Genomic DNA, 126,148 nt, shown 5'->3' with positions numbered 1-126,148 from the left:
AAGGTCCACGTCCCGCACATGCTACTTTGTTGCTTTGTTCTGGACTTCCTAGCTTGACCTCGCTCTTCTTAGCCCAACCCATCCTATCCTTTCATACCGATTTTCTACTGTCAGACTACCCTTAGACCCATCGTTGCCTCATGGGTTGGGCCCGTGTGGTTTGGCCCAACACTGGGGACGACCTCGATCACAGTACCTCTCAAATTCCCACCATACACATGTGGTGAGAACTCAAAATGTTTCCTTCCACATTTCTGGGGTCAATTCCCCCTAGCACACGTCCGACACCCTGCTACTGTTCAATTGCGTCATTAATGACTTGACGACGCCTTGGGTTCTTCCCACCCCTTCGTTATCCAACAGTTTAGGGCAAGGGAAGTCTGCCCACGCACTGGTCTACGTATTGGACCGTGCTTCCCACGTGCCCGTCACTTGTTCTTTATGCTTTCATGGGTTCGCGTCGGTTAGGTTCTACGATGCCACTCCTCACGTTTCTTGAGACCTGGCATGTCCATTGGGTTTCTGGCTCGGGTTCGTTTCGGTGTCTACAAAATGTCAACCATCATGTCCTTCTCTATATAAAGCCCCCATTTGTCCCATTTTCTGCCATTTCTGCATATCATCCTTCTGCATTTTCCTTCGGATCTATTTTCTTAATTCCTCTCCTTTCACTCTCTTGCTTCTTTCCTTCTTCCCTCCAGTTTCCAATGGCTCCCAAAGAATCTTCCGTCACTCACTATTTGTACTTCGTTGGGCGAAACTGGGAGTCGTCAGTCTCTACAGATGACCTCCGCGCATTGAGGAAGGCATACAACATTCTAGAGTCGGTAGTTCTGGAGATCCCTGGGATGGTGGTGGATTCTGACAGGATGGCGTCTCGGGTTGCACTTTACCCCTTGATGTTTGCAAACGGTCTTCATCTTCATTCTGCTGCCCCATCTAGGACATTCTCAACTTTCTGGGGTTGGCCTTGACACAGCTCCACCCAAACGCCTAGTGGCTTCTGGTTGCCAGCTGTAGGATCTTCCACATGGTGCTTCGCTTTGGTTCAAAGGATTATCCTGATTTGATAGCTCAGGAGTTTCTCTTAGTGTACCGAGTGCTGCGTCTCAATGTAAGCTTGTATAGCTTCCGAGAAGCGCATCGCCAACCTGAAAAAAGGGCACTCCCACATCAAAGAATGGTCTCGACGGTTCTTTGTTGTCTCTTGCTCAGGATGAGAGTATCCAGTGGGGAGGAGGTTCACCAAGAATTCCCAAGTCCAGGTCATCTGGTCTTATGTGCCCAATAACAAGAGTTTGTCCATCACGCTGAATATGAGGGAGGAGGCTAAGGGCTCTAGGTTCGGGGTGGCGGATGGTTTGACTGCCCTAAGATTCCAACCCCTTCCTCTTGTCAAATCCCTGCGCAGGAGGGTAGCACCCCCCATTTGTGCTCCCCGTGGCCCTGTGGACCTCGGGTTGTGTCATCCTTTGGATGGCCTTCTTCAACGTCTTTCTCAAACCTGCACCCTGTGGAGGTACATTGGAGGTCGAGTCGTTCCCCTCCTTCGAAGAATCACTCTCACTAGATGACCCTGTTCCTCCAACCGTTCTGATGGAAGCTTCATCTTCCCCTACTGGTTCCAGGCCGATTGACCAAGAGGAGGCCATGCCAACTTCTTCTTTTATCGTGGAGTTGACTGATAACTGTGTGTCTATCCCATCACCTTCCCTTGGCCACTCCCCAGAGCCAGACGTTGGCTCTTACTTGGGTTTGGATGAAGCAAAGCTACAGTCTCCCTCTGTGGGCGAGTTGGGCTTTCCTAGGGTTGAGGTCGTCCCCCAGGACTAAAGAAGTACTTGTGACGAGCGAGGAACCCTCCTCAGGGCCTAGCGCCCGAACCAACGCCATTGGCGAAGTACCAGAGGATCGCGACGCAGGCCCCTTCTTCGAATTAGCCCCGGACGCGTCTAGGCCTTCGTGGCAAATGCGGGTTGTCGGACCATCCCCATATGCTGAGATAGAGAGTCCCTAGACGACAGGTCTGAGATTCAAAGGGGCTCGAGCAGAAGCAATTGACCGGGAGGCTCAAAGGTTAAGGCTCCTCTACGCCCAGGTATCTTTTGTTTGCATTTTGTTCAATCCTCCGAAACTTTTCTCTTCTTAACATTACGTGTGACACAGGTTGCATACCAATTGGCTAGTATGATCATGGAGGAGCGTGGGGAGAGGGGTAGGGAGCTCCGAGACGAGAATGCCCTTGTGGAGAGTGAGTTAGGCAGGACTAAGGAGGATCTTTTCCGAGTCATTTTAGAGTGCAAGCGTCTCAGGGATGAGTGCGTCGAGGTTCAGCGAGACTTGCGGAGACGAGATGAGGAGTTGGAGTCGGGACGAAGGGGGCTCCTAAAGTAGGAGAAGAAAGGTACTAGCTGCTTAAGGAACGCACCTCGGACGCCGGACGGCATTCACGACTGTTGTCCAAGCACTTTGAGCTGACCAGATTAGTCCGTCGCTAGAATGCCCTTGTACAGCAACACGAGGCCCAGGTCTGCTCCTTGGAAACAAAGTTGATCATTGTGACCAACACTATCCTAGCCCGAGATGTTTGTATCTCAGCCATGGATTCCAGCCTGGCGTCTAGTCACACCTACTGGGGAGTGGTCATGTCCCAGATCAAAGGTGTTAGAGCTATTCGGGATGAGGCATGGGGATATGACTACGAGAAGGGTCTCGAGCGGCTAAGAGACTATATGCGAGAGCACCCTGCAAACGATATCAACGCTCTAAACCTGGCTTCCCTTGAACCCAGTCGTCGAGCCATCATGTTCGTCGAGACCCTCGAGAATGAAGGTTGCACATGCCTGCAAGTGGTGGTTAGGGGGGATTCCCACTATTGTTTCAACTTTCTCCAGGTTGGCCTCGATTTCCCTTGCTGAGACCATGAAGCCCAAAAAAATTTTCTCGACTCCACTCCGAAGGCGCACTTTAGTGGGTTCAACTTCATTCGGTAGCATTGCAGTATCGCAAAAGCTTCTTGGTGACCAGACAAATGTTGTTCAGATCTCTTACTCTTGACTAATAGGTTGTCCACGTATACCTCCATATTTTAGCCAATCTATTATTTGAACATTCGGCTAGTCAGCCGTTGATCCGTGACGCGAACATTTTTTAGGCTAAATGGCATGGCCTTGTAGCAGTAGAGTCTCCAGTTGGTGATAAAGGTTGTCTTCTCCTTATCGTCTAGGCTCATTCGGATCTGGTTGTCGTTTGAGTACGCATCCATGAAGCTAAGCAGGGATTGGCCTGTCATCGAGTCAACTATCAAATCGATACGAGGCAAGGGGAAGCTATCCTTCGGGCAAGACTTGTTTAGGTCGGTGAAATCGACACACATCTTCTACTTCTCACTCCTTTTTTTTTTAACAGTACTTTGTTGGACATCCACTTGGGATAGTGGGTTTCCCTAATAAATTCGGCCACGAGGAGATCATCCACTTCTTCAGTTATGACCGCATACTTTTTTGCGCCGAAGCTCCGACATTTTTGTTTCATTTTCCTGGCCATGGGGTCAACACAAAGGCGATGCTTGAAGATCGCGTTATCGATCCTAAGCATTTCTTCACGAATCCACGTGAAAACATCCTAATGCTCGATAAGGAGCTACTTCATGACCTGCCTTAACTCGAGAGCCATTTTGGTCTCACCCCATATGGTGTGCTCAAGCCTCCGGTGGTCCACGTAAACTAGCTACAAGGGTTCTTTAGGCTCTCTGTCGCAGTGCCTGCTCGTCTCGTGCCTGCTCGTCTCGGACCTTCTTGTCCCATTTGGCCAAAGTCGGTAGCAGGGGCAACCCGGCAGTCTCCCCTTTTCTTCGACCGTCCTAACTTCCTTTCCTTCGTGCCTTAACTCTCATGCGTAACATTCTCGAGCTAGTACCTGCTCGCCTCGTATTTCACCCACTCCCGAGTCTATCAGGAACTTCATCTTCAAATGGTATGTGAACATCACCGCCTTTAGATTATTCAAGGCCAAATGACCCAATGTCGCGTTGTGTGAGGAAGGGGCCTTCACCACTAGGAAGTCGACCATCGTGGCTGAAGTTCTGGAGGACTTCCTGGTTAGGATGGATAAGGTAATAGCTCTCATTGGCTGGACGATGTCCCCTGTAAAACCCTTGAGTGGCATCGTGGCTGGGTGCAGTCAGTCAGGGCTGATTCCCATCTTAATGAAGGCCTCTTAGAATATAATGTATGTTGAGCTGTTGTTTAATCAAGACTCTCTGCGTCGTGAAGTTGGTGACCTGTACAGTGACTACCAAGGCATCGTTATGGGGGTGGAGGATGTCCTCTTCATCTTTCTTGCTAAATGTTACGATGGCTCCATCCATGTGTCTCCTAGCGTCGGCGACGACCCTCTCTGTCGTGAACACTTTCTCGTATCGAGCTATGCGGGAGTGGGTCCTTCGTGCCGACGAGGTGGGCCCTCTTCCTGCATATCCCCCTGCGATAGTGCGAATCTCACCTACATGGTTGTCCATCCTTACTGAGCTCCGACGTTGCGGGCTCCTTTGGGCCCCGCTTCTAGCCTTTTGTCTTCTCAGGCTTTTACTCCGCGGTGCCTTGGGTGGTCATTTGCTCGTATCGCCGACCTTTTGTCCCCTTAGTGTCGCTGTTCCAATAGTCTCCCCAGCTTTTCCATCCTCCGTTTCAGTGTATAATAGCCTTTGGTCCGATGCTAGTCCGTCCGATGGTAGGTGCAGTATTTGTGGCTCTCCTGACCCCGTCGAGGTTCCTCCCGTGAGTTCGGGGCACGCTCACCTTCTACGGCTGTACTCATATGCACGTGTGGTCTGCTGCGCACCCGAGCTAGTGCCTCATTTCTTCACTTGACTTCGGCATGCTATTTTTGTTGCCTTCATGGTTTGCTCCACTATTCTGCCCCGTAACTTTCTTATCTGCATGTTCCAGCTAAGTTTTTCAGGGGGTCGTTAGAGCCTGAAAGGTGTCCTCGACGTTGATAAAGTCATCGACTCAATCCATGAACTTTCTTAGCATCGTGGGGGTCTTTCACGTTATCTCTGTCATGAACGGGTTCAACAGCCAAATCCCCCCTATCAGGGCTACTAGGGTGATCTTTTCATCTTGGTCGTCTGTGGTCATGCGCTCTCAATTGAATCAAGAGAGGTATGACTTCAGACTTTCATTGTCGGGTTGTTTTACCATTAGGAGGTAGGTAGCCCGACACCTCATTTTTCGACTGGCCATAAATTGCATTAGAAAGAGATGGACCACCTCGTCAAAGCTGTTAACTGACCAGATGGTAGTGATCCGAACAAGGCCCTTGCTGCACCTTTTAGCGTTAGTGGGAAGGCTCAGCACGTGAATTCTCATGGGAACCCATGAAGGGTCATGTGGGCTTTGAACATCTCCAAGTGTTCCAGCGGGGCCTTGAACCCGTCGTATGCTTCCATCTGGGGGACTTTGAACTTGGGCAGGAGATGGACGACCATGACCTCCGCATTGTACGGTAGATTCGTACTAGTGAGCAGCTGATCTATAGAGGATGATGCACCCATTCGCCTAGCCATCTCTGCGTACTTGTCCCCGAGCTCCCAGAGCTCGAGGTGCAACCTGTGTCTCTCTTCTTCGGTCATATCAATCTTTGAGGTGTGCCGTGATTCGGTGTGCTCGTTATGGCTGAATTTTGTTCCTCCTGCCAGTTCTTCATTGGTTCTTCGTAACGTGGTGTTTTCTTGCCAAAGAGCTCTCACCTCCTCTATTAGCTTCTTTATCATGTCTCCCATTTCGGTGAGCCTTGCCTCCATTGTTCCAAACTAATCTTCTTCTTCTTCTCTCCGTGTGGTATGGGAACGTGTCATTGCCGGCGTGCGTCGTTGCCGACATGCGAATGACGCGCTTCCATAAGATATATCCCACAGACGACGTTATTGTTGATATGGTGTTTCGCAACCCAAGCAACTCCACGATGGGTCGATTCATTCCTATGAATATAGAGGAATGGACTCGGAGTGGTGAGAAACACTTCTAATACCTAAGTTAGTTTGAATTTTCAGCTTATGATTCAAGGGAGCTCAAATGAAAGTGCTTAGAAAGTTTTTCCCTCCTTGATGATATATACTTGGTAGGGTTGGTCCCTTGGCAAGCGAATCATGGTGATGTCGCTCCATATTCAGGTTGTGCCCTCTTCCAACCTTATGCAACGCGACAAGTCGTACATGCCTGATCGTGGCAATCACTGATAGTCTAGGGTTCACATCGTGGCGTGTCCATCTCCGAGCTTCATTAAATGTGACATGGTCTCGCCCTAGCACACCCACGGTCCAAGTCTGTCCAGCCATTGGTGTCCAGGAACCAGGGTTGTCTCTGACCCTGTATATATATGGATTGTTGGCCAGTAGATGTGTTATGCCGTCAGACTCAGGGGTCTACGCCTTGCACTTGCTACTTTGCTGCTTCTTTTTGGGCCGATCTCGCCCTTCTTGGCCCAGCCCATCCTATCCTTTCATATCGATTTCCTACTGTCGAGTTATCCTTAGATCCATCGATATCTCGTGGACTAGGCCTGTCTGGTCTATCCCAACAATGGAGACAACCTCCCTCATAGGTATTTTCCTTACCCTTAATTCTATTTTTTTTTTAAAATGATATTTGATAATAGTCCTTTAAAAAACTCCAAATTAGTCAACGTTTGGTTCGAGAAAATTGAATTCAAGGAGGTTCCGAATTCAATTTTGAGCTCAAGTACCCTTCTCATCAATTCATTCATTGAACCTTCACGAGCTCCGGCCCCTCCAGGCTCCCAACCTCTAGCTTTTTTTGGTGGCAATATTAATTGCACGCATGAGCGGGTGCTGACATCTTTTTTAGAAAAAAAAAATATAAATACACTCACGATATTTTACATAATAATTTTAAAAGTATATTTTAAAAAAATAATATAATTTTATAAAAAAACTATTTTATTATATAAAAATTATTTTTATAAATCACTATTCATTATTCTATATCATACTTTTTATAAAAAATATCATCATATTCTATAAAAAATATCTATATATCTCGTAAAAAAGTTATAAATATCGTATAGAACTTAATAGTGGCTTATAATTTTTTTTAATATATATTACGAAATGTGCTGTGTCATTACTCCTCCAGCGCAGCAGTAGCTACTAGCTACTAGCTAGCTTTTCTGGGCTGCATGGTCTGCCACTCGTTCGGCATCCCTCGTCTTGCGGACAAAATACTTTCAACCACGTTGCTCCCGCAAAGGACGTCGGCAATGCATGGGTAGTTTGGGTACTGTCGTATTAAAAAAAAAAAAAAAAGGAAAAGAAAAGTGTAAAATTGGAGATGATGAACGTGAAACAGATAAGAGTATTGTACAGTAGTATATAAATACTGTATAGTCGTTTTATTAAAAATATAATTCTTTTTATATAAATTATATATATATATATATATTTCTTAATCACAAGACGTTTACGCATTACAGTTACAACTATCATTTCACAACAGACGAGTGTGCTCAGAGGATCAAAACCACAAAAACACGGGGAGTTTTTATGAAGGAGTGGACCAGCCGTAGGGGACATAGGTTTGCTGAACATAAATAGAAACTAGTACGTACACCACTCCACGCTGGCCCACTGCTAGCGTACATGTTAACAGTACGTGTACTGTGTATAAGAGTGGCACCGTCCTTGCATTTTCTTTTGTTTTTATCTTCATTTTTAAGTAATGATATATACACAATATATTATATAATAATATTATAAAATAATAATATTTTTATAAAATTATGTTATTTTTATAAGATATTTTATAAAAATATTTTATTTAAAATATAATAGTATAAAATATTATAAAAATATTATGTATAAATTATTTTCTTTTTTTCTGTAAATTCTGTCGATCATATTAATTAAGTGTGATTTGCATCTGCTACGGATTGGTCAATTGGTCATTCATTAAACAACTTACCCTTGTGCTGGGAATGATACTAACTTGGAAGGCTTGAAGCTGCAGAATCATCTACCTCTATTTAATTTTCCCTTCTCATATCTGTTGTGAAAAATAATGACAATAAAATAAATTTAAACATGGAAAAACAAACAATCACACACGACACAGTATTTATGTGATTCGGCAAATTATCTACGTCCACGGGAGTTGTAAAAAATTTTTATTACTTGAGGAATCACAATACAATATGTGTTGGACGGCTACTGTTCACACAGATACAGTACAAGTCATAAAATATCATATATATATATTATGCGGCGGAAACTCTAAATTCAGCAAAATTAGTGATGTTCGCTCAAGCGGCGTGTCAAGCCCACATCGCGCGAACCTGTTTCCCGTAACTGCTCGAGCCATATGTCGAGCGGCTCCTCAAGCGAAGCTCTCTGACTTCCCTCCGCTTGAGCTGTGTGTCGAGCGGTGTCGAGCGAAACTCTCTGACTTGCCTTTGCTCGAGCGGTCTGTCTAGTTATCTTTGAGCGAAACTCTCTGACTTGTATTCGCTCGAGCGGCTAGACGCTCCGCTCAAGTGTCGTGGACCAGACTCTAAATACTCAACAATGTCAGCTTGAGGCAGCCATATATGTCACCACTTCACATACTTACGCAATCAATTTAATTTAAAAAATAAATTTTAAATTTAAATTTTATAAATTTAAATTTTATGCAATCAAAATAAAGAAGCAAAACCATAGAGCGTATTATCATTTTTTCATAAATATACATTACATATAAAGTCACGTATAGTTGTATTTGTCATTTCTGATCATAATATAGGTTTTTCTATATATTAATTACTATTCATTCTCATATCTTATATTTTAATATTTTTTATAAGATGTGAAGTAATAAATAATAACTGATCATGAAAAGATTAATTCTATCTCGTAATCATATGAGTTTGGACAGTAATTTTAAACTTTACTTTGCAAGCGCACATGTGCAGTCCCTCACTATATATATTTCTCTCCCTAAAGAATTAGTTACGTGCAAATCTTTTCAAACTCACCGGAAAGTCAAAGCACGTGCAAGCTGCGGCTACACAATCACCTCACAGAGTTTATTTCCGGTGTAAACAACATCTTACCTACAGATCTAAGACCAGAATATTGATTGGATACTCAGTTGACATCACCAAACATTTCAAAACCGTCAAATTTTTTTCAACTGTATTATCAACCATTATTTAAATATAAAATATTTTTATTTCAAATTTAAAATTACGTTTAAATATTAAACTGAATTGAGTTAAGTTAAAATGATAAAATATTATTAGAATATTATTTTTTAATATTATTATTATTTTGAGATTTAAAAAAATTGAATTGTTTATTATATTTTATATTAAAATTTAAAAAAATTATAATGATAAGTTGAAATGAATTGAGATGAGTTTAATAACCAAACGAATTTTTCATCTCATTATTAATTAACCATTACTCAAACATAAGAATCAATATATATAAACTTCAGTATAATTTTTACAAATTTTAAAGTCAAAATTATATTTAAATAATTTTTTAATTTTATTGATTGACTTTTCAAACTCCAATACAATATTTAAAATATATTTTTATTTAAATTTTTCTCATTTTCTAAAATCCAATAAAATACATTCATTAAAACTATTTTACTACTACAATTAACAAAATTTGGAGATATTCCAAACATTCCCTGAATTATTTGACTGATCCCAAGTTTAACATCTTTCTAACTTATAACCACAATTTTATATTTTATTAAAGAATTATATTATTTATAAATTCCAGCATAAATATAATATTTATTGTGAGACCGAATCGGTCGGGAAATACTTAAACTACAAAAACTTTGTATATTAATCTGATAAATTATTGCATTATTAATGTATTAAGTGTCTCCATAAACCGATTATAAATAATTTATTTATTCTATACTATAACTTTCCTCTTATAATTATGTCATATTATGATTGAAGGTAAAAATCAATTCACCATAGATTCTTATATTTTTTCCACGTGTTCATGAATTGATCCTAGCTATCGGGACGGATAAAAGTTATCGAATGTTTGGACTGGTCACTATAATTTTTTTTTTCCTTTTACATATTTTTTAAATATTTTTTTAAAAATATATAAATTCATTAATAATTACTTCTTTAACCACTAAATAAAAAATATATATGTGTCGGTCCATTCGGGATTTAGTTTATCGATTTCCCAAGCATTTTCTTTATGAATTTTTGTAAGGGAACTTTTGTTGGTCTTTATATATATATATATATATATATATATATATATATATAAATATACATATAATGTTAGATACAATTTTAAAATAAGTTAAATTCCGCACGTTCTATTTGAAAAAAAATGAAATTCATTATTAAATTTAGTTATGAAGTTCAGAAGAGATGCAATGAAATATTTTAAATAGTAGTGAGATTTTTAAATTAAGATGATATAAGATGCTTTGTAATAAAATGTGTACTTGGATAGTGAGATAAAAAAATATTTTTAATTATTGAGTGAAAAATATTATGAATATATTGAAAATAAGTAATATCTATTATTACTTTAAAAACTCATAAATATTTTGACTTTTCCAAAATATATATATATATATATATATATTTTTTTTTGTAGTTGGCTGTAATTATTCTAATATTCCCAAATATGAACACATGTCTTTGTTAAACAAAATTATTGTAATTATGACCTATTTATTATACTATATTTTATGAAATTTGAAATATGTTTTTCTAATTATATATTACAATAGAATAAAAAATATATAATAAATAATTATATATATTAAAAGTGTGGTACTTATTTTTTTTTCCAATTTATTAGTTTCGAATTTTCAGATAAAACCTCAAACTGCAGCCACCTTCAATACTCCCAAAAATATCAATAGCATTGTTGATTTTTATAATTCTAATTATGACATATTGATTATTCTATATATTAGGAAAAGCGAAATATTTTTATTGTAATTATGTATAACAATAAAATTGATTACTGTAATATATAATTATATTTATTCAAAATCTCCTAGTGTTGAAAGGGCACAAGACATTACTGTATTGTTACTGTAGCATCATTGTAGGCGTTACTGTAGCGTCAGTTCACAGAGTTGAGATTTGAGGGATGAACGAACGAAACTTCAAACTTACCGTTTGTTTACACAGACAAACTAGCCGTACCAACTTAGATAAGATAGTTTGTATTTCATCTTGTCTTCGGATAATAATTTTTTCGTATGAATCATATACTTATCTATTTTTTTTTTAAAAAGTGCAAGAGATGTACAAACATTAAGGCCTGGTTTGGTTTGTATAATGAAAGCCTCTCTTCTCATTTTATTCTCATTTTATCACGTATTTTTTTTTTATCTCATTTCATTTCATTTTATTTTATTTTAATATTTAAATACTATAAACACAAATATTTTTTAATTTTAAATCTTAAACTTGTTCATCTAATCATTACTTAATCTTTATAATTTTTCTAAATTTACAAATAAAACACAAAAAATAATTTAATTTTTTCAAATACCAAAACAAAAATAATATAAAAAAATAATATCATAATAATATTTTAACTCTATAATATTTTTATTCAAGTTTGTTCTCTCTGCTTTTCCAAAACCTCATGAAATATTTTAACGCAAACTATTTCTAACTTATCTCATTTCAACTCCAATATATCACTAGTTTACAAAGTATTTCAACTTATCTTATATCTATGGAATTGTATTAGGGTTCATGGCCCACCTTTACCTGTGGCCCATTGGATTTGGTATACCAATCTTCCTAAGAAAATTTCAATTGTGATGTGGAAAACTATTATTAACTGTTTAAGTATGGATGCTAATATTAAAATGTTTGGTATCTCTATGGCTTCAAAATATCATTGCTGCTCTTCGAGTCATATTGAGGACCATAATCATATGCTTTATACTTGTGATATTGCTATAAATACTTGGCGCCTAGCTTCAATTCAATTAGGTGTACATATGAATACTTTTAGCACTTGGCAAGAGCAAGTGAATTTTTTGTTTCCTATTATTTTTGGACTTCTTCATTCCAAGTCCACCCAGGTGCTAGCAAGTCTACTCAGGTTTAGATTATTTTTGGACTTATTCATTCCATTATGTCTTGAAAACTTTGGGATTGACGTTGTAAAGCCATGTATGAAGGCAAGTGTGATATAGTGAATTTGGTTTGGCATGCTATTAAAGTTTGGATTTAGAGAGTTATGCAGTTGACCATTAAAACTAGGAATCTCCCTAATAAGGATATTGATATTTTGAAACGGTTGGATATTCTGGTGATTTTACCTAAACTTGAGAAAGTATTAGTGATGAAATGGATTCGGGGACAACATAATTGAGTGAATCTTAATATGGATGGTAGTAGTTTAGATAATCCAAGGCAGGCAGGAGCTGAGGGTGTTATTTGTGATGATACTGGAAAATTTTGTGTTGCTTTTGCTGTGTTTTTAGGCAATGGTTCTAACAAATTTACTAAAATGAGAAGTCTGCTAGAAGGGGTTAGGAGTTGCTGTTAGCTTGGTTTTTATTGAGTTCATATTGAGACAGACTCTCAAATTTTTGCAGATGGCTAACTAGGGGAGAATATAATATTTGGTTGTCTTGAGAATTTTAGGGATGAGCTTCATATCTGTTTGGGAAACATGGATTATAGAGTCAGTCATGTGTTTCGTGAAGAAAATGATGTGACTGATTTTTTATCAAAGCAGAGAGCTGAGAGTTTAAATATAAACTGGATTAAAGATATAGATATTTTACCTAGTAAGTCAGGAGTTTTCTTCACATGAACATAATTGAAATTCCTTATTTGCGAATTTTGTAATGAAGTATTTGCTTAATTGCATCTGTTTTTCTTTGATTAACTTTCTTTGTGGTGGGAGCTAATGTTTATTTGAAGGTTGTTTTCTTTATTTCTCAAGGTTCGCTTTGTTGTTGAGTTATATGTATGCCTTGGTTATCTGTCTATTGTTTAATTGCTTTAGATTTTTAATGTCTAGGTTTTAATCCTTTATGAATATTTTGTAACCTCCAGGTATCTATTTGTAACAATTGTTTTTCTCCATAATAAGTGAGGGTTATCAATAAGATTGAGGTATCGTCATCTTCTTAAAAAAAAAAAATTATCTTATCTCAACTCATTCTCTAAACTAGTCGTAAAATTATAAATATTATTGATCATATAATAAATATAGATAGCAGCTACTATTTATGAGCAATTATTTTACACACATAATGTGACATCATCTAAACTACACATCTTCTCAAATCTAATTTACCATCCGACTGAAAGAGAGATAATGAGAGAGAAGCGGAGATGAGAGAGAGAGTCGATGAGAGAGAGAGTCAGTCTGAGATGAGAGAGATAGTCAGAGATGAGAGAGAGAGAGTAGAGTTGAAAGAAAGAATCGAGATGAGAGAAAGAGGCCACAAGGGATGAGAGAGAGTCGAGGAGAGAGAAAGAGACGATGAGGGATGAGAAAGAGAGTCGAGGAGAGAGAAAGAGAGTTGGTGAGAGAGATGATGAGAGAGAAAGGAAGAGAGAGAGAGGTTGCATCTCATCTGCACGCTTTGCAGGAAAAAAAAAAAAAAAAATAAATAGATCACATGCATCCACGTAGTGTGCATTATGTGCACCACTACGTAAATGCTATATAAAATGAGAATTGATCATATTTATATTGATGGTCTTTACAGTCGACCATACCGTGGTTTATGGCGGGGGCTTTTGTGAGCATGGCTGTATAGGATTCGACCCAAAAGCTCCAGACAATTTTTGCAGCACTCTGACGTCAGCATGTCGCCACGAGATGACGTGATAACGTCTACGGGGACTACGTTCGAGTGATGCACAGATAACACAAAAATCAGCTGCACACCATCTCTTCCACTCTCACCTTTAGCCCGTGTGTTATACGACTCAAATGTTTTAGTTTTTGTCCATATTCGATCCAGACGTGAAAAACAAACAGATATATCATAGTTAGTTGAATGTTCAATGTTACAGTAATTATTATTAATATTAAATTTTTATTTGATATTAAAATTACGTTGAATTGAATTGAGATAAATTAAATTTTTTATAAATAATAGTGAGTTAAGATGATAAAGTAAGTTTTATAGAATCTATTTAAGATGAGTTTATATATGTTTAAATGTTAAAATGAGTTTATATATATTTATAAAAATTTTAAAAAAGTTATAGATCTCACGTGTAAAAATGTGTTAAATTGAAAAAATATTGTGAACCTTGGTATAAAAATATTTTAAATTGAGATGAGTTTAATAATTTAAGAGTTGAGTATTTAAATATTAGATTCAGTTTAAAATTAGATTAAATTAAGTTTATCTCAATATAATTTAACAATTAAACGGGATCTAAATTTTGTAAGCAAGTTTTATATATATAGTATTAAACATAGAGGAGTATAGAGGAGTACATGAGTCAAGGTCAAAAGAGTTGATAAGCACCATTTTATAACAATGTTATAAAATAAACAGTAATGTTACATATAAGTGTTAAATAAATAAATTTTATACAAATTCTTTATAAAAAAATGGGTCTTATTAATAAAGTTATAAATGATTTATTTAATTAGAAAGGTATATGCTTAGAGCAATGCTATAATTATATTATATGCAAGTACTGTATATTCTATCTGAAAATTAGCGAGACTGTGAGACACATATTTTAAAAATATATTTTTTATATTTATTTATTTTTCTTAAAAAAATATACAAAAATTATAAATTATAAAATTACAAGTATTATTTCTCACGTGATATAATGTTAAGAGTAAGGAACAAGCACTTTCTCATGTGGCGTTTGGAAATAGAAAATATTATTTTATTTTCCATCTAGGAAATTGATAGTATGAGTCATAAATATACTCATCGATGTACCAATTCATGTATTTTTATTTTATTTTTTAATAGTTAAAAAAAGTAATTATTAATGAATTTTTTTTAATAATTAATGATGTTTTAAAAATTATTAAAGAAAAAAAAATTCAACACTAATTTGCATGTTTGGGATGCACATTTATCCATTTGAGCCTAGGATTGTCCTTCTATTTACTGTATCAGTAGGAGGTACGACTTACGAGCGCATTCAGCTTTTTCTCCGATCTTGTTAAATTTTCTCCTATAGTTATCTTCTTCCCAAAGTCACAAAAGGCGCACCATTTTTCTTTCCATTTCCCGGAGAAAGCCTCTCTTTTTTGCAGAGATCGATCTCTTCCTTCACAAACGGTCACCTGACAACTTTTATGCAAATTATCTGTATATTATCCATTTGAGCTTCGAGAGCTAGCTGTTTTATCTGTCTGCTTACCTTAGAGCTAGCAACATGGATAATTACCTTCAAACCAGTGGGCACCAAAGAAAAGCAACCAAAAAGACGAAAACCAAAAAGAGTTCTAAGCCTATCAAGGTGGTTTATATATCCAATCCCATGAAAGTGAAGGCGGACAGTGCCTCGCAATTCAGGGCCTTGGTCCAAGAGCTCACTGGCCAGGACTCTGAATTACCGGACCCTACTAAGTTTCCCGGCACGGATGACGATGTCGGCGGTCAATATCAGATGGTTCAGGTTCCAGATCCGGTGATGAAGGTCGGCGATGATGATTATTCGCCGGAGGTGCCGGTACTACTGGACCCGGGTCTTGAAGATCATCAGCCGACGCAGTTCGAGCCGTTCGATGATGTTTTCACGCCCCAGACGATGGATAGTATGTCGGGGTTGTTGCCCAGGAGTGTGTTGTATGAATCTCCTCAAGTTGATGTGCTTAGGAGGCTGGATGCAGTGTGAATTGATCAGTAAGCACCCTGAGGCCTACGACCATGTTGTTATATACATGTGATGTATGCATTTCCTGCATATATTATTATTAATTGTATGTAATTGAACGTGTTTGCCTCTTTGTATTTAACTTTGTTTGGGGAAAATCTAATAATCTAGGGTTGCAACTCTTGGCCACTAATTGCTTTTTACGTAGGGTGTGCTTTGAATAACCTGGATTAATTCTGTGTTACTTTTAAGGGTTTTAAGTGATAATCTGTGAGAGGTACTGTGGGGCTGAAGATCTTAGATGAAAGCTGAATACTGAAGCTGAAAAACTCGTGTGGGAGGGTGGGTAAAGTGCAAGAGGCAACATGGGACCCGATCGACCCAGGTTCTTTACATGACTTGCCAAGACAAGTACAAACCATGGAGTCACGAGAGCAGAAGTTCTTGCCGGGAAAACCTAGCCATGAATCCAACACTAATCTTTGGGTTTGATCTAAAACAACAGAGTTTGTTGAGAGGTGTTATGTACGTACGTACGTGCAAATTGTGGTTAGAAAAGGAGGGTAAAAGTAGTGGTTCGTATTGATTTTCCCGGCAAGCTGGTCCTACTCCTAAAGCATGAGAAGAAGATATTATAAGCATGGATAACTTTATGACCAGAACGGAGAGTACGGCAGAACTTTTCCTTCCATATATCGCAACAATGAATATTCATTGGGATGGAAATATCGCAAAAAAAAAAAAAAAAAAAACCCTCGAATCCTCCTTGCAGGCTTGCAGCAACCACACGCAAATTAAAAATAAAAAACAAAACAAAATTAAATAACGTATACTTGTTTTGGTTGTTTTGTGAAGATGAGGAAATTAATGGATTCATTTTCATGTACTTGTGCGTGCATGCTTTTATGGAAGGGAAATTATAATGTCATATATATATATATATATATATAATATGTTATCATGTGATGTCAATACCAAGTGGGGTACTATAGAAACATAGGGTATTAGGGCCTGCATGTCGCTGATGGAACTCACATGATTTGTAACTTTCAGCTTCCGCGTTCCTCGAGGGCGGACTATATACGATGATTATTGTACTTATAAATATAATAAGGTACTTTTGAATTAATAATCTTTAGGCTTCATTTTCCTACATGTGTGTGTGTCTATATATATATATATATATATATATATATATATATATATACATATATATAATCACTTTCGGATTTGGAAAAGGTTTTCTTTGGGGACTAGAGCTCGATCTGGGTTAATCTATTTCGTTAATTTGGAGTTGGGGTTAGCTACGTTCCTTCGGATGGTGTTTGATCTGCTGCATGCAGCTAGGTTGTTTAAATAGTTATACCATACACCTATAAAAAAAACTCCCTTAACTTTGGCCAAAATTTACATGTGGTTTTGGCTGGATTTGTCGCGGCAAGCATCGAAGGAGAAATGGAACCACAAGAGTACTAGTAGGGAATATATAGACAATAATATAATTTAGCATCTACAGCCCTAAATCAAAGATATAATCAATTAATTTACCGACTGATGACCATCGCCGAGAAAAAAATCGCAGCAAAAGAACTATAATATTGTTGTAGTATTCTCATCGTGTGAACTAAATACTTAGAATATTTAATTAATGGGGAATATTAGAGTGTAGAGCTATAATTTGAATTCAGGATTTCTTGTTTCAATATCATATTTTAAAAAAAGTACAAAAACTCTAATATATATGTACAAAAATATTATTTGCATTTGCTTATCTATTTATGTATAAAGTAAAAAAAGTTTGATGAAATTCAAGTGTGAATGAAACTACGGCAAAGATTGAAATCTTTGTCTGGTTTGGATAGTGAGTTGAGATGAGATAAAAATTGAAAATTGAATAAAATATTATTAAAATATTAATTTTTTAATATTATTTTATTTTAAAATTTGAAAATTTTGATTTATTTATTATATTTTATTTAAAATTTTAAAAAATTATAATAATTAGATAAAATGAGATAGTTTTGCTAAAACAAATCAAGCATAAAATTAGGGTTGTAAAAATAAACCGAAAAATTAGCCCCGACCGGTTAGTTCAGTCCCAAAATTTATCCAAAAGCGGATAAACCAGACGGAGCTTGAAGCAATGATATCAAGATTTTTTCCCTCTTCGTCGCGGAGTGGAGAGTACCTCAGTGGATCTTCCTTTGGGATTACGTAGATATCCATATCCTATATCTTGTCGCGTGATGATAACAATAAATTTACGCTGCCACGTACGCGAATATTTATGCCAAATATTATTGCCGTTTACCCTGTCGCATTCAATCCCTATTATTTGGATGCATTTTTTTCTAACTCGTGGGCAGAACATCTGGACAAGAAGGTTGTACTGCCAATTACTTGCAAGACTTCGGGGATCAGTGCCAGCCATTGTGTATCCTTTTCCCTATTCTTCTTTACGTGTCCATCATTGATTGTGCAGAACTTTGGTTTAGAGATGAGGCAAGCTATCCATGTTTTCTTTCTCTGTCTTTGTCTGTCTAAATTATATATGCAAAAAGAGCTCAGAGATTATCAGTTTCTTAAATTCTTGTACCTTACGATACTCTTGGGTGTCGCATGAATATGCAACCCAATAAAAATGGATTAACTAAGACTCCTTAATTTTATGGTGGCAAGAAAAGGGAAAAAAGGGTAAACTTTCAAGCAATGGATCAGATCGATCTTTGGTTTATTAATTTGGCATTTGAGTGTGTCATATAAATGGAGATTTTAATGTATCCAAGTCCTTAAATATTGCAAGATGCAGAAATGAAAGTAGGTGACATTGGTGGTTCAACTTCTTCCAAGAACAAGTCTAGATGAGTCACTAAGAAGCCAACCTATTTTCGAGGTTTGTTTGATCTAGAATAAGTACGTTTCATGTGATTGGCTAATTTGTGAATCTGGAAATAATCGAGTATTTATGAATTCTAGGCCATTTCCTGGACCTAGTTTATGCTTATCTCCATGACTGCAAATATGATTTCTCTTTTAGTAATTATCTCTTAGGTGAATCAGGTTAAGATTTGTTTTGCATCTATTTTCTTGTTCCCTGTTGTTTTGTGTTGGGTTATAGTCTTAAGGGCAGAATCTCTCTTAATAAGTACGTATTTAATTGAATAAGGGGTATAGAGTTAGCTTCAAACTTTGAACATTTGCTCTACTCTGATACTAAATTAAATTAACCAATTCATTTGTTCCAAAAGTATAGAAATAAGCAAACTTAATTCTTAGAATCATATCCCAACAATCTTGCATAAGCTGCATACAAACATATGATGATTTTCACATCCATAAAGGTCTAATTCCTAATTCCTTTCACAACCTGTCACCTGTGGGTTGAAGCATACATATAACTGGGCGAGTACCCACCAGAAGTGTTGAGATGTTCAACCAGATGAATGTTTCAAGGGCTCTTCATAATGTCTGACAATGAAGAATATGTCCCAAGAATTGCACAAATGACGCCCAATACAGCTATTGTGGAACTTGAAATAATCTGGTCATGTAAGGGAAGAAAAATAGTGTCAACAAAGTATGACAAACGAATACACTTTCAAAACGACATGAACATATAGAGGAAAACTTGTGAGCATAAAAGCTCTGGCTTTTCTGGAAGAGGGAAAGAACAAAAAGAAACCCAAATCAAACATTCTTTATACATTCATCCCTCCGAAATTTCAGTTCTTAACTGTTGTAAGAACTAATCTAGCGTAAAAAAAAGAGGAAAAAAGAAGAAGAAAAGAAACGAAAGGAAGACAGAAAAAGAAATAGTTAACTTTCCCTTCAGTTTTTAATCCAGCTTAATTACTCCTTACCCGTTTGAGGATTACTTATTACTCTTTTAGTCATTCAGCCCCAAGATCCAGTACAACGGAATTCTTTCTTTTGGTTATACCAGAATCTTTAGAGGAATAACCAGTGGATTACAATTTAGATCCACCATGAGTCAGTAGTCATAGTCCCAAATTCTCTCTCTCTCTCTCTCTCTCTCTCTCTCTCTCTCTACATTTTCCACTTTTCCAGATTACAACATGTTATAAGAGGAGAGATTTTCATGTATCATTTTGGGTTCTTCTACTTATATTGAATGGTGCTATTCATTTTGTTTTCAAGAATCGGTGGCGTTTGCCATAAACAAAAGCCAACATGTTACCTCAGCAGGTTCCATAGCAGCAGTTATCTAATGTGTAGGATGAAATTGCCATCAGACAATTCCACCAGATCTACAAATATTTTTCTTTATGATTTGGACAAAAATATGGGGGTAAAACTCTGCTCACCTGTGCCCTTGAAGCTTTCTGCCCAACGATTTTTAGAAAGCATAAAGCGGGCATTATAATTGCCTGGATCAGAACATCATCCACCACATAAAACATATCAGTCGTATGTCAAGTTGGCATAAATCAGCATTAGGAAACTTGAATGTTCTTTTATACCATGTTCTACCCAAAACTCTCTATTTAATGAAGTAATTGAAACATGCAGAATGTTATTGATTCAGTGTCTGGAATTCATTTTCCTGCAATTAACATTTGTGGAATACAGCTATGTATTTATTGAACTAAATTGCAGTCTTACCACAAGTATACTAAGGAAAGAACCGATTAAGGCCATCACAAGACCTGCAGCCAAACCAAAATGATTACAGTCATCTAGTTAGCTCAATCAACACCGGAAGTTGGTGAAGCTGGTCAAGAATGATAATGGATAAAAAGTAGCACATATTTCCCCGAAGTCCATAGGTAACAGAAATTAATTATAAGAAACATCTTCAGAAAGTATTCCTTGAAATAAACTGATTTCATTCAGGATAGAAAACTAAAAGTTGTGATGGCAGCAAGGTGACATCAGATCAAACACCAGGCAACCCCTAACTGACCTGATTCGGGATTTGAATTAAATGCACGCTTGCCCTTTAGCCAGTTTTACAAATGCTAATCTTGTTGCACTAGGTTCGAACACCATATTAGCAGTACATATCAGATATAATCACACATGTTATATAGTTATATCATTCGGGCCTCTATGTAAATATATAATTATATCCAGAGGTTCTCTAAACTTGATCTAACAAAAATGCTTCATGGCATTGAGCAATAGACTTGGCTCCAACCTCAATTGACTTCCCTTCAACCTCATACAGTTAAATAAAACTACAATTATTTAGACAAGGAAATGAACAATTTTGGGAAAAGCATATAACATGTAATTTACAAAAAATACATGTTTTCTGTCCAGAAGGGTATAATTTTGCCGATACTATTTCGATACATTTTGTATAATAAATATAAGATGATATTGAAAAATGTGAAGTATTTACTTCAAGTCAAGTTCCAAGAAATTACCAAAAAACGGAAGAAGAAAAGCCACACAAACTGAAGAAATGACAAGTGCTGTTCTTAGAAGAATGAAACAGCACACATTACTTGAAACTCTGATCGGAAGCAGCTCCTCGATACTCCTTGCCAAAGGGTTCATCAATAGAGCATATTTGTTGATTGTTAAGGGATCAGAGTTATTAAAAAAAAGAAAAAGAAAAAAGACAAATGATAAAGAAATACACGTAATTTGACTTCAATCAAAGAATAGTATCTGTGAAAAGGATATTTAGTGATTGGGTTAATAACCTGACAGAAAGCAAGAAATGGTAACTTAGAAACCACAAATGTACACAGACCAAAGTTCACGGATAAAATCCCATTTCAAAGAGAACTTCCAATCTCATACTTACCGTTGTCCAAATTGCAACTTTGGAAACAAATGCGTTTGGTGGCATATTCAAAGTTATCTGGGACAATGTTTGCTGACCAAACATGAGGTATCCCATGACAGCAACACCCCCATATATAAAGACACACAAAAGGAAACTGCACAGAAAGGAAAAAAAATTAAGGCATGAGTGATAGAAAGGCAAGTAAAATTTGCACCTGTTTGGAACCACAAATTTTCACCATATTACGAGTGCCTTGCTAAATTTCGTCTTGTCAGCCATTGATTGGTAGATATTTGGAAACACAGAATGCCCGGAATAGCAAAATCCATACACACCAATGACAAATGGAATGCCACTCCAGTTCACTACTTGAGCAGATTTATTGAATCCAATACCATCCGTTGTACCAAGGAAAAGAACACACAGGGCTATCAAAACTGTTGCAAGGACCCCACCAGCTACAAATAGATAACAAAAATTTGGTTATATCCAAAATTTCATGAACCCTATGGTGGCCTGAAAGAACAAGTTTGCAACACCTGAAAGGTATGAGATCAAACGGAGATCCCTCAACCAAACAGTTGGCAGAACAATCAGGGCAATTAGAATCCCAAACAAATGCATAGAGTCCAGATGAACACCAGACCAATCCACTGAAGTCCCAGGGAATAGTTTGGTAAGATTATCTCCTTCCAAAATAATAAATTCTACACAATAGGACTGCACATATGGAAAAGAAATCTTATTATTCCGACAAACAACTAAGGGCATACAGTTCAAGCAATCAGGATCTGAGTGTTACTTACATATAACTCACTGTACAAAAGAATCTGCACCAAGATCCATAAATACAGTAACATCAGAGATCTTGAATACAGAACAACCGAGAAATAAGTAAAAATAATATGTTGCAGTCTATTTCATCTCCCAAGATTACCAATTTAAATGTTCAAAAGAAAATAGAATGCAGAATAAATTTAAACTAGTCAGATTATCATGTCTGGAAGTATAAAATGAACCGACCAAACATGACAGTTAACATGCACCAAATAACATGACCAAGTCTTAATCTGAAAAGGAATACTAGATTGATAAGCAAAGGTTTGCCGTCAATTACTGTAAAGAACAAGCCTGAGCAACTTATAAACAAGATATTGAGCGTTCATTTAAGTTACAAGTAACTCACAGATATGAAAAGACGTCCAAATTGTCCAAAGGCAGCTTCTCCCAAGTCTGGGTAGGTTATGATACCTTCTTTGCTCTCAAAACAGTATCTCATGAGGGAGGCAGTGTAACAACATACAACTGCAAAAAGAACTAGCACTACTAAACTTGCCCAGCCACCTTCTTTCACTGTGTAAGGTGTAGAAAGAAGCCCAACTCCAGCCAACACATTAATTCCTACCTCAAAATAATTTGACGTTATGAAATTTTAAAAGAAAGTGAACACATAAAAGTTCAAATCAAAGAGCATAACAGATGACAGAAACATTTGTTCTTACGATTCTCAATAGGGTGGGCTATTACTCGATGTTGAAGCGTTTTTTCCCTTGTATGAGAAACATAAGTAGATAAAGCGGTGCGGAAGTTTGTCACAAATTAGACATTCTCTTCCATCAATGAATATTATTTACCAACACTTTTGTCACAACAGGAAGCTCATATGTGAGTTAGAATTGTAACAGAGCACCAGAACAAAAAGGCTTACCATTGAAGACAGTCTGAGTTAGGCTACAGCCATGACCAATAGGTAACTCCCCAGTAAGCTGCTTATTCAATGAGGCTTTCTCTGATAATGATGACTGAGCTCTTGAGATCTTATCCAAGTCTTCCTTCTGATGAGTTCTTTCATAATCAGACAGTAAAGGAGACCTTCCATCCAGATCTGAATTGCTTTTAGTACGATCATCAAAGCTTGAATACATAGCACTTGAACCAAGTCCAAGTAAACCAAAACTCGGTGATGCTGTGATGGTATAAGAATCGGTAGTTGCTCTGCCAGAAAATGACAAAAGAAACCGAGATAAAAAGGTTTAAGTACTTGAATGTATTCAGTCTATATATAATGACTTGAATTTCACACCCTTCCAAGTAATTCCTTTTTCCAGGTATGTCTTTACAACATTGTATTCAGATACTAAAGCCAACCTATTAAAGAAGACCTCTCCAGGTGTTTCGCGCTAGTTTTTGTATTGTACAATTATATAAAAGAAGTACCTGAGAGAACAGCTCTAATATTTTGCATTCAAACGAGAAACTAGAAGAGAAAAACCATTTTTTCTCATTTTCCTTGATGAACAAAAAAAAAAAAAAAAAACTAAAAACCAAAAAAAAAAACAGAGAGAGAGATAGAGACAAAAACAAAAACAAATTGCCATTCTCTTGAAGAAAGAGAAGATAATGAGAAAAAAAAGAAGAAAAATAGCACTTGTTATTGAAAATGCCGAAGTAAAAAAGGGTAGAGGATGCTTAGAAAATGAGATGAGATGAGATGAGATGAAAACTCTGTGAATAATAGTGAAATAGTTTGTGAATAGTAGCGAACTAGTTCAAGTTAAGATGTTTTATTAAACTTTAGAAAATGAGAAAAAAAGTTACATAAAAATACTATAAAGTTAAAAGTTTGGAAATATTAACTTGAAACAAAAATAAAAATATTATTTTCGTTTTGAGATTTGAAAATGTTGAATTGGTTTTTATTTTTTGTATTTTATTTGAAAGTTTGAGAAAGTTATAATGATTAGATGAAAAATTTAATGATTTAAAATTGAAAAATGTGTTTTAGTGATGTTTGTTAAAGAAATTATGAAAAATATTGAGATGAGATGGAAAACGTTTCCCAAACAACCCTTAATTCTTAGCAGATGTACCTTATGAAGTAACTAAATGGGGATATAAGGTTTGAGATTTTTTTAAAATGCTCATCAAGCGACTTGACAGTGACCTCTCAAGCTGGCACATGCAAATTGATTTAACATAATCATCACGCCCTAAGTCAAATCATGACACATGGTTATATGACATTGATTATGGCCAAATATCCTCCCACACACTTCAAGGAGTTGCAGAGTAACTATCGAGTACAATTCGGACGCACGTTTGTCTTTAAAACTTCAGTATGAGATGAAACCTGCTCATTTTCAATTTGATCTGAACAAAAACTACAAACCATTTGACACCATAAACTATAGATATTGGGTTTTTAAGGTAAGGATTAAGATTTTTATAAGTTTGGAAGAATATTGACCACTATTACAGCTCAGGCAGACTAACTAGACAATGTTTAACTCATTCGAAATTCCTTATTACCAACCAAATTATAAAGTGCAATTCCGGGTAAAAATTTTGGGGTTTAAATGATAGTGACCGTGCCGCGCTCAGCATGCAAGGCTTATCTCATGCATTTGTCAGACGGAGCGCAAAGCCACCAAACAGGGGCAACATGAAACGGGGAAAAATAAACTATTCATACTGTTTGGTTCAGTGGAAAATATATTTTCCTGTATTCTCTAAACCAAGTGAAGTCTGAGAAATCTTAAATGATTAAATAAAATGGTCAATGAAACAACTTGTTCCAAGAATAATAGAAACAAAATTACATTTCAAAGAAGCAATCTTTACAGAATTATTATGTTTCAAGAAAATACTTTATAGGATTGTTCAAAAACAAAAGAGGAAGAAACGAACACCTACCGGTAGCTCCGTGGCCATTGCTGAGAAGCGAAAGCATCAGAAGATGAACCCTGAAGATGAACATCTTCCTCGCCATGTTCAATATCACTACTGCTACTACCACTTCCACCACCATAAATCTTGTTCACTTCAATACCTTCATGATCATCATCATTCTCGTCCAAGAAGAAGAACTCAGCTTCTGTCTCCTTATCCTTATCTGCAGCCATTCGTATTTGGGTCTCTAGCAAGAGAAACAAACCCAAGGACGTGTGTCGGGATTGAAGATGGGAAGGTATGCGGTGCTTAGTTCTTGACGTTTGAGTTTTTCAAAAGAAAGTCTTGGGTGAACGTTACGTTAAGGTGTACAGATCATCTGGTCCAGATGGGTGGACGTGAAAGTGGACATATGTAGAAGAATCTAGCGGGTTTTGGAAGGAGGAGATAAACTGGAGAGATTCTGCTGTTTAGATACAAGATCGAGGAGTAATTATATTCTGTGCGTTCTCAATTTATGTTTATTAGGTTAGATTGGGTATTCAGAATACTTTATTATTATTTATTTATTATTATATCATTCATTTTTTATTATTTTTCATTAATATTAACAAAATATTTTAAAAAAATGGTAATTAAATATAAAACTCTTTTTAATTTTGAATTTTTTATCTAATTTTTATTTAATCATTATAATTTTTAACAAACTTCAAAATAAAAAAATAAAAATCAATACAATCTTTTCAAATTTTAAAATAAAAATAATATTAATTTTTTATTAACTTTATAATATTTTTATTCAAATTTTTTTTTTATTTTCTCAAAATCCAATAAATATCTTAATTCAAACTATTTTACTACTATTCATATTCTTTTAAATATTTCAAATGTCTAAACATAAGCATTCTAAGAAAGTACTAATTAAGCATTTTCCTTACAAACCATTTTCCTTATAACATGCGCAATTTATTTTTTTAAGCCAATGAGATTTCATGATTGAATATTATTATAAGATTATATCTATGAGTGGTTTGGATTTAGAGATGAATTGAGATGCTTTATAAATAATAAAATAAAAGTTAAATTATTTATTATATTTTGTGTGAAAATTTAGAAAAATTGTTTTAAGATTTAAAAAACTTAAATTGTTTATTATATTTTGTGTGAAAATTTAGAAAAATTGTTTTAAGATTTAAAAAATTTAAATTATTTATTAATTTTGTGTGAGAATTTAAAAAAATTATAATGATAAGAAGAGATAAATTGAGATAAATTGAAGTAAATTTTGAATACAAATGATACAGTTTCTTATAGATAATTTGGTCTTGATCACAGTTAAAGGCCAGTGAATATATATACGTATATATATACAGCCCGCTTTTAAGTTATGGACTCCAACTAATTTATGTATTTTTGTGTCGTATACGTTAAATTCTTGCGGTTTTGTCTTTAGCCTTTTACAGATGAGATAAATTAGTTGAGAATTAAAAATAAAATAAAATATTATTAAAAATATATTTTTAATAATATTTTGTTTTAAAATTTAAATTATTTTATGTAAAAATTAAAAATAATTATAATAATAAAATAAAATAAAATAAAATAAAATAAAATGAGATGAATTTAAAAAAATTGTTAAGCAAACGAGGCCGACAAAGGCAGCCTATCCTAACTCTGGAGAGAAGCATGTGTTATTCAGTGTACAAATTACGTAAGGACGGAAAATATGTGTATCACTGACGCCTGTAGATAAAGACAACAGAAATGTTAATCATCCGGTAAAGTATTCCGTCCCGATGCCAAAAAAACTTTTGTTTTTTTATTTTTTATTTTATTTAATAATTAAAGAAGTATTTTTAATAATATTATATATTTTTTAAAAAAATATAATTAAAAATATAAAAATAAAATAAAATAAAACAAATAAAAAAAATTGTTCTTGACCAACTCGTGCTGTAGCACTGCTCGATAAGACAATTCAATTTGTTGTCATTCTAATATCCTTCTGCGCATGACGCCCCCTCTCCTCTGAATCAGTACAGTAATCTTGTTATTCTGGTTTCTCTATTGCACGAGGAGATGCCGATATTGCCTAACAAAATCAGTTTCGTTTTTATTGAAGTTATAAATTATTTTATAATAAAAATAATTTTATAATTAAGTGTACCATATCAAATGATTTGTGAATTTCTTTTTATTAAATTTTTTATAATTGCTATTAAAGTAAATTCTATAATATTTATTACTGTAAAAAATTCACATGAATATGGATAAATAATACAGAGTTTATTTCATATATATATATATCACTTTACTACCTAAATAAATCTATTGATCCTCCAAGGAGGGATTGTTGATTGATACAGGATTTACTAGCATTGGGGAAGTGATCAGGCATCACTTCTGGCAGCTAGGGCTGAGCACCGACCCTTTTGGAGTCGGAGGGCCCATCCTCCGACTACGACTGTGTCGGAGGTTGAATTCGACCTCCAACTCCGACTCCGAACTGTGTCGAATCCGCTCCGACTCCGACTCCGACTTGTCGGAACGGAGTCGGATTTTTAGACTTTTTTTTTTTTGTCTTTTCTAACTTCATATTTGACTCACTTTTTCTTAAAAAAAAAAATTGTGGGCTTTCAAATTTCAATTTTCTCAAAATTACAATCTAAACTTAAACTTTTGATTATAACAAAAAATACAACTAAATAAAACAAGTAATATATATTAATACTATATATTATACTAATAGTGATATTAATACTATATATAGTTATAGTGATTAGTATAACTATATTAGTATAAGTTATAGTGATTTAGTATAATCCTATAAGTTATAACTATAGTCTATATTAGTATTAGTATTAGTTATAGTGATTAGCATAACTATATATTAGTATTTGCTATAGTGATTTTAATTTAGTATAACTATATAATAGTATTAGTATAAATATTATACTAACTATATCACTGATAGTATTAGTATACTAGTAGTCTACTACTAGTATATCACTGATTCACTATAGTTAATAGTATCATATAGTAATATAGTATTAGTAATTAATACTATAGTGATTTATATAGTAATTTATATATAGACTTAAAGTGGATTACTAATAGTATTAGTATTAGGCCATAAATCTAATTATTATACTAATGAATAGTGTGTATTAGTATTACTAATATAGTATTACTAATATATTTATCAAAAGGAATATATTGAGAATTTATTAGGTCAAAAAATATAATTAATACAAGATATTGCTATATAAAATTTATATGAATAATACTTTAGTTATTATAGTTTAGACATTAGTATTAAATGTTATTATAAATTTATAGATTAGTGTTTATCCATTAGGATTACATGTTGATGTTATTATGCATCTTAGTATTTATAGTATATTATATATACATTAATATTACATGCTATTATATTTATATATTAGTAATTTAGTGTTACATGGTAGTAAATTAGTAATATTGTAAATTTGTAATAGTATGATATTTACATATAGTCATATACTAAACTATTATTAGTCAATTTAGTCTATATATTATAGTATAAATATATTATTTAACTAGTATATTATTGAGTTTAACTAACTATATAAGATATAGTTGTATAAAATTTAAATAGTTAATATATAGAAAAACACAATTTTTTTTTTTTTATAAAATATGTATAAAATCGGAGGCGGAGGTGGAGGCGGAGTCGGAGGGCCAAGTCGGAGGCGGAGGCGGAGTCGGATTCGGAGGCGGAGGGTCGGAGTCGGATTGGAGCAGAGTTGGAGTCGGTTCACCATTGACTCCGACTCCGACTAATCGGAGTCAGAGCGGAGCCGGAGCGGAGTCGGATTGTCGGATTTTTTGCTCAGCCCTAAGTCTTTTGCCATTGTCTTCATTCTTGGGAAACTGGACAACATGGAAAATTATTTTTGGATATAATCCCACTGATCTCTGGTATGTATTACTCTGTATCCATTCAGTTATCCATAGAAGCGTTATGATCGGAGTGAGCACTAATTTAAAACAAAACATGACTTTTCTGGGTCTGGTTTTCTTATCCAAATTTAGCAATCTAAGTTCCCCATTTTTGTAAGGGATTGAACCCAAAAAAACAGAAAACATCGCCTAGCCTTTTGCCCTTCTCTCCAACTGTCATGGTTTTCAGAGGTTGTAGGAGATGAACGAGTCTCTGTCCCTCTGAATCCGAAAGACAGAACAGGAGAAAATTGAGCTTCTCTGACCAATAAGAGAATGTTTCGTGGTTTCTGATTTAAGTTTCATCACAAAGAGACATGAAGAAGTAGGAACATGTAAATCTAGTTTTGAACAAGTTCAATCCGACACACGCTTAAGACAAAATAATAACTATAATAAGAATAATAATATTAATAATTCAATTCGACACGGCTAATTAATGGCTTGCAGGGCTTGATCTTGCCCACTTCACTAGTGACAAGTGTCCAGATCTAGACATTTCATTGTACGAATACTATGTACACCTGTCATGAGAATGGCATAACCACAACCAAGACCAAAATTTTACACCACCATGACCGTTTGTTCTGGTTCAGAAAGAAAAGGAGCTCTTTGGTTCAATCGCTCTTTTCGCTTCCTTCAAAAAAACAAACAAAGAAATATTGATCAGAAAGAGATGACATTGACAGATTCAACATTCTCCGATCCTTCCCTATCAATAATTCGTCGTTGCACGATTCTATTTTCATCTGGGTCTTCATGATTTCCTCCAAATAAGTACTATCTAATCCAATTTCGTACAAGTTTCCATCAATATATCGCTTTGTAAATAGTAAGGCAATGTGAAGAAACACAGAATTTAGAGGAAAGAAGAAAAACATTGCACAATGAGCAAAGAAAGCGGTGTTCTAAAGGCATGGGAGGCCACGCTGCGCAAGACACAGGCTGCAAAAAAACGCGCCAACAGCTTCTTCAGCACAACGTCGGTAGCTCATGCAGAAGATGAAGACGACAGCGACAGTGATGAAAACGACAACAATGGGAGTCCCGGCACCGGCGAAATATACCAATCAGAGAGGGTTCTCCCCAACGGTGACTACTATACAGGCCAATGGTCCGACAACTTTCCTCACGGACAGGGAAAGTACCTTTGGACGGACGGGTGCATGTACGTGGGAGAGTGGTTTAGAGCCAAAAACATGGGGAAAGGAAGGTTTAGTTGGCCTTCCGGGGCCACATACGAGGGCGAGTTCAAGAGCGGATATATGGATGGGATCGGCACGTATACAGGCTCTAACGGGGATACGTACAAGGGACAATGGATCATGAATTTGAAGCATGGCCATGGCGTGAAGAGCTATGCCAATGGAGATTGGTACGAAGGAGAATGGAGGAGAGGGTTACAAGAAGGAACAGGGAGATATCAATGGAAGAATGGGCAGCATTACATTGGAGAATGGAAGAACGGAGAGATTCGTGGAAAGGGTACGTTTTTTTGGACAAATGGGAACAGGTATGATGGGCATTGGGAAGATGGTCTGCCTAAAGGGAATGGAACTTTCAACTGGCCAGATGGGGGTTTTTACGTGGGGAACTGGAGCAAGGATCCGAGTGAGCAAAATGGGACGTATTATCCACCAGGATCATCCCCAGAAGCTAATCTTGAATGGGATCCTCAAGATGTGTACAATGTTGATTTGAGTGACTGCAAGATTTGTCCAGGAGAGAAGGTTTCGATTCTGCCATCGCAAAAGAAGCTTGCATTGTGGAGATCATCCAAGTCCGGGGATGGTGCTAAGCCTAGGAGAATGTCAGTTGATAATGATAGGGTAAGCGTTGGCGTGGAGAGGCCATTGGACAGAACTCAAGCGTGGGAAAGTGATGAATCCAGTGATAATATTCCTCGACGTAGGAATTCATTGATGGCGAGCAGAGATTTTGAGGATGATTTGGTGGGTCTGCATATCGATGATGCAAATCCAAGGGGGAGTACCTCTAGTGGTTTACCAATGAAAGTACCTCGGAGAGCAAAGAGACAAGGAGAGACAATATGCAAGGGGCACAAGAACTATGAGCTGATGCTAAATTTGCAGTTGGGAATCAGGTATTATTAAGACATATTATATATATATATATACACACTACATTCTCGTCTTACTCGCATCTTAGTTCTTACTATATTGTTGTGATACTAACCATCAATTCTTATTTAAACAAATAAGATTTATTTTAATGATGATTGATGGACAATTCTACGCAAGTACAACATGATGAAAGTGGACCAATTAAGAATGTAACATATTACTGAATAGTCTTTTGTCACCTTTAATTTCATGTGGCACACTTCATTTCAACCATTTTGCATGATTTATGTCGGTCGTGCCATTTTTTTTGGTTTTATAAACCGCAGATGGTCTTTCTTAATTGGTTTCTTGGGCTCATTAAGAATGTCTTCTTTATGGAGAGGCTAGCTAGCACTTAGGAATGAATTGGCTCTGTTTGATAATCAAAATTTAGTATTTCATTCGAATCTTCTATTCAAATGCCAGAATTATGAGAACTTTAAAGATTATAAACTTATTTTTCAGTTTCTTGCGCGCTTAGTTTTCTCAGCAACCAAAGGACAAATCAATTAAAACTGGAATTGGCTAACATTAATACTTTGGAACAGTTGTCGCCCATGCAACAATGCTCCCCATTGGTCTATTCTTATAAATGAACTGTGCAGCTGCTTTAATTTCCAAAAGTAACTTCATTGATTCCCATTTACTTACCCAGTAAAGTTCAGTTCAGAAGGTTTTCTTTTTGGGCATGACATCACTTCCCAGAGGCTAGATCGAGTTGTGTTAATTAGGGATGATAATTCTGCTTGCTGCAACGATTTGTGCATGTTTTCTTATGTTCGACACTTATTTTCTTCTTCACTCCTTACCATGCAAACAAAAATGACGACTACAAAGATACAAAAAACTATGAACTTAAAAGTTTTCCCTTTCCTGACTTTCACACGTAGTTTATGAATATGAGTAGTACTGCATGGTGTTTTTTTCACTCAATATGGAATTGATTGAACAGGCATTCTGTTGGAAGACCTGCTCCAACTCATGCATCCCTTGATTTGAAGGCTTCAGCTTTTGACCCCAAGGAAAAAGTATGGACGAGATTTCCTCCAGAAGGATCCAAGTACACTCCACCACATCAGTCCTGTGAATTTAAATGGAAGGACTACTGCCCATTAGTGTTCAGGTGAATCCTTGAAATTTTAAATTTGTTTCTACTGTTGGTTTTTTCTTGTGCACTTGTGCATTTAATATTTCAATACCCTTGTCACAATTTCTGCTGATTACAAACTTTGACCATATATCATGCATTTTTCGTTTTCAGGACCTTAAGGAAGTTGTTCAAGGTAGATCCAGCTGATTACATGATATCGATCTGCGGCAATGATGCTCTTAGGGAACTCTCCTCTCCTGGTAAAAGTGGAAGTTTCTTCTACTTGACCAACGATGATCGCTACATGATAAAGACTATAAAAAAGGCAGAAGTAAAAGTGAGTTTAATTACATGGTTATGCCCACATATTTCGTTTAAAGTACCGATTTCTAATTATAATCCACTGATTAATTTCATGCCACAGGTTCTTATAAGGATGCTTTCTGCCTATTATAACCATGTCCGAGCCTTTGAAAACACTCTTGTGACCAAATTCTATGGACTGCACTGTGTAAAATTAACTGGGCCTACCCAGAAGAAGGTAGAACTGCTAGTGGTTCTATACAAAATCTGTACAAGAAAATTGTATCAAAGTAACAGGGCCATTATTTTTTGCCTTTCCTTTTAATATTAAGGAATCTAACAACTATCAGACTATATATCACTTTAAGAACTATACCAATCTGTAAGTCCTCTTGGTTTACACATACAGTAAGGAAAAGTACTTTCAAGTAATGTGGTCAAGTAATTTGGTTGATGATATAGGTACGGTTCATCATAATGGGAAATCTCATGTGTACTGAATATAGCATCCATAGACGCTTTGACTTGAAGGGATCTTCCCTTGGCCGCACATCAGATAAGTCTGAGACAGAGATTGATGAAACCACTATCCTTAAAGACCTTGATCTAAACTTTATATTCCGACTGCAGAAGTCATGGTTTCAAGAGTTTTGCAGGTGAATATGGTTTAATTTCCTTCAGTCTATACTTGCTTTGTTCAACTCTCATCATGCCAAACAAGTACCATTGCCACCACGTGGAGCTCTATTTCCATTTTCTTAATTTTGCCTTTCTAAATGTACATTTGTTTTTGCAGGCAAATTGATAGGGACTGTGAGTTTCTCGAGCAGGAGAGAATTATGGACTATAGTCTTTTGGTGGGTATTCACTTCAGAGAAACATCAGCTGCAGGTGACCTGATTCCTTCCGGAGCCCCCACTCCCTCTGGAGCGCGGACTCCTACAGGTCTCTGGACACCTAATTCCGGAGCCCGGACACCTTCCGGAGCACGGACTCCTACAGGAGCACGGACGCCTACAGGAGCACGGACACCTACAAGTCGTTTTTCACTCTTTCCGAAGATTACTTGGACTAGATTCTTAATCTTGTATCTATTTTTTTCACTTAAAACAATGGACTGTTATCTTTCTTACAGGTGATTCTCTGAGTGAAGGACTTCCTCGTCTTTCAAGAGCAGACACGGGTCAGCTTCTTCTAGACCCATCCAGGTGAAAGTTCTGTCTTATAATCCAAATATGTGAAATAGTCTCCATGCAGTAAAAATATATTCCTATATGTCCTTGGTTTGCTTTCAATGAGAAAACATTCAGGTCTAATGCCTGTAGTAAGAGGATGACAGAAAGAGTTAGGAAGGCATTCTTACTGGGAAAGGAAACACCTCATGGAGAACAAGAATCAAAGAAAGAGTACTGGTCATAAGGGAGAATGAGATGGCGGCCTTGATGCTCCTCCAAAGTTTTTCTAATAATTAGTGGGTAACTTGTACACCTCAGATAAAAAGTTCCATGCCTGCGGCTTGCGCGCCCAGGCTAAAAATTGGCTTCATTGCATAGTAAGTTGAAACTGAGGATAAAACGCCTTGTGGTTTTGGAACATGACAGAGTTAACCTGGATTCCACAGAGACCAGCATATATCCTAAGAGCTAGCACTACATCGTTATCATTCGAACAGAAACTAGAGATAAGAGAGAATGTTCTGATATAATGGTGTGTCGATATTGCAGGTGGGCCAGTATTAAACTTGGTTTGAACATGCCTGCAAGGGTGGAAAAAACTGTGAGACGAACTGATCATTATGAATTCCAGATCAGTGGAGAACCAACAGGGGAGTATTATGAGGTTATTATGTTTTTCGGAATAATTGACATTCTTCAAGACTACGACATCAGCAAGAAGATCGAACATGCATACAAGTCCATCCAGTACGACCCTACCTCTATATCTGCTGTTGATCCAAGGCAATATTCAAGGCGCTTTCGAGAATTCATATTTAACATCTTTGCAGAAGACAGTTGAAATAAATCAAGTAGTTAGTGCTTGCATTTTGGGCCATCATACATATATATATATACCCCAAGATCGAAGTCTGCGTTTCACATCACTAATCTTCAAGTATCTTGGGATCGGACGTTGCAGCCAGGCGCGTCTTCTCCCAGCTGTATGACGGTGGCCATGCATGCATATACTTTCACCATGTTCGTGTATGGCCATCTGTGGCTTTCAGGGCTTAGTTCCACGCCTTCTACATAGTTTTGTTTGCTTCTTTTGTACGTCCATTTTTTATGTTCTTTCCTCCGCTTTATATACATCGATATATATATATATATATATATATATATATAATATGATTTGCGAAATTATAGAAATGCTATAAGCAGGAGCACTTGAAGTGTATCCAATTGTAAATTGCATCAGAATTTATCATCTTCATCTGCAAATAAAAAGATCAATAAATTTTATTATCTATATCTTAAACACACATAACCAAAAAATAAGAAATTCATTATATTTGAAAAATAAAAAATTTTATTCTCAAACGGGTATATAAAACACATATAATAAAATACTTGCATGACCTTATTTGATTTAAAATACAAATTTAAAATATTAAATCTTATAAATTACATATTACTATTTAGAAAAATTCTATTCAACATCCCTATAACACATATACTTTCTTTTTGTTTTTTATATTGTTACTTTTTTTTCTCTTAACATGTGTGTGGTGTACGGATGGTGAGTTGAAAAAATTCTACTATTTAAATGGAAAAATTCTATTTATCATTATTTTTCTTATCATCCCATGATGTGATATTAAATGATAAGTTCACAAGTAAAACAAAACAAATAGTTTCTAATCATTTGATGTCACATTATGAGATGATGTGAGAATGATGAAAAAGAGGATGATGAGTAACATTATTGATTTAAATGAAGTAAATGCTATAATGCTACTATCATCTCTACACCACACATTAATATGTGATTGTTCTTCTATTTAAATATGCATATTTACATATCAATATGTATGCGTTTAAATAGAATGATAAAAATAAAAAATCACATATTGATACGTGATATAAAAAATAATAAGTATAATTTTTATGCTATAAATGTGAAGATTTATATTATTTTTAGATGTTGAGCTAAGTTGATATGAGTTTAATTCTTTATGAATAGAAGTGAGTTGAGATGATAGAGTAAGTTTTGTGGCGCCCGCCTAAGATAAGTTTAGATGTATTTGGATGTTAAGATGATTTTAGATGTATTTATAAAAAGTTAAAAAAGATTGTAGATCCTACGTATAAAGATGTATTGAGTTAAAAAAATTATAAATCACATGTATAAAGAGGTATTGAGTTGACTGATATTTAAAAATTAGTGAATTATATATTTAGATAATAGATTAGGTTTAAATTTGAATTCAACTCATACGAGCTGAGCTCTTCGGTGTTCCAAACGTAGCCAAGTCTCCTTCGAGAAGTCTCCTGCGAGAAAGACATCCTTTCCGGTGACTGACAAAAGCCCGAATAACACCGTCAATGCGACGCAATTACCGAAACAGATTCAATCGTAAACTGGCAATTGCCAGTTATGCGGTGGGCCAGCACGACGCGCGTGCGTCCTTTCTCAGAGTCGACAAAAAGGTGTGGCGGAGGAGACCTAATATGATGGTGACAGAGCGTTTGGTCAATGTTACAGTATGAGTACGTGGCATGGGATCGCGAAACCTACGTGTGAGTGGCTACTTGGTGCAGCTTTTCAATGCTGGTCGTGACATATTTGATATAGAATCATCGTAGGCCCCGCTCGTCGGCAAAAGTCATCTACGCTCCTTCTACTATATTAACAAAAATAAATTAAAATACACTCTAAATACTTCACCTAACATACTAAAAAATAAAAGAAAATACTATGCATCCCGCTCGGATGTCCCGCTCCTACTTTTCGCTTGACGTGGAATTCCACGTTGTAAGCGTTTGAAAATTAATAAAAGAGACCGCCTGTTTGAGCAATGCACTTATGAGAAAGCATCATTTCGTCTTCAACCTTCTTTGTTTTCAATAAACAGTCTTCAATAAATGAACACATCAAAAAACCATCCTGTGCTCGCACCAAGAAAAACTCAGAAATTTAAAAATAAAGTCGTATATCTCTCCATTTCATCTTCAATCTTCTTTATCTTCAAGTAAATTAAACACATCAACAAAATAAACTCATCCCGTGCGAAACTCATAAATATTTCGTATTCAAGCTAGAGAAACCCATCCAACCAAAAAGAAACTAGATCCTCTTCAAGCCTTCATCCATCCGATGCCCAAAGAGATCCATTTTGAGAAACCCACCCTTTTTGTCGCCTCCCCTTCAAGCCTCCATCCATGTTCTGGGTTGAGTCAGTTCCTAAATAACTAGAAAACCCACCCTTCCCTTCTTTCTGTTGCTTGGGTGAGGAGCGTAACAACAAAACATGTGACAGGCCTATATATTTATAGAGCTGCAGATGATACGAGCTCAGAAAAGATGACACAAAACAACGAAGAGCAACACTAATAGTAGTGTTCCAAACCCAAAACAAGAAAAAAGTTGTATTTCCAGTGACAATAGGAAAAAACTAGTACTAAACAAAACATCCTGGATGTGGAACATGGTTTTTATTCTTTTTTCTATTTTTTTTCCCTTCAATGTTAGAACTATTCTTAGTTAGAACACAGCTTGATTTCCTGCATTTTTGTAAATTCTAGAGAGAAAATGGAATGAAATGAACATCGGCGGTTGGAGATTTTCACTTTTGAAGATGAAATGAGGAGCATGGGAGGGGGATGTTGGGCAAGAGACAAAGTTTTTTTTTTTTAAAAAAAAAAAAAAAAAACGTGGCAAGCCATGTACAATGGGAAGCTCAAACGGTATGTTTGAGCGGTAACTGTAGCATTGTCCAAAAACAAAAGCAATAAGGTATGAAAATATTTTAGTGTTTAATTTAAGGCTCTAATCAAGTTTAATTGTAACTTAATAAACAAGGCTGATGCCGACTTTTGGAATTCAACTCAAGTTAGGTTACACTCGATTTTCTGCGAGTATCTGATCTCATTGAGCCTTGAATGTTCAATTTTTAAATTGAGAAATGCTTTACCGACTTTTGGAATTCAACTCAAGTTAGGTTACACTCGATTTTCTGCAAGTATCTGATCTCATTGAGCCTTGAATGTTCAATTTTTAAATTGAGAAATGCTTTACTTGAATTTTATATAATTAAACTCATAAACTGAAGTGATTGATGTTATAAATTGGATTATAATTTTTTTTGTTATAATATAAATTTAACGAATCACATAAAATCACGTCAGGTTATAAATTTATTTTTGTAATATCTCTTTGTAGTCTTAATACTTCTCAATCAAATTATACTTTATTCTTCAAAACTATAATTAGGATTCAAACAATACAATCATATCAAATTACTCACTTCTATGTTCAATTCAACTCAAGTTCTATACGCGACATCTAGACTATTTGACCTCAAATATCTCAAATCCATCCCGCCCATCTTCATGTTATATTCTCGTTGACATGTGAGCATTACGTGTTGGTATAGTCACGATTGGCATCAAATAATAGATTATGAAAAACGTCATCAAATGCATTACAATGACCTTATTATTGTTTGATTTAATTTGTTAAGAATGATTTGTAAAAATTTTAAATATACAAGTTTGACACAATTTTTTTTATAAAAAAGTAAACCCCATTACCAAAAAAGAGGACATACAAGATTTGAACACTTTAAATTTATACTTAATATTTCTCTTAATTTTAATACATGGACCATGGGACGATGAATTTATATATATATTTTTATTTTTTAAAAGAAAGCCCATCTAATGAAAATGAAGGAGCGATGATAAAAGAGAAATGATATATATAAACCCTAAATTCATAAATCTTGTGCAAATTCTTTATAAAAAAGTGAATTACGTTATAAAAAAATTGTGAAAAATTTACTTTTTCTTAATTAAGTTCACATTCTTCTAAAAGATTTGTATATTTAGAACTTATACGTAAAAATTATATTCATTATTCTCACACATTACACTATATTTATTTATTTTTTCTTATTAAATGTGTGTTAAATGAATAATAAGTAGAAAAATTTAATTAGTTTAAGATGTATAAAATTATATACATATATATGTGTATATATATATATATATATGAGTAATGTTATTTACCATACTCTTATATTATTTTGATCATAATATGCCACATCTTACTTAGTGAGATGAAAGTAGGATGATAGTGTAGTGTATACAATTTTTCTTATATATTATATATATATATATATATAATATATGCTGTGTAAAATCATAAAACTAACAAGTTGCAGAGTAAAAGCGTGGACCGCGACACAGTTAGTAGAAGCTCTGAAACTGTGGCGTCGTGGAATGTAAACATCAAACGCTAAAGAAAAAGAAAACGAAGCGTGACTACGAGAGAGAAAGGTCGTAGACGCCTCTTGCGAGAGCCTGGCAGCTCCACTTCTCTATTTTGTCTTGTACATATCCCCACATTCCCTTCTCCACACGACCACACCTGATCCTCTCTCTCGCTCGTAATCTCCGACTCACACATACCGACACACACACGTTCTCTCTCTCTATGGCTCTGGGGTCAGTCTCTCCCATTTCTCAGCTCCTCCACTCCAATGGTCGCTCCGTCACTCAGCCTCCTCCGTTTCTCGCGGCGTCAAATGATGGACGCTTGTTCGTTGACTTCGTCGGATTGTATTGCAAACCGAAGCGGACGAGGCGGAGATTTGGAGCGTCTTCCGGAGCGAGGAGCTTCCCGCATTTTCTGGCGACGACGTCTTCGGCGGTCAAAGCTGTTCTCGATCTTGGACTTAGCAACTCTGCCTTGCATGATGAACCGGATGCTCCTCCTAATTTGAGACCGAAGGTGCGAGTTTTAACGAGACTAGAGTACTTCTGAACTTTTGCTTGGATTGTTGTATGTATGATTCTTGCAAGTGATGCCTCGGAGAACGTGTATGGGTTTCGTTTTCAGAGAAACTAAAAAAAAAAAAACGCTGAGATAACTTTCCGGTGATATGGAATCAATTACTCGACGAACTTTAGTTGTTGATGCGTCCACAAAACACGTCGTTTGAAAGTGAGTTTCGGAAAAAGCAGTTTCGCATCGTTTTCATTAGAATGCAAAACTTATATCGCAAACGGAACCAAACGCGCCCTCAAGAGTTTATTTATTTATCATGTTTTGTTTTGTCCCCAGCACTCTCTCCTATAATAAAATAACTCACAATTTCATGCTGGATATAGAGTGTCCTTTGAGAGTCGAGATGCACTACGGTGCTGAGTAGTGGATATGATTGTTTCTTGAGACCTACATATCGGTACTGTATGGTTGGCATTTTGGAAGTTCTCTTGTTGCTTTCTTAGAATCTAAACTCGAGCGACAATATTTGTGCGTAGGATATATACAACTCAACTCTACTAATTAATTTGGATAAACTTTATGGATTCTTATAAAGTAGTTAAAGTAGTTAGGGTCAGCGATGTGCATTCTGGGAGTACTTCATAGTAGTCTCTGCAGTCTTATTGTTGTAGCACTTTCGCTTTAGAGTTCTGCAGTCAGCCCTGAAAAGAACGTTCTTCCTTTGATATCAATCAAACAGTGCCTTGAGAGTGTCAAAGTACTTTTATTGTTTTTGAGGTCCGACTTATTCTAGGTCTCAATCAAGCACTTCTATCAAAAAGTATATTATGTGTAATGATCCAAGGAAAACCCAAATCACATTTGGGCATACATTCCAAAAAGATTAGTAGTGTTACAATTGGAGTCCTTAAAATTAATAAAAAGCTCAAGAACTTCTCTATCTCAGAGAATATGGTATCCCGTTCACCACCCTCCCATACTCAATTTAGGGTATTACAATCCAATTCTAATACTATTTGTAATGATCCAAGAAAAACCCAAGTCACATATGGGCTTATGCTCTAAAAGGTCTTGTCAATATTAGAAATGGCATATTTGAGAATCATTATGAACATCAAGAAATTTTCCCTTCTAGGCAATGTCTCATTCACCACCCTCCTATACTCGATTCTGATTTTGTAAGTTCGTGTTCAGATCAGTGTGTTCTAGGAATTCCAACTTTATAAGTTCATGATAAGTCATTAGTAGGCCAACAAGGATAATGTACGTGCAGTCTGATGACCTTAGTTAATTTTTATGCTAGTTTAACCATTGCAACAAAATGATGGTATTTTTCATATGGGTGCATAGATTATAAGCAAAATTTTATTAAAAAGGTATGTGTATCTTTCTTCCATGGCTGCTCCAAACAGTAAAACAGGACAATCCTAGAATTACATTATCACTTTTCTCAGTATTTGAGAACCTTATAATGGATAAAAGATGCAATAATCTTGATGTGCTAGGCAATCTATGTACATTTTGTGGTCAAACTTGGAGTTGGCATTGAATTTTGCTCGGCTACAATATTTCATGTTCTTGTGAGATGAACTGCTGCATGCATGGGGTTCAATCTGTCTACATTATCTAGTTTTTTTTATAAGTAACATGATCTAGTTTTCTTGTTCTGCAGGTTGCAAACTTGGATGATATAATATCAGAAAGAGGAGCTTGTGGAGTTGGATTTATTGCCAATTTGGAAAACAAAGAATCTTATGAGATAATTAAGGATGCTCTTACAGCTCTTAGCTGTATGGAACATCGCGGGGGTTGTGGAGCAGATAATGACTCTGGTGACGGTTCAGGATTGATGACTTCAATTCCATGGGATCTATTTAACAACTGGGCGAACACACAAGGGATTGGTTCCTTTCATAAGTTGCATACTGGCGTTGGAATGGTTTTCCTCCCCAAAGATAACGACCTATTGGAAGAAGCCAAAAAAGGTGATTGTTTAAATAGTTTGGATCAAGTGTGCTTGACTTACTTATTTCTTTTTGTCTTCTGATACAAGCGTTTGAAGCTCGTAGTGTTTCAGAATATTCCTCAATTCCCATGAAATTATTGTCTGTTAATATAAACAATTGTGCCAGGGACAAAATGGATTTATGTTCTTATCCATTAGTATGGTAAATGCTCAATTTATACATGTAATCTGTTAATTAATGGTTAATCCTAATTGCTTCTGTAGTTATTGTAAATACTTTTAGACAAGAGGGTCTCGAGGTGCTTGGATGGAGGCCTGTTCCTGTGAATACATCTATAGTTGGTTACTATGCAAAAGAAACCATGCCCAACATACAACAGGTGTTTGTTAAAGTTGTCAAAGAAGACAATGTTGACAACATTGAACGGGAACTGTACATCTGCCGAAAGTTGATCGAAAGAGCAGCGGGCTCAGAAATTTGGGGAAATGAGCTTTATTTCTGTTCTTTGTCCAATCAGACGATAGTTTACAAGGGGATGCTTCGCTCAGAAGTTCTTGGGTTATTTTATTCTGACCTTCAAAATGACCTTTATAAATCCCCTTTTGCCATTTATCATCGGAGGTACAGCACAAACACTAGTCCCAGATGGCCTCTTGCACAACCTATGAGATTACTTGGACACAATGGAGAAATAAATACCATACAGGTTAATATTTGTCTAGCCTTGGGAGTTGTCTGTAAAACTATGCTGCAACTGCTTACATGAGTTAGACTTAAAGTTTCTTTGTTTTGACACTGAACTTTTGTTCAGGGTAACTTGAACTGGATGCAATCTCGAGAATCCTCATTGAAGTCACCTGTATGGCATGGGCGTGAAAATGAGATTTGTCCATATGGTAACTCAAAGGCATCAGACTCTGCAAATCTTGATAGTGCAGCAGAAGTATGAGCTTCACATGTATCATTGTTTTAATAATGTCATAGGAGCCCTTGTTGATGGTGACTCATTTGAATTGAATAATTAAAAATTAAAAAATATGAGAAATCGAATTTTCTTTCAGAAGATATTTTCTCTTGGTGGAGTTTATTTCTAAAAACTTAAAGTTTGTAACTTATAATAGGCTGCCATCTTAGCAAGTAAGCACATCTATAAAAAAAATCTATTTGTAAATCTTTAAAAATATAATATTCCCCCTTCCTCCCTAAAAAAAACCAGAGCTGCTTTTAATTTTGAAATATTTCTATTATTATATGCTGATTTGTCAGCTCCTTATTTGTGCCTGAAAGAGTGTGTTTTTAATGATGATCCATGTTGAAGTGAATCTTTGATCAAAACACGTTTTTCATGATAGTTTGGTACATTCATAAGCTGCTGGAGGATTTTCTCCTGTCATATTCTTCTTTGAAGCATTAACTCTTATGACTTATGTCCTACTTCTTAATTTATCAGCATTTATCATTGATAGAACTTACATGATTTATGTAATTGATTTATTCTTTTGACATCCTTGTATCTCTATAGGTTTGACTAGTTTTTTTTCTTGGCTTGATACTAATTCTTTCTTTATACTCTGTCCAGTTCTTGATGAGGAGTGGACGTACTCCTGAGGAAGCTCTAATGATTCTTGTCCCAGAGGCATACAAGAATCATCCAACTCTTATGATCAAATATCCTGAGGTATTTGTGCTGACAATCTACACTCCCTCTAGGTTTGAACACATATTCACAAAAAAATCCTTTTATACTGCATTATCTATTTCCTTCCACTTTATATGATGACATTATGTCCTGATTACCACCAATCATTTGTTGGTTTTCAAATTTGTTCTATGTTTTCCCCCCATGCCAAATTAACTGAGCAAAGTATAAAAGTTATTTTTGCCTCCTGGGTCAACTATCCTGGTCCTTTTTTTCACTATCTAGCTCTATTTTAAGTTCTTATTTTCTGCAGGATCCTTGGCCGCTATATCTCCCACTACTCAATCAGCATGCTCTTTCTTGTCTCCCTCTTCAATTTACTTCTTACAACTTAAATCAAATAACTTGAATCTAGTCTCTAAGATTTTTGTACAATTCGTTTACTTGATTACCACTTCGTTTAATCTCTTTGGGTTCTCCCTCTTCAATATACTCAAACTTTTATGTTTCCGTAGGTGGTTGATTTTTATGACTACTACAAGGGTCAGATGGAAGCATGGGATGGGCCTGCTTTACTACTATTCAGGTAACACTTCCAAAACCAATTTAAAGGACCTGCAGTTCTCTTGTTGGTGACTCTTATGGTTCATGGTTCTGGACAATGTTCACGTTATAAAATCCAGTAACTAACTCTTCTATAACTGAGGTGAAACATTAACTGACTCATACTTTGAGTCAATTTACGTGCCAGAAAGACATTGTGCAATCAAGACTAGAAGTTTTCATGAATACCACCAAATTGAGGCATGATCCATCTTGGCAATTCAACTATTTGCTCTTTATGTGTGTGTGTAAGGAACATAATCTTTATTAAAAAAGTACAAAAGGCACAACCCGAGTGCATAGGAAGTATACAAGAGAGACGCCTATCTAGAAAAAGAAAAAATACAACTCGGCTATTTGCTCTTGTAACTGCTCTGTGATTATTAACTTTTCTGTCCTAATTCTTGAAAAAAATGATGACTTATCATTTTATTTGCATTCTCTTTGATATTCTTAGTTAGCTATTTTTTAAACTTGCTATTTTTGCTGATTATTGCTATTCTAATTCATGGAACAGTGATGGAAAAACAGTTGGTGCATGTCTTGATCGTAATGGACTTCGCCCAGCTAGGTATTGGCGGACATCAGATAATGTTGTCTATGTGGCATCTGAGGTGTGTTCTGCATATTTCACTGATTTATTTTTTTAATATTAGATGGATGGAGAAGAAATCCAGCTGTTCTTTGGATTCTTGTGTTTAGGCTTGACTTGGGTCTGGGAGAAATTAAAAAACCGGGCTTCTCTGTTATAAGTAAAATTATCTTTATGATCAATATATTTTCAAAGGGTTGGGATAATTGGAACATAGCCCTGGCTTATATTTTGATACTGGGGATCAGCCTTTAATTTGGCTTTTAGAATTCCTTGGCTTCGTAGACAATAATTTACTAAGATTTGGCTCTTTTTGCTGGGTCATCTGTTATCTCAGGCCATCAAGGGGTTGCCTTATAAATTACATTGTTTTTCAGTCAAACAACAACTCACATTGTTCCTTGTTGCTTTACTGTTGACAAGAATATATCTCAACTTTTCTGAAAAAAGGTTAATATATGTCTTGAAATATTAATCTTTCCTTTCTTTTCTTATTTAGGTTGGTGTCCTACCAATGGATGAGTCAAAAATTATAATGAAAGGCCGTCTAGGTCCAGGGATGATGATTACTGTTGATTTAACCAGTGGCCAGGTTTGTACGCAATTGCATTTTGGTTTTGCTCAGTGTCTTTCCAAGATTTTTAGTATCAGATTTATTTATAATGGCTGTCTATTGAGCATCGAATGCAGCTGGTCAATTACCAAATGATCAAGTTTGAGGAATTTTTAAGTTTTTAAATCCGCCTAGTGCCGCTATCAGAGATTACTTACATAAACACTCCCGATATTTTTTGTTGCCATTCATTTGAAATTTTTTAAAGTAATGTATTTTTGAGAACTTCTGGATGGTTTCCTTAACGTGTCATCTTCTTCCATAGAAAATGTCAGCATATTCTGTATTGTTACCTGCTTGGATCCTATTTGGTTATTCATTTTTATTCATATTTATGTGTGGCTTTGCGAGTTTCTTTCACAATTCATGTCAAATTTAGAAAAGTTTGTAACTCAAATCTGGTCCCTATCAAAAGATTTCTAACCATTAAAACAGTTTCAGAATTATTGGGTTGAGCAAGAATTTCTTTTAGTTCCTGTGCTATAAGAGGTTATAGTTCTAGTAAAAAATAATAAACAATTATGTGAACTGTGAGTAATCAAAATTGTTAAGGTTTCAGTCTGTATACTATATGTGGTTTGGGTAAACTGTGAAGTCAATTCAGAGTTGATTTTTCAGTTTGTACTGGAGGAAAGGGTCTCATTCTTCGAATAGTTGAGCGCATTAGAGGTCTTAGATCAGTGTTTTCAGGGAAGGTCAGCATGGGTGGCTCTTGAGCACATTGGAGGATCTTTGTAAGGCAGAAGAAAAGCTTGTAAAATCATCCGGAGTTGGGAACAGGGTCTTTCTTTACCAACGTTTCTCCAACAAGCATGGGAGGTTTTTGGCTCTGGAGGAATCCAAAATTTTGCCGATAGGGGAGCAAATGAGGAATATGAAGCTGAGATCATACACTATGTTAGTGAATTGCCAAAGCGGCCTGTAAGGAATGACAGTGGAGTCTTTTTGACCATAGCTCTTGTCAGTGTGCTCTATTGCTTAGAGAGGGAGGAGGTCAGGTGTTAAATGCAGTTGGATTTAAGATGACGAAGCATGGGTTTTCAGCCCAAGTCACATGCCACGTGTAGTAGCCCAAAGGAGATGGTCAGGTCTTTCTTCCGACCCAACCAGCATTGATCCTGAAGATCCATGCTTATGGGTCCTGTAACAATCAAACCACACACGAGTTGTTTAAAAAACATCCAAGGCTCATAATTATGGTCCAAATTCAGTTTGGGTGTTAGCCTTTAAATGGAGGGGTTCCCATCACGCATAACGTGGCCCAAAATGGGTTCAAACATGGGTGGGAACAAAAAAAGAGCTATTCAAGGCCCAGAATCCAAACTCAGTCCATACAACCCAAAACACCACTATTTTATGCATGTGTGATTTCCTTATATATCCCAAGAAGGGTGCTATCTCTTGTATGCTTCCTGTTTCTTTGGATCTTGTCCCCTTGTGCTTTTAATAAGATCTCAGTTACTTATATAAAACTTATTTTAGTCATTAAAAGAAGACATCCATACTGAAACATTATGAAACAGAGCTTTCTTTATTTGTGATTTCCATGCCATCTGCCTAGAGGGGTGACATTTGAATTGTACTTTTCTGATTAATGGATCAATCAGCCTTTGGCTTCTTTAGCTACTCACGAGGCTCGAGATAAGTCGTGTAGAATACTGGTTGCTGCTGTTGCTAGAAGACTCCTATCAAGATTCTTGACGAGCCTTAGAAGTTTTGAAGTGTTGCTTGTGTTGCATCTCCTTTTGTGCTTTTAATAACATTGTTTTCCTTCTGAAAAAAACTTCATAAAAAAAAGTGTTTGTACTGACCTTCACTTGCATGCTACTTTTGGTGCCTGTTCACATCTTGAGTACTTCATGACCTCTGGTCATGAGAAGATGCGGGCTAATAGTATTTCTCATTTTTCCATTTTAATTGCTGTCCCAATTGTTGACATCTTTTCCCTAAAGGCTGAACCAGATTTCAGTGATCTGTGCTTTAAAAGCTTACCATACATCTTAAACATTTTCAATTCCAGGTTTATGAGAATACAGAGGTGAAAAAGCGAGTAGCCTTGTCTAATCCATATGGAAAGTGGGTCAAGGAAAACTTGCAATCCTTGAAGCCTGTGAAATTCCTATCAGCAACAGGAAGGGATAATGATGCAATACTAAGGCACCAACAGTGAGTGTTCTATTTAATTAATTGTTTGGAGATGCCCCTGATATTATAGCATTGTTGTGCAATAGATGTTGGGTATGCTAATTTCTTAAATGCTGTTAGACACGTATTTCTCTGCTGAAGCATTGTGTGCAGTAGATGCTGGGCATGTTTTGTTCTTAACTGTTATTAGGCACATACTGCTCTGCAGATAAGATATCTTATATCTAGCCAAAGCTCTCATTGCTGATCAATGTGTCTCAAAGGACTGCATCTTGGTTCTGATCATAAAAATAGTGTTGGGATTATGAGTTCTTTTCCATTCTTCCTTTGAAGGAAAGAAATCATCCTGGTTTCCAAAACTGTGGACCAAATAAATACATTGAGGAACAAATTTATTTATTTTTTGATACCTGGGGGAGGGGGGATTCGATCCTTGGTTCTCTTAATGAGAAACCAAAGTGTTGCCAATTGAGGAACAAATTTATTAAAGCAACTTGATGCGTGCAAAAAATGGTAAGCTTGCAATAAAATCTCCTGGCCTTCAGCTTTGATCATATGCCTTTTTTATCTAGGTTTGGAACTGCTCTGGTATCATGTTGTTTGCAAACTCTCTGTGCAATTGTTGTAGTTTCCTGCTTTCTAGTGTGTAGTAGGTATTTCCTTTGTATACTTCCTGTGTACTTGGGCTGTGCCTATTCTTGGCAATAAAATTCTTATTAATTATAAAAAAAAACCTGTGCAATGATTTCTGCCTGGAAAATATCTCCTTCAATAATGTGTGAATACTTGTATTAATAAATAAAGAAAAGAGGCTTCGTGACCAAGATTAACTTTATTTCCTAAGAAACATTTTCTCTGTATTGATTAACCTGTGTTTTGGATGAAGTTGTTTAAACATGCTGCTCACTATTCTGTGAGATGATGGTGATATGAAGAGGAGGGAATGAATTCTTTGCCAACTTCCATACTGGAACTTGATGTCAGTGTGTTACCCACGAATATATGCATACGCGTTCTGTGCACTTCTAATACTTTAGTACACTGATTAACCTGTGATGTGAGTGAAAATCTATGAATGTATGTTACACAATTATCTGTGCACCCAAACTTGTCTTTGTTTACTTCTAGTATGTTTGAGTGTTATAAAGTAGTTGATTAAATTGCATTTAGGACACGAGATGGATGGATTTTTCATGAAAGTATCTTCTTGTTGTTGTATATATCTAGATCGATTGGTGATGATTGTCACCATCTTGATTGGCGCTTAGTTACTTTTTATTTGATGGGACCAGGGCTTTTGGTTACTCGAGTGAAGATGTTCAAATGGTTATTGAAACTATGGCTGCACAAGGGAAGGAGCCTACATTTTGCATGGGTGATGACATTCCGTTGGCAATATTGTCCCAGAAGCCACACATGCTTTATGATTATTTTAAGCAACGGTTTGCACAGGTTTGCTACTATTTATCTCAAACTCTGGATGAACTTGTACGTTATTATATGAGTTTACTTTTCTGTGGATACATGGGTGTGAGGGAGGGCAGGACAGAGGCGTGGTATCCCCATGTTGGATCTGGAAAGAGGAGACGTTCTTTGCTAGTTTTTTCTAAAGTTTTTTAAATCCTTTTCCCACAACATAAAATGTTGTATTCTTTGAGTTGTAATCCACTTTAATTGTCTTGGTGGTGCTGCGTGCACTTGAGAGTGAGTTTGAAACTTTGTTTGGCTTTGGGTATGCTCTTGTTGAATTTAGGCTATCTAACAGGATATTTTACCTTTAACAGATCTTGGCTCCAATTTCTCTTTAAGCAGTTTGAGTTCATATGATTCAAACTAAGTGAATCAAAATATCATTTTTTTTGGATAATTGTGTAAACTTAAAGATTTGGCCTGCCTTACTTTTTCTATTGTCACAGTGCAGCGTGCTCTTATTCCTGTGCCTGCTTGTTCTTTGCTTGCTACCACTCTAGAGTATGAGCGCAGGAATGTGTACATATAATAATGTTCAACCTGTTTGAGGGCATTTGACCTGGAATGATCATAGAGCCCAGCATTTAAATGATTTGGGATTGACATTGTTGTCAACTGGATTGAATACCTCATTTTGTGAGGATTTCTTTTCATTATAAAGGCACTGCCGTGCACATTACAAGGCTAGAATCAAGATATTCACAGCAATAGAATCTCTCTAAATAAGGAAGCTATGACTAATTACAAGATCTGTCTAAATAAGGAAACTATGACTAATTACAAGGTCTGTACAGCCATAAATACATGCCATACATCTAAAGAAGGGAAGTCGTATGCTGTCTGGCCAGCACATATCCCGCTGACAATTGTGTGGGCATGTTGTACCTTGCAGTCAATAGCTAAGTGATTGCACTGGATCAGGATGTGGTGGGATTGTATGAGATAGATGCAGTTCTGCAGCTTGCCACTTTCTGTTCAACATTTTGTGCCAAATCCAAACCCCATTCTGCCTTCCCCCACCCACCCACATGCCTTCTCTTGAATGTTACCTATTTGAGAGGCAATCTAGACTGATTTTGTTAAATGAATCAATTTCTTTTTGAACTTCTCTTCTACTTAAGGTTCCTTTTTTTTTTTTTTTTTTAATTTCTACTTAAGGTTCTTATAAAAATCATTTTATAAGAACATTGGATCATTTTATAAAAATCATTTTAAAATATGGTGTTTCTTTGCTATCACTTTAAGAATTTCAGCTTGAAAAATAGCTTTTTGACAAAACTTCATGTTAATTTCATATTTAAACTTTTTTTCTCGGTTATTCACTTGTGTACTTTTAGGTTACAAATCCAGCCATTGACCCTCTTCGAGAAGGATTAGTCATGTCTCTTGAAGTCAATATTGGGAAGCGAAGAAATATATTGGAGGTTGGACCTGAAAATGCTAAGCAGGTCTGTTAGGATATCTCTTTGTCCATCACTACCATATTTAATTGTCTATGTAATGCTTATTTTGAAATGAGTTTTATTAATAACAGATCTTATGTAATACTTTCAATTTTCATATTTTGTACTGTGCCTAATAAGTTTTTTCCTTGGGGTAGGTTATATTGTCTAGTCCCATACTGAATGAAGGGGAGCTTGAGTTTTTGCTGAAGGATCCTCATTTAAAATGCCAAATTCTGCCAACATTTTTTGATATTCGTAAAGGGCTTGATGGTTCCTTGAAAAAAACGCTAAAGAAGCTTTGTGAAGCTGCTGATGAAGCTGTTCGAAATGGTTCCCAACTGCTTGTTCTCTCTGACCGCTCTGATGTGCTGGTAACAGTGCAGCCTCCCTCTATGTTTTAATTCGTACATAAACTCAATCTGACGCAACATATATTTTATTAAATGATCATTGAATAATAACATTCTGGGTTCACTGCTAGTGTCTTATGTTTCCAAAATATTCTGTCCAGCATCTGTTGATTAAATTTATGTGGCTTTATAACCAATATTGCAAGTTATTCATGGAATTACCATTTCACCGTACATAGAGATTCATCTCTCTCTCTCTCTCTCTCGTTTGTGCTTGTGAATATCAGTACATTTATTTATGTAACTTGTGGGCAACGTTGTTGTTTCTTCTTTGATATGTTTGCACTATCATCTTCTCCTTTATGCATGCAAGTTGACTTTTTGATGGTTGTTTCACCTATTTTTAGTGATGTGCTCTTTTCCTCATCTTCCAGGAACCAACTCGTCCTGCAGTTCCAATACTTCTCGCTGTTGGTTCTGTTCATCAGCATCTTATTCAGAATGGCTTGCGGATGTCCGCATCTATTGTAGTTGACACTGCTCAGTGCTTCAGCACCCATCAGTTTGCTTGTTTGATTGGATATGGTGCAAGGTCATTTTTCTCTTTGTGAAAATTTTCTATTCTGGCTCTTTTTTACCTAGTTTTTTTTATGGTGGAAGCTGTGAAACCAATTTTCATCATATTTTCTTGAGCAGTATTTTGTCTGATCTGATGCAATTACTCTGGAACATCAGTCTTTTCTGTCATAAATGAACAAAGTAAGGTGTTTACTCGCCAATGGATTCATTCAACTTGTGTGTGTTAAAGTAGGCACATAAAATTAACCGGTGTATTTTCAAAAGATGTAGGAACACTTCCTTGAACGTAAATAAATGAGGTATGGGGACAAAAATACATTTTGGCAGTGTCTTGGTATTAATTTTCCCATCAGTGCAGGCATTTTACATGTTTTTTTATCAGTAAACAATTTTGGCAGTGTCTTGGTATCGCCTATGCGTGCTAGTTTTTATACTTGTATTAAGGATATGTTAATGCTTGTCAACAATTCCCATATTTCATTCACTAAAACATTGGTCATAATTGTTTTATGGAGGGGCCTTGGAGGGTTCTGCATCCATCTTAATCGGAGTTTTTATTTTTCTTGTGCTCTTCCACAGCTTCCATTTATCGAACTTCTTGCTTGCGTTGAACTTTCTCATCCCGGAAATGCTTAAATTTTATTGCCCTGAAATAATTTTTCAGTGCTGTATGCCCATACTTAGCGTTGGAGACTTGCCGGCAATGGCGTCTGAGTAATAAAACCGTAAATTTGATGAGGAATGGAAAGATGCCTACCGTAACAATTGAGCAGGCTCAAAAGAACTTTTGTAAGGTCAGTATGTTAATATCTGAAGGAATATTTTGTGATGTACATTTTTTTATGTATGTCAAGAGAAGAAATACATTATGTGTTATACATCCACATTACATCCACACTAGACTTAAACTTGCTCATGTATATGTCCTGTATACTTGGGCATTTTTTGTCTCACTTTTGACCAATAAAATTTTGTTTACTGATAAAAAAAAAAAGTTCAATTCAGACACATGATAGGTGTGTAAGAAAAACATAAGAAGAAATATATTTTGTTAATTCTTGTGAAATTCAACATAGAATTTTTGTTCTTATGCTGTTTACATTGGTTTTCTTGGAAATTTTCAGTGCTGATTTGACAAAAGGAAAACATTTTTAATATAATTGCCTGTGTTTTCTGAGGAGAACTAGGTGTAACACTTTGATGGAATATGCATTTAAACAAGTTATGATTGTGTTGTGTGCTATACCTTGATGTCTTAATGATTAATCTTAACTTGCTTGGTGCTATACCTTGATGTCTTAAAGATGTTATATTACAGTTCAAAATTTTATAATTGTCAAACTTGAAACATATAGACTTAGCAGAGAGATAGTGGAACATGCTCACCTGTACACACACACACACACACACACACACACACACACACACACACTCAATAATAGTTTAAAAGACTCTGGAAATGTTCAGACTGAATATCTGGTATATTAAGGGTTTTGAAGGAAAATGTAATCAAAATCCCTCTTTGAATTTTCTATGAAGTTTCTAGGCATTGGGAAGTTTGATGATTTGCTTTATTTTAAGATATTGATGTAATGGCTTACCACAACACTTGTCCACCTCCTCTGTATCTGTGGCTGCAATGGAAAATGTTAAATTCTTGGTCTGTCCCATTGGCTAATATCTTATATTGGTTGCTCCTTACCATTTCAGGCTGTTAATTCTGGTCTTCTCAAAATTCTTTCCAAAATGGGCATCTCATTGCTTTCGAGGTATGAACTACTTTCTCATTATTTTTATCTTTTTTTTTTGGATAATACATTTACCCTTGCTGTATGATTTATTATCTGTTACATTGTTTCCCCCTTTTTAATAGGTCTCTTTACGTTTTAAGTTTGTTGTTTATGTTTGCTCTGATCGTGGTGGGCCTGGCAAATCTACTTACCATTTTTTGGTATCTAGTTATTGTGGTGCACAGATATTTGAGATTTATGGACTAGGGAAGGAGATTGTTGATCTTGCATTTTGTGGCAGTGTTTCAAATATTGGTGGATTAACTTTTGAGGAGGTATGGAACACAACTTAAATGAAGCACTTGGCCTTGAAATTCGACATAATTACCACTACAGGAACATGCATATATTGCAATTATCCAGGAAATCAATTCATCAATCATATTTCTAGAACCCATTTACGATCATGAAACCTGGATTCTCTTCAGGAAAAACAAAGAAATTCGTTTATTCATGTAAAATGTAATTAATCTACATTATGCTGTGAAGAGTCCCAATTATATAAAATGTTAAATGCAAATAGTAAAGATTCGGTTCTGGGGGATGAGAATCACCGCCGTAGGAATCAGAGAAGTGTTAATGCCATGAAAAATGAAATTGCATTACAGTATTCTGCAAATCTGCACTCTCTCTACAAATACTGCATTGTGAGCATATCTAATTCTCTTTGAAAACTAGAGAGCAGGGAAACCAGGTTCTTGAGAGGTTACGACTTGGTACAGTTACATCAGTTTGTAGATGGCTGTACTTTCACAAAATTGTAAAATACAACTACTGCGAGTTTGCACATTAGCATAACGACTGCACTTATAGCCATAGTTTATACCATCACAATGTAACTACTTTCGTCCCGAACTTTAATCTTTCAACTCATGTATGGTGGTGCGTTGTTCTGTTGGCTTCTATGCCATTAGTTTCCTCTTTTTTTTTTTTTTTTTTTTTTTTTTTTTTTTTTTTTTTTAATTTTTTAAATTCCTCCTTTTTGCAGCTGGCAAGGGAGACTTTATCTTTTTGGGTGAAGGCTTTCTCTGAGGATACTGCTAAAAGGCTCGAAAATTTTGGATTTATACAATTCAGACCAGGAGGTATTGCTTCTTATTACTCGTAATCAAATGTGTTTATACTATCCAAGAACTTATTACCACTGATTTTTAAATATGTGTGTGTGTGTGTGTGTGTGTGTGTGTGTACATACAAATAAATGATACATACATGTATAAACATGTGTGTGTGAGAGAAAAGATATGCTTTCCTTCAGTTGCAATTTGCACAAAATATTATGCTCTTAATTGGAATGATACAATGTTGTACCTAAATCATAGAATTTCTTTCAAAGTCTATACTGTGGGTTAAAACTATTTTTCTGCTTTTACCTCTAACCTAAGAAAATTCTGAAGCATATTCGTACTTGATTTATTTTCTTTTTATTTTTATTTTTGTAAGGGGAGTATCATGGAAACAACCCTGAGATGTCAAAGTTACTACACAAAGCTGTTCGCCAAAAGAGTGAAAGTGCCTTTTCAGTTTATCAGCAACATTTGGCCAACCGACCTGTAAATGTTAGTGCCACCTAATCTTTTATTTTTTTTTTGTAAGTAAGAGGTAAATTTTATTGATACGAATGAAATAGGCATAGCCCGTGTACACAGAAGGTATACAAAAGAACACCTAAATACATTCTAGGATCGATAGATTAAGGACAGGAAGTCATGAACACCTAGTCTTTTATTATTTCTCTTTTATTTTTGGGAATTTTCAAAAATTATTTAAAATCAGCATTTTGTTTAAGTTTACCTCAATCTTGTAACTTGACATAGGTTCTTCGTGACCTTCTTGAGTTCAAAAGTGATCGTACTCCAATTCCTGTGGGAAAGGTCGAACCTGCTGCATCTATTGTTCAACGGTTTTGCACTGGTGGGATGTCGCTTGGAGCTATTTCAAGAGAAACCCACGAAGCAATTGCCATTGCAATGAATAGATTGGGTGGAAGATCAAATTCAGGAGAAGGTGGTGAGGTAGTTTGCTCTCTCCCATTAGTTGGTTGTAATGCACAATCTTCTTCAAACATATCATTTTTGTCCCCTCGTAGTTCCATTCTGTCAAATTGAGATGTAATTAAAAATTTGCCAAATACTCGATTTTATTATTTTATTTTATTTTTTTTAACATCCAGGATCCCATTCGCTGGAGACCACTTACAGATGTTGTTGATGGGTACTCTCCAACACTGCCTCATCTCAAAGGTCTTCAAAATGGAGATACAGCTACAAGTGCTATCAAGCAGGTGACTTCATTGATCTTTCGCCTCAGAACAAGTTCATAACTTCATGGTTTCCATGATCTAACTATGTTATTTTTTAGCACTGTGGTCCAACATCTGCATATTTATCTTTTTAATCATAGGCATGATGCTGTTCTGTCTTTTTTAATTGGTTAGGAGTTTAGCTTCCTAGTATATATTTAAATAAATGTTGCTTTACTAAAGTTACCACTCCATCTTCAGGTTGCTTCAGGACGTTTTGGGGTCACTCCAACATTCTTGGTCAATGCTAGTCAATTGGAAATCAAAATTGCGCAAGGTGCAAAGCCTGGCGAGGGTGGCCAACTGCCTGGAAAAAAAGTTAGTGCATATATTGCAAGGTTGAGAAATTCTAAACCTGGGGTACCACTTATTTCTCCACCACCGCACCATGACATTTATTCTATAGAGGATCTTGCACAGTTGATCTTTGACCTTCATCAGGTGATTATCAGCTGCATATTTGGTAAGACAGACATACCTAGCACTCCCATAGGAATGATAACTAATGTCTACTGAATGAATAGGTTAATCCTAAGGCTAAGGTGTCAGTAAAGCTAGTGGCAGAAGCTGGAATCGGTACTGTTGCTTCTGGGGTTGCAAAGGGTAATGCTGATATCGTACAGGTATTTATTTTTTCATTAGTAATGAAATTTTACTAAAAGCGCAGAAGGGCACAACCCTAGTATGCAGGAAATATACAACCTTATACATCCAACTAGCACAAAAAAGAAAAAGAGCAAAAGTTTTTTAATTCTAGAAAGCCAGTGAAATGGGAGCTGGTGTGAGCAGTCGTCCAGACATAGATGGACCATGGTTTCATGAATGTAATGGCTCTTAACTCTGGACCGTCCTCCCTACATGGCCTTTATTTTTCATACTAAGCAGTGAGCTGTGTTAAATTTCTGCAGCATTGTTTCTCCATTGTATATTCATTATGGAGATATCATAAACTTAATAATCTATTTTCTGCATCAGACTTATGTCATAGGCAGTATGCTAGTACAACAAGGTAGCCTTGTAGCATTTGAGACATGAGTTTGCGAAGAGAGTTCTATGATCATCTATATTGGCTTAAGAATTCTTAATTTTTTAATTAAAAACCTAACCCCTAGGGGTTGGCTCAAGTGGTAAAGGCCTTGGGCTTGGGGGCATGCTCCCCCCAGGTCTAAGGTTCAAATCCCCTTGGGTGCAAACAATCTCTAGGGGCCATCGTATTGGGGGATTTTCCTCTTGAATTACCCGAGGTGCACTTGCTGGAAACTCCTTGCCGAGGGTCTGTGCACTCTCGGGATTAGTCGGGACGTTGTTTCTGGGCACTCGGTGCCAATAAAAAAAAAAAAAAAAATTAAAAACCATGCTCTATTTTTCTTTTTTCTTTTGCTTGTTTGCAATTCAGAGTTTCTCTCTCTTATTCTTTGTGTGGGCCAGCCTAGCTCATCTTTTTCAGCATTTTTTCCTTGGTATTCAGTTTTTCGTTCACTGCTGCTATTTAGTAGAGTATGCAACAGCAAGTTTTCTGGAAAAAAATTATTAGGCCCCAATTATTAAGGTGTGAGTGTGTCATTTCGTCATTTCCATTTTGGTATTTTACTGATTTTCATGTTCATTCCAGATATCAGGGCATGATGGTGGAACTGGAGCCAGCCCTATAAGTTCCATCAAGCATGCTGGTGGTCCTTGGGAACTTGGACTTACAGAAACTCACCAGGTTACTATTTTACATGCACCAGATAAATGGGGGCAGTTACTTTTATGAGATCGTTTAGAGACACTGTATGTGCTATTCAATTATTGATGATCTTTTACAGATGCTCATCGAGAATGGGCTCAGGGAAAGAGTTATTCTCAGAGTTGATGGTGGCTTCAAAAGTGGAGTTGATGTCTTACTGGCTGCAGCAATGGGTGCTGATGAGTATGGGTTTGGGTCTGTGGCAATGATTGCTACTGGATGCGTGATGGCCCGCATTTGCCACACGAATAATTGCCCAGTTGGTGTTGCCAGTCAGGTAAGGGTGATTTGTAAATTCATTTCATTATTTCTTATGCCCTTTTCACACTGAGTTGGTTTTGAAATATTCATTTTACTTCAGAGAGAAGAATTACGTGCTCGGTTCCCTGGCGTGCCCGGTGATCTTGTCAACTTCTTTTTATATGTAGCCGAAGAGGTAGTCCACCCGCCTTTTTCTTTCTCCATTTTTATGGTCCTTGATTTGATCCTTCTTTTTTTTTTTTACTAATGTAGGATTTTTTTCCTTATTGTAATGACCGGTCTTTTGGTTAAATCTGTGAAGGTTCATTTTTCTTCTTTATCTTTTTAATGTACTTTTTGCTTAATTTTGGCCAGGTAAGAGGAATGTTGGCACAGTTGGGATATGAGAAATTGGACGATATAATTGGTCGCACAGATATATTAAGACCACGGGATATCTCTCTAATGAAAACTCAGCATCTGGATCTCAATTATATTCTCTCTGTATGGATCTATATAATGACTTGTTTTCTTACCATGTATGATTGTTGTAATTTACATGCCTATTTTTATTTTTATGATGACTTCTTTCTCTTTATCTCCAGAGTGTTGGGTTACCAAAATGGAGCAGTACTGCAATCAGGAATCAGGATGCTCATACTAATGGACCTGTTCTGGATGATATTTTACTCGCTGATCCAGAGGTAACAACCATTGATATTAATGCTACTTGCTTACATGCTCTAAAATAAATAAAGTGCAGGCAGCGAGGACTCCCTTTGGTCATTACATGTTTGTGGCTTCTCTATCTACTATAGTTTAAGATTTTAGATTGGATACTTTCCAATTGAAAAAATGTTCATGTTTTCTCTAAGCAATGCCTTGAGATCTTGAGTGTTCAACAAACCTGAAAGGTGTCATAAGTAGTACTGTTGTTGATTTCATATGATATTAATATTAGAGATACTCCGATACTTTAGATGCTTTTTAGAAAGTTGGATTTAAACAAAGTTCTTGGAATGTAGTTTTGCTATAACATAGGAGTGAAATCGAGGGATTGAACATTGAAGCATAGGAGATTCACAATGGACCTTAGTTTGTTAGATTGACTTTCATTTGTTTTTTGGCAACTAATGAAAAATTTTATTGATGAAAACAACAGGTGTAATCCACGTATACATGGTGTATAAGGTGTCTCTTGACTGTCATTTATAAAACAAGGTTGTAGGTCAAATGTCCTGTTTCTACAAAAAAAGGTGGATAAATCATACTAAAATTGAACTTAGTATCATAAGCTACATGGACTAATTTTGATCATGAATCCCTACGTATCCAACATAGATAGCTGTTAATTCTAAGAATATGAAACAAAAATAAATGTTGGCTTCTGCCACTTTAACAAAAAGAATTTTTTCCATGATTTGCTATACCTATAATCACATTAGTAAGAAATATTATATTTTTTCTGAGCAGATTTCGGAGGCAATTGAAAAGGAAAAAGTTATCAATAAGACCATAGAGATATACAATGTTGATCGTGCTGTTTGTGGGCGCATAGCAGGGGTAATTGCAAAGAAGTATGGTGACACTGGTTTTGCAGGGCAATTGAACATAACGTAAGTCTTGGGTTTGACATAGCTAAGTATTAATAACTGAAAGGATTCATGCAGCAATATCTCTTTTGTTTAAATGCTGGCTAATCAGTTTTCTTCAATTTATCAGATTTACAGGGAGTGCTGGGCAGTCGTTTGCATGCTTTTTGACTCCTGGAATGAATATTCGGCTGGTGGGAGAGGCTAACGATTATGTGGGAAAGGTTTGTTGAACAAAACTTTGCCTCCATTACCCAAAACTCAATCAAGAAATGTGGTAAAGTTATTATTTTTCAGAGATGTTTAGTCAAGAACTTAGCAATGTTATAAATCAAATGAGTTTGGGTTACATTTTACTAACCAAAAGAAAAGAAAAAGTAGTTTATGTTAACTGGGCTGCATGAACTTGGCAGTAGGCTATTCTTGAAGTGACTCAGTACGTTAACAGTTACCAGATAGTTTTCCACCCAAAAAGTTGTGTTCACCATTATATTAGAACTATGTATAATTGAGCTATATCAACTTTGGCTGGTTGCTGTACCAACCCCATATGAAAAATTTGGTAATTCCTTCCCACAAACTCTTAACGCTGGGACATAATGTTACAAGGGTATTGCTGGAGGTGAGTTAGTTATAACTCCTGTTGATAACACTGGGTTTTTCCCTGAGGATGCGGCCATTGTTGGGAATACTTGTTTGTATGGGGCAACTGGTGGGCAAATCTTTGTCAGAGGAAAAGCTGGAGAGCGATTTGCTGTTAGAAACTCACTTGCTCAAGCAGTGGTGGAGGGTACTGGAGACCATTGTTGTGAGTACATGACGGGTGGTTGTGTGGCTGTACTTGGAAAGTAAGTGATGCCTTTTTACCTGGCATATATTTTTCATTCCAAAGCAAACTGAAGGGAATGAAATTTAAATCACTTCCTATTATTTTTGACAGAGTGGGGAGAAATGTAGCAGCTGGAATGACGGGGGGTTTGGCATACATTCTTGATGAGGACAACACTCTCCTTCCCAAGGTTCGTGTTTTTTTGTTACGGTGCCTCATGGGAAACACTATGCAGTTGGAAACATGTTGAGTTGCCTTTTCTCTCTCTCCCTTTCGCTCTGTCTCCTGCTTCTAATGGTTCTGTGTCATCCTCCTTGATTATGCATATAGTGAGTCAAGCATTCAATAATGGTGCCTTAACTATTGGGACTTGGTCCCAGGAAAAATGAAAAGGGGTGTCAATAAGTATGAAATTGAAAAGGTCATATCAGTTAAGCGTGAGATTCTTCACTTGCTAAAGATATTTTATCATCTATTCCCCTTCGAGAAGCTTCGATTTGTCTTCCCTTTAGCAACATTGTATAATTTGTATTCTTGTTACCCACTTGTTTAATGTCTTTTTATAAAGTGCATCTGGCATTATAATTTTGTTAGCTTATAGAGAAGTCATAGATGCATTGCTTGGCTTTAATCAATACCTAAAAATGTCGTAGAATACACGGCATTTTAATCAATTATGGTACTAGGTAATTTTTTCAACTTCTGATGGCATGGGATGCATATGAACAGAGAGCCATATATTATACTAGTTCTACTCTATTTTTTTCCTGGGTCTTTATATTCATCCTTCATTATCGGGGAAAACAAGATAATTTTATGAGCTTGTGTGAGGATGGACATTTCATTTTTCCCATCTTTCCCAGCTAAACCAGTATGATCGTTTCACTGACAGGTGAATAAAGAAATTGTGAAGATCCAAAGAGTGACAGCCCCCGTGGGGCAGATGCAGCTGAAGAACCTTATTGAAGCCCACGTTGTAAGTGCACTTGATAAACTGCATGACCAAGCATGCACACGCTGTCATGAAAAAGTTCCAATTGTTCCCAACCTTTTACAACTTATGCATCAACATTAATTGTCGTTTCTTTTAAAGATTCAATATCAGTAGATGCACTGTCTATCTTTCTGAAACTTTTTCTTAATTTAAATAATCTGTGGTGAAGGAAAAAACCGGGAGCGGTAAAGGTGCTACTATTTTGAAGGAGTGGGATAGATACCTACCACTCTTTTGGCAGCTTGTTCCCCCTAGTGAAGAAGACACCCCAGAGGCCTGTGCAGAGTACGAGAAACCAACTGCCGACCAAGTGAGTTTACAATCTGCACAGGATAATGTTTCAGCTGTACCCTGAGGCCAGCACTTCAACCAGTGGAAAGTGCTCCTAGCCTGTACAGCTCGATTACTAGGAGAGGTGGATTATTAAGTTGGAAATTGATCATACATCCTAATTACTGGGATTGGAGATTTTGTCGTAGATTTTCATTGCCTCAAATTGAAGATGCAGATCGATAAGTTAAAACCATACACCTTCGATCAATCAATATTGTATAAGTTGTATATATAGTGATTGTGAAATATATTGTATATTCAAAATAATTTCATATTCTCGCATCTTTCAAAGTACTGTAGTGGCTTGCTATTGCTGGTCATTCCTTGTTTTTCTCAATTAAATTGAGTTTGATAGATGATGAGTAGTTTTATTAGAGAGTAGAGGAAGGGCATGCGTCTATCAGAATCTAGAATTTGTTGATCTTGCTTAATTCGTATTGTGCCAGCCATGCCCTTCGAATCTAAATTGGCTATTGTAGTTTGCAAAATCTAATTTATTTTTTTAGAACTCCACCAGTTTGTCAGAATGAAAAAAGGAATGTTTTGGGTTGAGGAGTAGGTCGATCGTCGACGACAGTGGTTGCAATTAATGTACTCAGAGCATCAGCTTGCTCCAATGGGTTATGCTGCTGAGCAATTTTGAAGAAAATAACTGATGCATGCATGCGTAAGACAAACGTATCTCTAATGCATCATGATCACAGCACACATCAGCAGCCCTTATCCAGTGCGGAAAGAAAATTCACAGTACTGCATGGCGTCCCATATACGTTGAGATATATTTAGACAATATTTTCTACGTCAAACCCTAATTAACAAGAGACTCCATATATATCACTAATATATATATATATATATATATATATATATATAAAATGTGAAACGTTTTGTGAGGGAAATGTGTAATCGCAATGAATTAAATTAGAGAGATGTTTGATATATATGCATGACGTGCATGGTTTAATGATGATCATGTGATCTATCGTACCGTAAAACTGATCTTTTTATTGAAAAATAAATAAATCTAATATATTATATTAAGTTACTTTAATATATAATGAACTTCATCATATAAAATTTATGTTAAGATCAAATAACACTTGACATTAAATTAAGGTGGAATTAATGGGATGCACCTATATATAAAGCGTTACAGAGACGGAAAGGCATGTATCCTCGATCACTCCCTATCCAACAAAGAGTATACAAATTATTATTAAATTGCTTCTCAGCATGAGTACGTAGGTCCCAGTGAACTAACCTAGCTACCAAACAATTTCATTGTCCAATGCACTTGGCAGCCATCACTCCACTCGGCAACAAATTTCTCATCCATCGTGATCGATCTATGGGGAAAATTAAAGATGGATCAAGATGGTCATGCCACAAATTATACGTCAATCATGGGAGTACTTATCCCACACCTAGCTAGCTCAAAAGTACTATATATATGTTATTTCTTTCTATATAAGTTGCATATTACATTTGTTCAGATATATATATATATATATATATATAATATTTTTCCATATAAACCTCACATTTCGTACTCGACTTCATTAACACAATAAAAAAGAAAAAAGAAAAAAAAAAGATTTTTCTTTTCATTTTTTTTTTACTTTTATATTCTATCATATATATAGCATCACTGAGATTTTTTATAAAATTTTTCTTATAATTTGTTGGCGTTTTCTCGACCGAGTAATCTTCTTCTTGGAGGCCAGCCTCATCCGACTCTTTGCTTTCCGATCCGGGCGTTATTTTGAGATTGATCACATGCATCAATCGATCAAAATACTCGAAATCAGATGATCTATCCATCTCTGCAAAAATCAGCTAGCCCAATGGAATCTCGTGATCTGCACGTTGCCTAAACATTTTGCTTGTGCGTGCATCCATAGTTCTCTTCACATGCATGACATGACACTGGCGTGAATCAGCTTGGAGATCAGCCTTCGCGTGCTTTATTTCTTTCGATCTGTTTCGGCCTCTAATTTCTTCTAAACATAAGCCCGTGAGTTTGAGATTGAGAATGTTGGCATGCATATAATATTAGCCTAATTGTTCCCCACGTGTCGTTATAAACCCAACTTGTACCAACAGTACTACTATTTGACATATAAATTGCTTACTCTTTTTTTTTTTTTTATATATATATACATTTGGTGATCAGGGAGATTTCAAACTCAAGATCTCTATTTTAAAAACTGAGTTTATGTCAATCAGGTCACTGGCAACATTCTATATATGTACTAATCTAAATATGCGATAAAATGTACGGCACAATAAAAATATTGTAGTATCTAGACTGTTTAAATCCAATTAATTAACCTCCTTGCATTCTTGTTTTCTCTTCTCTTTTTAATTTCTTGATCATATATTTAATCGATCAAATGGTCGTGTTGAGTAATATTTGGCGAAAGGCGATTGAGCTAGCTAGCTTCTTAATTTCATTTCCAAATCTAAACCTCCTTGTGCATGTGGTTTACACTTTCAAACGATTTCAACTTTTTCACCCCAAATCCAGATCCGTTAATCCTAAAACCTTGGCATCCAAATCCATTTCCAATTATTTTTTCACGTCCACAAAATTGACATTATCACTACCAATCATCCACCGCCAATCTTGCTTAATCGCTACATGAACTGAGGTAGCAAAAGTTTGGAGCAAAAAAAAAAAAAGGCCTAGAAAACGTACAAGCAATGGATGGCTGCGTAATGTTAAATTAAGCAATGCCGGAAAAGAAAAAATAAAGTAATTCGAGTCCTTTGACCAAATAGTATTCATGCAGGCAAGCTAGCTAGCACGCTCTAGTATTAAACCGCTGGCAAATTAGCTGTACATATATATGTGTGTGTGTGCTAACAGCGGGCCGGGGAAACCGCCGAAAGCTGAATTAGTATTTAGAATTAGTACTGTTTGTTTATCCAGATACGTCTGTATCTATCGCCCATAGGTTAATACCTAGTACTGTCTTCTTGAAAAGGTGGGAGAGGAGAAAACAAAAAGAGCGACAGTTTCCAGCATGACCATGAGCACCACGTGTGAGCATGTCGGACTGAGGAACAAACTGGGAAAACAAAAACAGAAAAAACGAAGAAAGAAGAAGTCCTAAAGATGGGGGGCTGCATGCCTGTTTCCTCGATCGTGCTCTCCGTTGTTTGACTTCCATCCTTGTCTGCTTATTATTATTATTTTCTCCTGCTTGTTCCTGATCTTCGCTTCCCTTTGTTTACTGCAATTAGCAGTCCCCTAGATTCGCGCTACCATGACCACAATGACATAAAAGCGTTGCATGCTTAAATATTATGGTCGTCACACGACAGGATTTAATTAAAACCACTAGCAAAAAATAAGGTTCATGATCACCTGGTGGGTCTGTAATTAATATGGGTGAGGCTGGCTAGGAGATACCAAAATACGACTTGTGATTTTGAGCTTCTTTTTTTTTTTTTTTTTTCCTGTTTTTATGGTGATTCCAAATACAATAAAGTATACAGCCATTTTTAATGGATGCGCTGTCACCGCATGCCACTTCCTGGAAGTCTCACAAAAGAAATACTAGCAATTAAAAGAAGAAACCCTACCAACCTTTTTCCTGAAGGGCCTGAATTTCCTGAGTATAACAAGAGCAGAAAAGAAAAGAAAGGTCTCCTCTTCACATCGTTTCTTGGAGGCAGATCGGCCGAGGGAGGCGAAACTTGCACACACAGAGAGAGAGAGAGAGAGAGAGAGAGAGAGAGAGAGAGAGAGAGAGAGAGAGAGAGAGGAGAATACACAGCAAGTTCCATCGCAGGCTTAATTTCTAACATACTGGCCAACAAAAGTGAACGAATCAAGGAAAAGTATCAGCTATATATATCAGGCGCATGGAAAGGAGACAAGGCCAAGACAACAAGGAGGGACATGATCAAAACAGGCACGAACAAAAGCAACAGCGGCGGCGGCGGAAGTGGTGGCAATAACAGCGGCACAACCACGAGCGAAACCGCAAGAACTATCATGACCACGATCGATCTCGCGCTAAAGTACCCGAACATATATATAGATCAAATGATGATATGCTCCCTTGGTGGAAATATATATCGAGCTGATGATGATGATCATGCAACTAGGGTAGAATTCGTCCTCTGATTCCACTGGCGTAACAGCATAAGAAAATAAAAAAAAAACAATCCTTTGACTTCTCCTGAGAAATCTGAGAGGTGTTTGCTACAGAAAACGAGTCGAGGAGAATTTAGGACAGTGAGCGACGCTGGGATATAGGCGCGCTCAACTGTGTGAGAGGGAGATCGATCGATGATACTTTGAAAGGGACTGACTTGCGTATGTGGGGTTAGAGTCTCAGAGAGAGAGAGAGAGAGAGAGAGAGAGAGCATGGGGTTTACCGGTCTTAGACCGGAGAGACATAGTCAAGAAGGCACTGTTCGAATCTATATGGGTGGTTCAAGTAACAACGTACGACGTAGACGTATCATACAAGCATGAGTAAATGGCTATTATTATTAATGTTATCGTCAATGATTGTGGCAGCTTGGACGTATGATTGTTTAGTTTGACTGACCAAAATTGCATTTGGATTTTTATAGCATTTATCATTTGAAATCTCAATTTTAAATTTAATCAGATGAATTTTAAGAAATTTTTAATTAAATACTTATATTAATTTTAAAAAAATTAATTACAAAATTGCTTTGTGGTGCCAGCGGCCCAGCATATTACATGTTAGTCTCTGATTAGCTTACATGGATATCAATGTGGCATAGCAATCAATTAAAATTTGACACGTGGGATCATATTAATTTTCTTTTAAGAGATTGATAGAAGTACTAATTAATTGCTAATTTTTTTAAAATCTAAATATTAATTTTACGATAAGAAACGCTTCAGAACAGTCTATCTGAAGTTGTCTAAATAACAGACCCCCACTTATATTAAGACACGTGAGAAATCTATTTAAATAAACACTACAGAAGACCACACCTGATTAAAACCCATATGAAATAAAACACTTCTTCCCCCGCGCCGAAACCCCTTCCCCTGGCAACCTATGAAATCCCTTCCCCTTGGCAACCATACCAACTACCATCTTTTAAAGCCCCTCCCCTCTTCGCTCTCTCCCACCACTTGCCATAAAATTAGCAAAAATTCACTTCTCCAGAGCAGATTGCCAGATAGACAAGATCAAAATATCTTCTAATATGGAAGCTACCTCACTGGCGGCATATGCACTCGTCCCTATCGTCAAACTCGGCCCCTTGCCGGACCCCGACACCAAACCACTGCCACAACCGCATCCCCTGCCTAATTAGACAGCTCCGGAGGCCGTAGGATGAGCTGGACAAGGACACATTGTGCCCAATATGCATGTAGATCATAACGGACGCATTTCTCACCGCCTGTGCCCACAGTTTCTATTACATGTGCATTATCACCCACCTGAGAAACAAGAGCGACTATCCTTGTTGTGCTCACTACCTCACCACCAACCATATATTCCCCAATTTTATACTCGACAAGGTTTTTCCTTTTTATTGATTTAGTTTGCGCAAAAATGAGCATGTTTTTTTTTTTCGTGCTTGCTCTGTTTGGCATCGAAGAAAATGTGGGAGACGGTAAGAAATGATGAATCTTGAATTAGGTTCTCCGTCCATCGTGGCTTGACAAGGTTGAGCTCAGTCCGTCGATGGAGCGCGCTCTGGGTTTGGGATGGGTGCTTGGAGGTCAATCTCCGACCGTCTAGGCTCGAGGGCTTGATCTTTGCTGAGCGGGGTCGAGCTCAGTCCGTTGCGGCTCAGGGGTTCAATCTCCATCCATCACGGCTTGACAGGGTGGAGCAGAGTCCGTCGATGGAGCTCTGGGTTTGGTCAGGGTCCTTTGGTGGAAGACGAAGAGGGCACGAGCAGAAGATTGGAGAGTTTTGTATTTTTGGATCAGTTGTAGGCAGACGCACGAGATGTAAATTAAAAGACTTATGTGGATGGCAGTGATTGGAGGGCTATTTTATAAGGTTGGACAACTCAACTGGCAAGAAGGTATTCTTTTTTGCGATAGTTTAAAACTGAAGTCTCAAATTAATTCCAAAAACATAAAAACCTAAAATACTAATTTTACAGTTAATTTTTTAAAAGAAAATTATGTGATCAAAGAGGGATATTGCTATCTCCCTTATCTCTAGCTCAGAAAAAAGAATTGTCATTTAGGAAACATGTTTTATTTAAAAAAAAAAAAATTAAATAGATCGAACTTAGAAGGGGATCAACAAACGTCCCTAGCTAGTTTTATCCTGGATTTTGAAGATTACTCGTTGAATTTAAATTAGGAGCAATAAATTTGGTTATTTGAGTTTGAGCATTACATTTAGAACAGAAATGTAGAGTGGCAATCGTGGCAAAACCCACACTCTCCGTCTCATGCTAGCTACCTCAGATTAAGTACGTGTTAGGATAATAAAAGAAATTAAAAAAAAATCTTAGCAAAAAGGAAAAATTTGGTGGTGGAGAGTACTTGAGAGATAAGTACTAGAGGCGGCTTCTCTGGGTCTGGGGTGGGTGATTGGTATCTATCTTTAAGGGTTGGTTTGAGCTACTTCTTATTGATCAGTACTAGATAGCCGCCGCGTTCCAACTTCGAGGTGCATGGCCACATAATAATTAGGATGATCATGCCATAAAGGACAACATTTCTAGTGTTTAAACTTAAGTACTCTATTTTTATTAGTAGCTTACATTTTTCTTTACATGAACTTTATGATGTTTTGCATCAAACTATATATTATATATCCTTGATCATGACATATATATATATATATATATATATATAGGACAAAACTGAAGTTTTATTGCTGGTAATCGAGTGTAGGGTGCACATTGATCTCAAGGCTATGAATCTAGCTAGTCTTTTTAATCATCATCATCATCACTTCATTGATCTTTTGATATAAGATCGGATTTTTATTAAATTGTAACAAAGAAATAAAATCTAAATGAAATTTAATTTGGATTAATTTCTTTCAAGTAGAGAGGGATCTTATATATGTTGGACAAGATACAGGAGATCAATCTTTATTGTCGGAAAGATTTTTTCTTTTAGAGTAGTAATGCTAGCTAGTTGTTAATATCCCTTTTATTAGCATCTTCCTATCGTCTTATAATGTGATATTAAATAATTAGAAATTATTTATTATGTCTTACGTACTTGTAAGTTAATTATTTGATGTCACATCAAGAAATGTTGAGAAAATAATAATAAAATAGATGATAAAAAGAATTTTTTTTATAGATTAATTATTGTTATTTAAAGAATTTCTAGATTGGTACTTAAATTATCTCCTGTCTTTTACTATTTTTATGGGTTTTCTTCCCAAATGAAGCTAATATGTTAAGTAAATATATTTCCTTGGAAATTAACCTAGTTTTTAGTAAGTACTCTTGAAAATAGTTTGGCATTACGCTCAAATGTAAACAAACTAACGAATCATGCATGTGATCTATTCGATACCGCGGCCTTTTAATTATTATTATATTTTATCTCCCCTATGAATTAACTAGCTAGGGCTAATTTATTGTTCGTCTAAACTACAGCGATCGAGGTGATATATCTAGCCAATTCACCTACTCATGTGTCTTTCCATTTTGTGTGAATATTTAAGAATTATTTGAAGTTATTGAATTGTCGTACTATACTGCCGAGGAAGGTCAAGTTGACAATTAGTTAATCAATGAATCAGCTAGCTAGCTAGCTAGCTTTTGGTGGGCTTTGTAAACTTTGTTTCCTATATTATAATATATATATAAGAAGAAAGAAATTTTGATTTCTCGTCCAAAATATTATTTAATTACAATAATGAAAATCGGGTAAATGGTAACCTGTATAAGTCAAGATTTAGGTAGTTCCAACTATATATCTTATATATATATATATGTTTTTGTCGAAGCCCGTGATCGATAAAAGCTAGCTAGCTAGGTTTAGCTTCTTGATTTCTTCACCCACGAATTTCCCTACCTCCAGAGATCATACGATTATGTCTTTTTAAGATGATGAGAATGCGATCATGAGATCAATATATACAGGACTTTTTCAAAGGAACAACCAATAACAAAGTGTCTATGGTGTTAATTAATAATTAAAAGGTCAAGCTGCTAGCGATCCAGCTGAGATCAATGCATGCCAATTGGAATTAATGCTGTATATATATACAAGTAGTACTGAAAAATCATAGCCATGTTCATGCATCTCATCGACGACTACTGCATATCGATCGGTACCACTACAATTAAATTAATTAAAGGGTTGAAAGCTTTAATCAAATTCCCTCATTTTAAATTAGCATTGATTAATTAAAAGCAAGCCATCTAAATTAAACATGAAACTCCACCCCCACACTGTCCTCCATCACTTTAATTGCGAAATTCCCCATCCACTAATTAGCAGAGGCTAGGCAACTTATAATTAAGACATGCATGATGTAGGGATCGAGCGCATTGTGCGTACATGGTTTGTTTTCACAGAGAAGATGAGATAAGTTAAGATAAAAGTTTAAGATTGAATACAATATTGTTATAATATATTTTTTTAATATTATTTTTTTATGAAATTTGAAAATTTTGAATTATTTATTTTATTTTGTTTGAAAATTTAAAAAATTTATAATGATTAAATGAGATGCTATAAGATGGATAAAATAATTGTGAAAACAAACAAGACAGTTTCTAAATAAAGGTTGTGGTCGATATCTATATATAATATGGTATGTAGTCGCGATGGCTGTGGCCGGCCAGACCATTCAATAATTAAATATCCAATTCATTTTCTTTTTGTTTTTTTTTTCGTGTTTTTGTGATAGCTTTAGGTGCGATTTAAATAGTAAGATGAGATAATTTTATATGAAAATTGAATAAAATATTATTAAAATATTATTTTTTAATATTATTATTATTTTGAGATTTAAAAAAATTAAATTATTTATTATATTTTGTATGATAATTTAAAAAAATTATTATAATAAGATAAAATAAAATAAAATAAAATTAATACTTTCACCATCCAAACCGTGCCTTAATATATCTTAGGCTGTTCGGTGTAGTGCGCGCTATATATTAAGCTCACGTTTTTTCTGGGATGCTTGGTCTTTTGTTAAGGGTTTGACCCTAGTGCGCTGTTTACTCTATAGTTTCTTTTAGGAATTTATATTATCTTATATATTTACCCGAAAAAAGGGAAAAAATTGTACGTACTCGGCCTCGTACAAAACGGAGAGCCTAGCTAGCTAGCTAATTCCTTGTCCAACAATGTAGATATATGATAATCTGATCTGATCTAAACTATATATTAATGTCATCGATTGACAATTCAAAATTGTAATTTCAATTTGAATGTGGTTCTGGGATTACATTTTTGCACCTAATCTTAGCAGCTCTCTGCGCCTGGTGGTTGAAATTTGCACAGGATATGCATGATGGTAGGGAGCGAACTACTCCGAATTAATTTAGATTTCCAAAAGCTAGAATATAGTACTTTTGCAGTTGCATGCGGACGAATCGGGCGATCGTAACCCCACATGAGGCGGCCAGGTTCAAGTTTCTAATTGAAGCTAGCTGCTGCCCACTACCTGATCTAATAGCAATGCAACTTGATGTACGGCCTTTTCCCTGCAAATACTCTCTCTCTCTCTCTTAATGCAACATTTATGTCCAACAAAAACAGACACCAAAGTTAAGGGGTGCGACCAGGAGAAAAAGGGGGATGAATCTGACCAGCTTGGGTTAAGAAAATAGATACATATCGGTATCCAACTGATGTGCAGCTAGCTAGCTAGAGCAACTTGGATTTACATTTTTAAATTTGGTATTGATCATCTGTGCTACTTTAGTAGTCAGTCCTGGTGAAATGCATGCGCGCCAGGCAAATGAAGTGGGTTTTTGACCTTTTTCTGATATATGGCTGATGACGGACTCTTTGGCATTCGATTGATTCTGCATCCTCACTAGGAGTGTCAAATCGTGTTAACGTGTCATATTCGTGTCGTGTCAAGATATGTATATTATACTATATAGGTCAACCCTAACCTGATTCGTTAAGCTTATCGTGTCAAAATCTCAAACCCTAACACGACCCGTTAACATAACGGATCGTGTCGTGTCAACCCGTTTTAACCCGTTTATGTAAATCGATTAAACAGATCCGAAATTAACTTGTTTGATCTAGTTAAGTTTAATATAATTTTATATAAATTTTAAAATCTCAATATCTATAAAAAAAATATAAAACTAACTATAAGTCCAAAATTACAATCCAAATAATAAAAATATTAAAATTAAAATTTCAACAATTTTATTTTTAGGTATAAAGGTATAATTGTAACTTTAACTTTCTTAACGGGTCATAACGGGTTGACCCGTTATCAACCCGTTAAGCAATCGTGTCTTAACGGGTCAATCCGTTTTGACCCAAACCCGTTAAGGCTAAACCCTAACCCGCTTTTATCGTATCGTGTTCGTGTTGGGTTAACGAGTCGTATCACATATTGCCACCCCTAATCCCACATACACATGTGCACACCCATTGAATTAATAAGCTAAGCAGCCGGTTATTTAAATTAATATATACTTATTACTTGTCATTTAGTATACAAAAGTATATTTTAATTAATTTACTTATTCCAAAATTAGTTTGCTTTATGCAATTTCAACTATATATATAGTACTATTAATGCCGTGGAAGTAATATTAATTAGTAGTATTCAGTCAAATTTGTAGTTGATGACTTCTAATTTTTATATATATAAATATAAGAATATAAATATGTATTCACAACTATTCAAATGGTTTACCCTCACCCGACCAGGTCACTTTTCCCTTTTTTTTTCTTTTTTTTTCTTATTTATTTATTTGTAGAAAGGATGCATTTCCATCGATGATCAAGTTGCAGTTGAATTTAGACATTAATATTTAGACGTTGAGTCGATCTATTTTCAGAGTTTCGGATTTGATTGGCTTTGACATATATATTACAATATATTATATGCATGTTTGACATATATATTATAATATGCATATATATTATATATGTGATTTTATTTATTTAAAAAAGTTGTAAATAGCTAGAAACCATGCATACAGTAATTTCATCTCACATGATACAACAATACTTATATTTGAACATACAAATATTCTCTACTAGTCTCTTTTTTCTTTCGTAGCAGATCTTGATCATCATGTGTCGACCGGACATGATGAGTGTGTGAGAGTTCACAACATATACTCTTAAGGTACTTCTAAGCATGCATAATTAACGTACAAGCCAGCGATGTACTAAAGATCAAAAGCTCTCGCGGTTCCATGCACACATGATCATAAGAGAAGTGAAAATCTCGACCTTCATAGATTTTTTTTTTTTTTTTTTTTCCCCAGAAAATGGATTCGATGGTTCGAAGAGGTTTACGTATTCGTGAGGGCCTCCCATACCTCTTAAGCTTTTACTAATAATTAATCAAGTTATCAGAATAATTTAAAACTAATCATTCAATTAATCAAAGGCATGAGACATAGAATATATAAGTAAACCTAGCTGCTTGCATTGAATTAGAATGATAGAATATAGAAGGTGATCAAGGTGGAGCATCCCAATAAAAAATTCCAATAAAATCAACCTATATAGGTAATAAAAAGGAAAAAGAAAAAAAGAAAAAAAGACAATTGAGCTAAAGGTTTGAGCTTTTCTTTATTGGCAAAATCAAATTAAGGTGATACATATATAGTCAAAAGAGATGATTTCATGTATACGTATTATTAAGCTCGGTTTGAATTGAGAGGGTCTCTCAAGTTCTCAATTCATTTCATCTTATTATTATAATTTTTATAAATTTTTATACAGAATGTAATAAACAATTCAACTTTTTTAAATATCAAAATAATAATAATATTAAAAAATAATATTTTATTTAACTTTTAACTCAATTCAACTTATCTTATCTCATCTTACCATCCAAATTTAACCTAACCTAACCTAACCTAACCTAAGAGTACTTGATATTTGCTTGATATCATGTACGCGTGAAAGAGTTGTGATGATGTTTGATCGTTTGGAATTATAATGTTCATTAATTATGATCAATTGTAGTAGTACTACTTGTACGTAAATATTCTCTAACTCCATTTGTGCAAAATTCGATGCATCTCATATGTGTATGTGTGGAAGAGGCCGGAATGATTATGCGCCCATGCCCCAAGTCGTCGCAGCCCTCATTTTTGAGTAAAATAACTTAAAAATCTAATCCAACTAATTGAGAGTATGTCGATGTCCCATTTACTTTGCTGATCATCACTTTATTCTAGTTTGTTTTGTAGTGGCTACCGTCCAGTTTTTTGAAATATTTGTCACTATGTAGTATTTGTCTTTTCCGTGAGTGTAAAGGACGTTTTGGAAAAGCTAAGGCAAAAGAAAAATATGGTCATTATATTTTGGTGCAAATGCATGCACCTAGCTCCTGATCACTCCCACCTAGAATTCTATTCTAGGTCCACAGATCGAGCAGATATTTATAATATAAAGAAATTACTCCGGTTTATATGTAATATAGACAGTGACCCCTGAAAGATTAATTTATAAGCTGGAGATCATCATCAAATCCAGATAAATGTGATCACATCGATCAATTCATTCAAGAAAACTCGAGAAAACTTGCATGTAAAACGTCTTTTACTACTCCGCAACGTGGGCCCTTTATTGATTTTAAACCTCGTTTTAAACAGTATTAACGGAGCCAATTCTCTCTCTTTTTTTTCTTGGAATATATCGACGATTCATGTTTATAGCTAGGTTCTTTGTGAAAAGTAAAACTTCTTGAACCTTCTAAATTGATCCAAATTAAATAACATGATCACAATATTATTTTTATCATAGTATATAAACAAAGGAAATTAAACATGAATTTTATTATATACAAATAAATTTACGTACTAATCTGCATACTATTGTTATTACTTTCATATTTTAAATTCAAATTAGTACTGTTTTCAATAAAATTTACTTTTTGACCAATCATATTGAATGAATACGCGTATTAATATGCAGAATCGCTTACAATTATTATACATTATATTTATCCCCGATTCCCCATATAAAAATTGTGTACATGATTAATATATATTATGTGGGGTGAAAAAATTACCATCTTAAACCATAAATTCATGTCAGGCGTTAATTATATAGCAAATATTAATAAAACTAAAGGTCAAAAAGGAAAAAAAAAAAAATTTACATTCGCACATGGATGCTTGCCTGCGAATTGCTTGGGAGCTCAGACTGGATATATGATCATCCCCATATATCAGAAAACCAATATCTGGTACAAACGTCTCTAAGTTTAATTTTATATACGTAAGATAAGTACAGCTTGAATATGAAAGTACTGCATGTGAGGCTTCTGATCATATATTTCGCAAGATCTTTATTTAGAATCTAACACAACTGATCATCAGGGCAACATGATTCGGAACTTGTGGTTGAGAAAAGGCAAAGAAAAGAAGAAGGGATATGATCATAACCGGAACAAATAAAAGCATCGGTGGTGGTGGAGACAGCGGATCAGGCAACAAGAGTGGCAGCACCAGAAGGAAGAGTGTCAAAGCTGCCATAACTACGGCCGAACTGATGCTGAAATACCTCGGCATAGATGTACATGAAAGCTTGAGTACCAACTTTTAGCCAATGTTTCACCCTGATCTCCCTATGATCAGTATTCCATCATCCAGTCCCATTTCTGGATCCAAGTCATGCATGCGTCATGATCATCTCCCTCGGATCCCATTTTTGGAATATTTCTCTACCATTATTTCTGGGTCCAGATCATGCATCTTCATCGTCCACGAGCGTAGCTCAGTCATCCATCGTAGTCTTGGAGTGTCAAGAATTAAGGGTTTTGAAATTAGTGGTTGGAGGCTTATACGCAGGAAGTGCAAGGAAAATGGGTTTTGGAAAATAAGTTGTAATAATGGTGTCGATACTCTTGAGGTTAGGCGGCTTGACCTCTCCTGCTAATCTTTAGTCCTTAACACAGTGTATTTACTGTCAAACTAAACTCGTTTATGTCCGGATTCGACCAGTACCCGGCGGATTTTACATGTGAAATGGGATCATGACAACTGGTGGTTAATTAATTTCTTTCGAATCCGGAATATATTTATATATATATATTTTTTTTTTTTTTTTCTCACCATGATCAGTCACCCAACCCACCATAAGTTTTGGCCAATTAAGTAATTTTCATTCCAATATCCTTCCGCAAGACTTAAAAAATAAATTAAAAGAATTACAACCATGCTTAATTTATAAATATAACACTGCGGATTGAATTTTATATTTTCTAATTATTTAATGACTGAAATGTTTCCTGATGTCACGCTGGCCTGCGGCCAGTTCCCAGCCACTTCATGGGAGAAACCTTTAAAAAAAAAAAACATGGAATTCAGGGAAACTGGTGAAAATCTTGGTCATGCCAATAGATAAAATTTAATTATTTTATTTAGTCATGCCATCATTTTTTAATTTCCAAATCATGAAATGATCTAGGCCGCTAAAATTAGAAATTGGCCCATGGATTAGTTATTATTGTTTTGTGAATCCAATTAATTAACTTCGACTCAATGCATGACAGTAAGGCCGCTGCTGCATACCCTTCTGTGATCAATGGCACATAATGAAGTATTTGTAATTTTGTATGGTTTTTTTTATTTATTACCAATAAAAAGTTGTAACAAGTGCTTCTTATAAACTTTAATTAAAGAAAACAGTTTTTTAATTTCTTCGTATTTACTAAATTCTTCGGTTCAATGCTAGCTGTTTATTAATGTGCGGCCCTCTTCTAGCTAGCTGCTGCATGTACGATCCGTTCGTGTTATCGGCCTTAATTATCAGCATTAATATTTGCTGGATGGGTCAATATTGCTAATAATTAACTGGGAAAATGCCTCTGCTGCAGATCATGCTAATTTATAAGTTAATCATAAAATAAAAGATTAAGTCTAGTTCTAGAACCGATTTGGATAGATATATAGATCATGTTGAACGTCTGCTAGTGGTGGGTTTTGATCATATACTAGCTATATATATACTCTAATATATAATGGTGGCGCATGTATTAATTGCATGTGACAGCTAGCTTCTGAAATGTTCTGCAGGAAACTTTGATATATGTCCATGGCTGATATTCGCTTTGTAATGTGTTATAATGTAAAGAGGATGATCAATTACAGTACTCCCTTTCTGACGATGCTAATAAATTAATTTGGGGTCATTGCCCTAGCTAGCCTTGAAGTGCATAACTTATTTCACTTTCAGAGCGGAAAGTGAAAAGATCGAACGAAGGGAGAACAGAAATATTGCTTTTTATATTAATTCAGGCACATATTCAACCTTCTCCAAAGTCATTTTATAATGCAACATGGCCAGCTCGATCTCTCATCTAGCTGTGGAATGGGGCAGCTTCCTATTAATTTCTTCCTATTTTTCATAAATGTTAATAGCAGGTGGATAGCTCCTTTTGATGAGAATTTATTTTAGAATTAGATACTCGGCAGACCAAAAGGGGACAGAATTAAAGATGAACAAGAACAAGATTAAAGGGAATAGAGTTTATTGTAAGTCGGTGAATCTAACGTATCATATATATCAAGAAACATCAATTCGTAAATATACTTTAATAAATTTTTTTGTAGATTTAACATTTCTCTATAATTTTTAATATATTGATCGTATTGATGATTGTTTTGTTTAAATTCGCAATGACGTGTATTAATTTGATTTAAGATTTGTTTAATTATTATCCATGATGATCATCATGGAAAGTATGCTTCTAATTTGTACAAAATTCAATGCATCTGATCACCCCAACCGGGGGATTGGAAAGTAAGAATATTAATTAATACTAGTCAAGATATGATGATCGTGTGGTTGTTAACCTAACTTGGTTTAGAATGATTAGCTGGTCTAATCCAACTTGAAAGTTGAAACCATGGCTTATTCATTTTGTTAACTTTATCTTTCTTATCTTGAAACCACATGCATGTTTGATACCAATTAAGGTACCAAAATGCACCTTAATTAATTGGTAATAACTTGTTGTTTTAAGTTTTAACAACAGGTTTGATCAGAAAAGTAAGGTTTGAGATAGCAACCAAAGGATATTAATAAAGATATTAATGATGCTGATGAAGGCTACAACTTTAATGTTGAAGTACCTAACCTCTTTAATTTTTGAACGTGCTAGATCACGTGTTGTACGTGGTCCTTTAATTTACGAGTTTAGAGCTTTTACATAATGCAATCCCTTGTTTTGTGTACTTTTTTTTTTTTTTTTTATTGAATGCTGTTCCTATTATATACCCCGCAGCTAAGCCACCGTCCCTTTCAAGACCGATCGATCCAGCTTCATTGAGTACTACATTAATGGCATTGATTATTTTAGTTGCGATTACGGTCTGTTGAGAGAGTTTTTTCATGGATACGTATTGTTAGAAATCTTGTACGATGGTATCAAACAAGAGATCGGTATATAAGAACAAATCTAAGTACTCTTAAAGCGGTGTTGGGTTGTTTCGACGAAATTAAGGGGGTGGCGGGTTTTGTGTCCTTGTGTTTCTATGCTTCTGTCCTGACAGAGCAAATTAAAGCTGCCAGTGCCAGTTACATGGGAATTAGGGGATATATATGGCACTCGTGAAGTTGCTGTACGTTTGGATCCCTGATCCTAGGCATAATAATATATATGGGACCTTTTTTGGGGCATGTACATGTACTACTACTGATCGGTGTGTTTGTGTTATCATGATCACGAGTCTCATCATGTTTGGAGTACTCCTCAGTCCTCCCTCCCTCCCTCCCTCCCTCCTGGACATTGCTTCTTTTGGGAGGTGTCCATCGGTGTGTTTGTCTGTCTTTCGACCGTCTCATCACTCGATCAGGCATGTACGCACACAGATTTCAATTTACACACAGCTGTTCTTAATTAATTAAACTAAAATAATTTACATTAATTAGGATCGATCGATCACCGAAAACGTGAAGCCTAGTTTTGGTTGTATAGAGCAGTACTACTCGAGATGATCTGTTTCTTGTTTTGCAGAAGTATTGATTTAGATGCTATTAAAATTTCATGAGGATATATAGAATGTTCTATTATTTTTCCACACCAAACAAATTTGTTATTTGTCAATCATTTTCTTTAGCCCATAATTCCACATTAGAAAGGATCGATGCATGGTGCAAAGTTTCAGAAAAGAGAATTTCCTTAATTTATATCCAATGGCCCCGCAAATTACGTCTGATCATTACTGTCATCTAAATTGTCAATATAACGGTTTATATTCATGAAAACTATCATTATGCCGGCATCTTAATTAAAATTAGGCGAAAGTTTAATGGTGTGAGGATTTTTTTTTTTTTTTTGTATTTGTTTATTTTTAATTTCCGGTTAATACATTGATTAATTATTTAGCAAAACAGAAAACAAAAAGAAGAATGTTGACTAATTTCATGCTTGATCTTTTGGTAAAATACTAAAACCGATATTTTTAATAATTAACTGATCATTTGTTTTTTCGGGGGTGGGAGAATTAGGAGCCCATGGCCAGCAAGAGACCAGAGAGCGAGTGAGAACTTCAAGAGATCTTCAAAACTGTAGCAAGATCTCCATGGATCGATAATCCCTATATATGATCATGCACATATGTATAAATTATTGGATTGCATGTAGAGACTGGTCTATGAGCAAAAAATCAAGAAATAATGAGTTTGCTCGATGTTGCTTGACATGGCGTTGGAGCGAAACTCAACCCATGAGTTCAGTTGAGATGCGCTCGACAGTGGGCTCGAACGAAACTCAACTCATGAATTCACTCGATTATCGCGCAACAGTGGGCTCAAACGAACACAAACCCTAATATTTGCTCGAGATGCGCTCGACACACCGCTTGGGCCAATGTTAATTGGTTATTCACTTGAGCAAAGAACGTAGCTTTTGTCAGATTAGGGTTTCTAGTGCCGTTTATTATAAATATGTTATATTTGACTTGTTTTGTACAACTTTCAGCATATTTTGAGAGAGAACAATTGTCAAGTAAGTGTATATTGTGTGAGAGGGCAAAAAGTCCTAAAGAGTGTGAGTTGATATTGAGTGATTGTAATCTCCTCTGGTTAATAAAATTTCTACAACTCTGTGGACGTAGGCAATTTACCAAATCACGTATATTGTGCATCGTGGGCTTGATCATGCTTGTTCTTACTTAAGATTGTCATCATTGGTGTGTGTGTGTTTTGCACAACAACTGCTATCAAGATTCAGGTCAGATCTGAAGTAGAACAATGGCTCGAGATAAACTGAAAGCACCCGGGATCAAGAAGTTAGACTACACTGATTTTGGGTACTGGAAAATGCAGATCGATGACTATCTCTATGGGAAAAGGCTTCATCTTCTACTGTTGGGAAAGAAGCCAGAGAGCATGGATGATACTGAGTGGACCCTGTTAGATTGACAAGTTCTGGGGATTGTTCGGCTGACCTTGTCCAGAACGGTGGCACACAATGTCAGTAAGGAGAGAACCACAAACGATCTCATAGCGACTTTGTCAGGTATGTATGAAAAGTCATCGGCGAATAATAAAGTGCACCTAATAAAGAAATTGTTCAATCTGAAGATGTCAGGAGGTATGTTTGTAGCCCAACACTTGAATGAATTCAATACGATCACAAATCAATAGTCTTCTGTAGATATTGAGTTTAATGATGAGATTAGAGCGTTGATTCTGTTGGTATCGCAACCAAATAGTTGGGAGTCCATGAGGATGTATGTAAGTAGTTCAGCCAGCAAGATGAAACTGAGCTACGACGATATACATGACATGATCCTTGCTGAAGAGGTACATAGAAGAGACTCGAGTGACTTATTGGGTTCAAGATCGGCCTTGAATGTTAACAATCGGGACAGAGGACATGACAGGTCAAACTCCAAGAGTAGGAGGAAGAGCAAGACGAGATATAGGTTGTAAATCACGTGTTGGAGTTGTGGTAAGCAGGGCCACATCAAGAGAAACTGCAGGAATCAAGAAAATGCTGAGAATGATGTTGTGAATATAGTGGCAGAAGAAATTCATGATACCTTCATTCTTGTAGTGTACAATCAGATTGATGATTGGGTGTTAGATTCAAGGGCTTCGTTCCATAGCACCTAACATCGAGAGATCATGCAGAATTATGTTACTAGTAATTTTGGGAAGATATGTGCGGCTGATTGAGAGGCACTAGATGTAGTGGGAATGGGTATGTGCACATCACACTTCTAAACAGGGGCGTGTGGATTTTACAGCAAGTTAGACACGTTCCAAATCTAAAGAAAAACCTGATCTCTGTGAGACAGTTTGATGACAGCGGTTATGTAGTAGCATTCTTTGGAAGAGCTTAGAAGATAACTAAGGGTGCAATAGTCTTAGCACATGATAAGAGATCTAACTATTTGTATTTAACATCATGGTCTAATGATGTGCAGGAACGTACAAGAGTGCAAAAAGACAAGTTTGATTGCGTGAAACATAAGAGGAAGCCAAAGGGAGTCAGCTTTGTCATTCCTCATGTAAGCCTGGGAAAGTTGACTGAGGTCGCCAAGATCGGTTTGAGGTCGGATACTTCTGGTGCACTGGGAGTTCTAAGTCGCCCAATGAATGTGTTGATTAAGGGCGATGTACGTAAGAGACTGAAGTCGAGTTCGACTTCAGTGTGTCTTCTGGCTTGAAGACTGGATCTGTAAGCTGCAGAGATGATAGGACTTGACTAGAAACAGTAGCTAGTATGTGGAGATTGGTTTGTGAGTAGAAGATCGAGAAACAATGAGTTTGCTTGATGTTGCTCAACATGGAGCTCGAGCAAAACTCAATCCGTGAGTTCGCTCGATTATCACGTGACAGTGGGTTCGGGCGAGACACAAACCCTAGTGTTTGCTCGAGAGGCACTCGACACACTGCTTGAGCTAATGTTCATTGTTTGTTCATTCAAGGCGCGCTCGACACACCGTTCAAGCAAAGAACGTAGTTGTTGCCAGATTAGGGTTTCTAGTGCCGTTTACTATAAATATGTTATATTTGACTTGTTTTGTACGACTTTCAACATATTTTGAGAGAGCACAAATGTCAAGTGAGTGCATATTGTGTGAGAGAGCAAAAAGCCTTAGGTTGCGTTTGGATGTTGAGTTGAGCTGAGCTGAGCTGAGCTGAGTTGAGGTGAGTTCTTTATAAATAGTTGTAAGTTGAGTAGGTGGAGTGAGTTATGTAGGGTCTATCTAAAATGAGTTTCGATATATTTATATGTTAAGATGAGTTTAATACTATTAATAGAAAATTGAAAAAGATTGTGGGTCACACGTATAAAGATGTATTGAGTTAAAAATTATGTGAATCCCACGTGTAAGAAGGTTTTAAGTTTAGATGAATTTATTAATTTAAGAGTTGAGTGTTTAAATGTTAAATTCAGTTTAAAATTAGACTGAACTGAATTGATCTCAAGTAAATCTTGCAACCAAACGGGACCTCAAAGAGTATGAGTTGAGATTGAATAATTATAATTTCTTCTGATTAATAAGATTTCTACAACTCCATAGACTCCATAGATGTAGATAATTTATCGTATCACATATATATTGTGTGCTTGATCATACTTGTTTCTACTTTAGATTGTCATTATTGGTGTGTATGTTTTGCACAACATAAATTTCTTCATTCTATATCTCAACTTTGTTATGACTAACTTACAACTTTCTCATTCAACCCAAATATTACATATATAACAGCCTGTGTATATTCACATGAACAAAATTAATTTTATCTTTAATCGACAAGCAAATCTTCAATGCTATGGTACTCAGTACGTACTCTTGCGACTTTGAAGATCTTTTACTCAAATTTGTTGGCTCCGGAGAACATGGGATTCTGGTGGCAGGTAGCTTAGCTTGAACGTATCCTCCTCGCCAGGACCTCGAGCAAACCACGGTAACTCATATCTCTAGCATGCGCATTCAAAATATATATCATGCCAGTTTTCATTAATTACTAGATCAAGATCTGCGCTCTGCCTCCTAACAAATCTGAAATCTACACGTTGAGTTGACGATGTTCCATTAATATTGGTGCTTTAGCTAGCTGCATAGAGTTAATGATCTTCAGCTCTAGATCGATTAATATCCCGCACGTTGTACGTCTTCACAAAGAACGGTTGAGATCAAACGGAAGCCACGGCCAAGACATTAGGTAATTCGGAAGGTAACAAGGCCAAGAAAACCAGAGCGAAAATAAGCAAAACCGGGACGGATAAAAGAATCAGTGGTGGTGGGGCAGAGGTGGCAGCACCAGTGGAAGAACCAAAAGCAATACGGTCAACAAAACGAGAACAACGATGGATGTCAGGCTAAAATAGCTTATCATTAAGCCCTGCACCGGCCGACACTTGTCTTCTCCGATCAAATGGCACCGTAGATGTAGTGCTACTTCATGCATCTTCATCGTTATCCTCCTCGACGATCCATTGCATGCAGCCACCAATCAAGACCTTTAGCTTTCTTGTTAATCAGCTTTGAGAGATTGAGGAACGTGGTGGAGGCCAGCAGGGAAGGGATCAGTACAAGGACGAAAGGGGTGTAACAAAATAAGAGACTTTATAGAGGTAGGTAAATTAAGCAAGCCAGCCGATGAGAATTCGAAAGAGAATTTGTAATGTGCTAGTTAATGTGATCAGGATGGAGGAACCGGTTCAAGTCGTCACTGGTCATCGTCAGACCACATTCCTTTAATTTGTGTCTTGGTTCAGCCAACCGAAACCTACATTTCCATTGCAAAGTTAATGACCTTGTGATTATTCAACACCCGGGCCCATTTAAGATTTTTATTTTTTTAATCTCAGAAACAAAAAATAATGATAGCCCCCTGAATTACGTCAGAGGTTTCCTTGGAAAAATGGAGGTTTCCTTGGAAAAATGGAGAGAGAAAACGTGTATAAATTAGAGAGAAGAGGAAAAAGGAAAAAGAGGTTGCATATATATGAAGTTTCAGATAATTATTGAAGGAGAGAGAGAGGGTTAATTCGACAGACAAATCATACATATACAGGTAATAAATATGGTACAAATTTTTCATTAAAAAAAAAAGTAGATTCTTTATATCATAAAAAAATAGATAAAAATTTTATTTTTTTCTTGATTAGACTTACATTTTTACAAAAGTTTATATATTTAAAATTTATACCTACTATTACTTTTAGGAAAGACTAATAATTGATATAGTTATGAGTTATTTATGTTTGGTTATTAAATCTATATCAATTTATTTCAACTTATCATTACAATTTTTTAAAATTTTAATATAAAATATAATAAACAATCTAATTTTTTAAAATTTTAAAATAATAATAATATTAAAAAATAATATTTTAATAATATTTAATCATCTCAACTCAACTCAATTTAACATCCAAACGAAGCCGATTAATTCCTTTTAAAAAAGATTAGAATTCATCATTAAAAAATTAAAATTTTTTATTTGTATTCATATTTACCAATTTTTTTAAAAATGAGTAAAATCAATTTTGCATATACATATCATATTTATTAACTTTTTATAAAATGAATACCCCTTGCGCACTGTTACTGAAAATATTATTTTACTTTTAAAAAATAAGTAATTCCATTCATGTGATGTAGCCGTTACTTTGCATGTTTATTATTTTTCCTAATTTTTTTTCCTTTCAAATGTAAACTGGCATGCATGTATGGATTTGAGATACCCATCTCTTAATTAGATAGATCCATCTTATATCGTAGATGGGTTTGGTTTAGATATGTCCTGAAAAGAGGACATAATTTTTGTTTTTCCTAAAATATTTTGATTATTTTCCTCTATTGTTTAGTCGATCACGTACATGATCTCCGACTGAAAGGATCAGATCATTAGGCTGCAATATCATGAATACCAATCCAAAGGAAACAACACGGTCTATGAATCTACTTTAGATCTGCTTACCTAAACCGTTGATTGTTGTCGTACGATCGAGGAACAATATTTAATTACGGAATGTGATATGCCCCTAAAATGTGAAAGACGACTATCGTGTGGAGCTAATTATATATTAAATATTAATGTTTTTCTAGAAATTATTAAGATCGGATTCCCGATTAATGCAACATTTCATAAGAACGGAATCCAAATGGATTGTATATATACAACAATAATGAATTCAAAGTTGTTGCTTAATTGGATATATGAATACGACATTAATGAATCCAAATTAATGACGGCTTCATGCCTGAAATCCTCCTTTTTTATTTTAGAGTTGTTCTATTTATTATCTTTATAGCACACATTTTAAAAATAAAAAATAAAAAATAAAAACAAATGTAAGTAGAATTTTTTTTTTATTATATTATATGAATCAAATCGGCTCACAACGAAAGTTAGGATTGTAGCTAATTAAAGTATCAAAATCATATATACAAGGTCATGCACTATCCATGCACGAAATTAGGTCATCAGAAAATCAGGTCGGACGGCAAACCAAAGAAGCTTTTGGATCTTGCGCCTTTCACCCATCCAAGATATAATCAAATATTTGGCGTATATATATTAACGATGATAATTATAAATATGAATTTTCTTAATTAATTAATATATTTCTATTCGGACAGTACGTAGTTTCTTTCAAGTGTTAATTTGTTTACATTTTCACACATGTTAAATTTAGGGTAAAACATTTTCTCACGTGTTTTTTTAATTTTACCTCTCTGACTTAATAATGCAACATCAAGTTTTGATACTATTTGACAGTCAACACGACAATTAATTAATACTAGAGGAAGAAATCATCTATCCTTTGACAGTTTGAATGCAATGTATACAACACCGTTTATGAAAAGGTAATACACACACACACATATTTAATTTCCTCTAAAAGTTAAAAAACTGGATCATTGTATCTGCATCTTGTAAACCTCGTGCGGCAGCTGCACGTACCTCTCTTTCATACGCACGTATACCATCTGTCAAGGTTCGACAAAGTAGCTAAGAATCTTCCTAAGCGCACGGCATGAAACCCATTTCAGGACCATATCCAAGCAATTCTAGAATGCAACTTTTTTTCCAAAATCATGTCATCGCGCGTCATGAAACCCATTTCAAGACCAAACCCATTTACTGTATGAAGTTTTACCATTTGGCTCACTTTCATCTCTCTTTTTTCTTTTCTTGGAAACTTACGGGGTAGCCCTTCAGTTAAGGAAATTAACGCTTAGGTAACGATGAGGTATGCCAAACACCTTCCTCGATTATTTGGCATGCAAAGCCAATTAAGCACAGTACTAGGGGATGCGCCCCTGTGCTCTGTGAATTCTTGAAGTGATGGATGGATGGTGATGATGTGATGGATGCATGTTGCTAATTAATTAGAGCCACACGCTTGCAAGTTGCAAATAAAACACTTCCATGGATGCCATTCAAATATGTCTGCATTCGAGTCCCAAGATATTCATCATGATTTCGTGCAGCTGGCTGCTGCCTATGACGTGATAATGAGCAACCCAAGCAGGCGTAGACATGATGTATTTTTCTGCAAAACACAGTACATTAATTCACATCCTTCGCTCTCGTTGTCTTCTTAAAATTAGTTAGGTACTGACACTGACATGAGTTTGTAAGGATAGAAGGGTAATGATTTCGAATAGTTTTCACTTTTTTTACTCCAACTTTCTTAAAGTAATTTTTATTGTTGTATTTTTTTACCCGATCATGATGATATCCTCACTCGATGTCTTTCTTTAATTTTCTTATTATTTTTGCTTCTCTGGAGTGCCATGCAAGGCATTTAAGCTTTTTTTGCTGGTACTTCTCAAAATTAATCAAGTGCTTTGATCTCTGGCACGAGTTCAATACAATTTTCGGGTTCTATTGTCTGCTAGCTAGGCTGTCATCATGGGATGTTTCTACTTTCTACGTACGGGGGTTCAGAGAATCAGAGGTGGGGCGCTTGACACCAGTATTGATCAGAGTCTATTTCAAGCACGAGAGCCAAAGCTCCTAATACTATACCTCTAGCTGAAATAACATCTGAAAAAATAAAATAAAAAGAAACAACAATTACGAAAGGGTGGTGGTAGGCTTAGCAGGCCGGCCAGCACCATTGACACAAAATTTGTAGTTTGTTGTTTTTATTATTTTTTTTATAAATATTTTTTAATATTTTTAAATATTAAAAAAATAAAATATATATAATTTTTTTAATAATTAAATAAAAAATTAAAATATTCAAACAAGAGACTAAATAACATTTTTCATATATACTTAAAAACGATGATATGATGTACTTACGTACTGGATTAATCAATTACATGGGGTGCGTGTATGTCAATATTCTTGCCAAAAGAACATTGCAAGATTTTAGAAATATAAGATATCGGAATATTCCATATGTTGAAAAGATTGAAAAATGATTAATTCCTTTTTTCTTTTTCATTAATCAAATAATATACATTTTTTAAAAAAAATAAGACAGTACTTCAATTTTATTGGTTGCTTTCACTTGTACTCTTACTTTTAATGAAAAAAAATCGTAGTTATAACCAGACACTTAAAAAATACAAATTTACATGAAAACAAAACCCAAACATCTAAAAAACTAAACCATCCAAAAAAAAAACACACAGAACAGGTCACAACTATGAGTAGATAATAAAAGAATCAATCCTAGACAAGAATAAAGAAGTCTGCAAGGAAAAAACACATGTAAATGAAGATAACTAAGATAAATAAACTACAAGCAACTTACCAGAAAACCATTACGAGATCCGCAAGGAAGGTGTGCTTGTATCTCAATATTCTTCCCAAAAGAACATCGTACGATTTTAGAAATATAAGATATCGGAATATTCCATATGTCGATAAGATTGAAAAATGATTAATTCCTTTTTTATTAATCAAATAATATACCCTATATATATATATACATATGTATATATATAACCTAGCCGGTCAGCTAGTTGCAAGGCAATTTTCTTTGGTAATCGTCTCTCATCCCTGCCGTCTCTTCAACTTCAAGTTATATTAATGTGAACTGTTAAAGAAATGGATGGTAGTGGCATCTTGCAGGTACGCAGTTTCTAGCCATGTGGTTGGTCAAACGTTGCTGACGCGATGAGGTTTTCTTTCAATTTGTTGAATTGATTTGACGATTAGATGGTATTAATCATTAATATATAGACCTGAAATCTATATATATATAATATATATAGTTGACGACAGGCCAAGATGATTGAATCATTGATACGTATTAATATTAAGAGTTAATTTATTCCAGAGACAGCGTGAAGAATTAAAATTTTCTTGTATGTGCATGGTAATTAATTTCGTCTAGGGCCTTTATTGTCCAAAATTCTTATATATAGATACTTTATTATATGGTTTAGTACTCACAAACCAATACCATGTATTCCATGATCTCTCCAAAACAAGATCAGACAATTGAAAAGAATTTCTAATATTCAATTAATATATATATATATATATATAGATAATCCATGTAATATCTAAATTGTAGTGCATGCATCAACCTTGTCAATTTTAATCACCTAAAAAAAAGACAAAAATAAAAACATTTCTCTACAGTAATTTAGATACTTTCTTCATCAAACTATACCTAAAAAAAAAAAAAAGGAGATTCGTATCTCATCCCTAAAAGGATTCTATTCCAAGTGATAATGAAGCAAGCCATATCCAAACACTAGAGTTTGCACGTTGAAGTCAACAATTCTGAAGAGAAGGTCGACATGCATTATTCCGTAGATATAGACGCATACTGCCATTGGCATAACGTACGATGTAACGTTAACCTAAGTCACGAGAAATACGACCTGTACATACGTCTTCATAGAGAGTTCAGTGATCAGAGATACTTAATACATGCATCTCTCCCCACGCAGGCCCCTCCCCGGCCAAAGTAAACATAGTACGGACTACGGAGGCTAATTAAGAAGCTTCGACGAAAGAAGTTTGAAGGAGTATCGATCCATTATACAAATATAACTACATATGTTGAGTTATGTTGTTTTCGGGTCCAATTAGTTCTCGTTTGTTTATGCAGTTTATATGGGATAAAATAAGATATTTTATTGAAATTTGAATATATAAAATATTATTAAAATATAATTTTTTAATATAATTTTTATTTTAAAATTTAAAAAGATTAAATTTTTATTATATTTTATATAAGAATTTAAAAATATTATAATAATGAGATGATATAAAATGAGATGATTTTTATTTAGTAATCACACTTTGTTCGTGTCTTTATTTCATTATCTCATGTTTTTTTTAAAAAACATTAACAGCATATTAAACGTCCCTTTCACAGTAATATACCAACAGATCATGTTATTTAATATTCTCATGTTTTCGCCTGTCGGCATTATAATTAGGAGCTCTGCTACACGACCGAAAAAGTGGCCGACGATATCTTTCGAACAGTGCATTTCACTTTTTTAATTTTTTTATATATTTTTTTAATCATTATAAATATTTTTAAAAAAAATAAAAAATTCACAACATTATTAAAAAATTCTTCCTTAATCATTAAAACGTTCGAGACACATTCGGATACAAATTCGAAACTCAAAGCATTTCTATATGGAAAAATCTAGTTGTAAGTAATTATGCGCACTAATACGCGCACTCATTCAATATGATTGGTCAGAAAATAGACTTTATTGAAAACAATACTAATTTGAATTTAGAATATGAAGATAACAGCATTAGTACACAGATTGGTACGCAAACTTGCTTGTATATAACAAAACTCTTTCTATATAATTAGACACGTACGCACGCACTCCTGGTTCCAATTAATGGCAGGGAAAGATGAATTGAAAAGAACATGCGAAAGTCGACTTTGGGAAAGTCCAAAATCATTTTTACCACCGAGATCGATCGATCTTGCCCCCCTACTATGTATATAGTTTGATCCAATATTTAGATTATATATATATATATATATATCTACCGTTCATGATTACTGCCATGCATATCTTCAAAGTTATATCATCAGGAAATAAATCCAAGTGTACGTTAAATTTAAGATTACAAGTTAGTTATGGTTCAAAAGCCTATACCAAGCCAAAATAATCTTCGGGAGAAAGACTAGCTAACATGATATGAACAGGATTTTACATAAGTTATTTTTCAGTTATTTATGATGTCCGAAATGTTTATATGGATAACATGAATAAATGTGGTAGGGATCGTAGGATCTACTTTTTATGTCATTCTCTCCTACTTGAAGCCCTTTAATTACGGACTAGATGTTTGAATCTGATATGAACTTGAAGGGACTTTGATCCAACTCAACCTATTTTGATCATTAATTGGCAACTATATGGGATATAATGGGCCATCTTTCCTAACTTTGAAGTGAAAAGATACAGCTTTTTCTCTCTAAAAGAGACCAAGTCATGAAAATTTCTTTTATACATTGTTCCATGGTTAATGCACAGGTGCGCATATTGATCTACTTGCTTCTGTACATCAATTGCCTAGTTAAAATTGATACATAGAGATCACCTAATACGCCTAATCACATTACAACTTTGATGCTTAAAGGTTTTCAGTGAAGCTAAGCTTCTCTCTTGTTGTACAGGGATATTAGTTTCTCACTTAAGAGTCTCCCACTCCAAACTTTGAGTACTTCTTTCAACCTGTAAACAACCCAATGCAAGAAAAGAGGGGAAAAAGAAGTTAAAACAGATATAACTTGCACTAAACTACTCCAATCAACAAAGCTAGTTTGAAATTTTGCTATGCTCAAACTCATTTCGTTTGAAATTTTCTTTTTGTTCTTTGATTCCCTCCACATGGGGGGAGGGCAGGGGGACGATCGAGAATTTGAGTGTTATCTTGTACAGGATGAGTTTGAGAATTGAGAAGCAATTAAAAGAAGCTATATGTACAAAACAAACCTCATGAAGATGCAAGTTATAAAAGGCCCTCCCTCCAAAGACCTCAAAGGATGACGCATTAAGTAGTAGAAGTCCATCCTCCTCTAAAGCGAGAAGGATCTCAGATAGTGGAGTCTTCTGGTCTTCACATGTTGGTATTTGAATCACAATTTCTCTATCATTAACCCGACTAGCTGAAACAGTAGACAAAGAGCTCCAAGCAGCAACTGATCCAAAAGGTTGGTTTTCTTGATGAGTATTTTGATCTACCAGCCTAGAAATCCTCGATAAAAGCTCTTCCTTCCTTTGAATCAGTCCCACCACTTGTTGTTCCAGCTCCGGTATGTATTTTATCATCCGTGAAACTGTGGTCGGAATGCTTAATTTCTTCTGTAACAACACGACGCATGCATGCACAACGATAATCTTCAAAGTTATCGATATGATTGAAGTACTGAATTCAAACTAAGCAAGAAAAAATATCAGGAAAATTTTCAAATTCGAAAAGAAAGGAGACATGACCGCAAATTAAAGAGAGAGAGAGAGAGAGAGGGGATAAGTACCATTTGATCTGCCTCTGGAAGCAGCGAACGTAGAGAGGAGTACAGACCATTCATCTTCTTGCGACGTTCACGCTCGCTAGCATTGTGATTAAGCTTTTGAACCATTTTTGGGTCACCACGACCACCACCAACAGGCGCCGTTGGTGCTGTCACATGAGCGTGAGGGTCAAGCCCGACTTGTTTATGATAGCTAGAGGAAGGGATCAAATGACGAGCAGACTCGAATGTCTGGGGGTCTTCGTGGATGCCATAGCTCTGGCCGGCGCAGTACTGGTCTTGATTTATGGAATATTGCTCCGACTCCAATTCGATGCAGGCTGAAGGCGGCCAAGTTGGTGATAACGCGAACATATTGATCATGGATTAGTTGCGAGCCGTAGTACTTCTAGAATTAGTTTGTTAAACATGATCACGTATCATGTATTTATATATATACACAGCCATATCTACCCAGCATTGTTTATTTCGTTTGTTATTAATTGGAACTACGTAATAAATTATTAAACTGGTTTTGGAATTGATTTCCCTAAGTATTACATCATAAAACGTTAGTTGATTTAGAAATAATAGGATCATCTCTCTTGCTAATCCATACTCTAATTTGTATATATCCATACGTGCATGTGTTCGTTGTGTGCGCGAGTGTGCAGAGTACGTACCATGAGAAAGAGGATATATGCAGGCATTGTTTAATTAGTGTGTTATCTTATTAATTTCACGTTTGAGTTATTAGTAATATAAATTTCTTGAGTTGATCATAAATGAGGATGGAAATCTCTTCAAATTTAGAGAAAATTTTCTCATTATAAATATACATCGACCAAGAATATTACTCAATTGGATTTGATGGTAAAACTCTCCATCATACGAAATTCAGTGTCAGATTAATAAATAAATAAATAAGTAATAGAGGTGGAGGAGATGGAATTAGAAAAAGATCAACGACCGGACGTATACTCTTATTTCCATATTAGAGTTTTGCCAAAATTAATAAGATCGAGGTATAAACGGCAAGAACCATAAGTTGGGCTTACTAGTCGAATGCACGAGTCCCAAGTGAGCCATATATACATACGCACGTGGCGGAGATGCCACATCACGTGGGGGCACACGTTCGCTCATGGTTTCTTTCTAAGATTATTGACAAACATTTTATATATATATATATATATATATATATATATCAATTGACGAACAATTGATGAACGTATCATGTATTAATTAATAGCGAGTTTCAGGATCTATATATGTATTTTATTATTATTGTGTGTTACGCTTTTGATTTAATTTCTCTTCTTCGTACTTTCGGCCTAACTTACTACTCAGCTTTTTGTCCCATTCTTTTGTATGTTATTTTTTGTTTATAAATTGTACTTATTTTTATTTTGATTTTTCGATGTTAGCGTTTGGAGCTGTTCATAAAACGTCGTCGTCAATACAGAGATTTCTGTTGTTTTCTAATTTGCCTTGTCTAGAAATAGACTTTAGCCGTTATTTATGATAAACATTATTATTTTGTTATAAAAAAAATGAACCCATTTTAGCAATAAATGATTATTTTCACAGCAAATAACGAGATATAAATAACATTTTTTTTAGGTTTGGATAGTGAGTTAAGTTGAAATAAAATTAGTTGAAAGTTGAATATAATATTCTTAGAATATAATTTTTTTAATATTATTTTTATTTTAGGATTTGAAAAAGTTGAATTATTTAATAAAATATTTTGTTTGAAAATTTGATATAAATTGTAATGATTAGATAAGATGAGATAAGATCGTGATGAGTTGAGATGATTTTTTAATCCGAACAAAACCAACTTGTAATAACTATGCATGAAAGTCAAATAAAGTGTTGAAAATGTTCGATTAATCAAGCAATAATAGATGCTGAAAAATCAACATAAACTCGAGCTAGCATTTCCTTACCGACCATTATAAAGGAGCATGCATATATATATATATATAAATCATGAATGGAATTTGCAAGAGTTTCAATTTTATCCCTTTCTGTTTTTCAGTCGTATGGGAATATTTGAAACCTCATGACATGATGTTTAAAGCTTCTTTTTGCCAAGAGTACGTAAGACGTTGGACAGACAAATTATTGTTAGGATAAACACGAATATAATTGAGTCATGATCTATCTAAATTAGAAGAATACTGATCTGATACATTGAAACTGATCATCAAAGTCCATGAACCAAGAAAATGCATTTCAAAAAATAAAATAAAATAATATATAGTGATCATGATGATCAAAACTGGACCGATAATTAATATTTGGAAAACAAAATAGATCATCATTAATATGGAAAACTAATGTTGATTCAACGGGTCTTAGGTTAATATTGGAAAACTCAAATTAATGAAGAAAAGTATGATTTTATTTATTTTTATATATTTGGATTTTAATTTCTGAATATTATATTTTAGACCTTTTTGCCAACAAATTCTCTAGGAACGTTAAGGTACTAAGTTGTTTTAGTACTGACTTTAGAGGTACTGAGCTGTTTTATTCTCAAATCGATACATAGAACACATCATCGTCTACCTTACTATGTGTGCTCTACCTATCGACCGACTGAACAATATTAATTTTTTCAACGACAAAAGGTGGAGATGCCGTATAAGCAACTTAAAAGGACTGATTAAAGATTCTCAGACTGGATAGGTAATATGCACGTGGATAATATTTGGGAAACATTTGGGTCTTATCAGCTTATCTTTTCCTTTAAAACAAAAGGTTGCCAACTGCTTAATTGCTTGCCTTTATGGTTAGGTTATTAAAAAAGCACATTCCAAGAAATTCTTTGTCGTCTTCAAATGTTTGTTTGGCCAGGCAGAAAAGCTGTGGATATGGGAAAAACACAAGAAAGAAAAAGAAAAAGAAAATTCTGTGTGCTATTGGCATACTAGTATTTCTACTATTATTTGTACCTGATGTTATAGCATCACTTACACCTATACAGACTACAGCAGAGCAGAATATAACCCTAGCTCTTACAAAAAGCTAAAGCAAGGTGTGCACATTGAAAGCAACCTTATTGAAAACGTTTCTGAAGAACAATCATCTTTTACACCAGGACACCTATCCTCTGAGCAACCTGCATCAGACAATATCATTGACACCATAAATACATTACAATAAAATGATAGCATCAGCATAACCTATTTTGATGCGTAGACCATATTTACTGGCAATGATGATTCATTACTACCATTAACAGCAACAGGAATAAACAATGGAATCACAAAACACATGCGGTTAGTTCTGAAACTTGGGCTGCATGGCGAAAACACTCTCATACCAAGTAATTCACAGTAAAAATGAAAGATGTAGATAACAACATACCTCCTTAAAAGAGTGAACATCACTTCCCAAAGCCAAGCATCACAACCTGCATCTCTGGCACCCCATATATCATTCCTGCGGTCATCCCCTACATGTACGGCATCCTCAGGCTTTACTCCCAATAAATCGCAAGCTTTTAGAAATATTGTTGGATTTGGTTTCTCTGCTTCAACCTGTTAAGGGGGGCAGAGAGAGAGAGAGAGAGGATCAGAAAATGATCAGGTGTATCCATAACCATATAAATTAGAGGAAAATGATTTATTCCAAGACAATAACGATATCTATATGAAGAAATCTCTTTAATCTCAAAAATATATTTGTTAACTGTCGATAGACAAGCAAACACACTCATAAACATGAGAGATAACGACTATAAAATGATGAAGGAACCAATGCACACACTTCAGCTGACACTGCTACAGCATCAAACCAATGATCACAATTTAGAGCCCGCAACAGAGGTCTTAATCGAGTGTCAAAATTTGACACAACGCCCAACTTCACACCCGCTTTTCTCAGCGCTTTAAAAACTTTCTCAGCATCAGGATCACAGAGGTGCCAAGCCTGTGCAAACAAACATTGGAAAAAGCTGATTACTATAAGTATCTACAATTCAGCATGAGATTCATAAATTCCAAGTTATGTTTACTCAACCTTATCAGTTGTGTAATAGCTATAAAGCTCTTCAAAGTATTCAGTATCTGAACAGCCCGTGGAATAACTGACTATATATTGCCAGAAGGGCCTCCCATCATTAACATATCTGCAATTGAAGAAAAAAGCTTACATAATTGATCCTAAGAGCAGAGATCCCCAACAAACATGTCACACGTCAGAAGAATTGCGAGCTTTTGCTGTTCAAACAAGAGGAATGTGATCGATAATATCTTTACTCGTTAAAAAAAAGGAAGGAAAAGATGATAAAAAAATCAACAGAAGTGTTTCATTACCACAGTTTAAGAACCTGAAAACATGGCTTATGGATGAAAAGACCTTGGAGAGATATATACTAGATCCTTGAGAGAGAATAAGTGTGAAATTAGAGTATCCTTTCAGTTTCTATAGAAATAAAACAAGGACGCAACATCTGGATGAAGTGACTGACAACTTCACCGATGATGACATTTAAAGGGTTCATAGTAAATTTATAAATTACCAAATATGATGAAATCTTTATAAACCCAACTAAAAGAAGCAAATTAGATGAGCTACTACATTTCTCCTTTAAGCAAGAACCCATGCTTTGATGAGTCGTAAGAACTCATTCAGACCAAAAGATCAAATAAATATAAGATATCGAATAAAAAATAGAGTGCTTCAGGATGCAGTATACAATAATTTAATTCCATTTCCCCCCCTAAACTCACAATGAAGGTATCATATCAAATAACAGAGACTGCTATTGGAGATTTGGACACACAAACATGTGCGTTTCGGATAGACAAAATTACCCTTATCTGAATGAAATGAAAGATAACAAAAGAAAGATTGTCAAACAAATTTCTCTCAATTTCCTCTTCTTTTCCTTCTAAACGTCCAATCAAATAAAGACAAAATCTCAAATTTCTTCTCCCTTCTTATCCTCTCCTACTCTTTCCCTCTAACTCAATCATTATTTACGGGTCCAGATCTGATCTTTGTTGCAATATTTTAGTTTACTCAATGGTGGGTATACGGAATCACAAAGATAAGCCCACACGGCTTGGAAGGAGGAAACATAATTAAGGGTCTTAAAATGACTCATTACTGATGCAGACAATTTATTACTAATGAGCAGAGGGTTGATACACTCGCACTAATTCTCAAAGTACCCTGCCCTTTGAACGACACATAACTGATGTAAACTATTTTTAAATGGCCATCGCCCCATACACTGAAGCGAAGATTGGTCTCGTTTATTTTCACAACATATCTCATATCATCTAATTATTACAATTTACCAAATTCTTGCACATAATAAAATAAACAATTCAACTTTTTCAAATCACAAAACAATAATAATATTAAAAAAATATATACTAACAATATTTTATTCAATTTTCAACTTTTATCTCAATTCATCTCATCTCAACTTTTATGTCAAAGTTCCTTGCCTATGTGCTAGACGAAAACTGGTCCTATATCTTCGACATGATACAAAAAATTCTAAAACTTACGCAAAATCATAACTGAAATGTTCAGAAGTCAAATTTCACGTGCATAACTATAAATTCTACGGTTGAGTCATGTTTGAAAAATTGCAATATCAAACACATTAAGGATGGGAAAATTCTAGTACGGGGCTCCGTGACCCCGGCAAATCAACTTTAGTACCGAAACTCATTAACTGCAATTCAAAGTAGTACTTTAACTCCATCAGTACATTGTAAGAGAAAAAAAATGGTGGAATATAGAGTTTCTAATTACTTCCAGCAAGGCAGAAAATATTAACAGCTAATTCAAAAAAGAGAGGAATATTAGGCAAAATATTCATGATAAATACAAAACGAGAAAGATCCATTTGGGAAAACACTAATTACCAAATGACCAAAAAGAACGGCAAATAGAGAAGAAAAAAAGAAAAAGCAGAAGAGACCTGAGGCGAGATCTACCCCAAGGCTGGTCATAAGCCCTTCTGTATCTGTTCAGTATCTCAGTCTCTGAGTACTTCACCCCATATTTCTCCCCGATCTTCCTATAAATCTAACAACAAGCAAAACAGAGAGAAAGATACAGAGGTCAAATCAACACGGCAAAATTCACTAATTTTACTCCAGAAAAACCACAAACTATATTCCACAACAACACCCACCAGAATTAAGAAAGACGAAAGAAAAAAAAAAAGGAGAAACTGACAAAACCCAGAAACCCATTGATGCAATTCATATGTACATTCACTCACAAGTTCACAACCAAGAAATCCAATTCATGAACACTTTCATCACAGAAATCACGCAATGTGAAAAAACCACTCAGATACACAGAATTGCAACACGCGCAATGATGCACTGACATACCCCCGAGCCCAAAATTCCTATATATGCACCGAAACGCACATAAATATTACCTAAATATATACATGTTTCTGCGTGTGTGCGCGCGCGCGCGCGCCTGAAGGAGAGAGAAAGAGAGAGATACCTGAGCCATAGGCTGAGAAGGAAGAAGAAGTGTGCCAGCAGCGTCAACCAACAAGGCCTTGTGAGTAATCTTACCGTACAAAGTCCTCCGATAATCCTCATAGTCTTTCAGTCCAAACATCTCCAACCCCACGGACCTCGACTCCGCCGGAGCAACCGCGGTGGACCAACACATTGCCCCATCTTTCCCAAAGTGGCCCATCCGAATCCCACTAGTATTAGATCGACATGACCCAGAAGAGAGAAGTATAGGGAGCTTCGTTCTCGTTGCAATCAGAGCCATTTTCTCAGTCACATTTGAGGTTTTTCGTTCATTTCACGGTTGCTTGTGTTACTAAAAGAAGTCCCAATTGCCAGTAGAGTAGCTTCTTCTTTTATGGCTTTAATTTGAGCTTCAGATCTAATTTCAGTTGACAATTATTTCATGCGTCGGACGCTGATTTGTGAGGAGGAAGAACGATTTGCTCTGCCACAAATTATATAGACCCTGAAAATGGGGAGTGTTGTTAATTTGCCCCTTAATTTTAATATCATTACGGCTACAGCACATTTACTTGCTCAAATTAATTTCATCATTTCTAGCACTGTAGATTGATTTTGAGAAATGATAATTGCACTTGTGAGTCTATAAACGTTTTGCAATTAATTTAAAAAAATTGAATAAATATGAAATTTATATGAAAAAAAATTAGTTTTTTAATAATAGACATCACTCTTTTTCAAAGCGACTGCACGTCGCTTGTTCACTCCATGACTATATATAGTATTATTCATTGATTTAACATCTTTTAGTATATATTTTAAACTATTTTATATTTAAATATTTAAATCTATAAAATTATATAAAACATAGGATGAAAAAAATCAAAATTAAAGAACAATATTGATCTTACTAACATTAAAACAATTAATATTATTTTCATCTTTAATTTATCATTCTTAGTCATATGGATTGCTGTAAAACATCTTACTCTGTTTCATTAGTTAACCATTTAGATAAAAAATCACTTAAAATAAAAAATATATTAGTTAACCTTAATATTAAGGTTTTTTTATCATTATTACAAATATAAAAAATATATTTATAAATGATATAAGATTACATTCGCCATTTTCTCATATGTATTGGATGTTAAGAATTATGATTTTCGTCACTTATGATTTAATATATCATTTGAGATTTTTATTTATAGATAGTGAGATCTCATTTATTAGTCAGTATTATTTAATAAACAATAAGCTAATATCATGTCTCTTGCATAACTACACAATATTAAAGAGAGAAAAAAAAGCAAAAAATTATTAGGAAATTCTATGGACCCCGATCATTTTTTTAACTTAACGATTAATTAAGTATTTATTAATGATATTATGAATTTTTTTAAAAAACATATTTAAAAAATTAAAAAATTCGTGAAAAAAATGCACGTATTCGCATTAGAATAAAGTGAATTGGCTGATTTGGCAATCACTCCAACGGACAAATAAGAGAAAGAGAACCAACTTGAAGGGATACCGTCGTACCGAATACCGGAAGCGTACGAAACTGCTGATGTGGATGACGACGAAGCCGGCTAAATCCTCGTCAGCAAATTTCCCTCCACAAAACATATCGAAAAGTGCGACCCTGCTCTACGAATCCCAATGCTCCGTGGACCCCACTATCCCCTTACTCTCTTCACGAATCATCGTCGGTGGACCCACACCTAACGTTCAATAATTATTAATTATTATTTTTTTTTTGGCCTTTTTATTTGGTTCGAATACGTTTGATGATGAAAACAAATAGACATACTTTTTTTTGGTTTATTGGTTATTTTTTATTTATTTATTTGTAGTAGTATGATTTAGTCGGACAGTGACAGAAAGCTCCAATGCATACACTCCAGTTTTTGAAGATTAAAATAAGAATGCCACCGAAAATTTTGGTCGGGTTTGACTTATTAGGAAAAATTTAATTGTAAACTATTATGAATATTAATACATATATTCATTTAATATTATTAGTTAAAAAATAAATTTTATTAAAAAACAGTATTAATTTAAATTTAAAATATGAAAATAATAATATTAATACATAAATTGATATATAAACTTACTTGTATATAGTAAAACTCGACTTATTAACACAGCATGGGGCGATGGCGGATGAGACAAATCATGGTTTTTTTTTTTTAATGTTATTAATGAGACAAATAATGGTTTTTTTTTAATGTTATTAGTGAATTTTATGAAATTTATTTAAAATAAATTTAGATGTGTTTAAATATTAAAATGAGTTAAATTCTCTATAAAAGCTACTGAATTTTTTTTAACACGTGTTTGTTTATTTTTTAATATTATATTTTTTATTTTTTTTATTTAAAAAAAATAAAAAAAATACTTCAAAAAATAAAAAAATTTGCACTGTCGGTAGAAATTCTCGATAGTCCTAACAGCTTATTTAAGTGACGTCAGTTAATAATTTTTTTTTCTATAAAATTTCTTTACAATTAAAATATTTTTAAAGAAATATTTCATTCAAAACACAAAACAGTGCACAAAATAATGAAAAAAGTGAGTTACTATGATAGTACGACCAAGGCTTCGCCATGAGTCTCTACGATCGTAGACTAGACAGAAACCATACAATATACATAGCAGCTATCCAAGTGTAATATTTAAAACATGAGTTCTGCAAACAATATTAAGTGAGCAAAAGCAACCATCAAGGAAGCATCACAGATACTTCATCAAGACTAGAAGTACTATTCTTCCATTTGCATCATAATTAATTACCTATTTCCCACAATCTCCTTCCTTAAGCTCCACAAGCATGTCACCTGTCAGAAATCTTCTCAAACTACAAAACTTGAAAATAACACTCAAATGTAATAGACTGCAAGAAAATCTTATAAAGAAACAGCCACCGATAAGTCAATGTCAAAATGAAAGAATACTAACCATCTGCAAGATGACCTTCCCAAAACCATTCTTTCCCAAGATTGCCTAAGCCAGCGGGACATAAATAAAAACAAAACAAAAACAAAAAGTGAAAAAGAAGAAGCAGAAATGACAGTTCAACATCAATTTTTTTTATATAAGAATTACTAAATTCTCAATATTCAAACATATAAAATGAAAGCAACAGCCAATATTTTGCTAAAGAATAGCAAAGTTAAAAATCATTAACATATTTTATAATTTCCTGAGCAAATACAATTAGCTTCACAATTGTTTGCTCACAGTGTTTTTCTAAAATAAACCCACAGTACATAAAAGCTAACACGAAATGAAAGATTTAAAGGAAAGAATGAAAAAGAGCAATAACTGGTTGTACAAGATCATCAAAAGGATCAGAGGACAAGAAGCTTAAATACAAAGTTAGGGTGTAAATATATTCTCCAGTAAGAATGTAAAGGACTAGGGGAGATGCGCTGTAGGAGTGGAGGGATACAGGCATTAGAAAGAACCATAGAAAAAAACTGAGTGATACATAATAGTGATTCAAAGACGAGGAGATGCCATGTATTAGGTTGTATTCTTTTTACTAAAAGTACTATTGAGTGCTGTAAATCATTCAAGAGATTAAAGAGGTCCTATATAGAGGATCCAGATTGTAAACAACAATGCTGCTAATAATTTTTCTTTCATAAATTCTATCTGCTAATAAATAAAATGACTGTTTTACAATTACAACGACAGCTTATTTACCTCCCAAAAAAGGAGAAGATTTCCATCATCAGCCTCTTTTAATTCAAGTATAATGTAAATCTCCTCAATGGTAAGTGGATTAATTAAAAAGAAACAAAAACAATAACCTCTTAATCCTGTCACAAAGCCGTAAAGGCTTAATTGAATTAATATCCTTCGAAGGTAATGCATTTACCTTGTTCATCCTCAGTAGGTTTTAGCCTGAAAGACAACACGGACTCCCCAAATACATCCATACGCACTACAGCTTGATAGGTCTTAGTCTTACCTCCATCATCAAGATCCTTGGCCTCAAAGGTGATGAAAAACCTGACTATATCAAGAACCATAGACATTGTTTTTAAAACCTTCACAAGCTCCAGCTTTGCACTTGTATCCTACACAACAATGTCATCATATAATATATAAGAAATTAATAGTATAGGGCATAACAAATAACTGACTATATCAGCACATTGGAATGAAACTTTCCATGAACTTTAGAAATAGACTTCTACCTCCTACATGCTCTATGTATACACATTACAGAGCTCATGTTTATTCTACCAATAAAGAAAATCCCAATACAGCTTATGCATCATAAGCAGAAAAAACTACTGCTCGGAAAAACAGTTTGATTCAGTCTGATTCAATTTGAATATGTAAAAAACCAAACCGGTTTTAGTGAACTTTTTGAATCGTTCACTGAACCACTTCAATTGACTAATTTAGGTCGATTCAAAGTGATTTTAGACTAATATGAACCGATTCAAAACTAAATTTATTTGAAGTTATCTAACAACTGAGTTTTTTTTTTTTTTTAATTTCTTTATACAAAAATATGATAGAACTAAATATATACTAACTCTTTTATCATTTTATCCAATAAGAATCACGTGCTTATAACTTAATGGTCTTTATCTTCTTCATATATGAGGCAAAAAAATGTTGACAATTAAGGTTGAATACATAAATTACATATTTATTTAACTACTTTAGATTTCATCTCATATTTTTTATTAAAACTAGTCAGTGAATTTAAATCTTATACATGATATTAAAATTTTTGAATTGCATTATACATAATTTTTAATATTTTTTTTATCAATATTGAAATAACCGATTCAAAATTGTCAATTTTGATTTCAATTCGTTGAATAGCCCGATTCCAATTTTTCCAGCCTTGGAAACAACCGAAATATGGAAGAGCCTTAATAGTATATAATCTTCTTATAGACTTATTTTCAAATGAAGTTTGGGGTCACCGCTGTGATTTTTATATAATTAATTATCTCCATCTAATGAATACAACAAAGAGGAAAGAACGAAACGATGAAGAACTACGGTATACCCAATGCAGCATCTCAGAAATATAAAATTAAAAAATTAAACCTTGAAGCGACGGTGGTATTCGTCAATTGCAAGCTGCGAATATTGTTGGAACAAGATGTATTCGTCCTCGCGGTTTAAGTTGCATGGTTGGATCATGTGAAAAGAGGAGACGTCAGGCATGGAAGGAATATCAAAGCCCTAAAATAACGAAAGTGACGAGGAGACGAAGTAATTAGCTGTGTTAAAGCAGGCAAGGAATAGAAGAACAGAATGGATTCTACTTAACTCGCTCTTCACGACTTCATTCCTGTAGAAGACGAATTCCTCGTCAGTCATTATATGTGTTCGGAATAAGTGTAGCTAAGACTAACTCGAAGTATAGTAGTAGAACTAAACGAAAGAAATTGATGACAATCACACAGAAAGAACACCAAGAATTAAGTGGTTCGACTCAAAATGAGCCTACGTCCACTGGTGGGGTCGGTATCGAAGATTTCACTATCAACAGAGATGAAGTACAAATCAATACAACAAAACTTCACAAGAAAGTTATCTCTCAAAACTCACTCTAGACTTCTCTCTCAAGAAAACACTATAAATACAAACCAAATGAATTCTGAAGAAGTTAAGGAGAAGTGGGTGCCGTTTGATATTTATAGGAAAATTGAGAATTCACTTTTGTGAACATTGGCTCAAGCGAACGTCAAGCGAGTGTCGAGCGAACGTAGATATTCTACACTTCGCTCAAGCCAACAGTTGTGCGAGAGTCGAGCGAAACTCTCTGCCTGAACTCGCTCGAGCTGGGTGTCGAGCGAGGGTCGAGCGAAGCTCTCTGACTTGGATATTGCTCTAGCTGAATGTCGAGCGATACTTGAGCGAAGCTCTCTGTCTGAATTCGCTCGAGCTGAATGTCGAGCGAAGCTCTCTGTCTAAATTCGCTCGAGCTGAATGTCGAGCGAATGTCGAGCGAAGCTCTCTGTCTGAATTCGCTCGAGCTGAGTGAACCTCCGCTCGAGCGAACCTACGACACATGCACTGTTCAATCTGAATTCAAGCCACCTCATAACAAATCTCCACCTTGGCTTGAACTCTGCCAAAACACAAAAAACCTCCGACCACAAAACCAATCCCCACCACCAAATCCCTTACGGGAATAACAAAATGCGAACACCAATTAAGTCCAAACAAAGTTTGAACTTGTATACTGCAACTGGCTTAGTCATCATATCTGCTGGATTCTCTGTAGTAGCAATCTTCAGAATCTGTATAGCACCCTCTATAACAATCTCTCTGAGAAAATGGTACCTGACATCAATGTGCTTCGTTCTTTCATGATACATTTGATTTTTGGTCAAATGTATTGCACTCTGACTGTCACAGAATACTGAGATCCCATCTTGTTGTAAACCCAAATCATTGACCAAGCCTTTCAACTAAATGGCCTCCTTAACAGCCTCTGCTGCTGCCATGTACTCTGCCTCGGTAGTTGATAAAGCAACAGTGGATTGCAGTGTTGCTTTCCAACTAATAGCTGACCCACACAGAGTGAAAACATAACCTGTCAATGATCTTCTTTTATCTAAGTCTCCAGCATAATCAGAATCAACAAAACCAGTAACTTTGGAACTAAGATCCACATCTCTATCAAATATTAACCCAAAGTTCAGGGTTCCCCTCAGATACCTGAGTATCCATTTCACAGCCTGCCAATGAGTCTTACCTGGATTAGCCATATACCTGCTAACTACGCCCACTGCCTGTGAAATGTCTGGGCGGGTGCAAACCATTGCATACATGATACTGCCAACTGCACTTGAATAAGGAACACTAGCCATGAACTGTTCCTCTTTATCTGTTTGAGGAGATAGGCAAGCTGAAAGCTTAAAGTGCGTAGCAAGTGGTGTACTTACTGGTTTGGAATCAAACATCCCAAATCTCTGAAGCACTTTCTCAATGTACTTTCCCTGGGACAAGTACAACTTTCCAGCTTTCCTATCTCTGAAGATTTCCATTCCCAAAATCTTCTTCGCAGCACCTAAGTCTTTCATTTTAAACTCATTTCTGAGTTGGGTCTTTAACAAACCTATGTCAGATATGCTTCTAGCAGCAATAAGCATATCATCAACATATAATAGCAAATAAATGAAAGACTTATCAAATAATTCCTTATGATAAACACAACTATCATAGTTACTTCTCAAATAACCATGATCAATCATGAAGGAATCAAACCGCTTATACCATTGCCTTGGCGACTGCTTCAAACCATATAAAGACTTCTTCAATCTGCACACATGATCTTCCTTGTTTTCAACAATGAATCCCTCTGGCTGATGCATGTAAATGGTCTCTTCAAATTCACTATGTAGGAACGTTGTTTTAACATCAAGTTGCTGTAGCTCGAAGTCATACAATGCTACTAAAGCTAGTAGTAATCTGATCGAACTGTGTTTCACCACTGGGGAGAAGACTTCAGTGAAGTCGATGCCTTCTCTCTGACTGAAGCCCTTAGCAACTAAGCGTGCCTTGTATCTTGCATCTGTATCACCCTGGATTCCCTCTTTTCTTTTGAAAACCCATTTGCAGCCAACAGTCTTCACCTTCTTTAGCAACAGAACCAAATCTCATGTTTGGTTTTTGTGAAGAGACTCAATCTCTTCAGTCATAGCTGCGCACCACTGTGCAGATTCTGCGCTCTTGACAGCTTCTGAATAACTGGAAGGTTCCTGACCAACAATATTCTCTGCCGTAGTAAGAGCATACATCACCATATCTGCATGAGCATATCTCTGAGGTGGTCTAATCTGCCTACTCTGTCTACCAATCGCTATATTGTAGTCTTGCTCACCTTGTGCGCCGCTACTCGAATCAGAATCATGCTCATCTACAATGGCATGATCTTGGGCGCCACTGGGCAGCCCTTGTGATGCTTCCACCTGAAACTCCACCTGCTTTGTAACATCCTGTTCTTGTCCTGTAGACTCAGAATTCTCCTTCCTCGGACTAAGCATGGATTTTTCATCAAAAGTGACATCCCTACTGATTACAAACTTGGGTGATTTAGGATCAGTACACCACAACCTGAATCCCTTCACCCCACTGGCATACCCAATGAATATGCCCTTCTTTGCCATTGGCTCAAGTTTTCCATCATTAACATGTAAATATGCAGGACAACCAAAAACTTTCAAATTTGAATAATCAGCAGGAGTATCAGACCATACCTCATTCGGAGTCTTCAAACCAATCGCTGTGGCTGGAGAACGATTGACCAAGTAACAGGCCGTGCTGATTGCTTCAGCCCAAAAATCCTTAGCCAAACTTGCATTAGAAAGCATACTGCGAGCTCTCTCCAAGAGGGTCCTGTTCATCCGTTCAACTACCCCATTTTGCTGTGGAGCATGTCTAACTGTACAATGTCTGGCAATACCCTCATTTCTGCAGAATTCATCAAACTCACCTCCGCAGAACTCCATACCATTGTCAGTGCGAAGTCGCTTGATTTTCTTGCCCGTCTGATTTTCAATCAAAGCTTTCCACTGTTTGAAGTTAACAAATACATCACTTTTCTGCTTCAAAAAGTAGACCCAAACCTTTCGTGAGAAATCATCAATGAACGTAAGCAAATATTGAGCTCCACCTTTTGACGGGACGGAAGATGGGCCCCAAAGATCAGAATGAATATAGTCCACAGAACTTTTGGTTCTGTGAACCCCTGTAGAGAACTGAACCCTGCACTGTTTGCCAAACACACAGTGTTCACAGAAATCCAGTTTCCCTATCTTCTGATTACATAGCAAACCCTGCTTACTCAAAATTGACATTCCCTTTTCACTCATATGACCCAAACGCATATGCCACAAATGAGTGACATCTGAATCTGGATCATCTGAAACTGACACTGCAGCTGCACCTGTCACTGTAGAGCCTTGAAGGAAATAAAGACCATTTGTCTTATCTCTTTTCATCACAACCATAGAGCCCTTACTCACTCTGATAGCTCCACCTTCACTAGTATACTTGTAGTCTAGAGAATCAAGAGTACCCAAAGAAATAAGATTCTTTTTCAACTCTGGAATGTGTCGAACATTAGACAATATCCGGACAATTCCATCAAACATCTTGATTCTGACTGAACCAATTCCAGCAATTTTGCAACCCATATCATTCCCTAACAAAACGGAGCCTCCGTTGACCGATTCATAGTTAGTGAACCAGTCCCTCTTGGGACACATATGGAAAGTGCAAGTTGAGTCCATGACCCACTTGTCACTAAAGCGACTATTGGAGTCGCTAATTGCTAGAACAAGATCTAGGTCGTTAGACCTATCATCAGCAACACTAACGGCATTAGATGAACTAGTGTCGTCCTCTTTGTTTTTCAATTTTGGACACTCGTTCTTGTAGTGACCAAACTTATGGCAGTAATGACATTTGACGTTTTTCTTACTAAACGTTGTTTGTGAACTGCCTCTGGACTTCCCCTTATTCTTCTCTGAACCCCTGTCATTTGATCTACCCCTGCTTGAGGACCCCTTAACAAACAAGTCACTAGCTTGTTCATTAGTGTTCTTCACACTCAATTTATTCCTCAACTCCTTAGAATTCAAAGCAGACTTTACATCTACCAAGGAAATTGTATTTCTACCATACAACATGGAATTCACAAAGTTCTCAAAAGATGTGGGTAATGAACATAAAATATTTAACGCTTGATCTTCTTCTTCAAGCTTAATATCTATGTTCCTCAGATCCATAATGATTTTATTAAATTCATCTAGGTGTTCAGAAATAAGAGTACCTTCCTTCATTTTGAGAGTGTATAACCATTGTTTCAAATACAACCGGTTAGTGAGAGATCTCTTCATGTACAGATTCTCAAGTGCCGACCAGAGACCAGTTGCAATCTCCTCGTCAGCAACCTCTCTTAAAACTCCATCAGATAGTGACAAAAGAATAGTACTGTGTACCTTTTCTTCTTCTTCTTTCGAAGGAGCCGGAGAATCGTCAGATACCGAGACTTCTAATACTTTTGACAAGCCCTGTTGTCGCAGTAAAGCCTTCATCTTGATGCGCCATAGACTGAAACTGTTCTGACCGTCAAATTTCTCCACTTCGAACTTAGCCATAGCCATCCCTCTTGATCCTGAGCCAAACTCTGATACCAGTTTGTTGGGAATAAGTGTAGCTAAGACTAACTCGAAGTATAGTAGCGGAACTAAACGAAAGAAATTGATGACAATCACACAGAAAGAACACCAAGAATTAAGTGGTTCGACTCAAAATGAGCCTACGTCCACTGGTGGGGTCGGTATCGAAGATTTTACTATCAACAGAGATGGAGTACAAATCAATACAACAAAACTTCACAAGGAAGTTATCTCTCAAAATTCACTCTAGACTTCTCTCTCAAGAAAACACTATAAATACAAACCAAATGAATTCTGAAGAAGTTAAGGAGAAGTGGGCGCCGTTTGATATTTATAGGAAAAGTGAGAATTCACTTTTGTGAACATTGGCTCGAGCGAACGTCTAGCGAGTGTCGAGCGAACGTAGATATTCTGCACTTCGCTCAAGCCAACAGTTGTGCGAGAGTCGAGCGAAGCTCTCTGCCTGAACTCGCTCGAGCTGGGTGTCGAGCGAGGGTCGAGCGAAGCTCTCTGACTTGGATATTGCTCGAGCTGAATGTCGAGCGATACTTGAGCGAAGCTCTCTGTCTGAATTTGCTCGAGCTGAATGTCGAGCGAATATCGAGCGAAACTCTCTGTCTGAATTCGCTCGAGCTGAGTGAACCTCCGCTCGAGCGAACCTACGACACATACACTGTTCAATCTGAATTCAAGCCACCTCATAACAATATGCTCTTCATCAAATCTGCCACACGTTTCTACCGAACCCATTGATCATCTACTGGTGAATAGCGATCAGAAAAACCCTAGCCAGCCGCCGGAATCGCTCAACGAATAAGCCCTCTGTAACCTCTGTAATTTGTTGGAGGCGTCCTTGCGTCCTCAGAAAAGTATATAATAACGGAAAATGCTAGGTGTCTGCATTTGCCCTTGACGTGTCTTGCGGGAGGCCGCGTTAGCTATTATTCAAAAATAAAAATAAAATACATAAAGGTTAGATTTGGAGGGTAGGATAAGATGAAATAATTTTATATAAATAAAAATTTAATAAAATATTATTTTTTTAATATTATTATTATTTTGAGATTTTAAAAAGTTAAATTTTTTATTATATTTTACGTAAAAATTTTAAAAAAATTATAATAATGAGATAAGATAAAACTAGTTATATATCTAAACGGGACCAAAATCATTTAAGAGAATGAAAAATTGAAGAAACAAAAAACGCTCTAAGAAATCTGCCATTTCCTTTTCTTTTAATATTCGCTACTCATCATTACACATATCACATATTATACTTTTTTTATATTTTTTTTTTATTTTATTTTTTTAAAATTAGTTTACTTCTTTTATCTATCATTTATATACTTCATACTTATTAAGGAAAAAAAATATGTATAATGTGTAGTATAGAAATGATGAGTAAAATTTTTCTAATCGAATACTTATAATAATTCACAATTCACACGCGCTGCGTACTTTTTTTTGAAAAAGATTAAGTCTATCATTAAAAAAAAATAATTATTTTATATAGATCTCATATTTACTATTTTTAAAAAAAAAAATACACATTTACACACTATAATTACAAATATGATTATAGGTTACCAAATATGATCGTTTCGTGCATCAGCAGATGCATATAGAGTCATAGATTATTAGATCGCCACCTCAACAATTCAATAACAATTCAACCATATCTTTTTAAGAGAAATTTTTAATCTTAAGATTAATTACTAAATTCCTGAAAGTTCTAATATTAGTTATTTTTAAGATAAATTCCAGGCATCACTTTAGCGATCACTTGGGGTGGCAGTCCTTGAAAAAGGCTGTAATAATCACATAAACAATAGGTCTGAGTAGCACCGCTCGTTTCTACTATTTGTTATTTTTAAATTTTTTTTTATTTTTTTTTACATTTTTTAATATATTTAAGTATTTTTAAAAAATAAAAAAAAATATACTAATACATTTAAAATCACTTCCTTAATCATTAAATAAAAACAAATGTAAAAAAAAAAAAAAAAATTGCAATGGTACAATAGAGTGATACATTTTGGACGGTATATAAGCTTTTCCCTAAACAATATGTGAGCGATTTAGGTCGATTCAAGGATTACGCTACATATTATTATTATTATTTTGTTGGCATGAAATCTTCTTTTCTGAAAATATTATCTATCGCGTGATCGCCAGAAATTTTGAGTATTATTATTGTTTTCTTATGTACCAGTGGTTTGAATATTGTTTTCTTATGTACCAGTGATTTGGATCGCCAGTTATGAATTATTTACATAATTATCATTGTATTATATTCAAATTATGTTATGTTAAAATAGATATATGAGTAGACTCAACTAATTTTTACAAAGAAAAATTCTATCCACTATCCAAATAATCACCATCCCCCATTATCTCTTTCCGTGGCATCCAATGATTGGATGTGATACTAAGTAATGAATCATAAATAGTTTTCTTATCATTTTATGTCACGTTAGAAGAGGTGAGAGATTGATGATAAAAATGATAATATATAACACTTCTCTTTTATGAAAATGGTCGCGTTCAGGTTAAACAAAATGACAATGGAGTATAGATCAAGATGTTGAGTTAAATCTATAAATTGAACCCTACTATATTTTTGGGTTATTATGCCCAAAAAATTATATAAATAAATGTGATAGGAGCCCCGCACCCCCTAATATGTTTATTACTCTCTCATTGTAAATTTTAGAGGTCAAGTAAAAATCTTGGGATCCAAATCTTCAGAATATTATTATGAGTTTTAATCAAATTTAGTGATAATAGAAACAAATTAAACAATGTAAACAACAGTGCACTTGGAGAAAAACTACTTATTTCTCACTTAGTCCTAATATGATTTGACTAAACAATATTGTTACACAGTTCAGAAGAGATTAGATCCGATATTTTATTGAAAGTTAAATAAAATATTGTTATAATATAAATTTTTAATATTATTTTTGTTTTGAAATTTGAAAAAATTGAATTATTTATTATATTTTGTGTAAGAATTTGAAAAAGTTGTAATGATTATATGATATGAAATGAGACTAGCCCAAGTCCTAGAAATCAATCACTTTTTTTTTTTTTTTGAAATAAACCTCAATACTTCATTGATCAAACTTTAAAAATACAAAGTTTGTCTTTTTCCAAACAGTTTACAATAAAAGATGAAATTTCTTCAATCCATATCTTAGTTTCTACTAACTTCAAAGCTTCCTTAGCTAGTGTATGAGCCACTGTATTTTTCTTTCTATAAGTAAAATGTAAAGACCAATTTGGTCTATTTTTTAACACTGAACGTATATTTTCAACTAAAGAACCAACATTAGACAAATCCTCCTCCTCACTGTTAACAGCTGTAACAATAGCCTTAGCATCTCTTTCAAACATAACATTTTGAATGTTCAACTCATTACACAACTCAAATGCCTTCCAGAGTGCATGACATTCTGCCACTGTTGGATTCTGAACATGCTTCCTTTGATCATAAACAGCCACTATTGCCTCTCCCTTCTCGTCTCTAATCATAATTCATACTCCCATTCTCAATCACTTGTTTTATAATACTGATTGATATTACTTTTATCTTTTATATTGTCAATCTTACTCATGGTTGATGATGTAACACATTTCAACTACCTCAATGTGCTAATTACATAAATGAAAATCACTTAAAACGCAATGCATAGTAGGTGTTAGGATTGTGTATTCGTGCTTTTTGTTTTTTTATTTTTATTTTTTTGTCTAGTCTAGAACTCGAAAATTGGGTTCATCTAAGTGGATACAACCCGAATGACCGAATATAACAAGGTAAGGTTGGGTTCTTACTTAAAATTATAACGAGGTTAACTTGGGCAGATGCCGGGTTTTCATTATAAACCCATATGCAAACCTGATATAGCTAGGTACCCAGATATGCATATGAGTTTACACTCTTAATGTTGGGTTTGCGGAGCCTGGTTTATTATTGTGACAACCCGATTTCATGACCCAATCCGTCCAGGATGAGTTACGATTTTTTGGATGGATTTTTAATGAGGTTTGGACCATGGAACGCAGTGGTCCAGGTCGAAGTTTGTGACTTGAGAATCGCCAGATAAAGAGTTCGCTCGACGTTTGTAGAACAGGTTGCTCAATATTTGAACGAAACTTAAGCAGAGAATTCATTCGACGCTCGCTTGACACTTTGCTTCTGCGAATAACTCAAAAATTGTGAACTTAGGATTTCCACCGTACAACCTTATAAATATATACTTAATGAACAATATGACTGTCTGAACAGTGTATTTTCATCCTAAAGTATATTTTTTCATTCCTAGAGATAATAAGATCCTCTATAGATCCGTGGGCGTAAACAAGCTGTCAAACCACATAAATTTTGTGTCATGCGATTGATTGTCTGTTTACTTTTACTTTCTGTCATAGTTTTTCACAATGAGATGAAAAAAAATATAAGATAAAAAATAACATTTCTCTATAATATATAATGTAGGTGTCTCTGGATGCATCTAGTTTATTGGTTATGTGTCTGAATTTGTACTTTTATTATTCCCACGATGCCATGTTTGCTCTATCAAATGGACTTGGACTGTCAAACCTGTTTATGCAATTTTGTTCAGCTGGATCACATTGATCGGTTGTGTATCATATTAATTGTGTACTTTGATTTTGAAAGTAATATTGATTATGATTATTTTGGATTTGTTTTGTACGTACCAGGAGGACTCCTCGGATAGCTGGGAGATAGACCAATGGACCTGCAAACAAACTAGTAAAGAAGGGGCTCGGGAGTGGTTAGGGGACCCTTCGATACTTAAGTCAGTTTTCCTTTTTAGGAAGTGTTTTCTTTGCCTTAAAATTTCATTATTTTGATCATACGTTGATTAGGCTTTTATACGAGATAGTTTGGAATTCTGTTGCTTTCATCCCAAGAAGTTGTCCCATTGTGCCTCATGCACGTGAATCCGTTAGGGGGCGTGATACCCTAAGGGGAATAATTAATGCAGTGTTGAGCTCTGACTCTCATTTCGATGCCTTCTCAGTCAGGGCTAACAAGTTCTTCTCTCTCCCTTTGCGGGGAGAGCCATGGTTGCTCTTTCAGCATGCATTCTCACAGTCGCTGTTTCACAACCATCACTTTGGTTGCTTCTCAACCTGCTACAACGGCGCCTGCCTTTCTTTCCTCAATATATGAGTCGTGGTTACCTCTTCTGCACACTTCCTAGCAGTCGTATTTTAGAAACTTGAGGAGTTTGCGTCCCCACGGCCTATCCTGGTGGCGCCCACCTTCCTTTCCCAGGTGATTGGTGGTTGTAGCTTCTCCCACATGCTTCCTAGCATCCACGTGCTGGTGATGATTCAAGGTAACTGATAGGTAGGCGTATGTCACCCCTGGCCACTTCTGTTTGCGCCTTATTATTCTTCTCACTTAGTAGGCTTGGTTGTCATCTTCACTTTACTAGACCGATGGGCCTTCTTTTGGATCGTGGGACCTCAGCGTCTTGGACTGGACCTTTTTACCCTCTCCAATGATACATGGAACTTAGAAGTTAGAACACCGCTGTTGGTTATGCATGCGAATGCTATCATTCTGAAAGTTATAATTTGTGTTAGCCTCGAATTTTAGTTCCTTTCAAGCTGCCGCTAGCGTTTTAATTTGCACTCAAGTTGAGAAGCTGGTTTAGCTACTAGCCACGTGCATGCATGGATGGAATGAATTACTTTTGTATTTCATGTTACAGTCATTTTGGCCATGTCTGAAGCAGAAAATCTGAAGCCGAGCCATCAAGCCGATCCCCAAGCCGAGTCGAGCCATCAAGCGGTTGACCGCCGACTTTCTCCTGAACTCAGTTTGAACTAGCTAAATCAGTTTACTCAATTTTATGAAACGATTCATGACATATTTATTTTTTCGAGCCATTCAAGATCATTTCAAACTCGATTTGGTCCGTTCAAAAGCCGTTGTGTTCTAAATTTCGTGCCAAAACATTACAAAACACCTGTTGGTTGAAATTGCCAGAAATTCTTTGAAAGAGGTGAAACATCAAGGAAAGGTCGTGGATATTCTCGATCGGGACGTCACTTTCATTATTCTACTTATTTAAAATATAATAGAAGAATGTCATGGCTGGCACCTTGGATTAAATCCAAGTGTTACTATTACTATTAAATTTGTAATAATTTTAATTTTTCACAATTGAACTATTGTATTTAAAAAGTACACATTTGTAGTTCTAAATTCTTCTTGTTAATTTTTTTAAGTGTATTATTCATGACACCGAAGAAAGATATTGATCCCTCGAGGATAGAAAAACCAAATGCAAGAAATTTTCAGGCCTAGAAAATGCATATAACTTTTATTCTAACCCATGAAAAGACCTTATAGACATTGACAACACCAAAACCATCATAAATTGTAGAAATGACGCAAATGAAAGTGGGAGCAGCGTTTCAACTGAAAATAAATGGGAAGAACGCAATGCATGGGCAAAAGTTTTAATTTTGCATTGTATGAATGATCACATTATTCCTTAATTTGAAGACTATGAAACTGTTAAAGAAATTATAAATGTTGTTGAAACAAAGTATGATTTAAAGTTGCATACTTATATACAATTATTATTGGATAAATATAACCGGACTTGTATGAGAGAGAATGATGATATTGACGATCAAGTACTTCAAATGGAGTTAATTGCAAAAGAATTACATGATACTGGTCATTCTCTTATTGATAAAATGTAAGTTACAACCATACTAAATAGTCTTCATTCATCTTGGAATCACATTGTTTCTTTTTTAATACACAGTAAAAATAAAATAACAATGACATCGTGTCCAGTACTTTTAGTACTTGAAGGAGAAATGATGAAGAGAATGAATAAAGATAGTGAATCATTCAATTTATTGATGGCTCAGGACAAACGTTTTATACAGAACAAGATGAAGACAAAACAGTTTAAGAAAAAAAAAACAGTGTAAACCATTTACTGGAAATTGTTTAAAGAGTGAAAAAAATGAACATTACAAATCACAATGTCTTAATAAGGGAAAAGCATAAGAAAACAAGGAAATTGTGATGACAATCTCAGGATTAATACTAGTGGAACCAGCGTCAGATTCATGGTGGGTAGACTCTACAGCAACAAGACATATATGCAAGAACAAATATATGTTTGTCAAACTTGAAGATAAACAAACATGATAGCACATAGTGTATATGGGCAATAACACATATTGCGATGTCTTGGGACAAGGAACATGTAAATTTAAAGTGAATGGTTCCGTTATTTTACTTAATGATGTATTATATATACCTAATATTCATAGAAATTTAGTATCAGTGTCTGTACTAGATCAGAAAAGCTATATAGTTGAGTTTACGTCTGAAACTGTTGTAATAAGTAAGGGTAATGTGTTAGTGAAAGGCATGAAAAATCACGATATGTATGTACTAAATGTTGATATTAATAAAGTACATATTTCTGATTATTTGAATGTGTCTATAGATTGTGCATATTTATGACATTAAAGATTAGACCATATAAATAAAATTAAGATGATCAGAATGTGTAAAAATGGATTAATATCACAAATAAATTCAGATAGTTTTGATATATATTAACCATGTATCAAAGGAAAAATGAGTAGTAAATCTTTTTCACAAAGTTTTTCAAAAAGTTGGAAAATCTACAAATTTATAAGAAATTATACATTCTGACATTTGTGGACCTTTTAAAAGTAAGACCCATAGAGGAATAGAGTACTTTATTACTTTCACCGATGACTATTCAAGTATGGGCATATCTACTTACTCAAACATAAATTTAAGACAATTGAGAAATTTTAAAAAATTAAATTGGAAGTAGAAACCAAGTTGGGTAGGCCCATTAGAAGTTTGAATAGTGATAGAGGAGCAGAATTTGAAGTTTTGGATAATTTCTACAAATTGAATGGTAGAAGACACATTTATGCTATACCATATAAACTTCAACATAATGACATTGCAGAAATGAGAAATAGAACTCTATTAGATATGGTGCGATCGATGATGACATATGCTGATCTACTAGCACATTTTTAGAGTGAAGCATTATTGATTGCTATATATATTAAATAGAGTTGAAACCAAAATAAAACATTTTACACTTTACGAGTTACGGACGAGACATAAATGAAACTTAAGCAAGCTCAAAGTGTGGGGTTGTAAGGCACAAGTGTTATCCCAAGGCCACTAAGGGATAAATTAAAAAGTAAAATCTAAAAATACATTTTTATTGAGTATGTAGAAAACAGAAGTGGCTAAAAATTTTATTATTCTGAAAAATGATTGATAGAAAGTAGAAATGTCATTTTCTTCGAAAATACGAATCTTATTACTCATATTGATAAGATGGATTTATTAAATGATTTAGAGAATTAACAGATCTTCACAAAGTCTGACAATGAAAATTTTGATATTATTCAAAAACATAATAATAAAAATAAAAGAAAATAAGATGAAAATCAATTTTCAGGTATTGATGTTGGAGATATTGGGATTAAAAGAACCAAACGACTATCAATATTATTTGAAGATCACTATGCACTAAATACCATTTGAAAAATTTAGAAAATGATCATGAAAACTTTTCTAAAACAATCAATAATATTGATTTAGATAAATGACTTGAGGCCATGAAAGATGAAATAGAATCAATAAACAAAAATAATGTTTGGGAGTTAACAGATCTTACAAAAGATAGAAAAGTTATTAGAAAAGAAAATTTAAAGTTGATGGCAGTTTGGAAATGTACAAAACAAGGTTAGTTGCCAAGGGATATACTCAACAACCAGGTGTAGAATTTGTGGATACGTATTCGCCTATGATGAAGTTCACATCCGTAAGAATCATCATGTCTATTATTGTCAGGATGATTTTTGGAATTACATATATTAGATGTAAAAACAGCTTTTCTCAATGGTGAATTAAAAGATGATATCTTTATGATTCAACCAGAAGAATTTCAAATTAAAGCACATGAAGATAAAGTCTACAGGTTGAGGAAGTCACTATATGAACTTAAGCAATCTTCAAGATATTGGTACTTGAAATTTCAACAAGCCATTTTGGAAATGGGAATTTAAATGAGTCCACTAGATCATTATGTATACATATGAAAAAATGATAATAAATTAACATTATTATTATTATATGTTGATGATGTATTACTGACAGGTAATTGTCTAGATATGATGGATGAAACAAAATAATTTCTAAAATTTAAATTTAAAATGAAAGACATGGGTGAAGCTGTCTATGTTCTTGGTATAAGAATTTCTAGAGATAGAAATTCAAATATATTGTATTTAGATAAATAAATAAATAAAAATCTAAAAAAGTGCTTAAAAGATTTGGTATGTAAAATTGTAAATTTTGGATACTTTTATTTAAAATGCCCAAAAGATGATGAGGAAATAAGCGAAATGCTTAAAGTTCCTTGTGCTCAAGTTGTGGGAAGTCTTATGTATACAATGACAAATTATCAGACCAAGTATTTGTCATCCAATAGGATTGGTAAGCAGATATCAATCCAATTCAGATAAGAAATATTGACAAGTTGTGAAGTGTATATTAAGATATTTACAAGCTACCAAAAATTTGAAATTGTGTTTTGGAGATAGTGATCTAGAGTTAATCAGTTATAGTGATGCTAATTTTAGAAGTGATGTAGATGATAGAAAATCTACAACTGGATATATATTTCTATTTTGGTGGAACAATACTTTTTTGATTAACTAAGAAACATAGTTGTGTTGCTAAGTCTATTATAGAAGCAGATAATATTGTTTGTAGTATTACAATAACTAATGTGGTGTGGATAAAACGCTTTGTTGAAAACTTAAATTTGGGTACATCTACAAAACCAATCAATGCGTTTGGGGATAATCAATCTGTCATCTCATTGATAAAATGTGGAATACAGAGTTTCGAAATAAAATATATTGATGTGCATTATCACTATATTTTAGATATAGTGTAAAGATGTGAGGTCAATGTTAATTTTATTTCCTTGACTAGGATGGTAGCATATCCGATGACCAAAAGTTTATCTTTAAAGAAATTCAGAAAACATATGATTAGAATTTGATTGAGAGAAACTTAGGTGAATCAATCTCATGGTCGACATCATAACTCAGAAAATTCTATGGACGCCTAGAAAATTGGAGTTATGATGATACCTAAATGAAAATTTTGATCATTTGCAAAGTCACTGATAAGGTGATCAAGAAAAACCTCAGTAATGGCCTTATGGTGAGTACTTGATAAAATTTTAGGGCAAGTTGATTAACCAAGTAAAAGGTTGATTATAGTAAAATCGCTGATAAATCGATTAAGGAAAGACTCAGAAGAGGAAGTATTTAACGAAAATTGAGTGTCATTCACTAAAGTTCTAATAAAATGTGATTTGATTACCCAAGTAAACAGTTAATTATTTGCAACATCGTTGATAAGGTGATTAGGAAAAACTTCAGGAATAGCCTCTAGAAGAAGTACTTAACGAAAATTCAACGCATATCAATACATGTGTTATGTATTCAGTTGAAGTCATCAATTGTGACAGGGATATTGATTATTGATCCAGTCACGGAGAATTGATGCCGTTCACTAAATTTTTTTAATGAAATAAAGCCACCCCTAATATGTGATCGGTGAGAGCACATATGGTAAAGGGCGTATCAGATAAGGTAATGACAAAGACGTGTGCACGTAGAGGCTTGTCATGCTCTGACGCAGATATGCAAGAGTATGCAGATGAGAGTTGAGTAATAGAAAACTCATATTGGTATCAAAGTAAAATATCCAACTGGATCATCATCGTTTTGTGTGATCAAGTGGGAGATGTAATTCTAAGTAGTGTGATCACCAAATGGTGTACCCATTGGAATGACACCCTTTCCATAGTGATGGTTCCCATGGGGTGATGGTTAAGGAAGTGCCAACAGACACTACATTTTTTATTTAGTCAAAAGGTTGTTTGTGACTTGTGAAGTGTTAAAAGACACAACATTTTGATTTAATCAAAAAGTTGTGTTACTTCTTAAGGTTGTGTCATTTGCCAACCATTGAGTTTCTAATGGTTATATTTTTTGCCAACCGGTGCATGATGGCCTATAAATAGAAACCATTGGTGCACAAATTCATTCCCTCAATTCCCTTTATCCATCACCAACTTGTGGGGCAAATGCTCTCACAGGAGTGTCACCATATTGCTAAATTTTGTTTCTTTTTGTTCTTCATAATTCTACATATACGTAACTTCAACTAAAGACTCGTAAGTGTATGTGAAATTTTGGCTTCTCATTTGAAATATTGGTTTTAATTATCCCGAGTCAAAATTATTTGTGTGCATTGTCTCAATTTTGATAACAAAATATGTCCAACCCTGTGGAATTTACATCCACAAGAGCACATGAAGATAGATAACCTTTCAAGAAATCTCCCGTCAACTAATTAACAAGTTTAGAAATAAAATACAAAAAACCCAAAAACTGAAAACTGGACACCTTCCCCCTAGCTAGCTCATTTGAAACTAATATAAATTACTTGCACTATTATCATCCTAACATTCAACACGCCACTGGATAAGCGGCTCCATAAATTAGGTTTTGTCTATCTTCTGATAGACTAGAGTTTCTCACAATTTTTCCATATCCATTAACTCCCCATGTTGTTCCCCAAGAGTTCTGTACTAGCCAATAATTCCTTTTTTGTTCTTCGTCTCGACCAAATCCTATTATTAAAACTCCATGTTTGCCACGTCGTTCTTTGCTAAGATCTTTTGGCCCTTCGTAATACTCTATATATATATACACAATAAAAGAAGAAAGTGAAAGAATATCAAAACATTGACATTGTTATCAACATTAAGTTAGGGCTCGTTTATTTTCAGAGATGAGATGAGTTGAGATTAAAGTTAAAAAGTTGAATAAAATATTGTTAGAATATATGTTTTAATATTATTTTTGTTTTGACATTTGAAAAAGTTGAATTGTTTATTTTATTTTGTATTGGAAGTTGGAAAAGTTGTAATAATTATGTGAGATAAGATGAGATATTTTTTGAAAACAAACGAGGCCTTAGTTGCACTTACTCCTTTGAGCATAGTAAATTCATCATGCACATCAATCGAAGCAGCTATTGGTTGTCTCTTTACTTCTTCAAGAAACTCTAATTCATTTAAATGACCTATTTGTATGAAGTCGATAAGATATACTGCATTTTCCTTCTAGAGGAAGAAAAAATATTGGTTAATTTTTAATACATGTAAATATAAATGAATGGAAAATGAAAATAAACAACAAAATAAGTGTTATAATATTCCATATTACCTCTTTTTCAGTTTTAGGTCTACAAGGACATTTATATCATTGCATAGGATAATCTATCTTCCTTCTAATTCCATTTTTAAGGACCCATTCAAAAGCTTTATTGAAATGATGGTTGTAAGCTGGTAGTTGAACATGTGGTAGACAACAATCCACAAGTTCTTGGACAGAAAGTTGGGGTAAATCTTCTTGTGGATGCTTAATTTTAAAGGCGGCTGCAATAGCATCAGCAGCTACAATTGCCCAACAAGAATTACCTGCAACAAATAAATACTATTATCTTTAAAAAAAAAAAGACGATTAAAGCACCGAGTTTTGTTGTTTGTTCTAACAGATATTAGTTTGTTTGGAAATAGATCTCATTCCAAAATTTTCATCTAATCTCATTTCATCTCATCCGATTCCGTCCCTAAACATAATTTAAATACAAAATTTTTAAACTGTCATTACAATTTTTTTCAAACTAATCATTACAATTTTTTCAAACTTTTAAACAAAAAATAAAAAATAATTCAACATTTTCAAATCTCCAAACAAAAATAATATTATAAAACTATATTTTAACAATATTTTAATTTTATAATATTTTTTATTTAACTTTTTCTCTCTTATTTCCCAAAATTAAAAAAAAAATACTTGACTTAAACCATCTCACTACTATTCACAAACTATCTTACTATTATTAACAAAACTTTCATATCATCTCACTCTCCAAAGTCCAAACGACCAGTCTTATATATATAAATCTTTCTTCTTTCTTATTTTCTGGGCTGCCTAGCGTTGAATCATATTAAACCAACCAAGAAAATGCAACTTCAAATAAAATGAACGAATTTTTTAATTTCTTTTACCAAAAATGTTGATAATAAAGTAGAAGTGATCATCTGGCATCACTTACGGATTGATTGTATTTTTACGGGATGCAACACACCATCATGTTGACTACGCCAATCCCAGCAATATAAATTGGATTGTAAATCCCTCCTAATATATAAACTAACATATTAGAAGATATATATATGTGTTTAATGAAGGAGAATGATAATAATTACAAACTCACTCAGCCAGCTGCTTGCATTTAAAAAAAGACAAAAAAAAAAAAAAAAACTTGTTACCATAAGTTCATGAGGTGAACCAAATTAAATCCAACCTGAAAAAAAGAAGTTAAAAGAATAAATATATATACATTGTGAATCCTGTCTACTATTAAAATGTAGAATACTTGGCTCTCTCCCTCCATTCCCTATCTACCGCCTCTCTTTCTCTGCAAATATACACCTAAAAATGCATCCCAATCACAATAATAAATTCTCGGAATAAAAATGCATGATGACATTAACACATGAATATTGCATTGCATTCACTCTGCCAAAAATGCATGCATCTTCACTAACTTGTCATTTACATGCAACATATCAATATTCAATTTGCATGATCATGAAATAGCTAGCTCAACCAAATCGGATGGATTCCACATGATGATCATGTCTTTCGATCCAATATTTAAGCTATTTGCGCGCAGGTGCATGGTATAAATCTCAAAATGTATGTTATATATATATATATATAGGTGTAGCTTAATTAAGACATAAATTCAAGGCCATTTCAAAATGCATCTACCACAAACATCAAATAAAGTAGGATGCATACAGATTATATGCAGAGAGAGAGAGAGAGAGAGAGAGCTACGTCCCTCTTTGTATAGAAAACTTAAACGATGCTGGAGCTACGAACCAAAAGATGGTATATAAAGCAATCGAAGGAAGGAAGATCAAAAGAAGAAGAGCTTGCAAACTGTCAAAGTGCCACTAATTACAAGTTAGGGAAACCCCACAAAGGCCCCTACTATATATTGAGCTTCCTTTAGTTTTGTCTGGACTTGGGAGTAGTACGGTACGTACTAGACTGTTGTCACATTCAAAGATTGGAGAAGAGGTTGCATATAATTTTGTGCTTGATCCTATTCTCCATCTTTGGAAAATAAAAGAACAAAAAAAAAAAAAAAAAACACAACCAGATCCTAGCTAGACCTGTTTACAAATGCCCCGTAAAGCTAGTAGGGCTCGCGTACTTCCTCTATTTTCATTCTTTTTAATTTCCTTTCTCACATTACTGTTACATAAAAAATATAGGTTCACTTCTTAATTAAAAAACAAAAACCCAATAAAATTGCTGTTAATTGGCTTAGGTGGTTGGTCAAACCCGTACCATGCATGAATTCGACCAATCACATGAAGAAAATCACCATGTTCGATCTTTCTGTTTTCTGTGCAAAGGACAACATTATACAGAACTTTTTGGTCAAAAAAGATCAACAGAACGCTGCCATGCATGCATACATGCATTCTCTGGACGGGGAATTCTCTGGCAACGGCAGGCACTGGCAGGGGCAAGTGTTTTGTGTTTCGGTCCTCGGAGAAAATAGAGTTTAATACCGCAGTTTTTTTTTTTTTTTTAAAGGTTAATATGACATTACTTATCTATAGATATGATATATCTCTGTAAATTTGGGGCTATAATTCACACTGTACAATTTGTATTCTTCATTTTGATTTTATTATCTGTGTAACACCGTTCACTAGCGTCATGTAATTTTTATTTATTTATTTATTTAAGTAGATGACTTATGAAGTTACGTACTTAAAATATATATAATATTATATATATTGATATGTCTGATAAATGATAAGATTGAAAATAAAAAGGATCATTACTCTTTTCACCTATTAATATAAACAATAAAGTTTTCCTCCAACATATTTAAGAAAGTTTCATGCATCCCTATGTGATGAGAAGTACATTTTTTTAAATAAAAGGACACATGATAATTTTTTAATTTAGATTCTTTTTTTTTTCAAAGAAAAAACATGTATTTATCACGTGTTTGAATAAATATTTTAATATAAAAAAAATTATTCTTATCAACTACTATTTATATAAAATATGAGAATAATAAATAATAATTAATGCATAACATTCATTTTAATATAAACATGAGCTTTGAGCCACATCATCATTTGCATCCCCGATGGCAGTTTATGGTCCTTATAAGCCCTGATTTAGATTAAAATCGAGGAGATTGGATATTGCTCTTAGCCCAAATTGTCATCGTCCTCCCCCTAAAAATAATGTCTGATCCTATATTGGGCTTTTTAGTTTGCACCATGCTTTCTTGGGCTTTTTTAGCTGGCACCCTACATTGAGCCCAATTAGTGAATTTCTATTTTATTCTTCACACAACCTTCCCTTTGATGGCCGGTCGAGCCCAATCTTTGGACTTGCTTATATTTAGTTTATATTCTTAATAGTTTTTTTTCTCCTAAATAAACACATTGGAAGCCGTTATGCTTTCTCTCCAACTTTAACCTTTTTTTTTTTTTTTAAATGTTTCATAGTGTTTGTAAAAACACAACACGTAAGAGTATCTCGAACAAGTCCATACCAGTGATTCCAAAACAATAATGGGTTTTGGAGGCGAGTAGTGATAGGGTAATACTATTTACACAATTTATGTACAATTTTAAATATAATAATATTTTTTATTAAATTTAAATTCATCAAATTAAAATTAAAAGTTAAAATAATATTATTTTATTACACAGTTGTATTTAAACAAAAAAAAAAAAAAAGGTGAGGTTGAATGGTTGATATTTAAAATGTGAGGTTTTTTTTTTTTTTTTTTTTTACGTGAGTCTTAAGTTTGTTTAGATATAGAAATGGTTTCATCTCATCTCATTATTATAACTTTATCAAATTTTCATATAAAATATAATAAATAATTCAACTTTTTTAAATCTTAAAATAATAATAATATTAAAAAATAATATTATAACAATATTTTATTTAACTTTTAATTTTTATCTAAAATAATCTTATCTTATTTCACTATCCAAACAGATCATAAACTTGTTTTTTATTTTAAAAATAAGTTCATAGAACTTATACATCCAAAAAATGTACAAATTATTTAAGAAGATTTTTTCTAAATATATTCGTAAAATGTGCAAGTGTCGAATATTTATTTAAAAAAAATGTAAGATCTACTATTTAAAAGATGATTTTTTTTATATATAAATTTCAGATATGCATGAGACTTACACAGCTTAATATTACAAATAAAATATCTCATTAAAAAAAGGTTAGATTAAACGGTTACAGGTCAAGTCTATACTGATTAGGGTAAGCATAATGTCTATTATTTCACTTTGAGAGAGATGCTTAAAGACAATATTTTTTACAAATTTTTGTAAAACTATTTATTATTGCGAGCTATTCAAATAAACGAAGAGGTGAATCCCACAGGAGTCAAAGAACTTTTTAGTTTTTTTTTTTTTTTTTGTTATTTTGTTGGAAGAAAAGAGAAGGCCGGGGCCCGACCCACGACGCACGGCAAGAATCATGATGATCTTGAAAAACTCCAAACGTGTGAAGATATCCATTATTTGCTTTATGAACTGAACAGGATTACCAATCTTTCCTCAGGTACTGGGAGGGACCATTTCCCTTAAATCACCCATAATTACCTCCCAGATTTACCAATCTTTTTTTCAAGTAGTCGGACAAATGGTAAGAGAAACTCTTAGAGATTGTTCGGTAAGTTTATCGAAATTACGGATGGTAATGTCCCTACACTTATATTTAGCCCACCACCTACTTCAGAAGCCAGGGTAGGAAAAAAGTATAGGTTAGCATGGGATAAAAGCCTTTCATAGAACTCTCTACTAGTCTATCAATTTATGGAGGCGAAGTCGAAAGTAGACAGATATTTGACATGAGATCTTCTTCCATATAGACAAGAGTTTGATATATTAGTATGGTAGAAGATCAAAACAATGAAATATCTCGTCCTTGGAGAGATAGGTTGTAGTATTTTGGCCCTCTCTATTAGTATTGTTGTCTCAGAGTCGGCCTTTAGTACTGGAAGGTGCATGTTGGATCTATTACGGAGTTCATTGTCTGCTACTACTGTGGAGGCATTGGTTTGCATACAGAATTGGATCGACAGAATAAAAATTCATGTTCTGGATGTTCTTGACTTTAAGGAAATTGACGAGGATGAGGGTGATGATCAATCCAGATCTGGTAATCATTGATTTCTTTTTATTATTTTGATTTATTTATATTCATTTCATTAGTATTAATTTCAAATTTAATTATTGTAGCAATGCATGAGACGACGTCTACTTTCGCTGCAATATGATTTCATAGTATTGGACCCACTATTTGCCATTTTCCATAGATTTGTACAATTTATATTGTTCCTTAGTTATTTTTTGTATTTATATAACTTTTAGTATCTAATTATTTTTTTTATATATTTTTTTTAATTTTTATAATCTTACTGTTATATGCGCAGCTCAAGCCTCAATCATAATCCCAAGCCCAAGGATCAAAATTCAAATGATCTATTCCGATCTTAATTCTCATCTCATCTTGGTTAGTCAGATTTTAATTTGTAATTTTTTTCATTTCTAATATATGTTTGTAATTTTAATTTTTGTTTCTTGTTTATAATTCAATTTTTATTTTCCTATTAAATTTGTTAATATTTCAAATTTTATAATCTCACAGCAGGTAGCACTAATTACATGTCTTTCCAACCTTGGCCACCTCCCCCAAATGTCAAGCAGCTCACTTAGTTGTATTCAGTGATTCACTTATTTGTAGTGTTGATACAATGTCCATTTTATGTTTGTAATTTTGTAATTATTTTCTCTTAATTTGTATTATTATAATAGCTTAGTTATTATTATTAATTTATTACGTAGTACTTCATTTTTTTCTTAATTTATATATTATTGTAAATTCATTTTTTTATTTATATCTTTTTTTGTTAATTTCAGCGCCCAAAATGGTTCTGGGCCATATCCCATTTCAGTTTAGCTGTTTCATGGCCCATTTGGGAGGGGGGGTGGATGAATGGGATGTCCGCCCCGACACCCCAATACCCGGACTGGGTACCCCGGCCCCCGCACACTAGGGTCGGGTTCCAGGGTGGAAAACCCCATCCCCACCCATGCGTCGGGGGCAGAGGTAGCACATCTAATCATAATAATATTTCTTCTTCAATCCTACCATCCTTTTTTTTTTCCCCTCTTTTTTTATTTATATAAAGTTCATATATTTTAATTTTGAAATGTAATGGTTATAAGGTTCATATTCAAATAAATATATTTGACTCTTGAGAATATATTTTGCGTGAGTCAAGGTATAATTGTGCATATTTAAAGATTATACAAATTGGTCACACTCAACGTATAAATATTTTTTTAGAATACTCAATGAATTTTTAAATTTATTTATACACAAGAATTCAGTTTGAAATTTTCGTAGCTCACAATATAAAAGAATAATTAAATTAGCTAAGCAAGTCAACTAAATTAAATATGGACTTGAATTAAAATACCCACTTCTACTCATTATTTAATAAAAGAAATTGTTTAATAAATATAATTTAATGGAGGGTTGACCTACTGAGCAGGATGATTCTTTTTAGGTCCATCGATGATAGGACGAAACTATATACATTAATTAATTCTGAGATTGGTAAGAAATTATGATTTGCTATCAATTGATTCATCCAAATCCCAACAAATTTGTCTGTAATCATGAATAACGTGGTTCCCAACGAGACCTAGCCAGCAATATGGGAAAG

The 126,148-nt window shown here is 34.9% G+C and overlaps 6 protein-coding genes across 8 annotated transcripts; 2 read left to right on the top strand and 4 right to left on the bottom strand.

The window, feature by feature from the left end:
* Window positions 1-19,021: 19,021 nt before the first annotated feature.
* LOC121267725 (amino acid transporter AVT1A-like) lies at window positions 19,022-25,745 on the bottom strand. The gene is made up of 12 exons (XM_041171742.1): window positions 25,292-25,745; window positions 23,307-23,593; window positions 22,785-22,999; window positions 22,405-22,428; window positions 22,138-22,318; window positions 21,837-22,056; window positions 21,617-21,752; window positions 21,493-21,512; window positions 21,231-21,376; window positions 20,464-20,507; window positions 20,166-20,228; window positions 19,022-19,381 (listed from the first exon to the last, which is right to left on the bottom strand). The coding sequence occupies exons 1-12, from the start codon at window positions 25,498-25,500 to the stop codon at window positions 19,289-19,291; spliced, it is 1,638 nt and encodes a 545-aa protein (XP_041027676.1). The 5' UTR covers window positions 25,501-25,745; the 3' UTR covers window positions 19,022-19,288.
* Window positions 25,746-29,865: 4,120 nt separating this feature from the next.
* On the top strand, window positions 29,866-35,125 carry LOC121267369 (phosphatidylinositol 4-phosphate 5-kinase 5-like). The gene is made up of 8 exons (XM_041171241.1): window positions 29,866-31,352; window positions 32,324-32,494; window positions 32,633-32,798; window positions 32,886-33,002; window positions 33,227-33,420; window positions 33,561-33,802; window positions 33,900-33,972; window positions 34,489-35,125. Exons 1-8 carry the CDS (start codon window positions 30,136-30,138, stop codon window positions 34,778-34,780), a joined length of 2,472 nt encoding a protein of 823 aa, XP_041027175.1. The 5' UTR covers window positions 29,866-30,135; the 3' UTR covers window positions 34,781-35,125.
* Window positions 35,126-39,215: 4,090 nt separating this feature from the next.
* LOC121267775 (ferredoxin-dependent glutamate synthase, chloroplastic-like) lies at window positions 39,216-61,057 on the top strand. Of its 2 annotated transcripts, XM_041171833.1 has the most exons (33): window positions 39,216-39,715; window positions 41,385-41,697; window positions 41,943-42,385; window positions 42,491-42,622; window positions 43,259-43,357; window positions 43,834-43,904; window positions 44,439-44,535; window positions 45,013-45,105; window positions 47,147-47,292; window positions 48,564-48,723; window positions 50,079-50,189; window positions 50,342-50,557; window positions 50,971-51,128; window positions 51,780-51,909; window positions 52,826-52,884; window positions 53,075-53,180; window positions 53,894-53,990; window positions 54,349-54,464; window positions 54,723-54,920; window positions 55,079-55,189; window positions 55,409-55,648; window positions 55,732-55,830; window positions 56,820-56,915; window positions 57,016-57,213; window positions 57,298-57,372; window positions 57,552-57,680; window positions 57,782-57,880; window positions 58,650-58,792; window positions 58,899-58,992; window positions 59,378-59,616; window positions 59,709-59,787; window positions 60,490-60,573; window positions 60,761-61,057. In XM_041171833.1, exons 1-33 carry the CDS (start codon window positions 39,419-39,421, stop codon window positions 60,944-60,946), a joined length of 4,914 nt encoding a protein of 1,637 aa, XP_041027767.1. In that variant the 5' UTR covers window positions 39,216-39,418; the 3' UTR covers window positions 60,947-61,057. The 2 variants fall into 2 exon arrangements, with proteins under 2 accessions (XP_041027767.1, XP_041027768.1); XM_041171834.1 differs by lacking the exons at window positions 39,216-39,715; window positions 41,385-41,697 and having other exon boundaries at window positions 42,247-42,385; window positions 42,491-42,575.
* A 28,718-nt stretch (window positions 61,058-89,775) lies between these two features.
* Window positions 89,776-90,872, bottom strand: LOC121267949 (transcription factor ORG2-like). The gene is made up of 2 exons (XM_041172045.1): window positions 90,495-90,872; window positions 89,776-90,321 (listed from the first exon to the last, which is right to left on the bottom strand). The coding sequence occupies exons 1-2, from the start codon at window positions 90,852-90,854 to the stop codon at window positions 89,776-89,778; spliced, it is 906 nt and encodes a 301-aa protein (XP_041027979.1). The 5' UTR covers window positions 90,855-90,872.
* A 2,505-nt stretch (window positions 90,873-93,377) lies between these two features.
* Window positions 93,378-97,424, bottom strand: LOC121268327 (haloacid dehalogenase-like hydrolase domain-containing protein 3). Its single transcript, XM_041172546.1, is given in 7 exon segments — window positions 93,378-93,600; window positions 93,849-93,874; window positions 93,877-94,021; window positions 94,251-94,412; window positions 94,503-94,611; window positions 96,424-96,530; window positions 96,966-97,424. Coding segments are annotated over 7 exon segments (861 nt in total). The 5' UTR covers window positions 97,248-97,424; the 3' UTR covers window positions 93,378-93,570.
* A 2,173-nt stretch (window positions 97,425-99,597) lies between these two features.
* On the bottom strand, window positions 99,598-107,986 carry LOC121268328. Of its 2 annotated transcripts, XM_041172547.1 has the most exons (7): window positions 107,829-107,986; window positions 102,254-102,309; window positions 102,029-102,166; window positions 100,832-101,034; window positions 100,658-100,694; window positions 99,907-99,952; window positions 99,598-99,814 (listed from the first exon to the last, which is right to left on the bottom strand). In XM_041172547.1, exons 1-7 carry the CDS (start codon window positions 107,866-107,868, stop codon window positions 99,807-99,809), a joined length of 528 nt encoding a protein of 175 aa, XP_041028481.1. In that variant the 5' UTR covers window positions 107,869-107,986; the 3' UTR covers window positions 99,598-99,806. The 2 variants fall into 2 exon arrangements, with proteins under 2 accessions (XP_041028481.1, XP_041028482.1); XM_041172548.1 differs by lacking the exon at window positions 100,658-100,694 and having other exon boundaries at window positions 100,833-101,034.
* Window positions 107,987-126,148: the final 18,162 nt, after the last annotated feature.

Source organism: Juglans microcarpa x Juglans regia, chromosome 5S, assembly GCF_004785595.1.
Source record: "Juglans microcarpa x Juglans regia isolate MS1-56 chromosome 5S, Jm3101_v1.0, whole genome shotgun sequence".
Taxonomy (NCBI): domain Eukaryota; kingdom Viridiplantae; phylum Streptophyta; class Magnoliopsida; order Fagales; family Juglandaceae; genus Juglans; species Juglans microcarpa x Juglans regia.
This window is presented reverse-complemented; position numbering and strand designations above follow the sequence as displayed.

What these genes read in the sequence shown, in the direction of transcription:
- LOC121267725 (XM_041171742.1), bottom strand. Translation starts at nt 25,500, where the DNA reads ATGGCTGCAGATAAGGATAAGGAGACAGAAGCTGAGTTCTTCTTCTTG. An exon ending in AAGTTGCAATTTGGACAACG is followed by an intron (nt 21,513 to 21,616) that starts GTAAGTATGAGA and finishes GCTTTCTGTCAG; the next exon opens with GTTATTAACCCAATCACTAA. An exon ending in GTTATTAACCCAATCACTAA is followed by an intron (nt 21,377 to 21,492) that starts ATATCCTTTTCA and finishes AACAATCAACAA; the next exon opens with ATATGCTCTATTGATGAACC.
- LOC121267369 (XM_041171241.1), top strand. Translation starts at nt 30,136, where the DNA reads ATGAGCAAAGAAAGCGGTGTTCTAAAGGCATGGGAGGCCACGCTGCGC. An exon ending in TACTGCCCATTAGTGTTCAG is followed by an intron (nt 32,495 to 32,632) that starts GTGAATCCTTGA and finishes TTTCGTTTTCAG; the next exon opens with GACCTTAAGGAAGTTGTTCA. An exon ending in AGGAGCACGGACACCTACAA is followed by an intron (nt 33,803 to 33,899) that starts GTCGTTTTTCAC and finishes TCTTTCTTACAG; the next exon opens with GTGATTCTCTGAGTGAAGGA.
- LOC121267775 (XM_041171833.1), top strand. Translation starts at nt 39,419, where the DNA reads ATGGCTCTGGGGTCAGTCTCTCCCATTTCTCAGCTCCTCCACTCCAAT. An exon ending in GCAATACTAAGGCACCAACA is followed by an intron (nt 47,293 to 48,563) that starts GTGAGTGTTCTA and finishes TGATGGGACCAG; the next exon opens with GGCTTTTGGTTACTCGAGTG. An exon ending in TGGCCAACCGACCTGTAAAT is followed by an intron (nt 54,465 to 54,722) that starts GTTAGTGCCACC and finishes AACTTGACATAG; the next exon opens with GTTCTTCGTGACCTTCTTGA.
- LOC121267949 (XM_041172045.1), bottom strand. Translation starts at nt 90,854, where the DNA reads ATGATCAATATGTTCGCGTTATCACCAACTTGGCCGCCTTCAGCCTGC. An exon ending in TTCCAGAGGCAGATCAAATG is followed by an intron (nt 90,322 to 90,494) that starts GTACTTATCCCC and finishes GTGTTGTTACAG; the next exon opens with AAGAAATTAAGCATTCCGAC.
- LOC121268328 (XM_041172547.1), bottom strand. Translation starts at nt 107,868, where the DNA reads ATGGGTTCGGTAGAAACGTGTGGCAGATTTGATGAAGAGC. An exon ending in ATGAAGTCGTGAAGAGCGAG is followed by an intron (nt 102,167 to 102,253) that starts TTAAGTAGAATC and finishes TCGTTATTTTAG; the next exon opens with GGCTTTGATATTCCTTCCAT. An exon ending in AATACCACCGTCGCTTCAAG is followed by an intron (nt 101,035 to 102,028) that starts GTTTAATTTTTT and finishes ATTGTTGTGTAG; the next exon opens with GATACAAGTGCAAAGCTGGA.